The sequence below is a fragment of the Brienomyrus brachyistius genome, chromosome 14, assembly GCF_023856365.1.
Source record: "Brienomyrus brachyistius isolate T26 chromosome 14, BBRACH_0.4, whole genome shotgun sequence".
NCBI classification, from domain to species: Eukaryota; Metazoa; Chordata; class Actinopteri; order Osteoglossiformes; family Mormyridae; genus Brienomyrus; species Brienomyrus brachyistius.
In genome coordinates this window covers 3950180-4086983 of record NC_064546.1, presented here as the reverse complement: position 1 = coordinate 4086983, position 136804 = coordinate 3950180, and the positions used below count along the sequence as shown (strand labels likewise).

At 43.7% G+C, this 136804-nt stretch overlaps 6 protein-coding genes across 8 annotated transcripts; 3 read left to right on the top strand and 3 right to left on the bottom strand.

Annotated features, from left to right (window-relative positions):
- Positions 1–58491: 58491 nt before the first annotated feature.
- On the bottom strand, positions 58492–80908 carry prlh2r (prolactin releasing hormone 2 receptor). 2 transcript variants are annotated; one of them, XM_048975714.1, is made up of 2 exons: positions 80854–80908; positions 58492–59736 (listed from the first exon to the last, which is right to left on the bottom strand). In XM_048975714.1, exon 2 carries the CDS (start codon positions 59703–59705, stop codon positions 58557–58559), a length of 1149 nt encoding a protein of 382 aa, XP_048831671.1. In that variant the 5' UTR covers positions 59706–59736; positions 80854–80908; the 3' UTR covers positions 58492–58556. The 2 variants fall into 2 exon arrangements, with proteins under 2 accessions (XP_048831671.1, XP_048831670.1); XM_048975713.1 differs by lacking the exon at positions 80854–80908 and adding an exon at positions 77934–78079.
- A 1956-nt stretch (positions 80909–82864) lies between these two features.
- Positions 82865–86907, bottom strand: ccdc32 (coiled-coil domain containing 32). Its single transcript, XM_048975418.1, has 4 exons — positions 86770–86907; positions 85910–86149; positions 85650–85806; positions 82865–85076 (listed from the first exon to the last, which is right to left on the bottom strand). Exons 2-4 carry the CDS (start codon positions 86145–86147, stop codon positions 84899–84901), a joined length of 573 nt encoding a protein of 190 aa, XP_048831375.1. The 5' UTR covers positions 86148–86149; positions 86770–86907; the 3' UTR covers positions 82865–84898.
- A 109-nt stretch (positions 86908–87016) lies between these two features.
- On the top strand, positions 87017–92133 carry pcmtl (l-isoaspartyl protein carboxyl methyltransferase, like). Of its 2 annotated transcripts, none has more exons than XM_048975176.1 (9): positions 87017–87114; positions 87627–87763; positions 88292–88396; positions 88505–88536; positions 89042–89146; positions 89479–89599; positions 90310–90395; positions 90794–90963; positions 91385–92133. In XM_048975176.1, the coding sequence occupies exons 2-9, from the start codon at positions 87646–87648 to the stop codon at positions 91410–91412; spliced, it is 765 nt and encodes a 254-aa protein (XP_048831133.1). In that variant the 5' UTR covers positions 87017–87114; positions 87627–87645; the 3' UTR covers positions 91413–92133. The 2 variants fall into 2 exon arrangements, with proteins under 2 accessions (XP_048831133.1, XP_048831134.1); XM_048975177.1 differs by having other exon boundaries at positions 91349–92133.
- Positions 92134–94581: 2448 nt separating this feature from the next.
- Positions 94582–100198, top strand: rpusd2 (RNA pseudouridine synthase domain containing 2). Its single transcript, XM_048975136.1, has 3 exons — positions 94582–95401; positions 95578–95874; positions 98997–100198. Exons 1-3 carry the CDS (start codon positions 94646–94648, stop codon positions 99945–99947), a joined length of 2004 nt encoding a protein of 667 aa, XP_048831093.1. The 5' UTR covers positions 94582–94645; the 3' UTR covers positions 99948–100198.
- A 2736-nt stretch (positions 100199–102934) lies between these two features.
- disp2 (dispatched homolog 2 (Drosophila)) lies at positions 102935–126358 on the bottom strand. The gene is made up of 8 exons (XM_048975135.1): positions 126064–126358; positions 111698–112114; positions 111554–111583; positions 111038–111161; positions 110251–110378; positions 108717–108832; positions 108384–108481; positions 102935–106725 (listed from the first exon to the last, which is right to left on the bottom strand). The coding sequence occupies exons 1-8, from the start codon at positions 126147–126149 to the stop codon at positions 103231–103233; spliced, it is 4494 nt and encodes a 1497-aa protein (XP_048831092.1). The 5' UTR covers positions 126150–126358; the 3' UTR covers positions 102935–103230.
- A 3079-nt stretch (positions 126359–129437) lies between these two features.
- Positions 129438–136040, top strand: pkdccb (protein kinase domain containing, cytoplasmic b). The gene is made up of 7 exons (XM_048975614.1): positions 129438–130177; positions 130719–130835; positions 131770–132041; positions 132209–132288; positions 132481–132588; positions 134014–134190; positions 135057–136040. Exons 1-7 carry the CDS (start codon positions 129584–129586, stop codon positions 135158–135160), a joined length of 1452 nt encoding a protein of 483 aa, XP_048831571.1. The 5' UTR covers positions 129438–129583; the 3' UTR covers positions 135161–136040.
- Positions 136041–136804: the final 764 nt, after the last annotated feature.

Genomic DNA, 136804 nt, shown 5'->3' with positions numbered 1-136804 from the left:
ATTTAAGGTTATAACATAATGTGATCATTTAAATTATAACAACCTGTCTGTTATTTGCATTTTTAGTGACAGTTTTCAGGATTGTAATGGACTATTCTACGTTGAGGCTTCGTGCTGCCTGTCAGAAGGTGCAGGTTAGCGACGGGCAGGAAGGAGGCAGGGAAGGACGAGGCAGGGAGGCAAAAGGCGGAGAAAACTGTGGATTTATTAAGGGAAGGAAGGGCTACGGGTAGAACAGGACATAAAGACAGAACTAACATCAGCAAATATCAATGACCGACAAAAAACCAAGGTAAGACACGGACTGAAATAGACAAGACTGGGCGAAAATAATCGGACACAGCTGGGCATGATCGGGGAAGCACACGTGGATAATCAGGGGGCGTGGCACACACGAGGATCGGAGGAGCCGGGCGTGACACTACCCAGCTTTCTTTTAACACTGGCTGTGAGCGAATTCAGGCATTTGAAGACAGTGTGACATGGCTGTCCCTTCAAATGAGATCTATAAAAGCATCCGGCTTTCGCAGAGTACCAAAGGATCCACCCAATGGATCCATCACAATCCAACACATCTCACGACTCATTGTGCAGAGGTAAAGTGGGAGTGTCTCGGCTAAACAATAGGAGGGATGCCTCGTGAATCAAGAGTAAGGGCGGGAATGGTGATGGCCCATTTGAAAGGCTATGCATTCCTAGTCCTTTGAAGGATGCAGCCCCTGAATTCAGACACAGCTACTGCAGTCTACCGGTTATTTTACTGCTAAGCAAACTGGCACAAAACAGCCTAACAGAAAAACAAAATGGTGTAAAGATACCAGAGTAACATTTGGCTTACATTTCCTGTGGCTTTGATACTATCCCACTAAAGTGGAGAGGACACAATAAAACGAGCGTATGCAAAAATTCAAGACTAACCTTAACAAAAGAGGGAACAGTTAAACTATTTAAATTTGGTTGATCGATCCACTGCAAGATACCCCCATCCTTCCTATTGGCGAATTTTACAGACAGCACCCCCACCCCCATCCTGATCGGTAAGTGTTACTGCAGGCACCCCTCGCTTTCATTAACATATCATTGGTGTCATCATTTTTAATTTTAACCCCCCCATGACCCTGAATTGGACAAACAGTTACAAAAGAGTTAGTGAAAATGAAATGATATTTAATATGTCTTCTTATCATTAAAAAAAAAATTAAATTAAAATGATATGTGATAATAGAATATGACACAATTTTTACGACCCTGTCTGGACAACGAGACTTTAATGCAACCTCTGCACCCCTATTTCCTCGGGTGTTCAAACTATTGATTGACAGACCAGTGTTAGGCACCGATTATTCAGAAATGCTTATTGCAGTTTGTTTGGATGTGCTGGTCGGAGAACATTGTACCCATTATTTCATTCAATACCAGACTTGTATCTTTGTGGCACAATGTGTTCTGGGAAAATTGTCCCATTCTGTATTGTTGCTGTTGAGGTGTGGTGTGAGTGTTTGGTGGGAAATAGGGAGGGGGGCAAACGTCTTTAGAATAAGCGGAAACTATGAATATTTATGCGGTTATGGAGCAGGAAGATCAGCCTGTGAGTTTTAAATGTCACAGGTACACATTTGGATCTCGAGTGGGCTGATGTGTTTGATTAGGAACAGTGTGAGTGTGTGTATGTGACAACTCACTTGTGAACCTAGACAACCTGCTTTTTGTATTTCAGTTAGGGTGTGGAGAATCCCAAGCTGGGGCACGAATGCAGTAGCCTCGGCCAAATGAACACAATTTTTTTAAAAAGATCTTTTGTTGTGACTTTTACTTTTTCACTGAGCATTATTCATGTCCCTCATTCATTCGTGAGTCCAGAGATTTCTTGGAATCGCAGCTGATTCGATGGCTGCACATTGGGCAGAAGCTCAGCTCCATTTCCCCAGCGCCGTGGGCGTAGGTGTTTCCCATAACGTGACATCACGTGAGGTGAGTCAATCCATCCTAGTGAAAAAAAAAATCACGTTTTTAATTATAGCAAGAAAAAGCAAGAGGATGACGTTCCAATGAAAAAAGAAAAACAAAAATCTAAATACCATGGCCAGTTAGCAACCTGACTTAATCTGGCTTTAAAAATATGGCAATTTTCTTTTTCTAGAATGGCTTTTTACAATTACTGGCCACCTTCACAAAAAGACACTATTTCTGCATTGGATCTTCAAATATTCACTTAATTGGAACAATTTATTGCATTAAGCTTAACAGATCTTCAGGGTGTCACAGTTCACAGAGATGGGTGGGCTGTGAACCTTCAAGCTCATGCTAACTCATATCTCAGATAACTTTTTTTGGTATGGCGGGGGTCAGAGCCATGCACAGACTTTTCAAGGGGTAGGTGCTTGAGGGGGTTGGGGTGGGATTGGGGTAAATTTCTCTGATGGTGCTGGAGGGAGGGGCTCTGATAAATTTTGTGTGGGGAACTTAGAACCTCAAAGGGGGGGGGGGCACAATTGTTTGGGCAAAATTTGGCAGCACGTATTCAGGCACCCCCCCCTCCCAACCCCCCACACCTGCCTGGAACAGGCTCCAGTTTCACCACAGCCCTGTGCTGGGTAAGTGCTGGGGAGATGGATGCATTGATGATCATGAACACCGTATTTGAAACAGTATCACTTCTATTCATCATGGAATTTCTTGGTGTTTGTCTCCAACATAAATGTGTACGTAAATGTGTCAAGTTGAAAAACCAACAAGCGAATAATTATAAATGTGAGGTAGAGATAATAGACAAGAGCTGTGCAGGGGAGTGTACATCGGCGCCAGGAACTGCAGAGAGTCACATGAGGGTATGGCAGCTTGGAGGAGAAGGCAAGCAGGTGTGTCCTGTGGCAGGGAAAGGGCAGGATGGGGATCAATAATCACTCAGCTCCTCTGGGAGACGGACAGGGTGACCTATTCACATTGTCTCCAGCCATTTGGTGATGATGGTGACCATGATACAACATTTTAAATCTCTGCATTGCTGGGTTCATGTTGCCTAATTTGCAGTGAAATACGAGAAATATGCGCAATTATATTCCAGTATTAATTACAGAGCAGAAAAACAAGAGCTGCACCTGTTGCTGAATTAGTACTGACATGATATAACCTCTCCACTGCCATGAATGGCAAAGAAGTCTGTGGGTGGATGGATGGATGGATGGATGGAGGAATGATTGGTTTATAAATATTGTATGATTGTAATGAATGATTATAACTGGCTCATTTTTGTTTATTTTTTTTACCATTTTATCACATTTATTTTTAACTCCATTTATCACTGTAAACTGCCTGCTTATTCAATTTTCTTTGACTAGTTAATACAAAACTATTCACAACATGAACTGACGTCACAGAACTTGAAAAAATCATTCCTACTCAACAGGCAGGAGGCAATAAATGTGAGTGAAATTTTATTATCATCCAGAGTTCAGCCATTTGATCTGGAAAAGCCTTTTGCTTTGTGAGTGTTGGTGGCACCAACATGGCAATTAAACTGCAATAAGTAATAAAAACACAAGCTATTAAGTTAGTGTTAATGGGTTTATGGCACCTTACTGCACGTTGACGCCTTGGGCAGTTGCCGTCCAAATTCAGTTACCGTGGTCATTTATCTCTGAAACACAAGGTCAAAGATGTGGGTAGAGGGGGCAGCTCAGGTGGGTATCTTCATGATTATCACTGGGGGTGATCAATGATTTGGGCCACGGGCGTGAGGTGCCTCGTGTGGCCGATTTAATATAAGAGGAGGCGTATTCTCGAAATGCAATAATGTAGTCATGCAGCCTTGCCGTGTCCCCTGATACTAGGCCGACCTCGCCACTCCAAGCTGCGTGCTGAGCTCTACCTCTCACCATCTTGCTTGAGGATGTTTTCAGCATCTTCCCCATGGCTGAGGATGCTGCAGGTCCCGTCCATCCATCCATTTTCCAAACCGCTTATCCTACTGGGTCGCGGGGGGTCCGGAGCCTATCCCGGAAGCAATGGGCATGAGGCAGGGAACGACCCAGGATGGGGGGCCAGCCCATCGCAGGGCACACTCACACACCATTCACTCACACATGCACACCTACGGGCAATTTAGCAACTCCAATTAGCTTCAGCATGTTTTTGCACTGTGGGGGGGAAACCGGAGTACCCGGAGGAAACCCCACGACGACATGGGGAGAACATGCAAACTCTGCACACATGTAACCCAGGCGGAGACTCGAACCCAGGTTCAAGGCAACAGTGCTAACCACTGCACCACCATGCCGCCCGCTGCAGGTCCCATGATAATAATTTAGACCAAGCTGTCACAACGCACTTTACTGACACACACATATATACATGAACACAGAGCCACCCCCCCCGTCATTAGCAACTATGTGAACGAGGGCCAGTCCAGCTGGTGTGAACTGCGCACGTTTGCTCCGTGCGTCTTTATAGATAGCCTCTAATTGTGTTTCCTTCATTCTAAATGCGTGTAAATTGCTCTTCTGGGAACAAGCACTGCAGGCTGCATCACTCTCCTGCCTTGTTAATAGAATATCAATTTGACACCATGGGCTGTTCAGGTGCCTCAAGTGATGGATGACTGAACTCTAAGTCAGACTGAACTCTACATCTGCCTAAATGTTAAGGCTGGGCAATTAATCACGTTTTAATTTCAATTAAGATTTTGGCTTGCAACAATTAACAGACCAAAATAATGGAGATAAAACAATTATCGTACCACGTTTCGTTGTTCAGTGATGCTCCCATTTTGTCTTGCGTTAAAAATCCAGCTCACCGCTTTCCAGCCTTTTTACTTAATTCTCTATATTTAGAGGTCAAAGAAATCCACTGTTAAATAGTATCGTAAAAAGTTCAATAAATGTGTGATATTTTGAAAGCGAATGAGTAATCGGGATAAATAATCGCGATCTCAGAATCTACCAAAATTATCGTTATGATTTTCGTCATAAATCAAGCAGCTCTACTAAATGTACCTGCATCCTAAATTGTCCAGAATGAAGATGTGGAGCCCGAGGCACCAAAGCAATTGCTGGTCTATATGTCTAGGATGGTGTCCTCGCTCTTCAGTGCGTGAGCGATTATGGAAAGTGGACGGATAGATGTATGACGTTTGTGGTTTAGACTATCGGCTGTGACGTAACTCTTCACTTTATCGCCGATAATGGGTGAGGATTTTCCGCCCAGCGCTAGCTAGCATGAATAGCTAGGTGTGAGTCCTACAGATGGCCATGTACTTGATGGTGATGTCTTCGCTGCGGAATGATTATGTCGTGTCATATTAATTGCTTGAAACAGCTGGTGGGAGCAGAATCGGAGCCCGGTCGGTTTGGGCCAGCCCCCCACGGACAGCGGGTTTGGGAGAATGACGCGGCCCGAGAGCTCCATGTGCGACGGTGGCATTTGAAATTCAGCTGCGAGGGGGCCAAGCCTGACATGTGCTGGAGCAGGGTTAGTAAGAGCCAAAACAAAGGCAGAAGATTAAAGTAGGAGGCTGGCAGGCATCTCCCATACTCGTCCACCAGCTGTCGGAGGTCTCCAAAAAAGCTTTCCTGTTGAAAAGGTTTCGCAGATGCAAGTCCATTAGAATGGGCAGGAAAAAAAAAACAGGCCAGGGATTGTTGCCATAGTTACTTACAGTTGCCGGGCTAAGTTTTCAACCACAAAATGGCACATCTTGGCACTTACAGACATCTTAGGCACTGGCCTTTTTTAATTCCCAGATCCTGAAGCGTGTGATTCCGAGTACATTTGTCCCAGAATGCAACACTGCGTCTCAATGCTTTAGGCCAATAACTACGTGGGTAAATAGCTTTTCTGTAAACATCACTTCAGTTCAGCCCCAAATTAAAAGACATATTTTAAAAAACAGCATATTACATATAAGTAAGGAAAAAAAAACATATCGAAGACTTTCTTTCCTTTACCTCCTCATCACTGTCTCTTAATGTAAGCTCGCCATCGCAGGCATCAAATGAACTCATTAGCTTCAGGTGGCGGCTGCCAAAATCAATTTATGACACATCCAGTCACAGCCACCGCATCGCCCAGTCAGGCCCTAATTGAGCTAAGTGCTTAGTCAGAGAAGATCCACGAGACAAACGTGTTTACCGAGGAATCTTCCATATTTAACGTGTCCACATGAACAGTTTGTACGCTAATTACATTTACGTCTCATTTTCTTGGTAGAAATTACCTTCCTGATTATTAAGAAAAAAACGTCTGGTTTCCATGATGTGCTCATTCATAAATCCTGGTGCAGCTATTACAACCTGCAGGAAGTTTTATACTCTGGTTCCAGGAAGACCCCCTGCCACAGAGCAGCGTCCTCTTCATTACTCCAATTAAGTCGTATTTAGCTACCTGGTGTTTTATGTGCAAAACTAGTGTTGATTGTGATCTAAAATGTAGCATTGCTCTAATTTAATATAGACCTTCTTAGAAAGAAAACTGAAGAGTTGTAATGGACACATGTTCTCCTTGGTCACATGCCTTTCCAATGTGGAGATGTTCTCCCCATGGTCATGAGACCACAGTTCCAAATCCGATCATTGAGGACCTGCAGACAGTCCACATTTTTGCAACGAGGAGCTGGAGGGAGCAAAAATGTGGACCGTTTGTGGGTTCCTGAGGACAGGATTGGGGAACACTGATCTGGTGTATACTGGTGACTGACTGGGTGTAGACCCTGACGCACCCGTGAGAGCTGCACCCTGCTTTGCCTCCAGGGTTTTCCAGGACAGGTTCTTAATCATTCCACCATCTGTTTTCCATGACTGCTTATCCTGTGCAGGGTCACATTGATCCTGGAGCCCATCCCAGGAAGCCCAGGGAATGAGATGGAGAATGCTCCGGATGCCGGGCCGCATACTCACGCCTACAACCTCACACTACAGGCTACCCAGAGTCAGCGCTGCACCTCACGGACTGCCTTTGAACTGCGGGAGGAACCTGCAATGCTGGATCAGTGCAGTACAGGTGAACATGGCTGCAGTGTAGCACGCTCTTAAGCAGATAAGCACTTTCTAATGATGATTGAATGATGACAACAGCTTGTAATAACGAGAGCAGATAATTAGGGGCATAAAGGTAAAAATTACAAAGGACAACGATCATTAATGTAGCGAAATGACTCATTAAACACAGGGCATGCTGGTGAGGGGGCTCTCTGTTTAAGTGTAATTAATACACAGGCGCCCACCCCGCCACTCCCAACACATTCAGAACGAAGCATCAATGGGTCACACTGGAAGCAATTAGCCATTTTTCCTGCCTCCCCCGCATGCTGACGGCCACCCCCCGGGCCATCGGCGTCCCTGTTCTGTGTGGATGCCCTTTCGCTCCTGGAAACAGCGTATAGGGCTAAGGTGTCGCTGTGGGGTTTCCCCATATCAGCCTAAAGAAGTGAACTAGATTTAAATCTTTCACTAGTTTTACCTTCTAGCAAAAAGTTTAACCTCTTGGTCTTGGGGAAATCATGCACACCTGGATTAAAGGCCGAAATTATCAACTGATTTTAGATTTTTAAAAAAATGCATCAATTGTAAAAGCAAATTATACAGGCGAAGAAACCAACAGAGAAATGGAAAATGAATATACAGTACAGTCTATAATTATAATTATGTATGATGTCATAATTGTTTACTTTCCTCCAAATTCCTTTTAAACCTCCTTTTCTAAATTCAGCCTTAGGCATAACCAGCACATAACTACGAACACCATGTTAAATTAAGCCAGTGCCCCCTATTATGGTTTGCCAGGTTTTAAATTCTTTCCTGACATGAGGGTTCAGGGCTACTTAAGTCATTATCACTTAAGCAGTGGGTGCAAAATGTAGCATTGCTTTGTGTAATTACTAATTAGCCGAAAACGATGGCGGACAGCTTTGTAGTGATTCCGAGATGGGCCGCATCCCGGTTACTCTCCTGAAGTCCCCCTCCAGCCTTCCCCTTCTGTTCCCGATTAACCGATTTGGCGCTGACCCCCTGCTGGTCCATTATTCCGCATTGAACATGAAGTCTGCGTGGCCCTTTTCACTTAAGTGGGAGTGAATTAGAGTGGAGGTGCCTGCTATTGGGGAGGGGCCACACAGCAGCTGCTAAACTACTACCTGTCCAAAGTGTCTGCACCTTAGAGAAAAGCGAGGTCAGCAGCAGGCTAGCAGAGCGAGGTCTCTCTCGCCACGGCCGAAACACCTCAGCGTCTCTGCAATTTATGCTCCTCCACCCACTCACACTTTACCCCCTTCTGACTGCCACGTGCCGTGTGAGGAATGGCAGAAACGTGGAGGTACGTGCTATTTTTCCTGGTAGCCTGAAAGAGGCCATCCACCTATGTCCTTCTGCGTATGTGCTTCTGCGGCTAAATCGAGCCGTTTGTTCATTTCGGTTGACGAAATGTCAGGGTCACAAGTAACACCCCTGCTATCCATGAGTGCCCCCTCTCTGAAGTGTGCTATTGCCATCGGCATCGGAGCATGAGAGAGCGCCACGGACAGACGCGCGTGAAGTGATGCCGTATTCGAGTGCACGCATCACAGTGAACCAGCCATTCCTTCATTTGCATCACTGGTAGCTCGGCCAATCAGTGCGCACACACCCTCTGCGCTGCATTTGGTTCCCATCATGTCTGTTTATCATTTATTTATTGTGTGAGAAGCATAGGGTCCCATCGCCGTGGCGTCCGGTGCAAATTAAACCCTGGCCCTACATCTGGAAGAGGAGGGCTCCCCCGAGCGGGGTGCGGAAATATGCGAAAATGGGTCAGCTTTGCGAGGACGATGATTGCGAAACCACAAACAGGCAGGTGTCACATGCCCGCTCTTTAAGTGCTTAATTGGTCTCACCTGCAGACATTTTTTCCCCATCCAACGGTTGAGCTTTATTTCGCTTGTATTATGTGTGAACTCTGACTGCCATATCACAGCGCGAGTGTTTTACAGAGCCCATAAATGCCTTTACTGCAGAAGCATAAAACCATCCAGCCGTTTCCGCAACCCCTCATCGAGACGAGGCCGCCAGTGGCATAAAACCAATAAAGCTCCTAAGGCACCAATGCTGGGGTGTCTGTGCTGTTACTGTAACTGGAAATGATATTTTTGAGAGGGGTCCTGTAAATGCATTAATCCTTCACATGAATGGGAGTAGTGATCAAATTTATGGGCACCCTGACATTTTTAAGCATATATTCAAAAGAAATGGTAACAGAAACTAAGGATGACTACCGTGCTTTTGTCAGTTTCACAGAAAAGAGTAATAGAAAATGTAAAGTATTTTCATCATTTTCATTTCTAGCATGCCAATAATTTTACTAACTAATTAATACCAAATTAAACAAACATGCATTCATCTTCCACCCTGGATTCCATCCCAGGCAGCACAGGGTATAAGGTTGGCATAAGTCTAACCCTGGACAGGACACAGTCACAGCTCTGCCCGTGGAGATCTACCACCCTCCAGAGCACAGGGCACCAGGAACCATACTTTAGGTACTTCTGCTGCGCCACCCCCATGCCCACCCCCATGCCCACCCCAGCCCACCCCTACCACAGAGCATCAGAAAACAAGGCTTGCCAAAACTTAAGAACATTTCAGCGGCACAGGGAATCTGGTTCCTAACTTGCTAGCTTGTGTCTATTTCACAAGAAAAGCAGTGAAATATTAAAATTATTGTAAATAGCTGTAATGTTACAGAATGCTACCAGAGGTATTCAGATTTTTTCGGTTGCTCTCTTGCGCCCCCTATTCATATGGTGCCTTAGGGGATCGCCTATGTCATCTATAGGATAGGCTGGCCCAGCCCTGATGCCACCACTATTAAACCAACATTAATGTTAAAAGACGTTCTAGAATCTAGGAAAGTGAACGAGCCACTGACCTCTGAGTGTAGCTATAAACAGCCAAAGACGCATCTGATAATACAGGGAGATGCACTAATCCACTTATACGATCTTTATTACCACAGTCCCTTGGGTTACCAAGGGCCACTCTGCACTATGATGATTAAACGGCGTGTATCGCTAGATTAATCTGGATATCGATACAGAGATAATCTTGTTTTCTTTTGAGCCATCCATTCACGGTTCCTCTATATCGATTTCTCCTGGTGAATTTATCAGCGATGGGACACAAGCCAAAAATCAATCAGGCCTCTACATAATAGATGTTTTCTGGGTCTTTAATGAGGAAAAAAAAATTCTCTTATATAAGTAACACATATGAGAAATATTTCTGAATATATTTAGGAATATGAGAAAGACGGCGCACGACAAAGGACCATGGAAAGATATCAGATGCAAAAAATGTAAGGAAAACGTGTCGATCCTTCCATGCATCCGTGACTCATTCAGCGACTGTGAGCCTGCATATCGTAAAACTCACATGCACTAGCATCAATTTAGAGAAACCGGTTGCTACTGTGCCCCCCATACCACAGGAGCTGTAAGCTGAATTCCTACCCCCAGCTCAGTGTGTGTGTGTGTGTGTGTGTGTTTTGGGGGAGGGGGTTGTGCGCCCTTCCTATAGATGCAGTTTTTCTGCAGACACTCTGGCTTTCTGAAAACATGTGCTTAGCTGAGGCTGAGGGCTCTAGATTGCCAGTATTGTGCGATCGTGTGCGTGAGAGTGAATCCACTACAATGAACTGGTATTCATCTATTTATCCAAGCGCCCCCTGCCCTACTTTCTGGAATAGGCTTTAGGTTCCATGCAAACCCATCCTGGATAAGTGGTTATGAAGAAAGGACACTCAGAATGATATACTCACAATGTACTTCATCTCTTAAGTGACATAGCAATTAAAATGACCTGCCAGCCTGGGCTGAACCCAAATTTTCCATTCTAGCTCTTCGATGGCTCATCTGACATCCCAGTCGCAAAAGCCTGCTTTATTTCAGCTTGTGTCACACGATTCTGTTATTTAATTTGTTTGCGCCAGAACGACTTCACAGCAGGCTGATAAAATAAAAGCTTTCGTCTGATTGGGTGCTGCGGTGCTAAAGCTAGCCCTGCAGAAAAGCCTGTGGAGACTTCGTCCTGCCGCTTACAATCAAGGAGGAAGGCAGTGGCCTGTGGCAGCGTCACACGGAGCTTAGCAAGAGGCCCTCCGAGGGACCCGCCTCTCAGAAAGGAGCCCTGGTTCGGTGCGGCTTCCCACTCCAGCCCCTACTGGATAGTTCCAATCTCCCCTCCATTCCGCTTTTCTTTTTCTCCATCAGGAGACCGTTTCCTGGTTGGTGTCAGCTGTCACAGAAGCCTTTCTGAATAGCCCTGATAGAGCTGGCCCCCATGCTGCTGTTCTGCGAATCACTGTATCCGTCCCCTCAGCATTCCATCAGTCTCCCAGCTGCATATCCAGCACATCCTCAGTGAGGCTAGATCTGTCACAGACAGCACAGGGTAACAGTGAGCCCAGGTACTCTCCCAGACAACACACAGTCATACTGAGGCTAGATCCTGTCCCAGGCAGCACAGCATCACACTGAGGCTAGATCTTGTTCCAGACAGCACAGCGTCACACTGAGGGTAGATCCTGTCCCAGGCAGCACAGGGTCACGCTGAGGCTAGATCCTGTCCCAGGCAGCACAGTGTCACACTGAAGGTAGATCCTGTCCCAGGTAGCACAGTGTCACACTGAAGGTAGATCCTGTCCCAGGCAGCACAGGGTCACACTGAGGCTAGATCCTGTCCCAGGCAGCACAGTGTCACACTGAAGGTAGATCCTGTCCCAGGCAGCACAGTGTCACACTGAAGGTAGATCCTGTCCCAGGTAGCACAGTGTCACACTGAGGCTAGATCCTGTCCCAGGCAGCACAGGGTCACACTGAGGCTAGATCCTGTCCCAGACAGCACAGCGTCACACTGAGGGTAGATCCTGTCCCAGACAGCACAGCGTCACACTGAGGGTAGATCCTGTCCCAGGCAGCACAGGGTCACGCTGAGGCTAGATCCTGTCCCAGGCAGCACAGTGTCACACTGAAGGTAGATCCTGTCCCAGGTAGCACAGTGTCACACTGAGGGTAGATCCTGTCCCAGGCAGCACAGGGTCACGCTGAGGCTAGTTCCTGTCCCAGGCAGCACAGCGTCACACTGAGGGTAGATCCTGTCCCAGGTAGCACAGTGTCACACTGAGGGTAGATCCTGTCCCAGGCAGTACAGGGTCACACTGAGGCTAGATCCTGTCCCAGGGAGCACAGGGTTAAACCGAGGATGAGGGTGTGCCTATGTGTGTGTGTGTGTGTGTGTGTGTGTGTGTGTGGGGGGGGGGGGGGGGTAACCATTGCAGCTGCTTGCATCAAGGAAATTCTGTCTTAAAAGCCCTTAATTAGCTTCCATTAATATGTAGATGGGTTGTTTATCGAAACATTTATTGAAAGAGATGGAGCAGGTTAGCAATGGACTGAATCAAGTGTAAATAGGTGACTATTTATTATGGGGTGTGTATGAGTGTCTGAGTTGATGTGTGACCTGACAGAGATGAATCTGTGTAAGAGGGAGAGTGTACACCCCCAGAACACCCTCTCCCTTCTAATAAAATGTAAAATAAATTGCCTGAGCTTACCTCCCATTATGACATCTCTGCCTCCATCATTTGAACCCAGTTAATAATAATATAATAATAATTAGATTTTTATCTAAGTATATTATCTTGCTATCTCTGCAAAAATCCCTTGCAATCTGCCTCAGTACAGAAAGAGTATGTCAGACAGTGTACAGAAGCATATCAGGAGATACTTATACTGGAGCAGGTCAGCCTACAACCCCGAATGCAGGGCAGTCGCAGAGTTCAGATGTCTGAGCTGTGTGCCAACATTACTGGTCTGACGTCCACCTGCTTTTTGACTCTGACTGGATCAAATTCACTCACAAAATTTCCTTGGCTGTAGGGAGATATTCTGAGGGGAGCTGCGGGGGGGGGGCACACAGAGGGTGAGGGCTCACCTTTTACAATTTTACATTCAGCTTGCAAAAAGGAAATCTCATATTTAGGTTAAATGTTAATTACATTTGTGGAATGCACATCCTTTAAAATGTACCCGCAGTTATCTGTTAACAAGATGTCAAAATACCTTTGCCATTGCTTTTAATGGCGCCTGCACTACAGTAACATTTCAGAAATATATCTGAACACATGGGTTTACCACAGCAACAACTACAGTAATCACACCACACCAACAAGGCATAATGAAAAGTCAACAAGAATATAATGTACAAGGTTCACGGCACGTCTTAAGTCAAATGTTGCAAAAATGCATCGATGAGGCAAGTCAGTGCTGAATTCTGCTGTGTTAATTACGGTGACTTACAGTGGGACATTAAGGGACGTGCTGTTATAAGCAGCCAATCTTAGCCAGGGGGACAGCTAAGAGGCGGGACTTACAAAGGCTGACCAATGGGAAAACAGAGAGATGGTGAAGGGTGTGTCTAAAGTTTAGCATGGGAAGGAGCCAAGCTTCAAGGATTTCGGAAATGAATTTTGAGGAAAAGAACCCCCCGCAATGTCAACATTCGAACAGGTGCAGGTATAGAAAACTTCTTAGGCAGGTTTCCAGGAAATGTGTACTGACTCCTGGATGCCTGGGCGGCCAGACAGCCTGGGTTTTGCCACGCTGTTGATATAAATGTCCCCAGTTGGAAACAGGATGCTGGTCGCAGCCAGCAACAATTTGCATCATCATAGTTTTATTCCCCGAGTATGTCTCAGGTAAAACATGGAATTATTAAAAATATGCAAATAGGACAGTAACACTACAATTATGAAGATGCTTTTTGCATAATTTGCAATGCTTTATAAAATTATGTTGAATTTGGTCTGCCATATCCAAGTTCAGGATGATTTGCTCAGATACTTCTTAATGCATTTATTGGACTATAATCATTTGGAGATGGACTACTTCAAAGAACAATTTGCATTAGGCAAAAGAGTAGGTCTTTTTCAAGGCAATCAAAGCTATGTTGGAAAGTGTCTAAGCATTTTCTTTTTAAGGGTTTTCTCCTTCCAGATAATGCGTTTTATTAATCCATGAACATTTTCAAGAACATATGCCAAGGCACAAGTTTGGTGAATCTTTTTTCCTAACTTGTACATTGTTTCTCTGAGCTGAGCAAAAAAAGAAAATCATACCTAATAGAACATTCCATCCATAGAATCCTCAGTCTTGAGCCCTGTGCTGCCTGGGGAACACGCCAGAAAACCATGGTCCTTTACAATATTCCATATGGAAGATGGGCAGATGGATGATATCTGTGCTTCAATAATTGTTTGATCACCTTACTTTTCTATACCAATTGATATAAAGTCATTTTTAGTAATATCCATCCATCCACCCTCAACAATTGCTGCTCCATGCAGATAACTGTGGTATATTGGGGCCTGTCCCTGAAATCACATGGCATTAATCAGAGTACACTGAAAATTTTGCAGATTTACTGAGTAATTTGAACCGATACATAATACATCATTAAAAAATACACATACTTCATGCAGAGTTGTTAAATATAAGTGTTGCGTGAACTGTTCTTCTGTCTTAATGAACAAAATAAAAAGCAAAATGATTAGTCACATTTATGCCTAACAAGCAGGTTTCTAAGAAATTACATTAAATTATCACACAGTTGCATTTGCGAAAAACAGAAACAAAGAGATTGAACATCTGTGTTTGTGTATTTTTGGACTGTTGGGCCTTGGAGTGTTGGGCAGCTCCCAACCCCAGGGCTGCCAGGGGGATTTGAACCCCAATCTCTCTTTTTATGCGTGTTTTCATGTGGCATGTACTGACTCCCACATTTCAAGACATGAAGTCAAGCTAATTGGCATCTCTAAATTACCCGTGATCTGCCCTGCGATTGGCTGGCATGGCATCCGGGGTGATTCCCATCTCCCCCAGAGGTTGCCCAAAATAGATCACAAAAACATACTGACGTTCTTTTGTGGACAATGAAATAATTCTGATAGTATAATATGAGGCCAAAATTCCAATACAAAACTATACTGTGGACTATAAATGAGTGAAATGGGACTCGTATGCAATTTGAGTAGGTAAGAGGGTTGTGCAACATTCGGAACTGAACTGAAAATGACCTGGAAATTCAAATTCAGTTCATGGATGGTTCAAAATGGTTGAAAACGGTGCAGAATCGCAGTTTGAATTTGGATATAAGGAGGTAGAATTTCACTGTAACAATACAACTTAATATTTCAATATTAACCATGTTGCACAGCATGTTAACCTAAACAGCATACACTGAATTCTGCTGCCACCCCCCACTGTGATCACAAATATTTACAGCAGCTAGCAGGACTTGTCGGCCATGAACCCTTGTTCTAACACCTGCCTGAAAAGCCTGTGCATGTCACTGTCACCTACTCTATAGGATAAATAATTTAAGTGTGATTTTGTGTACCATGGTGAAAGAGCACTTCATAGTCATAAAAGTAACCCTATTACAACCCTGTCCACCAGACAACCTGCAGGAAAAGCTGCTGCATGCAGACTCCTCACAAATGGTAACACACATAAACAGCTAAATATAAAACAATAAATATATGCATGCACAAAGAAAAAGGACCGACAGAAACCAAATGCTAGAATAGGCTGAAACGGTTAGTGTTTTTCTTACAATCAAGCAAATATAAGTTCACTTCACTCACTAGTACACATACAAGGTCAATATATACCGTCTTGAATGTAAATCTGTTATTATGTAGTTATTTGTTTCTCTAGATTAAACGACATTCCTATCTTGTGATTGGATTGAATTTCTTTTAAATTTAATTAATTAAATTCTTTTTACTGTCATTCCAATTTAACATCTTACAGGATGTGGCCAAACCAATTCAAATTCCAGTTCATGAATGGAATGGGGTACAATTCATAAATTCTGAACATCCCTGGTAGGCTACATAATGAACTAACCAATCAAACTTGCTATGTATTCAGTCACATCCTTTAAATTGCGAAAGCGAATCACCCCTCAAGACCGATTGAAGAATTATGAAACTCAACCAAAGGTAGCGTTTGAGACGGAACCGTCCAGGAAGCCAAGTTGCTTGTCTAAATGCTGTTTTGCAGGCTGACATGAACCCCTTGGACCATCTTATTAATGAACAATTCATAGAGAAATACAGACTGGCCTTGAGTGAAATAATGAGCCTCCTTGACCTGGTGCAGGATAAATTAAAAAGAGGAACACCAGAATTTTGCCCTCAGTGCACAAAACTGTTTCTGTTGCTGGTTAATGGGCAACATCAGGTATCCTCTTGGTGAATACTTGCTGACTCCAGTGTTGAATCCCCAAACTGTGGTTGACTGCTGTTTTATATTATTCTGCTTTTTTGTTCTCTGTCTACAGCGCTGTGTGATGTTTTGTCTGTGAAAGGCACCTAATAAATAAATTTTGCTTACTTAGAACATGCTTTGGGCATGTGGAACTATGTTTTGAAAACAATCTTTATATGCTAACTCTACTTTATTTGCAGTATACAGGTTAAAATGCAAGGTATTGTCTTGTCATATCAACGCAAATGCACATAAAATAAGTACACATTTACACTGTCACAAACAATCGATTGTTGCACTTTTTTCATCATCATCATTTTTAAAGGTGAATACGGGCTTGCGTACCAGTTATGTCCATCCCTGGTTATGGAACTCAGAGCTGCCCATCCATACACCCAGAAAAGCATAGGCACTATTTGTCAGGGTCAGCTCCTGTCGTTCCACTCTGTGTCCCTTCCCCGTTTGACCAGCAGGTGTTGCTGTTCATCCCGTCCCTTGTGTTGTCAGTCTTTGTGTTTTCTCCTACTCCCTGTCGGCTACATGGCTCAACTTGTTGAGCATGCGGTTGCCTGTGAACCCCTTCTGTCTTGTGTTGAAATCCCATTTCCTCTGTATTTGCATTTTGTTCTTTTGTGTCAGTTTAGTCCTGTGATTTTGTATTCAGTTTATGGCTTCTTGTTTTGAGACTTAGATGTGTTTTACTGGTTTTTGTTATTCACAGTGTTAGATTCTGTTTTCCCTGTTTCTTGATTAGTTCTTCATTTTCCTGTTTAGTTCCTTTGAGTTTGACCTTCTTTCCCAATCCTAGTTGATTGATCTCACCTGCCCTTTGTTAGTCTTGTTACTTCTCTGTATTTAAGTCCCTGCCTCTGTTGTGATTGTTTGTATGTTTAATTGCTGGAATCTTGTGAAGTTTGTTGTTTAATGTATATTCTGCCTACCTGCCCCGAACCCATTTGTAATTAGTCTTTGTTTATTCCCCAGTTACTTTTGACCCCTTGTGGTCCTTTGTTCTTGCAGCGTTTTCAGTTCGTTAATAAAGCCCTGTTATCCCTGCAAGCCGCAAGTGGGTCGTCCACCTCCTTCCTATCTGCCTGCGTCATGCCCCGGCTACGCACCAAACCCACCCGAATCCTTGACACTATTGTTTCTTGATCACATTGGATATCATAATGTTCCCACAATAGTATATACGCATAGCTGTGGACTAACACCTGAAAAATCCCCCAACACATACAGTACATGATATTAAATGCCATCAGATCCTCAACCTCAACTGATTAGTAGAGTAGTATTTAATAAAAGCTACACTGTATGCCTGAGGTGGTATCCTGGCCTCTCACGGGTAATTATTGATTCCTCCCCATGTATATATGTATAGACAGACACACATGCATACACACACAATATGGACAAAGGTATTGGAACACCTGCCCATTACACCCACAGGAACTTTTATGACATCCCATTCTAAATCCACAGGCATCAATATGGAGCTGATTCCCCCAGCTATAACAGTTGTCACTCTCCTGGGAGGGCTTTCCACAAGATTTTGCAGTGTGTCTATGGGAATTTTTGCTCATTCATCCAGAAAAGCATTTGTGAGGTCAGGTACTTATGTTAAATGTAAAGGTCTGGCTTGAAATTTTTGTTTTAGTTCATCCCAAAGGTGTTTGACGGGGTTGAGGTCATCCTTGACTGCAGGCCAGTCAAGTTCTTCCATACTCTTCCACCTCCCTACACTGTGGTAGTCATGCTAGAACAGAAAAGGGCTTTACCAGAACTGTTCCCACAAAGTTGGAAACCTTGAATTGTCCAAAATATCTTGGTACACCGAAGCATTAATAGTTCCCTGGAACTAAGGGGCCTAGCCCAGCCCCAGAAAAACAACCCACATACCATTATCCCTCCTCCAGCAAACTTTACAGCTGACACAGTGCAGTCAGGCAGGTAACGTTCTCCTGGCATCTGCTAAACCCAGACTCATCCATCAGACTGCCAGACAGAGAAGCGTGATTCATCACTCTACATAACACATCTCCTCTTCTCCAGAGTCCAATAGATGCATGCTTTACACCACTCCATGTGATGCTCAGCTTTTCGCTCTGTGACGTGAGGCTTGCATGCAGCTGCTTGGTCATGGAAGTCCATTCCTTTAAGCTCTCAGTGTGCAGTTTTTGTGCTGGGGTTAATGCCAGAGGAAGTTTGGAACTCTGCAGTTATTAAGTCAATGGAGTATTGGTGACTTTTATGCACTATGCACCTTTCTGATACTTTGCTTAGTCTATCACTTTGTGGCTGAGTTTCTGTTGTTCCTAAACGCTTCCACTTTGCAATAATACCACTTACAGTTCACCATAGAATATCTAGCATGGAAGACATTTCATGAACTGACTTATTGCAAAGGTTGCATCCTATGAAAGGACCCTATTGAATTCCCTGAACTCTTCAGAATGACCCTTTTTTCACAAGGGTTTGTAATCCTGAATGCATGGCCAGGTGCGTGATTTTATACACCTGTGCCAATGGGTCTGAATGAAACACCCATATTCAATATGTCCCAATGTATGCATATAAAAACTCACTTTAGAAACAACCAGTAATTTTAAGTAAAACATTCATTTCAAGTAGTAATAAACTAAAATCCAAATCATAGTTCTAAAAGAGCTGTTCCGAGTTAAAAAGTTAATTTACGAATAATACTTTTTAATTAGCAACATTTGTGTTTAGTATCCGTTTGGGAGCCATTGACTACAATTGCGGTTAAAATAAAAATGGCAAGAACAGAACTAAATGAGTCGGTAAAAAAGACAATAAAAAGAAAATGTCTGAGCGGAAGATATGTGCAGGTATGTTAAACATTTCTTGTCAATGGACTTTTATTATTAAACCAATACATTTGCAATATTTTTACAAAATGAAGCCAACATCCCATGACTTTAGCATTATATATACACATTGTCTGCTTATCCTGGTTAGAGTCCCTGTAACCTTGAAACCCATCCCAGGGTACATGGGGCACGAAGGGGGGAACATTCTGGATGGGATGCTATTCCTGGGCACAGACAACGATCAGCCTGTCTGTGCATATCTGGGCTGTGGGAGGAAACAGGGCACCCAAAAGACCCCCCACACACACACACACACAGTGGAGGTGGGGATCAAACCCCCAGCCCTGAAGCTGTGTGAAGCAAACCACTGAGCCACCATGGCAAAAATAAAATACATATTCCTGCAACACTTCCAAATCATGAAATTAATTTCTTTCACCAAAAGGATTTTACAAGTCATAAAAGTGTAGTTACATTTGTGGTGTATGGCATAATGCTATCAATTTGAATATTACTGCATCTTCCTGTTATTAGTATGTAAAATGCATAGACATAGGGCCCTCTTTTAACGATCTAAAGCGCACGCTCTGAAGCACACAGTTTAAGTTCTTTTACAGCGTAGCCAACCCACTCTGGCTAGTTCAACGACCGGAAAATATACTGTAATCTCTATAGTGGTCCAAAGGGTTGTACTTATCTCATAATGAGTCATGGGTGTGTTTGTGGCATAATGTGCTATAAACCATAGTGTCATCTCCCATTCTCTATGAGTCAGGTGCGCTTGCACCTTAGCGGATATCAAGTCAAGTCAAGTCAAGTCAAGTAGGTTTTATTGTCATTTCAACCATACACACAGTATATAGAGAAATGAGATACCGTTCCTCCAGGACCATGGTGCATGGTGCACAGAGCAGGACAAAGACAGAGCAACATCATAAGTGCAGACAGGACAGCATAGCAGTACAGATTGACAAGACAGGCAGGACAACATACAGTGCCAATTAACAGTGGTAACATTCTGGATACAGTATTTGTTACTGTATGGTAGCAGCGAAGGTTGTTTGTGCAAAAATGCTGTACAAAAATGCCGTGGTATAATAAATAACAATAAATATTATATACAGATGTACAGATGTGTATGTGTGTGGGGGGGGATTGTGTTCAGTTCCGGTTGAGGAGTCTGATGGCCTGAGGGAAGAAGCTGTTCCCCGTTCTGGCAGTGGAGGCCCGTATGCTACGGAACCTTTTGCCAGATGGGAGGAGGGAGAAGAGTGTGTGTGAGGGGTGTGTGAGGGGTGTGTGGGGTCATCTACAATGCTGATGGCTTTGCGGATGCTGCGTGTGGTGTAGATGTCTGTAATAGAGGGGAGAGAGACCCCAATGATATTCTTGGTTGTCCTCACAATCCTCTGTAGGGTCTTGCGGTCCAAAACGTTGCAATTCCCGTACCAGGCTGTGATGCAGCCGCAGAGAATGCTCTCTATGGTCCCTCTATAAAACATGGTGAGGATTGGGGGTGGAAGGTGCGCTCTTCTCAGTCTCCATAGGAAGTAGAGACGCTGCTGGGCCTTCTTGGCAATGGAGCTGGTGTTTAGGGTCCACGTGAGGTTCTCCGTGATGTGGACACCAAGGAACTTGGTGCTCTGGACGATCTCCAACGAGGAGCCGCCGATGCTCAGCGTGGAGTGATCTCTCTGTGCCCTCCTGAAGTCGACAATATTGTATCATGTACCTGTACATACCTTGTCATGAGTAGATTGTTTAAAATACCTTAGCCTATTGTGGGTGTTTACCAGTTTGAAACTCATGAACCGTTTCTCGGACCACAGTAAAGGTTAGTAATTGAAGCCGCGGTTACTGAAACTACGGAGGTCCCACCTTAATAAATAGTCAATTCCATTCGTCATGACGGTGACGAGATAATTTTATAAGTTATGACTAACCATTTGATGTACACGCTCATGATCTTTCACGTTATTTATATATAATATTTTTATTTTTAATATTTTGCATGTTTTCACGCTGCATCCAGTCGTATGGGGCGCTGTTAGGTTGAAGAAACTGTTATTAATCATTTGTTATCATTTCTGTATAATCAGCAATGAGTGTAAATATGTATATACATTATTTTGTTTTCCTTTACCTTCATACTTTAGATTATATTAGTTTACACGTATCTTGAGCACGTGTTTAAATAGTTGTCCACCTGAGGAAAACCAGAACTTCTTCTTACTCTCACAGTCCTTTCTTTGTTCTCACTCCAAGACCCCTGCCCCCCATTGACTATAAAAAAAGGTGCCAAGGGGAACCACCCTTTGTAACACATTCCTTTGTAGCCTAGCATGCAGAGAGTGTGGTTACCCTTGCGCAAGTAAAACTTTAAGTGTGTTGTCTCGTAATTAATGGTGTGTGCAGAGTTGGAGTGGAAAGCCTGACGCTTTCTCCAACATACACTGTACTGTAGTTTGGTCCTGTGTGCAGAGTTGGAGTGGAAAGCCTGACGATTTCTCCAACAGGCGCCGTTTGTAAAGGTAGCAAACATTTTTGTACTCGCCACTTTTTCAACATTTAGTGCAATTTTCTGACATTTAGCTAGAAGTCAATGGTGTTGTGGATCACCAGGTTTTTTTGCTGTGTAAATTATGTTCAAAATTGTTTATCATATGTAAATATAAATGGTTTGTCTATATATAAATATTAAATGTAAATGTTAAATATAAATGTTAAATATAAAACTTAAATATAAATACATCCATCCATCCATTTTTCAAACCGCTTATCCTACTGGGTCGCGGGGGGTCCGGAGCCTATCCCGGAAGCAATGGGCACGAGGCAGGGAACAACCCAGGATGGGGGGCCAGCCCATCGCAGGGCACACTCACACACCATCCACTCACACACACACACCTACGGGCAATTCAGCAACTCCAATTAGCCCCAGCATGTTTTTGGACTGTGGGGGGAAACCGGAGTACCCGGAGGAAACCCCACGACGACATGGGGAGAACATGCAAACTCCACACACATGTGACCCAGGCGGAGACACGAACCCGGGTCCCAGAGGTGTGAGGCGACAGTGCTAACCACTGCACCACCATGCCGCCCCTCAATGTGCATTAATTCAACCCAAATAATATAAACAATTATCCTTTTATAAGCATACATTCACTACTAAAAAGATAAGATCAAGGGTTTGATTTGTTAAGAATTTATTATTTTCTTAAACAACTTATTGATAAATTTAACTTCTAACGGGGTGGTAGTAACCTAGCGGGTAAACACATTACATGAAAGATGGCACGTTCGCGTGTCAGTATTGAACAATATGTGAACGAGCGACGCGTAACAGTGACCGATAACCACGATGGATTTTGATCTTCGTAGTTCCTGTGACTGGACCTGCCGTTTTGGAAGCGATTTCTTGCCATTTCCGAACAAAACGTTCAGCAGCAGCATCTTACGAACTGCCGCCACCAACGAAAGTATGGTGGGAAATATTTAAGGCCAATTTATACGATACTACTGATCCCCTTCCCGCCCCAAAATACATTCATAGCTTCCCGATGTCACAGTGGAAGGTGTACATGATGTTGCTCCTGGCTGTGTAGCAATACCATGTAACGCAGCGCGACCAACTGCCAAAACTGCACGTTCTACGGCCTCTAAGTGAGCGGAATTCGCCATGTTGCCCCGCATCAGCCCTAACCTGCGCTCTCGTCGGCACCGCCCATTTTACGCAAATGGGCGTGGCTAATTTGCATACGTTCTCAACATTTAGTCTACATTTAACATTTAGATTTAAAATTTAGATTATATTTAACATTTATATTTATATTTACATTTAACATTTGTATTTAACATTTATATTTATATTTAAGTTTTATATTTAATATTTATATTTATATTTACATTTAACATTTATATTTAACATTTACATTTAATATTTATATATAGACAAACCATTTACATATGATGAACAATTTTGAACATAATTTACACAGCAAAAAAACCTGATGATCCACAACACCATTGATTTCTAGCTAAATGTCAGAAAATTGCACTAAATGTTGAAAAAGTGGCAAGTACAAAAATGTTTGCTACCTTTACAAACGGCGCCCCATACGGAAGAAGGAAGTGATGAATGCCGCATGCAGAAAATTATAGGCGGAGCCTGCACGTGGAGGCGGAGCGAACGTCGAATGGAGCGCGAGCTACAGGACGAGGCTGTGGGCGGAGCTGAACTTAAAGCTGCGCGTAAAACTATACAAAATGTATGGCTTCATAAAAGAAGTGTAGTGCCATGTCCCTCTAAAAGAGGCTCTGTAATATCATTACAGAGATACGAAAAGGAATATGACCGAGTTGTTGCAGACCATTTTGGAGTGGCTAAGTCTAGGTGGTAGGCGATATTTGGAAGAGTAAAGAAAAAATCATCCAGCTCAGTTCATGGTTAAAAACTGGACGACCACAGCAAGAATAAAACGAGATGATTCGCTAACTCAGACCGAATTAACATACTGTTATAAGCCTTGCATCTCATAAATATGTTGTAGTTTGTATGTGTACACCTGTACATGTACGTTGTACTGTACTGTTCATGTATTTCGAAGTTATGGGCATTTCTTATTTACGGGCATCCCTCGTCCCCATTCTGCCCGGATAAGGGAGGTTTGAGTGTACTGGGTTCGATCCTCGCGTGGATTTAGCTTGTGTAAATTTTCCACCATGTGCGCATCTTGCAGTTCGGCATCTAACAACCTCATGTTTCCAAGCTGTGTGTTTGGTTCGGTGCTCATCGGGTGCTTGTTGTGGTTCTTTTCAGGACTGCTAATGAAGAGCGTGATTTCCCTTTCAAGCAAGTTTCCATGTTTATCTCTGCTCTCGCGATGCCTCGGTCCGCCCGGCTGATATTAGAAATGCACATAACTAGTCACAACTGAATTTCTGGTAAAGAATTTGCATTCTAACTAGCTAGAATCCAATTTGTTATATTTTCTAGAACTGAATTAAAGCGAAAACGACTTGCCAACCACAAGTACATTTGCTCTCTAAACGACGTCGCGCTTTTTGCCGTGTGCAAAAACTCTCAGAAATGAATTACATCAGTTTATTGTTCTATTTAGTTGACATCAATACATTTAATGGTCTTCATGCTCTTAGACAATTAGAAACTAAGCCTAATCAAAATAAACTGAATGCCAAGAGATAAAGGCTTTCTAGTTCAGATTTTCTATGCCTTCCTTTATTTTAATTAGTACACAAACACTGGTCAAACATGCAACACTGATGTCTCACAGTCCACATTCATGGTTTTTGAATTGTCAACATCAAATACATTGAGAACAAGAGCCATTATACTTAAACTGCATAACATAGGCTCAGATTTACTGGTACAATAGCTTTTTAAGAACTGTTGGTGCAGGTCTAACTCTTCTGTAGTCCGTCACCTTTTATTATGACAGCAGCCAGCCATGGCAGAAGACATGTCACAGGCGATAATCATAGTTGCTGACCTGCAGCTGAGGGCTTCCATCAATTAGGACCTTATAACAGAGCCCTGGGGGAATCCAGGGGCTGGGCTGCCGATCACAGAGGGAAGGGGGACAATTATACCTCAGCAACCCAGACTCAAGCAAGAGCAAATTCAGACTTGGCCTTTAACTAACAGGGTGCATGACTCAACAGCAGAGATGCCAGGAATCATTGGTTGATTTCCAAAGTAACAGACTTTCATCTTGGGGAAAAATACATACAGTATAAGGAGAAAATGTATCTAATACAAAACTTACAAATCTCTGGGGAACTCTTACTACTTTTCTCAGGAGCTCAGTCCTTCAAAGGGAAAATGCAAATTCTTTATATGAATAATTCCATACTATTCCTACATATGAACTGTCTTGCCGGCATACCTGAAATTTCTAATTTCTAATATTTTAGTCCAGTCATTTGTGCTCATTGTCAGAAGGTATGTTTGTACATCTTCCATGACATTAAGGTAAGAAGAGAGGAGGAATATTGGACAGACACGCCACTATGCTGGCTACTGCTCTTGATCAGTCTCTGGTTTAGTTTGTTTTCTTTGGTTCTGCTCTGCAGTATGTGGCCCAGCAGGTTAGGACCCTGCGGCCCTGAATGGAAGGTTGTTGGTTCAGAGTGGCTCACCACAGTGATTTCCCCATTTGGCTGTTGAGAATGGCTCTTAACCCTGGGTACTCCAGGGAGACTGGCCCTGCTTTCAAAATTGTACATTGCTTTGGGTTAAAGCATCTGCTAAATAGACAAATCATTAAAAAATATATAACGTGCAAGATGCATTTTTGCAGCCAACACAATGGCTAGAAATGATTTATCTAAAAAACTGTCCCTCTAGCTTAGATTTGTCAACCTACTGCATGCAAAAGGGGCTCATCTAGTAATTGCCAAAACGATGCTTTAATAACAATACCTACAGTCTGAACTTCCTCTTTCCAAGTACCATACCATCTCCAAATCTGACTCTATTTAAATTCTAACAAGCCAAACATTATCATGTTCAGTTGAGTTTCATTACCTACGTCCCTGGTTGGCCCAGGCTGGAGATATAATTGACCAATTGAGCTCAGGTACTGTCCAGTGTGCGGCTTCCTACCAGCTCAGGCTCTTAGCCTGCAGTAACGTGTTCTCTCCGTCTTTCATCTGTTACATTTCAGTGATAAAGAGAAACTCTATGTTTTGCATTATGCATTATTTGAATTTGCTTGTTTATTTTGTTGGAAAAGGCGTACGGTGTAATCTTATCTCAGTATCCATTCACTAAACTTCCATAACCACGAATCTAGTACAGCATTGCTGTGTTTATCACAGTATGCATTTTTCAAACTTTGTGTGTGTTCAGTTTCTTTTTATGATAATAATTGCAGCTACTTTGATTGTGACAGCTGGCTGCGAATTACACATTTCTAAGATTTAACTAATGATAACTTAAATATTAAATAAGGTAAAAAGGTACAAAAAATATTCTTTAATCTTTATTATTTTTATCTTTAATTTTTAGTTAAAATGAGCCACTAAATCAGTACCACTGAGTGCGGACTGAGTATTCAATCTGAATGCACTTTTCCTTATACATGGTGGCCCCAGCTTATTTCTGATCATATTGGAAATTGCGGCTAAAACAGTGTTGGGCTTGAAGCCTATCTCAGGAAGACAAGAAGCAAAGGAGATCCAGGACAGGATGCCAGTCCATCACAAGACACAGAGTCATACATTCAATGCCTGATTTGTGCCAGAGCCCAGCTCTGGGAAGTCTGAATGAGAGCAATCTGCCCTCTAGTACCTCAAACGCTACACCTGATACAATTACACTTACAATTAAATTGAATTAAACTTTGGAATAACTACATATTGAACTAAAGATTTTGTTTGTGTTGTATGAGCTTTTGACACACATCCATCTAAATGAATCTGTTTCGTTTGTGAGACTTTTGATTTGAAAGTGAAAAACCGCACCACACTCGCTCAGAAATTTTTTGGACACTAAAATAAATGAGGTTACCTTCTGAACCATTACATTTATCTGATAGGGTAATTCTGTCTTAAAGTTTGATGTAACTAACAGGTGTTGATACAAAATATTGCACTGTTACATGTTTGAGTAGTTAATAGCACATTCAGTCATTGTTAAAGACCTGATTTGTGTGCGACATTCTTCAAAGTCGGTGTACTGCCGCTCCTCCTAACGGTGGCTGCACTAGGTCGCTCTGCTCTTTATGAGCTCCAGCACTTCAGAGCTTACAGACAAAGCACTATCTAGCAGCATGTTTTTGGCATGAAAACCTCACAAACACAGCAGGAATATGCAAACTCCACACACACAGAGCCAGGAGGGGCAGCAAACCCCCAGCCATTGCGAGCTTAGGCAGGCGTGATACTCATTGAACCTCTGCACCACCTTGGGCACAGCTTTCAGTTTTACCCTATATTTTCAGGCTCACAGCAGCCACTTTTAAACCCACACAGGCAAAACAAACCCCACACCTACAAACAGGTGTGCATTATCAAAATTCCATATTTAGCAATGAATCGAAGCCGATTACAACCAAAATGCCATCAATCATCCCTCCTCCCCTTAGCTGCACTTATTTGTATCCAGCTTCTGCGTAATTATTAGTTTTTTACCGCGGTGATATCCACCTCAACAACGTCATTTGCAACCAGCCAAGAGCCTTAATATATGAGTTTTAAAAACGAAAGATCCAACTCATTAGCTCAGAAAAACGAGTTCCTATGGGAACTCCTATGTTCCATAAACAATCATCAAATTTAACATAACATAGCAGGTGTTTATCCGTTTTGGTTTTAATGACCTCACGGCAAATGTTGACGTCGACCCACAGGAGCACAAGGTGCATGAAGTACACCTCAGAGGGGAACGGCCGTCCACCATGAGACTGTCAGTGACACGAGATATCGCCCATCACATGTGGAAAAAAATGGAGAAAGCCTACTTAACATTTAAATCCCGCAGCTGTGAAGCCGTGAAGCTGACTCAGATGCCACAGGATGGCTTTTCTTGTTAAACAAGAACAAAGTAAGCTGGCCAGATCAAAGCAATCACACACTGCGGCTTCAAACACACACAGGAGTGGCACGGATTATAAACCAAGTACAGACATTTTCTCAGTTCCTATTAATAACTCCATCTCTTGATCTTTGTCCTTATGAGCATCAGATATCTTACTAACGGTAAATGGATGATTGAAGGGATTTAGTTTTTTTGACATTAGCATTTCAGCAATAGACAATCTCAAAATGTTATTAAAGATATTAATATTGGTTTATAGACATGAAATATATACAGTTTTCAGACTCAGGAGAGGAGCTACAAGTTAATGACCATCTAAGGGAGTGCTTTATTGATGGGACAAGGTGACACTACACAAAAGGGGATTCGTTACACGGTGACAGCCCCTTCAGAGTGGTCTTCCTCCAGAATTCCCTCCTTCGCAGGTAGGAGGCAGCATTCTCTGCAGAGCGGTCATCTTCCAGTACCCACCAGCAGAAGCACGCATTCACACTGGCTTCCCAGTTCCTTCTCCCTGGCTTCTTCTCAAAATGGCCCCTGAAGAAGACTACCCCATCTCTGATCGGGGAGATCATCATTTGGCAGTCGTGTCCCGACAGCTTCTCTTGAGGCTGGCAATGAGGAGGAAACCACAGTTACTGCTAGCCTGCGTGGTGTTGATTGCCCCCTATTGGTGCACAGTGGCTTCCCAGCAGGCTGCCATGTCAAAGCACTTTAGAAATGCTTCCTAAGGGCTTAAGAATCCAGGAGGTCCCAGGTCTTAGTAGGAATTATATTGATTTTTTAACTCAATAGAGCAAAACCTTATATTACTTAGACATTGCTTTTCATTAGTTTCACAAAGTAATGTCTGATGATAGCAATGAATACCATGAAGTAAGGAAGCCTGGAAAATACCACGGCAGAGCTCAAAATTAGCAAATTTCAATTTGTGTTGTGAATTTCCACTATAGTTTCAACTGTTCTTTACCTTCTTATACATCCAACACAGTATGTTGTTTTACAAAAGCTGACCAGCTTTAATATTTGATTTATGGAGTGAATACAATGAAATCTCTGCACTGTGGATCTTTGTTCCTCTGTTGGCTGCATTTGCTTGGTTAAAGTGCTTTCGTTAGAAGTTTTTGTGTCATTGATGAATCAGTGATTGCCTAAATGTTTTATGATGTATTTTTTAATGCATTTTGTCTTAATTTCCAATTCCAATCATGACCCGAAATCAGCATAGTAGTTGGAATTGCCAAGTCTTTATTCATAATTAAAGTTAAAAAAAAAGACTTTAAATTTAACGAGCATCATTATTTTATCATTAGCTGGTAGATGGTCCAGAATCTCAAACTCAGACCTGGTCTGACCCACCCAGTAAGGAGTATGGCCCACCCAGAAAGTGGAAAATGCCAGTAATGACAGATTCTTTAAATTACTGTAAAGAAGAATGAAGCATCAGCTTTTTAGAGATGGACTTTGGCCCAACCTACATTTCAGATCAACCCAAACGACCCAGAACAACCCAAACATTTTTCCCCCCCCAAATCTCATTCTTAACTCAGAAATATCTCTTTGTTGTGTAATATATTTTTCCTGACACTGATAACTTCAGTGCATAAAAGGATATTTTATTATGTTAGATATCAGTGTCTTACATGGGAAATAATATTTCATACTGAATCAATAGCCAGTGGTGTTGTAATCTTATATTAACCTCACTTGAAGATCCTGACACATTAGGTGGTGATGAAAGGAGGCTGCTATCTTCGAATCTCTATGAGTTTTTCATGAGATCAATACAAGGCCCCCTCCCAATGCACAAACCCCCATCCTCAGCAATAACACCACAGCTACTCATCTTGCAGTAAAGTCCAGTGCTATCTGTTTTATGTAGTTGCACTTCCACTAACTGATTGCTTTTATTTTTATATTTGTCTTTTTCCTCTTAAAATTTATTTCATTAAAATTCCATAGTGGTTGTTTTTTTTTTTCAAAATTCTATTTCTGTACTGTTTACATATTTTTTTTTTTTTGCATTATGTTTACGTCTTTGCACTATCTGTGCTATCTTTGCATGTTGTCTGTGTTGCACTAAATGTACAGGGGTTGGACAAACTGAAACTGAAACACCTGGTTTTTGACCACAATAATTTATTAGTATTGTGCCGGGCCGAGTGTGCAGCACGGTGGTGCAGTGGTTAGCACTGTTGTCTCACACCTCTGGCATCTCGGTTCACGTTTCTGCCATGGCTCCATCTGTCTGGAGTTTGCATGCTGTCCCCGTGTCGTCGTGGGGTTTCTTCTGGATGCTCTGGTTTTCCCCCTACAGTCCAAAACCATGCTGAGGTTAATTGGAGTTATGGAAATGCCTGTAGCTGTGAATGGTGTGTGAGTGTGCCCTGTGATGGGTTCGTGCCCCATCCTGGGTTGTTCCCTGCCTTGTGCCCCATAGGCCTTAGACCCCCATGACCCTGAATAGGATAAGCAGTTATGGAAAATGGAAGGTGTAAAACGTTTTTTGCAGCTAAAGCAGCATCAATTCATCCTGGAATGACAGATACAAGTCTTGCGCAGTGGCCAGAGGGAATGTGAGGCAGACCAGAGGCTCGGTCACTGTGTGATGTTGGTGGAGGAAAACATTTCCTTGGCTCGCTGTTTCAAAACACCCCAAAGTGGCTTAGTAATATTTCGATCTGGTGACTTTCATGTTCAACAAACCACTCCCACTCTGTCACCAGTCTTGCTGTGTGTATTGGTGGAATATCATCCTTATACATGGAACCACCTTCAGGGGACAGTGTCTGGACCATGGGGTGAACACAGTGTTCCAGAATAGTTTGTTAGTACTTGGCAGTGACATGCCCGTCTAGACCATGTACAGCCGTGGCTAAAAGTTTTGAAAATGACAGAAATATTAATTTTCACAAAGTCTGCTGCCTCAGTTTTTATGATGGCAATTTTCATATACTCCAGAAAGTTATGAAGAGTGATCAGATGAATTGCAATTAAGTCCCTCTTTGCCATGAAAATGAACTTAATCCCAAACAACCCATTTCCACTGCATTTCAGCCCAGCCGCAAAAGGACCTGCTGACATCATTTCAGTGATTCTCTCGTTAACACAGGTGAGAGTGTTGATGAGGACAAGGCTGAAGATCACTCTATATTGCTGATTGAGTTAGAATAGCAGACTGGATGCTTTAAAAGGAGGGTGATGCTTGAAATCATTGTTCTTCCTCTGCTAGCCATGGTTACCTGCAAGGAAACACATGCAGTCATCATTGCTTTGCACAAAAAGGGCTTAACTCGCAAGGATATTGCTGCTAATAAGATTGTACCTAAATCAACCACTTATCAGATCATCAAGAACTTCAAGGAGAGAGGTTCAATTGTTATGAAGAAGGTTTCAGGGCGCCAAAGTACGTCCAGCAAGCGCCAGGACCGTCTCCTAAAGTTGATTCAGCTGCAGATTGGGGCACCACCAGTGCAAAGCTTTGTCAGAAATGGCAGCAGGCAGGTGTGAGTGCATCTGCACGAACAGTGAGGCGAAGACTTTTGGAGGATGGCCTGGTGTCAGGAAGGGCAGCAAAGAAGTCACTTCACTCCAGAAACACATCAGGGACAGACTGATATTCTGCAAAAGGTACAGGGATTGGACTGCTGAGGACTGGGGTAAAGTCAAATTTGCTTATTGGGGCTAGAAACTGGTGGTAAAATTTGAGGCAAGGTTGCAGTGGTGAAACTTCTTGCCCGCTAATCTTTACCACTGCTGAATAGCAGAGCAACAGATTTGCAAGACATCACATGTCATTTGCGGATGTCAGGGAACTGCTACCAATTTCTGGGACACTCCTGGACCTTCCGGGAGAGGTGGAATGTTTGAATTAAACCCAGTTCCACAAAAACCGAACAGAAACTTGCCTCAAAACTGACCTGAGCGCTGAGCCTTGTGCTTAACAACGAGACTGAGCCTTTCCAGTGCTTACTGCTTCTCTTTCTGCCTAAAGAGGATTCTGAAGCAGCTAATTTTGATTCAGAGCAAGGCCATACAGCCATTGCTTTGTTCAACCTTTAAACACCGCACTTCTCCATTGGGATGTGCAGTTAGTGATTAGGTTATTAATATTATAATCGGGTGCTGTCAAGTTGATATGAACTCCTAGTCACCATTTTGATGGCATTCCTCTAAAATGGTGTAATAACTTACATATTGCCCACGACAAAAAGAACAAAAATTCAAAGCCTTCTTTTATAATTTATGTGAGCTTCAAATGGAGATTTGTTTGATGTATATAAATAATAATTAAGCAGAAAGTGGCCTTGAGTTTTATATCTCAGTTTGTGGCCACAGTCTTTAAAGAACAGACCATATGATGTATCTCTCAAAGTATGAGGGGCCTTGCTGGGTCTTCAATTAGTAATTAAGCAAACATTGTCAACCAATGCTTTCTCAGTCCCTGCTTAATTAAGAATGCTTTGCGTCATGCATGACCTTTGCTTAATGATGCTGTCGGGAAACACAACTGGCGTTTTTAAACCCCATCCTGCGAAATTTGATTTGGGCTGCTTATGTAGAATGTGTCACTGAAAGCTGTTTAAATGCGTAATGAACAGCTCCCCCCCCCCCCCCCAAAAGCCTGTCTATCATAAATGGTTATAAGTTGCATGGATGGATGATTTGATTATGCACACAATAAGCAGAGCATTTATAAATGCGTAGAAAGTAAAAATCCAGACCAAGCTTTTGTTTCAACCAAACAGTTCAGTATATAGAGTCACAGTCACAGATAATTCAAATAGTTGGTTGAAACAAAACCTTGGTTTGGATTTCTACTTTCTGGACCCGAACATTCCAAATCTGGAAAGCATACAGTGAATTTCTGACTTTTTTTCTCAACAAACACAAGTACAAAAACAATGGCATTTTGAAACATGGGGCCTTTAGACGCGAATTAGGGCTTCGAATCTCCTTTCTCTGGGAGGAGAATTTGCATCTCCTCATGCCGAGTTGAATTCCTCTGGGTGCTCCGGTTTCCTCCTGCAGGCCAAAGATGTGCGATTAGGATAATTAATGTCACTAAATTGTCTAGAGAGCTTGATTGCATGTGTGCATGTTTGTGTCCTGCAATGGACTGGTGTCTCCTGCTTCATGCCCTGTGCTGGTGTTGGCTCTTGTTCCCTCCCCCGTGACCCTGACCAGGATAATTGGTTGGAAGATGAAAGAATTGCACGCAATTTTGTATTTCTGTAAAATTCCTAAATATTGAGTTCACTAAGGAGTGACACGATGGCTCGGTGGACAGCTAATTGGCTTCTCTAATTTGAATGTAATGTGTCATTCTATGGGAGTGTGTGTGCGCACCAACTGACCTACCTGCTTGTTTTCGGACTGCACATGGAAACCCACACAATCACGGGGAGAACATGCAGACTCACACAGGGCCGGAGGTCGGAACTGAACCTCTGCACGACGCGCATCATGCTGCGGTGGTGCCCAATGATCCACAAGGTTTTAGGAAATCTAAAGTTTGCAGAGAGGCAGATCATTTTACAGGTAAAACGTATATATAGGATACGTATGTATATGTAAAACGTATGTATAGGATTTTGGATGCTATCGTGTAAATGAAGCCTGACTTAAACAAAAATAGAGGAGAAGTGAATGTCTCTGGGAGTCCGTGGTTAACTGCATTTCCAGTATCAGTGAACGTGCTGTTCCTGTACAGGTCAGAATGAAGCGTGTCATTTTCCTGTGATGAGTGTTGAACGGTGCTGTCCATTTGAGACTCTCCAAGGTCAGCCAAGGCTCTCTCAGAGGTGTGGGAATAGGTGAGGTGTTTACCTCAGAGAGTACATACCACATTTCTTGGCGAGTGTTTTTATTGCTTTCAAAGTTGTTTCAATAAAATTGGACATTGACATTGATAAAACTTTGAGTGGCGAAACTCAAACATATTCGCTTAAATTAGCATACATGTTTTGGCTGGTGACTGACTTAGCAGGTGATGTACTTCTTATCAGAAGGTCACTGGTTCAAATCCTGGCTTCGACATATTAGTTAGGTGTCTGTGGGCCTGTCTGCAAGGCTTTTAACCCCCAGCACCAGGGCCACTGTACATGGGCTGACCCTGCACTGTGATCTCCAAGCTATGGAGAATAACATGGGGTAGGTAAAGAGAAGCATTCCAATGTACATTTGTAAATAAAGGATTTATCATTGATGTATTAAAAATTAACTGTTATTTTTCAATCAAAAAATGAATATGTAGTTTGTATACAATATCTCTTCACGTACCCTTTCATGTCCGGGCTGGGGGTAGTATTGTGACATACTATGTTCCTTGAATTTCCACTGACAATGACTTTGCCCCCCCTCCCCCTCTCAATCTGTTTAGAATTAACAAGCCAGATCTGTTTTGTTTGCATGTGTCCTGATTATGTCCCTTGACAGAGGCTGTCCAGTTAATGAGCTGTTTCATAGGATTCGATGCCACACTGAGCGGCTCTGATTTATAGCAGCGTTAGCTGATTAATGGTCTCATGGAGATTCTTCTACGTGGCTTGTGCATAATGACGTTTTCATGACTTGTTTGCACTTTTACGTTGGGATTGGTGTGAACATGAGCCAGGACTACTTGTGAAGTGGGGAGCTGAGCCAGCTTATGCATATTAGCTAAACCTGTCACATTCATGAGTACTGTTATTACGTAACAATGCAATTACGTGTGGAAATGTGTTATGAGGTTGAATGATATGGAGAATCACTCAGGGTGTGTGCTGTGAGTGTTTGCCCTGCAATGGACTGCCATTCTGTGCCCTCCCCTCAACTTGATAACCTGCTGGGCACGACTTATGGCACAAAAGGCTCGAAGCAGCGGAGTAGCTGAGGTCATGTCTACAAATGTCCAGGGTTCGGGGCAGTTATCATGCTTTTTTTTCAAGCCACCCACATAAAATTTGACTCCCTTGTCAGTAATACATTAATTATGCCACAATTTCAGACTACAGTTAAAAGGGACTCACGTAAAAATATGACTATCACAAGGTACTCATCAGCCTTGCCAAGTCCCATTGCCTGATTTTCAAAAATCAAGATATGTAAAATAGGTGACTTTCATCGGTAGATTTTCAAATAGGATTTCTGTATACTAAAAACACTGCATTTATATTGTTATTCAAGAGCAAAAGTTATTATATGTTCCAGTTCTGGCGAGATGGCCATCTCCATGTGTAAATAGCCCTTTGTCTGTGTTATTGTAAATACTTGTTGTGTTCCCAATTGTCGTGTGTGCCCTTCCAGTGTCATGCATGGATCCTGTGTGATCCTTGCGTGTCTTTAGCTATTGCATAATTACCCACTATGTGTGTGCCTTACCGTCCGGCGTCAGACCTCCATGCATATTAATGAACGACATAAATTGGATTTTACATCCCGGTATTTACACACAGAAAAAAATACAGAAAGCATTATATGTATAGCTGTCAATTCACTCAATTACCCCAATTGCAACAAGAATACACTCTGAAGGATAGCTGCAAAGTATGCATTTTTATCTAAATCAGGAAGTGCTGAGATAATTACCCTACTAAAGATCTATGAACCTTTAATGCACTGACCATGCCCTTCCTTGAATATTACAATTGAAAAAAGTGAAGAATGGAGGAAAAAAGCTGTCTATTATTAACTCTGTATTTTTTACTTTGTTAAAGCTTAGATCTGCCATTTCATTTTCACAAATTCCTTGCCCAAGAAATTCATTCAGTGCAAAAATATCGCAGAACTAAGGTAATTTTTTACAGTTCACTGTAGTGAAAAATCCGTATCTTCCTTTATATTGTAAATAGGGTTCCAGATTTTTCACTGAGGTTTGAAACTGAAATGAGAAAATGTAATTCTATTGATTTTATGTGTAGTTTAGGGCAAGTTTTAAAATTCTTCTCAGGAAGTATCAAAATAATTGCTATTTACTCCTGCAACGTAAATGATTAACACACTCACAGATGGGGGAATTCCTTAAGCCTTTCTGATTGTAATAGCTATACAGGTATGTTTGTTGGACAGTGTGAGAGATGCTGTTTCATCATTATACACTAAATTCTGGACTGAGTTCGTTTTTGTACTGTGGCTTTCTCAGTCCCAATCTACATAATTACCTAATTAGCATATGCATTAATTGCAGTACGTTAGTTATCATATTAGGTGCATGAGACTTGTAACCCTATGGAAATGACCTCTGCTTAGATTTCATGCTACCATTCCCTGATTCTCTCTGCACCACCAGAAACTGACCTAGCAGACCAGTCATGACAAATGCACCTCACTGCTCCTAAATTTGCTCACACAAACCTTCCTACTTATTGTAGAAGATTAGTGTGAGAAGCTTAAAAGCCCAGATCTCTCTGCTTTTACACTGTTATTTGGCAGAAGCTTTTGTCCAAAGCAGCAGACAGCCTGGGGTCAGAGAGCAAGATCTACTCCGCTAGGCCACAACATTAGAACCTATGACCAACAGAGCCACATACAATACCGTGTTTTTAATCTTGATTTTTTTTTTCATTTCTCCAAATCCCTAACCTCCCCAACCCTAATTTTCTCAATTCCTTTTCATAGTGTGAATCACTTTGAAATCTATTAGACATTCATGCTAATGCTTATTTGCTTTTGATACATTGGTGGATTTATGCTAATTATGAAAGTGGGTAGTCATATTGGGAAGGGAATCATACTGAAATAATGAATTAATGAATTGCCGGGAGGTACTGTATGTAATATTGAAGAGTGTTTTTTTCTTTATCAGTGAAACGAAGAAGACAATTGCTGCACATGAAAGTTACGTCTTTGGTTTTTGTACTAATCGTTATAGCGAAGCTTCGATTTTTCGTTTGCTCAGTCATATTTATCAGCATAAATGCGGAAAAGTTTTGTCTACCGCGGTTTTTGAAAGGTCATACAACTGAAAGTGACATTGAAAGAAAATTCCTGTGCATGGTCCATGCAAGTCAAAACATTTCAAAAAGCCATACATGCACTAATCATAATTATCAAAACACAACATTAAAAAGCAAAAACAAAATGACAAACCATTCGACTTCATACTGATGTGGAAATAATGAGTGTTCATTGTGTACCAAGGTGAACAAATTGCTTGCACATAAACGGGGTGTTCTAATGACTTTCTGCGTGTTTTGCTTTCTACTGTAGCTTGACTTCCAGATAAAATAAAAATTATTTAACAGCCATGCAAGCAAATTCTAACAAGAATAACATTGAGATTACATCCATTTCACCAAGATAACAGTCGCTGGTGAACATGCTGTAGCCCAGTAATGGATGCTAACTGTAAATATAGAGTTTAATTTCATATTGACATCGAGTTAAATTCTATCCTCTGATTTATGAATTCTCTTTGAATGATGATGGAAAAACTGAAAGTCTTTCTCTTCAGCCTAAAAAACTGTACACTTTGTTCTTATATTTCAGCAGAATCTGAGCCTGTGGATTTATTAATCAGGTCATTCGAAGTTGACCCCCAGAGTGACAACAAAGCGTTAGCTCTGTGGTTCTCGTAGAGAGCTGGACCAGCTGAGGGCTTATTGGGGAGGTAGTTAGCATGATGTCAGCACTGCGACTTTCACCCATTTGTCTTTGACTCCCTGTCTGAGCCGCGTGGCTGTTTACACTTGACATCGTATAAATGAGAGCAGGTGCGTTTTAAGTATACAGCTGAAATGTTCGCATTTGAAGTTTCACTCACAACAGTCAATGCATCTATTTAATTCTGTGCTTCATTGGTTATTTTGACAGCATTTGAAGACAAAAAAAATCTGCATTAAGTACTCTGGTTTAGTTTATGTATATTTCCAATTGATCACAAAGTGATGTTTAAAAATACAAGTTATAAAATGATGTTTAAATTTTTTTTTTTTTTGAAGTATAACAATATATATAGTTTACAGGAGATATATAATAATTAGCACTGGTGCCTCACACCTCTGGGACCATGCTTCAAGTCTCCAGGCCATGGGTCTATGTGTGTGGAGTTTGCATGTTTTCCTCTTGTCGTCGTGGGGTTTCCTCCAGTTACTCCGGTTTCCCCCTGCCGTCCAAAAGCATGCTGAGGTTAACTGGAGTTACAGAATTGTCCGTAGGTGTGCATATGTGAGTAAATGGTGTGTGAGTGTGCCCTGCAAGAGGTTGGTGCCCCATCTTGGGCTGTTCCCTGCCTTGCACCCATAGCACTGGGGACCGACCCTGGTCCCCCGCGATGGTAAGGTCAGAATTTGGCATAAACAACATATAGACATGCATCCATCCAGCCTTGTATCAACAATTCAGGCTGCTGGTGGTGATGTAATGGTGTGGGGGATGTTTTCTTGGCATGCTTTGGGCCCCTTATTACTAATTGAGAATTATTTAAATGCCACAGTCACCCTGAGTTTTTTGTGTTTGACCATGTTCATCCCATTATGAAGACAGTGTATCCAGCTTGTAATGGCTACTTCCAGCAGTACAGTATAACACAGCATGTCACAAAGCTCACATCATCTCACTGTACTCATATGCCCTCCACAGCCATCAGATCTCAATCCAATAGAGCAAAAGGGATGGATGGAAGGCGAGATTTGCATTATAAAAGTGCAGGTGACAAATCTGCAGCAACTGCATCATGTGAACATGGACCAATGTCCCTGAGGAATGTTTCAAGCATCTTGTTGGTTCAATGCCAAGAAAACTTAAGGCCATTCTGAAGACACAAGGAGGTCCAACATCTAACCTCTTTGACCTTTAAGTGAGGGAGTAACCAGTATCTTTGTTGGTTCCATTTTTGATCTGATTCAATGCTTAATGGATAAAGTCGTAGTGTTCACAGTTATATGATGACTTCTTACAAAGTTCGGTAACATTTCCTGCAAAATTAGCAGCAGCTGTTAAAATACATTCACACACCTGTCTTTTTATTCTCCAGTAATCGCTACTTAATTTAGTGGATAATGTGCAATAAACAAGTTTGCTTTGAAACAGGGTTGAAGGACCCCTGCAGTATTTAGGATGCCTGACGAGTGTTATTCCTAATTGCATGACTATGCATTAAGCAATTACAGATGACTCTGAGTGGTGCTTTGGCTTAAAAATCTATTTTCTATGCTAATAAATGACTCAGACTTTAATTAACAACAACAGTCAGTCATTCTTCCATCAGGCCTGGAAAGACTATAGACAGCATAAATGTATGGATAGTGAGTGAACTTTTACAAGGTCTGGTTTAGAAGCCTCATAAAGGGTTAGGATGTACTCCATGGTAAAACGTTCACTTACATTAAAGTGCAGATTAAATACTCCATCATTTTGGGGCAAAGAGAGATGCAGTGCAATGTTTTTTCATTTACACAGCTGGGTAATTTTAGGCAATTACTTTGCTCAAAGCCACAAATGTTAGAGCCAAGTTTATGTGCGTACCCTTTATTTCTGCTGTGACAAATGTTACCCAGGGATGACTGGCTATCTGCTATAGGCTTTCATCCTATCAGGAATGCTAATCTGTGCTCTCCGAGCCAGAAGTTGCACAGCATCAGGGAGTGTGATGATATTAGCAACAGACAACGCCCAAGTCCTTGTCGCACCACACGTCATTGGAAAGAGACCATTTGTGTTCCGGTGCTCCAGGCTGTCTGAAAATCAAGAAATGGCACAAAACCAATACAGTACGAGCGGCAATACTCCGCCTCCCGGTTATACATGTGATGCCCATGAAGGACCATGAGCATTGAAAAACCAAGACCTAGAGGGAGCCATATTTCTGCACCATTGCCTGTGCATGTGATACAGTGCTGTGCCAAGAATGCGGATGTGGTCCCCATACTGCCTTAGGCTGATATGGGGTTTAAGACAAAATGAATTACCAACAAAAAAGGGAGCCAAAGACACAACCCAATGAAAGCCCTTAAAAAAATCTTCTGGGTGTTTTTTTCTCTTATGGCATAAATGACTTTAGTGTTAATGCTGAGTTCAAAGGTTTCAGAAAATTATTTGCACCATAAAAAAGTTCCTGGGTTATACCTCATCTTAAATATATTTAATAGCTCATGGTGTGCAGAGCACGTATTTTATACCTTACTTTGTTGCATGGAAATATGCAATAAAATTAAGTCATCATATTGTAAACAGCTAACAGATGTCACACATTTATAGAGTTGAAGGCTTAAATGGTGTGTATGAGGTTAACTTCCTTACTCAAGGGTACAACAGGTTTCCCTGTTCCAGCAACTGTCGACATACAAGGCCGTGGCCTTAGCTGCTAACCGTCCCCTTTAATTTTCACTTAATGTGACTATGAACCTTTAGCTGAATTAAGGGTGGGCTCAGATCAGTGAGGATCAAAGGGCATGTTCACAGACGGATCTAAAAAGAGCCAGGAAAGTGCATCAATCGGAGAGACAGAAGAGGAAAAGCAGCCGACAGCCTTTGGCGTCGCTATCGGCGATCTGTGACAGCATGTTTCACGATCTGATAGGACCCCTTATGTTCCATCATGTTTCATACGATCTGATAGGACCCCTTATGTTCCATCATGTTTCATACGATCTGATAGGACCCCTTATGTTCCATCATGTTTCGTACGATCTGATAGGACCCCTTATGTTCCATCATGTTTCGTACGATCTGATAGGACCCCTTATGTTCCATCATGTTTCGTACGATCTGATAGGACCCCTTATGTTCCATCATGTTTCATACGATCTGATAGGACCCCTTATGTTCCATCATGTTTCATACGATCTGATAGGACCCCTTATGTTCCATCATGTTACATACGATCTGATAGGACCCCTTATGTTCCATCATGTTTCGTACGATCTGATAGGACCCCTTATGTTCCATCATGTTTCATACGATCTGATAGGACCCCTTATGTTCCATCATGTTTCATACGATCTGATAGGACCCCTTATGTTCCATCATGTTACATACGATCTGATAGGACCGCTTATGTTCCATCATGTTTCATATGATCTGATAGGACCGCTTATGTTCCATCATGTTTCATACGATCTGATAGGACCCCTTATGTTCCATCATGTTTCATCATGGAGCATCGGCTCATATATCAGTTTAAATTGTTCTGGGCATTATCTTTATAGGGAGCTTTTTATTATTCCTGTAAAGTTTTGTTGCAGACCCTTTTAAGGGTGACAAAACCCTAACCTCATCCAGAAAACCAATGCATGAATCAACTGGCTTACAAGAGAGACGCAGTTTTAACAGAAACACTTTCTATGAATGCCACATCTATAATTCATTATAATGCATTCATAAAGAATTATAAATATGGCTATAAAATGTATCAAAAGCTAAAACACATTATAGCCATGTCTATTATGCATTATGACTGCCTTTTGAATGCTCTCATCTATAATGCACTATGCATACCTTTATAATGCAGTACAAACCATCCCTGATTCTTATGGCATCTATTACAATGCTTTATGAAGGCATCTATGGTGTATTATAGATGACACCTGCAAGTAAAGTGTTACCATTTTATCTTGATTGTGAGGCTTTTCGGACTTGTATTACATCATTTTACAATATGAAACAACATTAGGAAAAGGCCCAGAAACTTTATGAACTACTTCATAATTACAAATGTGTTATTATTAAAGCTTTATTTTTAAATAGTGTGCTTTGTTCCAGTATTTCCGCTTGCATAATGCTGTTATTTAGGACCACTCATGCATGAAATGTGTTTTAATGCAGCTTTGTCAATGTCTGCAAGTCCTTTCCCTACAATTCCTGCCAGCCCTTACCCAACCGTACAATTAAAATAGTGTTGCTAAGGGGCGTTAAGCGATTGTTAATGCAGTTTAGAGGTGCTGTCTTGTGGAACCGTGCCAGTGCTATTATAATACCTAGATAATAGCTATTATTTATATTTACACATATCACAGCACACATGCTACATTGGCAACTAGCCATATTTGCAATTTTTACCTGTACCTGTAATGTCCATAAAATCATACCTTGGATTCCAGGAAATACTTTATGATTTATTAGAATAATTGGACTATAAGATTTATGGTAGATACTGAGATAAACCGTGATGAATCTGTCATTCTCAAGCAGCAGGCTCTCTTTCCCGCCAGCAACTAAGTATGCATCTAGAGCTGTTCATGTGATGCAGTCTCCATAGGAGGGATAATATTCTATGTGCATGAGATATAATCAGTTTAATTAACCAGGGCCATTGCAGTAAGCAGATATGATTTTTTCCCAATAAACATGCAGGCTTCTTCTCAGAACCCTTTACCAAAAGAGGGCATGGTGACGCAATAGCAGAGCCAGTAAGATTTCTGCATGAAATGGACTGGGGCGGAGGGTCCTCCTGTGGACCTCAATCCAGCATCACTTGATCTTTGTCATCAGTGGAGAGGAGGTAATCAGGCTTCATCAATACACCATCTCTCATCCATCATCTCCCAACAATTTATCCCGAACAGGATTCCAGCTAATACCTTTTCATCAAAAAGAAGGGCATTTATTTTGCCCATATTATATAATTAGGGGTTTTATTGTACAGCTTAATCCATTAATTAAATACATTTTTCTACAAGTTTACTTTTCTATTAATACGGCAAAATGGCAGACGGTCCTGTATGTTATGAAGCGCGCACTTGAGGTGAGCATTCAGCTAAAAAAGTAAAAATAATGCTTGCTCTTAGGACACACGCACACGCATGCACGCACACGCACAGGCACACCCTTCCTGTGGAGCACGAGAAAGCTATCAGAATATCCAGCATGGATTTTTCCACACAGCTGCAGTGTCAGGATCCTTTATCACTTTGCAATCAAAATCTGGTTTCCATTGCTGTTTCTGTCAACACTGTTTACTGTCTGGAAGGACGTTAAAAATTCAATATTCAAAAATGTACTGGAATATGAGCCTTTGTATAACAATGCATTTTTTTCTGTTTATCTACCGTCATTCTCCGTTATTTCTGTCCTTATCTATGTACTGATGCTTCATGCAGTGTGAATCATTCTGGTTTGACTGTGTTACTCTGAAGGCCTCTGGGCCACTCAAACAGGTGTGTTCTTGGTACTTCAAAGGATGACCACATGGCGTTCAGAAGTCATATCGACAGACTGGATTGAAACACTGGATTATGTGCCAGCCATCCATCTGAGACCTGTAGCCAATCCCAGAATGCACAGGGGAACACCATCGATGCAAAGCTAGCTTGTTGCTATTTCTAGATGCCAGTTTGCTGAACTGCATGTTTCTGGACAGCGGGATGAAATATACCACAGCTGTTGAGCATGCAAACTCCACAAACTCAACCCCAATCCCCCAGATAAGAGGCATTGGAGCTGCCCTCCCACCAACAGTGCTGCACCATTTCATGTGCCAGACAAGTATACAATTACTTTTGATTAGTTTAATCTCAATTCAAGAAAGAGGCTGTAACCATGCATATGCAGACGGGAAGTAGAGCATTATTTTGACAGAGATTTCTACATAATGATGTTTATCTTACCTTGACTAGACTTTTAGAGATAATCGGGGCTAGCTAATTTTATGTAAGCTAAAGGACTTGGGAATTGCGTATCTACTTTCAGTTTATTTGTAGTAGCTTAGTAACATTCATTACTCAGATTTCCTTTTTGCAATGCATCAGTTTTCAGTTTGTTTGTGTCTATGTTACTGAGAGTTTCCATCCATGTTTTAAGGTCTTCTTGTTGCCTGTATACCAATATGTGACTGATATATTTGTGAAAGTATGCAGAAATTTCAAAGCATTTTTCTGTGTTGAATTCTCCTTGGATTTCATAGAGTATAACCTAAAGAAGTTGGGGAATGCTGCAGGATAGTAAGGATGCATCTTATTGGTATTTTCTAAAGAATCTTCTATCCATCCATCCATCTTCCATACTGTATCATTTAGCATGAATCTTGGAGCTTATCTCAGGAGGCATGGGAATGAGGCACTGACTCGCATGCAATATGGCCAATTCAGAGACACTGATTCACATAACTGCATGTTTTTGCTCGGTGGGAGAAAAGCAGAGCACTCAGAGGAAACCTGCTTGAACGCACAGAAAACATGCAAACACATACAGAGTCAGGGGTGGGATTCAATCCTGCAATCCTGGAGTCTCACTGTGTGAGGCCACAGTGTTACCCTCTGAGTGACCACATTTCCTGCAGAACAGTGTGGAGGGTTATGGAATTCCAGTCCTCAGTGACTTGTCATCATAGAACTGGCTGAAAGTATGGTGCATCTTAAACAGCTACCAAAAATCTGCCCTACCATGTGATCTGCATCTAAATGATGTCATTTATGCTATTAGTATCACCTGTTATACATGTGTTTTGCACTCTCTGTTATAGTTCAAGTCACTACAGCCTGGATTCTGAATTCTGTAATTTCAGGAAGCTTTGCCTTGTATTTATTTAGTCAAAGATGTCTGTGAGAAAACCTCTTGACACAGTGCCCCATTTTTCCATTTTCTCCATGGAGCAGCAGTTTCTTTAGTTGCAGAAGTGCATAACTTCTCTCCTGCTGGGTAGTGCCAGTAATTTTCTGTTTCTGGTTATTTCTGCTGTAGGTTCCCTTGTTCCTAAGTCATTCCAAGCCGCTAACGATATGAAATTTGCTTTTGAAAATCCTTTTCTAAGGATGTTGTTATAAAAAATGTGTCCTTATTATACAAGTTTGTCTGAAAATGTAACTGGACATCCCTCTAAAAAAACCCTAATCAAATGATTCTGGTTTTTGCTTCAAACTTGAAATGAGTGAATTCTAGTATTTAGAATCCTAACAAGAACTATGCAATTGCTTAAATTATAATCTTCACCAAAATAAGGGTAATTTATATCAATAATAAGTCCCCATAACCTGGAAAGGCCATTCATCTTCCATATTCATTTATGGATGGACATAATGAGCTACTTGCAAGATGGAGTTTAGTGGTTTTGCTGAACGGAATCAGCATCAGCGACCACACGAACAGGGAGTAAACACAGAGACCAAGAGCAAAAATTGCAGCTTAACTCTGGGTCATTTTCTTAGGCAGAATGGCAAAGGTACAGGGGGGGCAGGCAGAACTGAGGTCAGGAGGCTGGCAGACTGAGAAGTGGTAACACACAGCATAAAAATCCCAATCATAATCTTAGTGGCAAAAACTGGACAGAGAAATAGAACCAAAAACCAGCCCTCAAACACAACAAGAAGACACGCATGCAAGGAGTAAATCAGACATCTCACAAGCAGCTGAAGGTAAGGTAGGTAATTGATGTACAGTTGCTGTGATTAAGGTGACCACTATTCTGGATTCCGTACAGACAGTCCGGGTTTCCAGCCCCCTGTCCAAGCTGCTGTTGGGTCTCCTCATTTTAGACCCTTATCTTCCATTTAGCCCCCTTCTCCTCCTTTTTCCTTCCCCCTACCTGCCTCCCTGTCAGTCTCCTATGATCATGCTTGTGTCACTAATGTTAATCTAGTGGACTAATGTTAACAGCTGGATGAATCTTTCAACCAAATCAGTAAAAGTACAAGATGAACCAAACAATTTAGCCGAGCATGGAAGCCTTTCAAAATAGTTTTAAAGTAGTTTGTAAAATCTGAAATAGCTCATAGTGTCCTTCCTGACATGGATTAGGTGGTCACCCTATCACCCCCACAGCTTTTCATGAGTGTCCTCCTTTTTGAACCTTAGCCCTCTTCTTTGGACACAGGTATCCTCCTTTCTAGTGTCCTGCTGTTCCTCACCCTGGCTATAACTGATTTCCCAGTTGAATGATTCAAATGAACTGCAGTAGCAATGGAGAAGCCATCTTGAAAATAGAGTGGGAATTATGGGAAATGTAGTTCACTAAAACCAGTCCCTGACACGATCACAATGGGTCTATCAAAGGAAGCAGTGGCTCGGTGCATCACAGAGGACACACAGTCAGACAGTAAACAATTAAGAAATGTCAATCAACTTTATTGAATAGTTTTGGAATGCAGGAAGAAACCTATACAAATACCAGGAAGACAAGACAGCTCTACATACACAGGGTGAAAGGTTAGATTTGATACCCCATTGTTGGAAGTACAAGGGTCTAGTAGTAACCAATGCCCCCCCCCCCAAAAAAAAAAATACTATGAGAATTGAAATTCACAACATGAACAGCCAATACAGTCAAATCCTCTAGTATGATGCGAAGCATGTCTTCATTATTTCTTCCTTGAGAGGCACAGCTGAGGTCACATCAGAGAACCAACAACATAAACCATCATAAACATGGTGGTGGAAATGAACGCTTAGCATTGCCAGTTTCCCCACCATAATGGAAGGTCTCTGGGTTCTGCCGGATCCTTTGGGTCACCGTGTTGGGTCACCCTATCCTAGAACTAAGTTCCATGACGGCATATTTTAATTACAAACCAGGTCTGCCTTAACTCTATGGTATGTTCAGTTAATACTTCAATCAAGCCTAATTAATTAAGAGCTTGCTTGTACTGAAAACCAGCATAGACCGTAAGTGGCAATTACCCGGAACTGGAAGCACAGTTTTAAAAATATTTTCCAGTTTGTCCTTGTGATTTGTAGCTATACCAGCAATTATTAGGGAAATAACATTCCTGTTTACATGGCATTAGCACATCGTGTGCTTTTTGCTGGCTTCCTTGTTAATCACTCCAGTTAAAATGTAATCAGTGATGTAACATACATTTGTCATTTATTATTAATCGTGCCAACTTTGCTCTAGCTGTGATTTAATTGATACAAGTAAATCACACAGTGAGTGCTAAACAGATCTTTCAGGGTTATGTACCCCACGGTTCTTGATTCATTAGTCATTTTCGCATTATTTTAAAAACATTATTCTGATGCCTCAAGTAAACATGCTGAGGCCAAATCGCTGAAACGACTGAATTCAATTAAGACGACCCTCCAGAATGACTTGTGCATCCAGGGTGTGGGTACATCCAGACGCCCTCCTACCTGCTCCTGCACGGATGTCTATTTATTTTGTTTTAAGATTGGGATCAATTGTCACCAAAGTCTGTAGTGTCTCAGCACACTTGCACTTCAGTGGCGGAAATGGAACGAGGCCTGACTCTTTAGTGAGGAAGGCTCACTATGCCTGTACCAACTTAGGCCTTTCAGAGATTTCTGGCTGCCCCTCCCAACACTACATTTCTAAACAGCCCCCGCAGAACGCAGCCCGACAGGGAGCATCACCACCAGGTTCGGGAGCTGAACACTGCGGAACTGTGAGGCTGCGGAGAGAGCTGTGTGGCTGGCTAAATGTACAATTGGACATGTGCTTCCCATCCTCCAGGACATTTACAGCAGACGATATAGGATCGGGCTACAAAGATCATTAAGGACCACAGCCATCCCATAAGGGCCTCTTCTCTGTGCTGAGGTCAGGGAAACACTCGCGCTGCCTAAAGACCAGCTCAGGATGGCTGAGGAAGAGCTATTTTCTACAGGCAATATGATACCGTAATGAGGACTGTGTTTAGGACAGGGCTGCCCAACCCTGCTCCTGGAGATGTACCACCCTGCAGGGCTTAGGTTCCACCCTAATTTAACACACCTGATACAGATTATCGGACCCTTCAGTAGCATCTCAGTATTAGAGCCAGCTATGTTGAAGCCAGCTGCGATGCATTGTATGTCCTGGCATCTTTCTATCATGGCCAGCATTAACTCTTTCAGCAGTTTGTGCTACATTAGCTCTCCTGTGGGTTTGGTTCGGATGGGCTCCCCTTCACTCCCCCATCAACGGGGTCACCATTTGGTTTTCCTTGGACCACTTTAATCAGGTACTGACCACCATACATCAGAAACACCCCACAAGACCTGTCGTACTGGATGTGCTGTGAGTCACACTCTGGCCCTTGTCAAAGTCACTCAGATCAGTACGTCTGTTCATTTTTCCTGCTTCTAACAGACATTCTAGAACTGTCTGTTCACTTATCTGATATCTGATGGCACCCTTGACAGGTGCTATTGTAATGAGATAATCAATGTTATTCACTTCACCTGTCAGTGGTTTTAACATAATTGTTGATCAGTGTATGTAAATATTTGTCTTTTGACTCTTACACTACCTGCCACTTTATGGCCAGTGGCACTATGGCTATTTAGAATGACTGTTATTGTAGCACTGAGCAAACCAAGTCATTGCAAGAGCCACGAATGAGGAGTAGACTTGCTTGCTGGGAAGAACAGGCTCTTTTATTATAGCCCTTAGAAGAGCTAACAGGCACCTTAACAAGCACCAAACTAAATGTAATAGGGACACACAGGGTGGCATGGCTAACTGCTGGTGGGCACTGGTGTGACAGATACCCCCCCCCCCCACTGCCAACCCTTCTTCTTGCGTGTCTTAGGGTCCTCCTGGCCAGGGAACACAACACCCAGCGACTCCCACAGCCAAGCCCCCTTCTCTGGGGACAGCCAGCTCTTGGAGCATCTAGAGACTGCCAGCCATGAGGCCTCCTCCTGGCCCCAGCCCTTCTTTCCCTTCTGCTTGGTGGGGCCAGTTGTGTTGTGAGTCAGGCTGGTTCTGCGGAAGGGTCTCCTGCTCACAGGGTTGGGTGGTCCTGCACAGCCACTTGAGCTTCCACAGGAAGTGGGCGTTTTGTTTTAGCGTGCCGTGGGTCGAAGCCAACCGGGTCTCCATGGTGCAACACGCATCCCCCCCAGCCAAGCGGCGCCAATCTGACGGTCACGTAATGCCACCCCCGCTGCCTCGACCAGGCACGTCTGATGGTCCTGCTCTCACCACGAGTCCAGCTCACGGTGCTCTTGAGTTAGCTGGGCCAGACAGCAGTGGCACGCCTACTCACACTCACGCAGAGCAGCCTCTGCCTCAGGGGTCCAGCTGCGGCTCTTCATGGCTGACGAGTGGTTGAGCCCTTGACGACCAGTGGGTTTGGGGTGGGCTTCCAGGCAAGAGCGTAGCTGATGCCCCAGCAGACAGGCTTCTCCGTACGGGCCATGCAAACCCCGCTAGCGCTACATTATGTTCCCTGTTTACTGCCTAATGTTCGGTCTCTTTATGTCCCCTCTTGCACTCTCCCTTATACATTTGTCCCCTGCTCACAGTCTGGAGCTCAGCAATATGCAGTTTGCTGCAAACTATACTGAGTATAATGGTGTGTGTGTGACAAATACAATTTTGAATTTTATTCTTATGCAAACAGGACAGAGCGCTAAGGGATTTATGCCTTTTTATTGTCCAATTAAAGAGTAGATGAAGAGGCCAAACTGACTACAGACCTGTAAAAGACTTGTAATTAACAATAACTAAAGCGATTAAACCCACATGAAAATGTCTTCTGGTCCCAGTAGTAATTTCAACTGCCACTGAGAGACAAAGAAACCCAGTCTTTGAAGTCAGAGCTAGTTTTTGCATTTTCTTTAAATATTGTTTACCAGTCACTGGATTGACGTAAGCCATACAAGTATGTGTGGACATGTCTCACTAGAGGATGCAAGGCACCCCATTATTACAGGGACCTGGAAAAGGCAGAGAGGTCAGTCAGGGAAATATTTCTGCTGGAAATGTATCTATGGTTCAGACATTACAGTTCCGTGATGAGAATCTTCCCTGTCTGATTGTCTGATTCACAGACAGTTTGCTGTCATATTTTCACGACAGATAAATGGCAACTAAATAACACAAAATCGCTGTAATTCTATAATTGTCATTGTAAATAAATGTACACAATGGTGGTTCCGTACATTAAATAAGCGGTTACTCCACCGTCAACACAAATTATTTTGTGGTATTGATCACTCCTTCACAACACCATGGGCAACAGCTCTTAGAGCCCCAGAGTGTATCTGTCGCCACTAGGGTTAACTCTGTATTTCATTCCAGAATCATAGGCACTTTTATCAAGGTGTGAAGAATGTCTAAAATCCTATATGCTGATAGCTTCACCTCGACATGAAGTGTGTCAGATTTATTCCATGACCGGATGGCTCACCAGGAACCTGCCTAACACCCGCAGGCCTCATTCTGCACCATGCAGGGCGCTCTGCCCCAACACATCCTGTGAGGAAGGTTAACAGGACACAGCTGGTGGCTAATAGCCCCAGCCGGGGGCCAGGATGGCCTTCCCTAGTGTAACATAAAACCTTAAAGGTTAGAAAGAGAGTAAAAGGTAAGCAATGTGCTTGTGCTTTCTCTGTTCCCAGCGAAAAACAGCCTGAAGCATGTCCACCCTGAAGACACAGCCGCCTCCTGAGGACACATTCGCCTGGACGATGTCCACCCTGAGGGGACAGCCGCCTCCTGAGGACACATTCCCCTGGACGATGTCCACCCGGAGGGGACAGCCGCCTCCTGAGGACACATTCGTCTGGATGATGTCCCTCCTGAGGGGACAGCCGCCTCCTGAGGACACATTCGCCTGGACAATGTCCACCCGGAGAGGACAGCTGCTTCCTTACAGACATATTCCCCCTGCAGGATCCATCCTGTCTGGCTGGCAGAAGAGGAGCTTCCCACAGCCCACAGAATTGGAGACCACAGCCCCTCATCACCATAACCCATGTATATTTCTCCATTTTCTCCCCAAACAAATTGTGTATTTGCCTGCACTCTCATCTCCTGTGCCTCCTTGGCCACAGCTGGTCAGCATCCATTATATTTCGCTATTGTCATTTACAAAGAAACAGAGCATATTTGTCCTGGCAGAGAATGACAAAACAAAAATTTTATTCCTAGAATAGTATCTTCTCCTTAGTACTGATTAAGAACATTTTTCCCAGATCTGTTTTGCAGCCTGAATTTCCTGCTAATATTTCAGTACGAAGTACTAGAGAAGAAGCAATTTATCTTTTTTGCTGACTAGTCTAGTCTAGACTGTAGGAGTCTGACCCAATATTTTTTTCCTGACAATGAATAAACTGACCTGAAGATAAATTGAGTTGTAAGTGCCTAAAAGACATTGAGAAGAGACCTGAACAGAGATGGATAGTTCAGGTCCAGAAAGTAAAAATCCAGACCAAGACATTGTTTCAACCAAGCAGTTGAGCGTAAAGAGTCACATTCAGTGTCAAAACTGTTTGGTTGAAACAAAATCTTAGCCTGGATTTTTACTTTTTGGACCTGAACTATTTGCCTCTGAATCTGAATGTTGAATACAAATGCAGCTTACTAAGGCTATGGGAATATTATATATTGCATCCACGGCGCATTGTCCATGGGAACTAATCAGGATTTCTTTGTATGGGAGTCAGGGCATAGGTCCTTCATTTGTCAGACAACAAGCCATATTTGAGGGTGTCGTGAACAATATGGATATCACATGGAGATCTCCGACTGACCTGTGGCTGTTTTTGAACAAAAGATTTTGTAATGAGCCTAATTTGTGGGAGGCTTTGTGGTCGTGCCGGATACAGGCAGCGTATCCTTCAGATATAAGATGAGCTGCTGAGGTGGAAGCTGGTGCTGTTTGAAGTTTAAGCGCCTGAGCAGCCCATACTGGTGCTAACTAATGTTTTTGCTATTTTCTCCGGCTTCCTAACCTGTGAATCTAAAAGGAATGTTTTGCATCTTTAGATTTCTGCTTATTTTTATTTGTGAATAATTTTAAATTGAAAGAAAATGCCAAACTGATTGGACCAATAAGGCACTGGGTACATTCTTCATGGTCGTTTTAGAAAGTCAGTGCACTTTATGATTAAATCAAGAGTAAACAATCAACCAAAACAGGAATAGTGAGGAACATCCATTATTGCATCCATCCATCCCCCCATCCATTTCCGCCACCCGCTTATTGCCTAAAGATTCACCCCGTACTGTGATGTCTCGTATTTTCATTCTTCAGCTGTCCTTTGCCTGGAGATGTTTCACAAATAACACGTCACATTTTTCGGGGAGTACAATCTAAGTGGCGGATGAGCTGATTATGTTATGTGTGACCCTGAGTGCCTTTTAAGTGTATTTTTCTGTCAACACCATGCAACGCTTTAAAGCTTTCGGGCTGCTTCAACGGAGAGTAAACAACATGAGGGATGTACAAAAAATACGTGTGACAGAGGAGAAGCGATTCTGAAACACAGCGAATGTGCAAAGATTTTATTTCAATTACGGCTACATAAGAAGGTCCACGTGCAGATGAAAATGCAAATAAAGCTATGAAAGCACGATCCCATTAGCAACCAAAGTGACAGACAGTCATGCTCGCAAGGTCTTCATACTGTCCCAATAGACAAATGAGGAATAGGGTCATAGCCTGGATAGAAAGTGTTGCTCAGCCTTTTCTTAATTATAATCCCCATAGAAACATTGATGGTGCTAAAATCATTATGTGTCGGAACTCATAAATTCTTTTTCATGAATTCTGTTTCACAGCTGTTTTTAAAAGTAAAATAAATGGCTCTGGGCACGGCGCTTCCTGTTAATTGCACGTCGGATTTGGTCTGCCTGCTTCGGGACCAATCTCCTAGAGCGGGGAAAATCGCCTGATGAGCGTTTATTGTCCGTATCTGGCTGGTGAAGCAGAAACCTCTATGTTTCATTATTGCTGTCTCACTGGCTATTCTCTTGAGGTAGGGGTCATGCAACATTATTATCAAAGAAATGCATAGCCTGTAAAATCCTAGCTTAAAATGTCTGGGAATAATTAACAGAAAATATCCCTGGTGGTCAGGAATTAATGTGCTCACTGCCATGGTTTGATTTGCAGTTCCGGGAACACGGTGGCACTCCTGATTCAGGCTCTGTGCTCATTGGTCAGAAGGCTGGTGAAGGAGTGATGTCACCAGTGGGCCTTTAAAAAGGGCCCTTAACTTACAGGGGTGCTGGAGGCTGTCTGACCCACACTGTGCTCTGATCCAAAACTTGCTCTCACCTGTATATACGCTGGATCAGGGCTTGGCAACCTGCAGCTTATGAACCACGTACGGTTCTTTCAGCACGAGGCTGCAGCTCTTCTCAGGATGATAGACACATTCACATTTTCATGTCTTAACATATTATAATACTTTTGTAAATATAAATAATTTGTCTATGGGTTAATATTATTATTTTTCATTTAGATATTTATTTAGCTATATGTAAATGAGATGGTCCATCACACGCTTCTGTGATGTCTTCACTGCATAATTTACATCTTCTTCTCTGTCTCTAGTCAAATGGTACGCTTTCCGGAGTTTTCCTCGGTGTCCGAGATTCGATGTAGGCTTCAATGTTTATTGGAATTCCTAATTCTTCTATATACTTTTTGTAGTAAACCGTCACCACGTCTTCCCAGGTCTTAGTAAAATTATTATATTTTCTCTGATTGACATATTATAGCCAGCTGAGTTTGGAGTGGTGACGACATTTTGCACTGTTCGGTTGGCACAGTTACAAGTAGTGAAATGGAGGGTGAGGGCCAAAGGACTGCAGAGCCAAGCGAACTTTACTCAGAAAGAAGGGCAGAGGGTGATGACTATCGCTACAGGACTGAAGGATATTGTGATATTAGTCGCCTTTGCGCTGTTACACATCCAGGTGGTTTAAAACTGAAAGCCCCCCTCCCTGTCCTGAAATAGTGTTTTTTATTTTTTTGTAAGAACTTAAAATTTTATTTTTGTGTTAAATGTATATATTTCAATTTCGTTGTCAAGTGACAATGACTATAAAGATTTATCTTATCTTATATATACCTAAATCACATTTAAAAAATCGTATCTTATACCATCTTCTCTATCCATTGCATATCTTTGTAAATCTTGTGTCAGACATTTAGGATAAAGTGACTCTTTGCTTTGATAAGGTTGCCGACCTGCACTAGATGGAGAAAAGTATTGGGACACCTCAATTTCATTGAGACCCATTGCCACAGCTGTGTAAAATGAAGCACCTACCCATGGTGGCAGACTTCTAAACATTTGTGAAATAATGGGTTGTTCTGAAGAGCTTGGTGAATTCAAGTGTGGTATTGCCATGTTACGGAGAAAGATGTTGATACCCAGAGGTGGAAAGTTCAAGTCCAGGCCAATGTTTTATTTCAACCAACCAATCAGGGTCTGTATTTTTGGACCTGACTTTCTGGACCTGAACGATCCACCTCTGTATAATATCAAACCATCTCCCAGCTGCTTATTCAATTAGGGTTTGTGAGGAGCCTGGTATCTGTCACTCAGAGAGCAGGCTTTAAGGCAGGGATCTCTTGGATGGGATAACAGCCCAATGCAAGGCGTGCACACACACACACACACACACACACACACACACACACACACACGCACACACACACACGCACACACAGACCTGTAATCATATCTTTGTGGGGACCGCTCATTCATTTCTATGGGAAAAATGCTAACTATGACAACCTCAACCCCCACCCAGCCCTAACCTTTACCTTAAGTAACCAAATAAAATATAAGGAAACTGGTCCCCATAAGGGCAAAAAAATTGGTATTCATCATTGGTCCCCACAAGGTAAAGTATATCTGGAACCTCCGCCCCCCCCCCCCCCACACACACACACACACACAGCAGAGTGGAATTTAAACTCCAGACACACATACTAATCAGAAATGAATGACAAATACTTTCATTCTTACTCTCCTCATAAAAACCTGCTAAAGAAGTAAACATTCCCTACATGGCTTGTGACCCGTAGACTGAAATGGAGGGCTGAGGTCACGCAGCGGCTGGGAAATGTCTCTGGCCAAAAGTGAGTAAAACTGCAGGCTGACCACTTTGCAGTGACCTTAAAGGGCAACAGGGCATGTTACATTATGAAAACGGCAAGAACATTACAGCACCATATCTTAAAATGTTTTTGAATCCAAAACGTTTATTTGTTTTTCTCATTGAATGTCTTACAATCAAATGATTCAATCTCAAATTCAGAAATAGAATTTATTTAAAATGAACAAGGTTTACCACATGACATGTAACACCTACATGTCCTTCGATTTAAGAATGCACAACAAATAAATAAATTCTTTGGGACTGATGACAATAACTCTGAATGCAATACAAAGAAAATTTGAGAGAACACTGATGTAACTGCTAACAGTTTAAAATTATGTTGACATACTTAAAATACTTACATTTAAATATTTAGGCCATAGCTTTAAAATAATTAGAACATGCACAGTGTTTTTTAATAAAAGGAAAGCATTTCCACAGCGAGTGTGGCTCACAGCGCAAGTCTAGGAAGCAGACTATATACAGGAATGTACGCATTACAGCCAGTATCGCTGGCATCAGGGGCGTCACCCGGGGCTGTTTTAGGGGGATTTAGCCCCTTCTCAAATGTTCTCTTGCCCCCCAAATAAATGACCCCCCCCCCCCCCCCCCCCCCCCCAGCCGCCCTTTCCATAAGCCTGCAGTGGTGCTTCTGCCTGGACATGAGTAGTGGGGGGTGATGTTCGCCTCTTCATCCACAGCTGAGCAGCTCCTGCGCTCACATTATGCTAATAACCACCATCAGTGGAAATTCCAGGACGAAATGCGACAAATTACTGTCCACTTGAGGATTAAACCGTGCGAACAGTAAGACCGATCGTTTTTCTTTAATGATGCGCTGTAATTCTCCAACGTGTAGGGCTCATTAATTCGATATTCTATTCCCTCTCTTCCAAGTGAGGATGGGAATAATTCAGACAAAGTACAACTATTTTACATAAGACTATATACTAATGATCCCCAGCAGAGTTAGACTCCTCCAGCCGATAGAGTAAATTACCACAGTCTGACCGTGGTCTCCGGCCGGCAGTGTAAGTTATCCCCAGCTGCATGGGTAAAATGAAAAGTCTGCTTAACCTTGCATCAGGATATCTGCAGCCCTGGGTTAGTACTCGCCCCCCCCGATCTGCTGTCCCTATTAGGCAGGGGAGAATAGAAGGCCTGGCAGGGGGCAGGGCTCATGGTGGACTGTCTGTCAGTTTTCATGAAGTGCCGGTTTCTCTGCTGGATCCTCGTACGACTCTTTCTGGAAGGATCCCTGACAGTGGCCAGACCTGGATTGAGCCATAAAGTTACATTAAAGTGGATAGCACTCAGATTAAAAGCAGAGGTAAAGTAGGCTGGTTGTGATTAAATTACAGCCGTCTTCCTTAACATTGTGCATTAAATTCTCTGGGGGGGGAAGAAGCTATCTTGAAAAACTGTAAGGGTTAAGATTTAAAACGTAATAAAGGAGGAATGTGGCAGTCAGCTTCAGGTTAAATACAAGCATGGAATGTCTGTCAAGCCTGAGATCCAGGAAGGGCTGGATTAGCCGCCTGGTACACCGAGCATTTTCAGATGGCTGGGCTGACGGGTTTGTTAGCTGGCACTGCAAAGTCCAGGGCTGATTTTTAATGCCGGTCCAGCCCTGCATCCAGGGAGATGCACACATGGCAACACGACGTGATGCTAACGACATCAACCCAGAGCCAAGGCTTGTGCTTGTGTCTTGTTCCAAGGATGCAGGCAAGAGCAAATAATGAGACGTTACTGAAGGAGACCGTGAATTTCATTTGTCCCTTTCCAGCAGGCGCCCTGGATACTTTAAGGGCAGAGCTGATCTGCATCGGGAGAATTGCTCTTAGCTGTGGTTGTGAGGAAACAGGAAAGGGTTATCATGGCGTGATGCAGCCTGCATAACAGAGAACATGATGTCCTGTGTAGCATCCTGTGGCGTCTGTTCCCCTGTTGTTGCCTTCTCTAAATCACTGTCAGAGAGAAGTGTGACTGCATCCTGTTGACAATTCAGCGAGGAATCCTCCATTATGTGCATGCTGCGGGGGGTGCTAACAAAGGGCCAGTTCCCAGGTCGGCTGCCCTCTAGGTGGTGCTTTGCGCTGATTTGGTTCCTGAAATTCCATTTAATGTCATCCACCGCTTCCCTAAGGTACCTAGACTGGTTGAAGGAGTTCCATCCTACCTCTTCTTACAAAGCTGCACGTGGCCCCACCAAATCAGGGGAGGCTGGGAGCGTGTCCATGGGAACCGTCTTGGAAGGAAACCACCCCTATGGGAGAATGGAACTGCCCACCCTCTACAAGGCAGCACCTGAAAAGTGCATCTGGTACAGAGCGATGTGGGAGGAACTCCCATGCATGATTACTATTGGACTACTTATCTCAGTAGGACCCTCAATCTGGCTGAGTAATTTGAAATATTACAAGTCACTTTCTATAATGATAATTCTAAAACCAGAAGTCAAACAACACATGCTAATAGTTTTTTCTCTCTGAGTAGCCCCCGAGTAACCTCGAGTATGTCAAGCATTAAAATATAATAAAATGTTACATACATTTTAATTAAACAGTGGCTGTCATCAATAATAGTTACCGCCTGGAGTAACGAGCACCATACTTAAAAATTGAACTGGTTTCCAGAACATTGTGTCATGCCAATGTTCTCTGTCTGAAATCTCTCCCACTCACCTCTTCCTGGGACATTTAAAATGTCATTAAAAGCATTAGGGCAAGCCAATGTTACGGTAATGTTCTGTGGGATGGTGTATGCCTCTGTGGGTTAGGACTCACGATGGGAAAGTGGCCGGTTCAAATCCCACGGTTTGCTCAGAGCGATTCCCTTAACTAACCCTCACTTGTATGTTCCTCTGTACCAAAGCATCTGCTAAATAAATAAAATGTAATATTATTAACCTTGTTTGATAAATTATACATTTACAGTCATTGATGAATAATAGGTATAAGACTGAGATCATAAAAAATGCAGTACTTCAAATAAATTTCCATGGTTACCATTTGCATGTTGCATTTTTGTACTGAATCCTTTCTGGTTCCATGTATAAGTACATACAGAGGAATTAATAAGCAAACACATGCAACTAAACAAATCCTGAACCCCCCAGACCCAAATCAGTGATGTGCAGAGACTTTCTGAGGAGCAGGTGTTGGAATGGAAGGGGGGGTTAGTTGTGGAGGGGTACATTTTGCTGACCAGGGGTGCTGGGGGAGTTCCTGTTGGTATTTCAGTATGTTTTGCTGACTCAGTTAATTTTGTATGATCGTCAGTTATCAAAAAGGAGCACTTACAACCTCAAATAGGGGCCACTTTCAGACACCCTAAGCCACCCCCCCCCCATCCACGTGTCTGTGACACATCACCCCTAAGTATCCAGAACACAGCTCCTTGACTTTTCTTCATGGTTGCATTAATGTAATACATTCTGTATGAATGTGTTGGGACATATTAGACCTCCTCAGATGGATCCCACCTATTACCCACTGCATCTGCTTTTGACTGTCTTCCTCGCTCTTGACATATACCTTTAACATGTACTTCCATTCATTGCTAATAAGGCACCATTCATCATCTGCCTGAAGGCAGAGGCTTATGGCGTTTAGCGGCTGCTAACTTTTGCCGCAGCACATTATATAGAAAAGCAGCTACATGCTACATTTCTTTTAAGATTTCCTCCCTGTGTTTCACGGCTCAGTAACTTCTATTAAACCTATTGGGGGAAAGATGATAGTTTGTCAGGTCTTTTGAATGTTTTTGTCATTTAACGTCTTGCAACACTGTAATTTCAAAAGGCTGATTTCCACCCTCTTCAGACCTTGGTGTTTTTTATTTAAAGATAATTGTAGCCTCTACAGAGCAACACTGACAGGTGAAAGAGCAGAAAAGCTTAGTTACCCCATCCAAACGGTGATGACCGATCTCTCACGTCTTCTCCCTGTACAGTAACACTCGGTGGACATTACAGGCCAACTATGTGTGCACTGATTTTACGTCTTAAGCCATACCCCTGAAGCCACACCCCTTAAGGATACACCCCCCCCAAAACATGGCACTGACAATATGAAGCCACACCCCTTAAAGACACACCCCTGAAGCTACAATCCTTAGACCACACCCCCAAAACCTTGTTTTTCTAAAATTTTATCGCAGAATGATGCCTCAGTTGAAAGAGGAACGAGCCTCCAATGGTAGTTTTTCCACCACCATGGGAAAATCAGCCAGCGTGGAAGAAGTGTGGAGACGCTGGATGCGGTGAGAAGGAGTGAAGCTGCTCCGACCCTGCCTTAGCCTGCGCGGAGGGAAGAGATGGCGTCCCAGGTAGGACCGAAACTTGTCGTGGAGGGAGGCATAGATGAAAGGGTTGTAGCAGGCTGAGCTCATAGCCAGCAGGTGGCAGGAGACCTGAATCACATTGATGTGGTTCTTCCCAAGAATGGAGAAGTCGGGATCCAAGTCACGGATGAGGTTTACCACCTGCAGGGGGAGCCAGGAAAAGGCGAAGCAGAGCACCGACACTAGCAGCAGCTGGAACGTTTTGCGTTTTTTGCGGCCCCACTTCTCACGGCTGGAGGCCGCCACTGCTCCGGGCATGCTCCGGCGCCGCAGGTGGTGGGAGATGGCACAGTAGGAGACGGACACGGCCGCCAGCGGCACGAAGTAGGAGAGCAGCAGGACAGCGCAGGAGTAGATCAGTCGGCCCCGCTCCTGGCCCTGCCAGAATTCCTCACAGATGGCCATGTGGTGACCCGCTTCGCTCAGGTCAAGATAGCCCGTGTGTAGGCCGGTCGGGACGGAGAGGGCCAGGGCGCAGACCCAAATGCCGACCACCAGGCTCCAGCAGAAGCGGCGGCCCAGTCTGCGCCGGATGGGGTACGCCACCACGACGTAGCGGTCCACAGCGATGGCGGTGAGCGAGAGCACGGCCACGAAGACAGTGGCAACCTGCATGAGGGTGACGAAGTGACACATGAGGCGGCCAAAGACCCAGCCCCGGAGGTCGAAGGCGTAGGCGGCCGTCAGGGGCACGCAGAAGAGACACATGACCAGGTCGGCAAGCGCCAGGTTGCCGATCAGGAAGTTGGTGGTGCTGTGGAGCTTCTTGTTAAAAACGATGAGGAGGAGCAGCAGAAGATTGCCGCAGCAGGCCACGATCACCAGCATGGCATACAGAGGGATGAAGAGCGGCTTCAGGTCAAAGAGAAGGTCCAGGCCTGTGAAAGATGAAGAGGAGGAAATCGAGGGCGCGGTGGAGATGTTTTCCCAGGATCCATTTGGAAAGAACCTCTTATCCATCATAACAGAAGGCATTCCTGCAGGCACAGATGGGAAGCAATAACTCCTGTAAAACAATAAGAAAAAGACAGTTATTATAAAGATCCCGTAATCTACACATCTAATTGTACATCAGGAGAGAAAGTGAACTCTACCGAGTATAAAGGGTTTTGTTGCTAAAATCACTAAAAAGAATCACTAAATCAACTGCTGTGGATGCACAAACGTTTTACAGATATCCATGATCTTAAGGGTTCAACTAAATGGTTATATATAAACCTGCAGCCATTAAACCATTCCTTATGCACGTTTATAATGGGAGAAAAACACAAAAACTGAGATATTCCATTAATTCAGCTGTGCAAGCTCACACTTAAGAAATTAATACATTTGTTACAAATGGATTTAAGCATCTGCGAAAGGCCACTGCTATCAACTCCATTAAAATATCCATAACCCAAATCAGAGACACAAATAAAGTCACTGAAACCATAGGCCATGCCAGTATTACAGCAGATGCAGGCGATAACTTGGCTTGGCTAAATGTCAACTTTAGTCATGGAGCGCTGGAGTGAATCAAAAGATTTAAGGTTCACATATAAAATACCAGGATCAAACAGGAATATAAATCAAACAACAGTATTGTATTATTATAATACTAAATGTAATATTGCCAAGCATCTCCTCTGGCCCCATTTTTTTTTTACAAATTTACAACTGAATGTCCCATTTATTTAAAATGAATGTATAAAAACTGTCCATATTTGAATGACTTCAAAACAGTCGAGCCAAATGCCGATCCAAAGCCATCGTTCACTTTGTAAACAGTTCAGTTGTCCTCATGCTTTTGCGGGAGGCTAATGTTTTGTTGTGCAGTCGTTCATCGAGTTCATTCTTGCTGTCTTTATCATGCAGAAAGGTGCCATAGATTTCTTTCAGGGGACATAAAAGCCTCCCCCGTGTCCACACGGGTCCATCGGTTTCTACAGTGCATGTCGGCGATGTTAAAAATAGCAGCGAAACATTTGGAGGTGAGCAGTGTGTGTTCAGCAAATGTTTTCAGGGGATTGATTTTTAAAATGTATTTATCGATTTTGTTTTTTTTCCCCCGCCGTAATGAAAGCGGAGTCGCAGTCTGAGAAACTGTCCTGTCCCCCTCTTTCTCTGCCTCCACTCGACTCTGAAGACTGGTTGACAACTTGAGACATGACTGCTGAAAAGTGTGCGGCGAACTCAATTATGTGTGATGGCATCCAGGCCGCCCTATTTTGAGGGGGTACCTCCATGACACCTACACCTAAGACGAAGGACACTACTAATAATTTCACACATCCTCAGTTAACTAATTACCCTGCAGAGTCATTGCACCTCCCTATCCCTGCCAGTAAGTGGCGCTACACTCACAGAAGGCCAAACAGGAACCCTTGGGCTCTAAACACCGCAACTGGAACTGCCATCGTGTTGTAAAACGAGAATACCAAAGAGCCAGTTATTAAAATGCGAGTCTTGCAAGAAGGATGGCGTTTAGAAATATGATTACTAACGATCGTGGATGGTAACCTTGGTGACAAGTCTGGTTCATTCTCTCTAAGTTTTATAGTTTAATAAAAAAACGTGAAAAAAAAACTGCAGAATTATGACAGCAAAAGGGGACAAAAAGGAATCTTATGACCCACAGATCGTCCACTTTGCTGCCAAAGTGGTGACTCCATGCAGCACTGTAACAGTCCTTTATTAATAGACACTTGAATTGGACTCGGTACAGAAACAATGGTGATACATTCTCCTTCCGCCACCTCAAAAGTGAACGACCAAAGTGCTGAACCAATGAGTCAGTCACTCGTGTGATGTACTGTACATCGCTAAAGCTTTACTAAGGTCGTGTCAAAGCTTTGACCAAAACAACGCATCCGTCAGTCTGACCGCCCCCATGTCCTGCTAATAAGACTATTAACCTTTCCGGCCTGATTCTCTGCCTATAATGATTTTCTATCAACACAGGCTTAAATGTTTGATTAGCCATATGCTAATGTGAACAAATGTGTCTAAGGGGAGAAACTACTTACATTAGTTCATTACTCATTAGCGCTCCACAGCTACGGCATCCTAGTGCTTGTTAAACCTTGCAAACAATATATTTATAGCACAAATTTATTTTATTTACTGATACATAAAGTACCTTATGTCGATGTCAGCACATGTCCACCTTTCTACCTACACCATGCCTCATCCTCGCACCAGAACCACCCGGGTCTGTTTCACCCTGTGTTTGAGCACGTGTGTGAGTGCCCTGTTACAGAGTGATGTATTTTCTGGGGGTGCACCCTGCATTTAATACATTATTCTGAAAATAAAAATATATATATGGTATATTATTACTGATTCTGAAGAGCAGTTGGGTCTTCACATATAAAATGAGTGTAGTTGTAGGGCATCGTTTACATGATACTTTAATTAGTATGCTAGCATCATAAAATAATAGCATCCTAATAATAATAATAAAAATAGTACAACTATTTCCCCAAAATGAGTCACTCATATCTTTTGTTTGTTTCAAGGATGCTGGATAATTGTCGTGAATAGGCACTTATCCTCTGAACAGATCTCTGCTCTCTCTTGGAGCTGTCTATCTCTGTGGGATCCATAAATAACATATTAAGCTAATCATGGACAATACAAGTACGGGCTGAGGTCTGCCTGCAAGGAGGCATTGTGGTCCTGTGAAGCACTGAGTCATCATTCATTTAGTTCGCAGGATTATTCTTGCACTCGGAGGGGTAACAAGGCGTGATTTTTAATCGTCATATCAGCTTAGGAATTTCTTTAATGAAATGTAATGCAAGAAGACTACTACATGACAACTTTCTTTGAGTCTGTCTTAGAATAAAATAAACTAAACTAAAATAAAATGGAGTATTGCATCTGTCTTTTGTCCAAGCCTCACGCTTTGTCTCATTTGCCCCACCAAGTCCACACTCACGCAGTACCACTTGGCAGGGGCATTCCTGAGCTTAGTGCAAGTATCCAAGGGTGTGCCGTCCCTCAAATAAGCCAAGTGTGCTTAATGTACACTCTATCCATATTTTGGCAAATAATGCATGGTAGCGATTTTTGGCAAAGAATATAGACTACGATACACCGTATGAGTGACAACTCAGGTTTACATCGAACATAAGGAAGTCTGCCGGCTAAATAGGGGTCCTGCATGCCTCCAAAGAAGTTTCAATTAAACTGCGCAAAGTTGTATTAATGAATGATTACATAGTCCAGGCTAATGTGAGGGACAATCCCAAACACAACTAACACAAATGATAGTTAATAGTAGTGTATCCTTTATTTACCTCTTCAGTTTTCAGGTGTGTCCCACTGCTTTCAAGGAATTCCCACGCACTTGGACTCTTCACATACACTTGCAAACTTTGAGTCTTACGTCAACATATGTCACGAAAGTTTGTAGTGTCTCACACACAAAGTACTCGTCCTGTATCTGCAGGTGACAGGTCCAAGACAACTGAAACCACAGATAATAGAGAACCCTCTGTGGACACTATAAATAATGTAATTTTCAGCTGTATTATAATGAATATTGGTATAATGCCTATTATTGTCAGAAATGTAACATTCATAACATGTGTGTGTTTAAACATTCAGTAGTATTAATTTAATACTAACTAACATTATGTGTAATTGTGTTCTTACATTTATATGGCAATACATCATCCTCAATAATTTTTTCGGGCTGTTTTATTCCCTGTGTGCAAAGCATTGTGGGATATTGAAGTGGTAGTACAGTTGCGTGAGCCTTCATCGCTGCTGACTTGCTTCACGGGGCATAATGGACCACTCCCCCTTAGCCCTTTCTGCTTTAAGACACACTTCAATATGGCAACGGGTCTCGGGAACCTGCAAACGAACCCGAGTGCTGAGGTGGAATGTGTAGGGACTTGTGTGGGATTGGATCTCAATCTCTCCCGATCTTACATGACACATAAGTCTACAAAACCATTTCCAGCCATTATTGGGAATATTTAACGTTAAACCCATCACATAAATAGGAATGTCATGGTAACCAGTTTCAGGGTAAAGTTCCCGACAACTTTAATACTAGTTTCAAATTTTTATTTTTATCATTATAACCACGATTCATTACTGCGGTTTGAAAAACTCACGATTAATACCGTCTAGCATAGCAAAAGTCTCCCAGACCCAGGTGCCCAAGCTCAGCATCTAATGTGGGTTTGTGTCAGTGGCAGCTTCTCCGGAGATTTTTTAATGTTAACGTACATTTCATGTTTTTCATATATTGATATACGGTATTGGCTATGTTATTATTTTAACGTTTATGCAAACAAAAATGCATAGTGCTGCTACTTCTGTTTGCAGTTTTCAATACAATACTTGCTGAAATGATTTAAGTTTGTGTATTAGTGCTTTTTGAACATTTTCAGCATTCTGCAGACCTTAAATTACTGTAATAAGTCTGTTCTAAAGCAATTTATATATTAGGAGCCAAGTCCAATACAGTGCCAAATCACATGTATTGGCACGAATTTCAGTCGGAGAGAAAAGCACATACATTTGCATGAATCGGTTCTTTTCAGATCTAAAAGAATTAAACCTTTTGTACATCCACACATTAAAAATCAAGAAATATGAGAAACGATATATAAAACACACAGCAGTTTCATTTCTACTCATAAATATATGCCAAGCAGTAGAATAAAACATTCCCAAATACATAAAATGTCATTTTATACTAGAAGCATATTGATGTACATTTCATAATGATGTATGTGATAATTTTGGTCACTATAGTCATGCAATAAAATTTTCATACTTTTAGCTCTACTCATAAATGTATAGCAAGCAGTAGAATAAAACTTTTCCAAACACTTAAAATGCACGGTGCTTTTATTGTAGAGGCATATTGATGAAGATTTCAGAATGACGTGTGATATCTGTCCTCGGGACAGAAGGGGTAGCATATTGTGAACAGTACAGCAGCTCGTGGCTGGACACTGACACATGCTAGGCAATTCATTAGTCACTGATTCGCCAAGCTAAATGCCTCTGAGCTGTGGGAGGAATCTATTTGCCAGCTCAAAATGCTAAATAAAGATGAATGGCCAGCTAGTTTGAACAACACAAAAGCATCACAGGATACAGATGGGCTTTTTCTGAATAAAACACTGTTCTTTTTATGCAATAAAAGCTCTTAGGAAGCACAGGGCGGTCTTGATTCAGATTGATTTGATTGACTGAACTTCATTGTCTTTGTCCCAAATTAATTATCCTCAAGTAGCAAAACATTTCAATGCTCCATGAATAATATTTTTTCAACATCCCCTCCTGGAGCCGACACCTTATCGTGGTGGAGGGGTTTGCGTGTTACAATGATCCCAGGAGCTATGTTGTCTGGGGCTTTATGCCCCTGGTAGGGTCACCCAAGGCAAACAGGTCCTGGGTGAGGAACCAGACGAAGTACGGCTCAAAAACCCCTTATGATGAGAAAAATTTTGGATTCACGGTTTCCCTTGCCCGGACGTGGGTCACCGGGGCCCCCCCCTGGAGCCAGGCCTGGGGGTGGGGCTCGATGGCGAGCGCCTGGCGGCCAGGCCTACACCCATGGGGCCTGGTCGGGCGCAGCCCGAACAAGGCACGTGGGTCCCCCCTCCAATGGGCTCACCACCCATGGGAGGGGCCATAGGGGTCGGGTGCGAGGTGATCTGGGCGGCGGCCAAAGGCGGGGACCTTGGCGGTCCGATCCTCGGCTGCAGAAGCTAGCTCTAGGGACATGGAATGTTACCTCTCTGATGGGGAAAGAGCCTGAGCTGGTGCACGAGGTTGTGAAGTTCCGGCTAGATATAGTCGGACTCACCTCGACGCACGGCTTGGACTCTGGAACCAGTCTCCTTGAGGGGGGTTGGACCCTTTTCCACTCTGGAGTTGCCCGCGGGGAGAGGCGCCGAGCGGGCGTGGGCATACTTATTGCCCCCAGGCTGGGCGCCTGTACATTGGGGTTTACCACAGTGGACGAGAGGGTAGCCTCCCTCCGCCTTCGGGTGGGGGGACGGGTCCTGACTGTTGTTTGCGCTTATGCGCCAAACAGCAGTTCGGAATACCCATCCTTTTTGGAGTCCTTGGAAGGGGTGTTGGAGAGCGCTCCTCCTGGGGACTCCCTTGTTCTGCTGGGGTACTTCAATGCTCACGTGGGCAGCGACAGTGAGACCTGGAGGGGCGTGATTGGGAGGAACGGCCCCCCCGATCTGAACCCGAGCGGTGTTTTGTTATTGGACTTCTGTGCTCGTCACGGACTGTCCATAATGAACACCATGTTCAAGCATAAGGGTGTCCATATGTGCACTTGGTACCAGGACACCCTAGGCCGCAGTTCGATGATCGACTTTGTAGTCGTGTCGTCGGACTTGCGGCCGCATGTTTTCGACACTCGGGTGTAGAGAGGGGCGGAGCTGTCAACCGATCACTACCTGGTGGTGGGTTGGCTCCGCTGGTGGGGGAGGAAGCCGGCCAGGCCTGGCAGGCCCAAGCGTATAGTGAGGGTCTGCTGGGAACGTGTGGCGGAATCCCCTGTCAGGGGGAGTTTCAACTCCTACCTCCAGCAGAACTTCTCCCATATCCCGGGGGAGGCGGGGGACATTGAGTCCGAATGGGCCATGTTCCGTGCCTCCATTGTGGAGGCGGCTGACCGGAGCTGCGGCCGTAAGGTGGTCGGTGCCTGTCGCGGCGGTAATCCCCGAACCCGCTGGTGGACACCGGTGGTAAGGGATGCCGTCAAGCTGAAGAAGGCCTTATCGGGCCTTTCTGGCCTGTGGGACTCCAGACGCAGCTGACGGCTACCGGCAGGCCAAGCGGAATGCGGCTTTGGCGGTCGCTGAGGCAAAAACTCGGGTGTGGGAGGAGTTTGGTGAGGCCATGGAGAACGACTTCCGGACGGCTTCGAGGAAATTCTGGTCCACCATCCGGCGGCTCCGGGCGGGAAAGCGGTGCAGCATCAACACTATTTATGGTGGGGATGGTGCGCTGCTGACCTCAGCTCGGGACGTTTTGGGTCGGTGGAGGGAGTACTTCGAAGACCTCCTCAATCCCACCGACACGCCTTCCAATATGGAAGCAGAGTGTGGGGACTTGGGGGTGGACTCGCCTATCTCGGGGGTGGAGGTCGCTGAGGTGGTCAAAAAGCTCCTCGGTGGCCGGGCCCCGGGGGTGGACGAGATTCGCCCAGAGTTCCTCAAGGCTCTGGATGCTGCGGGGCTGTCCTGGTTGACACGCATCTGCAGCATCGCGTGGACATCGGGGGCAGTACCTCTGGACTGGCAGACCGGGGTGGTGGTCCCCCTGTTTAAGAAGGGGGACCGGAGGGTGTGCTCCAACTACAGGGGGATCACACTCCTCAGCCTCCCTGGTAAGGTCTATTCGGGGGTCCTGGAAAGGAGGGTCCGCCGGATTGTCGAACCTCGGATTCAGGAGGAGCAGTGTGGTTTTCGCCCTGGCCGTGGAACAGTGGACCAGCTCTATACTCTCAGCAGGGTTCTGGAGGGTTCATGGGAGTTTGCCCGACCAGTCTACATGTGTTTTGTGGACCTGGAAAAGGCATTCGACCGTGTCCCTCGTGGGGTCCTGTGGGGAGTGCTCCGGGAGTATGGGGTACCGGGCTCCCTTTTAAGGGCGGTTCGGTCCCTGTATGACCGGTGCCAGAATTTGGTCCGCATGGGCGGCAATAAGTCGGACTCGTTTCCGGTGAGGGTTGGACTCCGTCAGGGCTGCCCTTTGTCACCGATTCTGTTCATAGGTTTTATGGACAGAATTTCTAGGCGCAGCCAGGGCGTTGAGGGCGTCCGGTTCGGTGACCTCAGGATTAGGTCTCTGCTTTTTGCGGATGATGTGGTTCTGTTGGCCTCATCGAGCCGTGACCTTCAGCTCTCACTGGAGCAGTTCGCAGCCGAGTGCGAAGCGGCTGGGATGAGAATCAGCACCTCCAAATCTGAGACCATGGTTCTCAGCCGGAAAAGGGTAGAGTGCTCTCTCCGGGTTGGGGATAGGGTCCTCCCCCAAGTGGAGGAGTTTAAGTATCTCGGGATCTTGTTCACAAGTGGGGGAACGATGGAGCGGGAGATCGACAGGCGGATCGGTGCGGCGTCAGCAGTCATGCGGGCGCTGCATCGGTCTGTCATGGTGAAGAGAGAGCTGAGCCAAAAGGCGAAGCTCTCGATTTACCAGTCGATCTACGTTCCTACCCTCATCTATGGTCATGAGCTTTGGGTAGTGACCGAAAGAACGAGATCGCGGGTACAAGCGGCCGAAATGAGTTTCCTCCGCAGGGTGGCTGGGCTCTCCCTTAGAGATAGGGTGAGGAGCTCAGTCATTCGGGAGGGACTCAGAGTAGAGCCGCTGCTCCTCCGCATCGAGAGGAGCCAGATGAGGTAGCTCGGGCATCTGATCAGGATGCCTCCGGGACACCTCCCTGGGGAGGTATTCCGGGCATGTCCCACTGGGAGGAGACCCCGGGGAAGACCCAGGACACGCTGGAGAGACTATGTCTCTCGGCTGGCCTGGGAACGCCTCGGGGTCCCCCCAGAGGAGCTGGACGAAGTGGCCGGGGAGAGGGAAGTCTGGGTCTCCCTGCTGAGGCTGCTGCCCCCGCGACCCGACTCCGGATTAAGCGGGAGATGATGGATGGATGGATGGATGGATATAAAACATATACGTCCAAATTATCTAATAAATTAAATGAATGCAGTAACAATTTCAAGAAAACCCAGAACTGAGACTTGGAAAAGTTAAATATAGTCAAAAGCTCCAAGTTATCAAATTCAGCAATCACCATGCCTCATGACGGAGAGAAATCAAAAATAACCAAAGGAAACCTTTGTGTTACTTTTAACTGATACCTTAAACATAGACGTTTGGCTATTATTCCTCTAAATATCTCAAAATTCAGTTAATATTATTACAACGTGAAAAGAAACTACAATAAAACGAGGTCATGCACGGCGAATATCACGCATATGATTTGTCTGCCGAGCGTCACGTGATCACAACTAAGCTGATGGTTCTTCTCTCTCTCACACTGCGGGATTGTGGGTAATCATTTCCCATGTTTGGTCTTAGTCGGCATGCTTCACACGTATAGTCAAAATTTAGTAGAAAAGCACCACCTGAATAAGGGTGTAGCAGCGCGAGCGATGAATCTGTTTAATGACAATGCAATGTCCACATTTCCGCGAAATCAAAATGGAGGCAAAAGCGGTTGTCATTCGATAGGTTCCTTGTTAAAGTCGCACAAAAAAGAAAAAGATTCCAGTGAGCCTACAGATAGCAGTGATTCCGTCATAGCGAAAGTCGTCCTACAAAATAACCCTCCTCCTCTTCTCTCTCTCTCATCTCCCTCACACCATCCACGATTCTTTTCAAAGATAAAGTGCAGGTTAATTTGTTTTATATATTTTGTATTAATCATTTTTATATGAATATTTTTGGGTTGTGGAATGAATCGAGTTTCTATTATTTCTTATGGGGAAATTCACTTTCATTCTGGAACGAATTATGCTATGGAAGTAAATTAATGACAAAAGTCGTTGATGAAAAAAAACACGTTGAATTACACTTATCAAATAAAAAAGCATTGCATTATAGATGCTTTGAATTTTTGGGGACTGTAATTTAATATCTGTATACATTTAAACATTTCAACTGAAAACATTTCAATTGTAATTTCACTGCTTAAATATTCAGTACAAAAATATTCGGCTTCCAAAATTCAGTTCCAAAACATACGTATTTTAAAGTGCATGTTTATAATTCAACCACATGAATTCAGTTAATTTAATTTCGCCTCAAAATAAATTTGAAAAGAAGAAATTCAATTGAAATTATTCCATGTGTTTTATTCGCATCTTTATTATTCAAGCAGTAATATTCAGTCGCCTTATTTGCGCTTTACAATATTCAGTCCCGTTATTTTCGCTGTTTCAAATACGCTGCCAGAATTTCAGTGGTTTAAAATACAGTCCGAAATTCAACCCTTTACATCCGGGACCAGCAGGATGACTAATAGACTGCAGATAGAGTTCGTCTAACTGCTGTCCAAAATGGAGCAAGCGGGAAATACAAGTACTGATTGACTTGGCAGCAGATTTTTGTTGATTGTGTTATTTATGTTTCTTGTCGTTTACTAGTCAATCCGATAACTTATTGCGCCCCAAGTAATAGGTTTTTATGTAAGTAATTCGCTAGCTGCATTAATTATCACCAAACTTATCTTGCTTAACGTAAGATGCCTGCGGGCACCTACAAGGTCCGCTAGCTTGCAAGCTGGCCAGCTACTGTAGGTAGTTGGGATGGGATAGTACTCGACTTGGAGACTAACAGGTCCGCGATATCGGCGATGACACCAGAAGGGACCTTAAAAGGACTTTTTGAAAGTATGATATGCCTAATTAATTAAGGAAAATACGGTGAAGATGAAACGGCATCTGACTGGGCTTGATGACACTGCCTGTGTCATCTTCCATGCAGGGACGGATTACGGACCGGGCCAGCGGGGCCGCTGCCCAGGGGCCCTTGGGGTGCAGGGGGCCCGTGGGGCCCCTAGCCCAAAACAATTTGCAATGCTTATCAACAATGTATTTTCGTTTGTCTATTTTAGAGGGCCTACATTCTTTGATCCTCTGCCTACAAGGACCCCTGACCCTATAGGGAGGGTGTTTGGCTGCCAAGGGCCCTTGAATTGTGGTGGTGGTGCTGGTGGGGCTCTCGCGAACGTTTTGCCCAGGGGCCCACACAACCCATAATCCGTCCCTGCTTCCATGTATGACCCGCTGCCTTACTTCTGGTTGCCCGGCGATTGGAGGGAGTGTCGGCACCGGCTTGTCATCTTCCCCCTGCTCCCCGGTTGTGTCTCAAATTTTATGATTTGGACAGTATGACTCGGCACTTAGCCATCTCTCCAGTTTGACTCTCCCTGCCGGCCCCTGGAGGTTGGACTCCCCCTTTGAGTCTGGTCCCTCTCAAGGTTTCTTCCTTCTAGGGAGTTTTTCCTTGCCACTGTCGCCTATGGCTTACTCACTGGGGGCTCTGGGTGGGGATGCTGTAAAGCGCTTTGAGACGATGTAATGTTGTGATAATGTGCTATACAAAAATAAATTTGTTTGTTTATACTTGGACTTTGTCTGCTCGCAGGAATGCAATTTCCAGCATAGTAACCACCCCGCAAAACATAACACAGGCTGTCACTGAACTGCTTCAACTAATCCAACGAAACCTGACATTCAGGGAGATATCCACTGTGACTGTTCAGCAAGAGCAAGGACGAATGGGGTGACCACGTATGATCATATCACCATCATTTACTATATACAGCTAATGAAACAGGCTATTCACAGCTTCAAACTAATAAACCTTTACAAGGTTTGCATTACTGCAATGCTAGTTCAGGTCCTATCATACAAAATAAAAATTAAAAATCATACAAAAATAAACTTTGTTTTTATATAGCGTAACACAAAAACCACCGAAAGTATTGTAGTGTGTTTAGGAATAGTGTTACACATGTTGCTGGGAGGGATATTTTCTGTGGGCGTGCGCCCATCCAGGGGAGAGTGTGTGGGAGGGATGAGAGGAGGCGGGAGAGGGGCTGACGGGAAGGTGAAGGGGTTTGGGGAAGGTTAAGCAAGGAATGGGTGTAGGCAGGACTGTTCTTCGACTTGTTCTTAGTGAATAGGTTTGAGTAGGGCTGGGCATATGCCATAAAAAATATCACAATATTTTCAGAGATTTTCACCATGCCTATATTATGAAATCCATATGTAGAAAACAATAAAATATGACAGGTGGTTTCAAGGTTTTCTGATTGATGACCAAATTTTATTACTAATAGATATGGCGCGTGTGACTGGTTTGATATGGGCGCCAGCAACTGACTCATACCTTGATGGAATTTGTATAAATAATGCATTATAACTATTAATTACGTAAGAAAACAAATGTTTAGTACGACATTATTGTCATGCCGGGCTCGTCCGATCCTCGTGTGTGCCACGCCCCCCTGATTATCCACGTGTGCTTCCCTAACCATGCCCAACTGTATCCTGTTGATTTGCCCTGTCTTTGTTCTATATCAGTCCACGTCTTGCCCTGCCTTTAGTCCGTCATTGATGTTAGTAGCGTTCCGATGTCCTGGTCTCCCCCTTAATAAATCCCCAGTTTTCCCCGACTTTCGGCTACCTATTTCATTCTTCCCTGCCTGCCTACCCATCCGCACCCGCGAATCCTGACAACTATACACTGATGGCGATATGAATGTTCATAAACACGACGCGGTATTTCACGGCCCAGCCCAGTCGGATGCAGTTTCATCTTTACCGTATTTTCCTTAATTAATTAGGCATATCATACTTTCAAAAAGTCCTTTTAAGGTCCCTTCTGGTGTCATCGCAGACATCGCGGACCTGTTAGTCTCCAAGTCGAGTACTATCCCATCCCAACTACCTACAGTAGCTGGCCAGCTTGCAAGCTAGCGGACCTTGTAGGTGCCCGCAAGCATCTTACGTTAAGCAAGATAAGTTTGGTGATAATTAATGCAGCTAGCGAATTACTTACATAAAAACCTATTACTTGGGGGCGCAATAAGTTATCGGATTGACTAGTAAACGACAAGAAACATAAATAACACAATCAACAAAAATCTGCTGCCAAGTCAATCAGTATTTGTATTTCCCGCTTGCTCCATTTTGGACAGCAGTTAGACGAACTCTATCTGCAGTCTATTAGTCATCTTGCTGGTCCCGGAAGTAGAGGGTTGAATTTCGGACCGTATTTTAAACCACTGAAATTCTGGCAGCGTATTTGAAACAGCGAAAATAACGGGACTGAATATTGTAAAGCGCAAATAAGACGACTGAATATTACTGCTTGAATAATAAAGATGCGAATAAAACACATGAAATTATTTCAACTGAATTTCTTCTTTTCAAATTTATTTTGAGGCGAAATTAAATTAACTGAATTTATGTGGTTGAATTATAAACATGCACTTTAAAATACGTATGTTTTGGAACTGAATTTTGGAACAATTGAAATGTTTTCAGTTGAAATGTTTAAATGTATACAGATATTAAATTACAGTCCCCAAAAATTCAAAGCATCTATAATGCAATGCTTTTTTATTTGATAAGTGTAATTCAACGTGTTTTTTTTCATCAACGACTTTTGTCATTAATTTACTTCCATATTATGCGTGCAAACCAAGGTACCACTGTAATGTCATTTTAATTTTTTTCTACTTTTTTTTTAAAGATTCCCAATTTTAAAAATTGTAAAGCTCTGTTAATGGTAAGCATATTCTATGACACTAATAACATTTTTGAATGTACCTGGCAGTTTTTATTTTGCATTCAAATGCCGGTGCTTGTAACCAATTTTTGTGAATAAGGTGTATAGTGACTGCATCAATCATGAAACATAACATTAGGCCCTGCATCCTGCAGGAAAAAAAGCTAGATTTTATTTTCATGCAGAAAAAGGAATGTAAATGCAGTATGTGCATTACCATATGGAAAGAAGAGTAAAGGTTTAGTTTTGATTCAGTTCTTGTGATTTCCTCAGGGGGGAATTCACATAAAACCACAATATGTGAAATTCAGTTCCCCTCCATTTGCAAGGTAATCATATCCTAGGGCGACCGATCCTTCTCAGGTAGGACTTCAAAATGTTCAAAATTGTTTGTGGCAGACTCAAAATAAAATTCAAAACAGCAGTTAATAACATACAATAGCTCCATTTTCCTCAAAAATTTCACTTTTGGCATTGGCTAGCATTTGGCAGCTACCTCATGCTATGCCAGCACAGCACATGGAACTGAATGTCGTCTGAAATCAGTAAAGAAATGCTCAATGATATTTTTCTTTTCTTGCAGACCCTCTCATCCCCTTTGCATAGTTGGCTGACACTTACGAACACTTTATTTGGGCAAGACGCAGAGGAGAGAATAGAGATAAAGCAAAGCTATGTCAGACAGAGTCAGACTCATCAGGGTAGTGCTCGGCTGAGGAGTATTGTGCTGAGTGCAGAGTGTTGCGAGTTCATCTCCGCATATCCACTCAAGCACAGTCAGGTGTGATCACACATATCCTTACTGTCCTCTGGAGTGAGACTGGCACTGAGAACTCCACACTCCCTACTTCCTCTAAACCAAATATACATGCTTTGCTTTTGTGAGTAATAACATAAAAGAAAAAAAGTTCTGTTGATGCTATAACAGTAAAAGCAACAAAATTGAGCACTGGGAAATCACCGGACTTCTTGTTAGCATCAAAGGCTTTTGGGAAGCATGGGATGGAAAAAAAACTTAAAAACGCAGGACTGTCTATCCTCTCATTTCCCATGAGCAATGAAGAGTTACAGAATGCATGTCACAGAAGAGGTGCCAGTCCGTCACAGCGCTCACAGGAAGAGGTGCCAGTCCGTCACAGCGCTCACAGGAAGAGGTGCCAGTCCGTCACAGCGCTCACCGGAAGAGGTGCCAGTCCGTCACAGCGCGCACAGGAAGAGGTGCCAGTCCGTCACAGCGCTCACAGGAAGAGGTGCCAGTCCGTCACAGCGCGCACCGGAAGAGGTGTCAGTCCGTCACAGCGCTCACCGGAAGAGGTGCCAGTCCGTCACAGCGCTCACCGGAAGAGGTGCCAGTCCGTCACAGCGCTCACAGGAAGAGGTGCCAGTCCGTCACAGCGCGCACAGGAAGAGGTGCCAGTCCGTCACAGCGCGCACCGGAAGAGGTGCCAGTCCGTCACAGCGCTCACAGGAAGAGGTGCCAGTCCGTCACAGCGCTCACAGGAAGAGGTGCCAGTCCGTCACAGCGCTCACAGGAAGAGGTGCCAGTCCGTCACAGCGCTCACAGGAAGAGGTGCCAGTCCGTCACAGCGCTCACAGGAAGAGGTGCCAGTCCGTCACAGCGCTCACCGGAAGAGGTGCCAGTCCGTCACAGCGCGCACAGGAAGAGGTGCCAGTCCGTCACAGCGCTCACAGGAAGAGGTGCCAGTCCGTCACAGCGCGCACCGGAAGAGGTGCCAGTCCGTCACAGCGCTCACCGGAAGAGGTGCCAGTCCGTCACAGCGCTCACAGGAAGAGGTGCCAGTCCGTCACAGCGCGCACAGGAAGAGGTGCCAGTCCGTCACAGCGCGCACCGGAAGAGGTGCCAGTCCGTCACAGCGCTCACAGGAAGAGGTGCCAGTCCGTCACAGCGCTCACAGGAAGAGGTGCCAGTCCGTCACAGCGCTCACAGGAAGAGGTGCCAGTCCGTCACAGCGCGCACCGGAAGAGATGCCAGTCCGTCACAGCGCTCACAGGAAGAGGTGCCAGTCCGTCACAGCGCTCACAGGAAGAGGTGCCAGTCCGTCACAGCTCGCACGGTGGGGGTATTTTTTTTACATCACTTAAATCATCCGAGATCAGATGCCTCATCCTGGATGAGTTAATGCCAGTGAAACTCATCCGGGGTAAGTCGGTTTTTCAAACGCAGCTGTGTAGTAGAGTAGCTTAGCTGGATCCATTCATCTGAGATGATTGCACACGGCCGCGCTGCTTGAAAAGCCCATATATATCGAGTCTAGAAAACATGATCAGCAAGTCTTTGATAGACTGCAACAAAATGATGAAACAAAGGGCACACCTTTTCACACAAGCGGAGCAGGATCTCGTATTAGAAGGATATGCAGGATTTCAAGAACTAATTTACACAAGGGGTACTGTAACACAGCGAAAACAGCCCAAAGCAGAAAAGACAGCTGGCAAAAAGTGGCCGACAAATTAAAACGCGGAATAGTGTTCATTGTACTTAATTACATTGTATTTAATTTCCTATGTGTCAGATTAATTATTATTTAATATGTCATAATTCCAGATCAGACATAAGCACAATGAGAACATGGGGACAGGTTAAAGTGAAGTACAAGACAAGAATATACTTCAAACTGGTAGATATTTGTCTATCCATCCATCCATTTCCCAAACCGCTTATCCTACTGGGTCGCGGGGGGTCCGTAGCCTATCCCAGAAGCAATGGACACGAGGCAGGGAACAACCCAGGATGGGGGGCCAGCCCATCGCAGGGCACACTCACATACCATCCACTCACACATGCATTCCTACGGGCAATTTAGCAACTCCAATTAGCCTCAGCATGTTTTTGGACTGTGGGGGGAAACCGGAGTACCCGGAGGAAACCCCACGACGACATGGGGAGAACATGCAAACTCTGCACACGTGACCCAGGCGGAGACTCGAACCTGGGTCCCAGAGGTGTGAGGCAACAGTGCTAACCACTGAATATATATATATATACTTCGCCTAGTTTAAGTAGTTATCTGAGGTGTTAATAAATCTTTGAGGTACAATATTCCCCCTCAGCTACAGCAGTATCTTTCAAAAAGAATTTCCTCCGGGAGCAATGAAGGATCTGGCCGATCGCACAAAAAAACCCTCTTTATATAAAATTCTCTTATAATTTGCGCACCGATATCAGTTGGTCTCTCATTCATGAATGGCGAGGCCATGACAAAACGGATTTCCAGGCAAGGACACTGCTTAAGTGTGTGAGCTAATCTTTGTTTACGTAGAACAAGCCTGCTCCGAGCAGCGGCCTGTACTACGAAGTGAGGTTACTGGCTTTTGGGGTAACTGTCGGATTTAAGGTACCACAGTTTAAATTGACTTCATATTCGTTCACTTACATTTTGCCAAGACTACCTTAAATTTGACAAGTTACCCCGATAAGCCAGTAATCACGCTTCGTAGTGCAGGCCTCAGATTTGAGGATCTGGATGTGCTACTATGACAACACATCCAGCAAGAGTTTTGAAAAAACCGACAGATCCAGGATCATGCCAAATCGTCAACAATTACATCCAGCTAGAGTAATCCACATACGAAAAAACCCCCAGGAAGAGACGCCAGTGTATTACACACACATACCAGCAATTTGGAGACACCAAAACACCTGCTTTTGAACTGTGGAAGCAAAGCACGGTAATTTTAGGTCTGCAGAATTTTGTAAAATGTGTTTGTTTATGTAAAAAGGCTATTTTCCCAGTCAAGATCATTCTCTCTGGATCTGAAGTAATATGATTGTTGTGAATAAGTATGACCCTCAAATGACTGAATGGGTAGAGCCATCCTCCTCACTTTTTCAGGGTTGTGGGGTCATTTACAACCCCTGAAACTAGTATATTTTTAGTATATCTGTGGATTTAGTACATTTTTATATCTGTGTGTTTCCTTAGGCAATCCACAGATGTGGGTTTTAGGTGATCTGATGGTTCTAAATTTCCCATAGCATTTACAGTATGAAACTGAGCTTAGGTGTCAAAATAGTGCTTTAACAATATTCTGTTTTTCAAACAATATTAGATTTCACTTTGCAAACATCATGTTGAATTTTCACTTTCTCTGAAGTTGTGATGACTAACATTATGAAGGTTTTGAAACAGCCCTGGTCTGTTGTCGTGTATGAAATTCTAAAACTGAGACTATGGTCGTTAAAACATCCAGCCTAAATAAATCAGCCCTTAATTCAGGGCTTCAGGCTCATGACATGATTGAGTAGCGCTCAGTAGTTCAACAAACCATTATATACTAAAAAAAGCGGTACAGCTAGCCAACACATCTCATGTGAAAAGAAATAAATATTCCCATCACAATTCCTATGTTCAAAACTCCCAACAACAAAGCACTATCAGAGTACTCAGTAAAAGAAATTAATGGCGCAATGAGGTAAATAAATATAAATAGTTTATACATGTGAGTAAGGAATCCAAAATGAATATGAGTAAGGAATCCAAAATGAATGAATATTGTAGAATGGGGCATTCGAGGCCTAACAACTGTTCGAAAGTCACATGATTTGGTGAAAGAAACCATTTGGCTAGCTTTCCGAACCAAGGACACGCTGAGAAGCACAACAGAAATGATCCAAAATACGAAGACCCCACTTTTTAGTAAAAACAAACACATGGATTAGGGCCAAGCAGCAGCACTTGTCACACTTGTAACAGATGCATTTTGTTTCGTTGTTGGTGTCATTTCCGCCTGCGGTCTCACCAGTTTGAGTGCTGCCTTCAGCAGGAAAGATACCTGAATATTATCAGCCTGAAAGCCTCGTCAGTCCACAGAAGTGATGTCCCCTGGTTTTGGTTTTAATGGCTAGATGATGGGCACTTTTCCTGAATTTCTGTCTTTGTCAGAAGCACTCACCGGCTTTAATAAGGGGATGTCATTGACCAGGGCAGACTTGGGGCGATGGCAAGGCATGGCGCAGGCAGGGAGGTGGACGACCCACTTGTGGCTTGCAGGGAAACAGGGGTTTATTAAACTGAAAACACTAGGGACACTACAGAAACAAAAAGGACCACGAGGGGTCAAAAGCAAAAAAGGGATAAACAAAGAATAACTACAAATGGGGCAGGGAAACAAGTGGCGGGCGGGCGGGCGGACGGGCTGGCTACAAATAACAGAACATTCATCATCATTCAGCATCAGCAACAAACATCATACAATGAACCACTGGGGAACTGAACTGAGGCAGGGACTTAAATGCTAAGGGGTAATGAGACTAACAAGGACTAGTAAAACAGGCAACAGGTGAAACTAATAAACTAGAACATGAAACGCAAACTAGGAAACAGAATCTAACAATGGGGAAAACTGACAGGTAAAAACTCAATCAAGGGCACAAAGGCAACAAACCAAAACCGAATACAAATCAAAACACAGGGACTAGAAAACTGATACAACTGAAACACAAGGGAACAAAATCTACAAAAAACGGAGGAGGTGGGATTTGAACACGTGACAAAGGAATTTGCAGGGGAAAACACAAAGGCTGACAGGAGGGACAGGACAGCCAGCGACGCCTGCTGGCCAAACGGGGAAAGGACAGGAAAGACTGGGAACAACAGGACCTGACCCTGACAGGGAAACTGCAGACTTAACTGATATCTCAAATCCCATTCTGTTGATACGGTTAACACTTCATTATTGTTGGCTCAAGGTAACACTTGTGGCGCGCTTTGTAAGAGGGATGGTTGCAGAACCAGCAATCAGCCCAATGTTAAATGCAGTTGGAAAGCTACAGATGAACTGTTTTCCTTCTGGGGGGCAACAGTAGGGGGTTTGGGGGGGTGGAGTGGACTGTGGCTGGGGAACGTGAAAGGCAGGGGTCATGCCTTAGAGAAAAGTAGTAATTGAAGGATGATTGTGGCAGCTGAAAACGTACATTTCAACATCATGGATTCTGCTGACGAAATTCATCAGAGGGTCAGCATGTATGTATTTTTCCCCTATTATCCTCACAATGGTCAGCCCTTGCAGCACTAATAGAACATCCCAGATATACCCTACTCCGCATTAATGGAAGCCAGGCTTTTAAATGTCAAGTAAGAACTGGAAAATGTGAGAAACTTATCCTACAATCCGAGGTCTCGGTCTTATCATCCTCATCAATATATGATGACGTCTATGTCAGATGGGCAGCTAAAGGTCTGTGGGTGGATTGGGGAAGGGAGGGGGGAGAACACTGTCCCCCAAGCCTGTTGCGTCACTCGATGACGTTTGGATCAGAAAAGGTGTGTGATACTCTTCACTCCCCCCCCCCACCACTGAGCTGGCAGCAGTGCTATGCATCATGCCAACCTATGAGAAACTGAATTATTCACTATTTCTGAATGGGAGGAAGTTGTGAATATTTTGAACGAGAATTAATTCCCACATGTCTAGCGATCTCTCAAGATAACTGTTTAATGCACAGAAATATACAGAAATGGCACCGAATCATGCATAGCATACATTAATCCAGAGATTCCTTAAAGTGTTCAGGGCGGCCGACCCTAAATATTTTATAAAGACGGCACTGAAAAATGTTCCCGGTGTATTAAACATACAATTATTTCTTTAGCTATAAAAGTTACTGAGCAGAACTGATTTGCTGCTTCATCATTCATCTACCTGCCCAACCTGTGCCCAGGTTGTCAAAGACCTCAAGCTGTACATAAATCAATAAAATGGCATCAGTGGTAAATGCACATTGCAGCAGACGGTTTTCGAGATTCTTCGAGCTGTGGACAACGATTACAGCTAATCCAGGAGAAGCACACGACCTCCTGCAAAGCGAGATCTGGGGTCTTGGGATTGATTTTGATTATGGTTTTGAGAAGGCTAAGAGGAATCAGCTGGTTTGGGAGAGCCTTCAGTGTCCTCTCCATGGAGACAAAAATGATTAAGTCTTCTTGCAAATAATGAATGTGACATGAGACATTGGGAACAGTCAAAAGTTATAATGCCTTAATCCTGGAGATCAGTATGGCCTTAATATTTAATCTATAGGTATCTTAGTATGGTGAACTAAAGAAATCGCATGGCAGGGCACCTTTTCAGTCACAAAAGACCATCAAAATCTGCATGTAACCTGTACCTCTGTATGCAAACAACCTCTCAGTTTAACCCAGTATTTCAATAAACCCTAGATCCTAAGTGATTATCTGAATCCCATTATGAAAAATCCTATTATCACAGAGTATTGAATCTAGCGCGATAAGTGTCACATGAATTACGCACTTCATCTTTCATCACAACACGAATGAATCGCTGCTATAATCTGTATTTTCACTTGTTCCTTATGTGTTGCCCTAAGGACATGGAGAGAACGTGCGCATCGTGAACCGAATCAATGCATTTCCGATACTCAATTACAATTGTTTAACGTTATTAACACATTTCACGTACATGATTTTGTCTTTGTTCTTATTTACGGGTCATTTCAAGCAACCACACTAGCATTTGCAAATATTAGAAACTATACTGAAATCACTAAGCTGATGAGAAAATGTTTGGTAATTTAGTTGCTTTGTTAGTTTCCAAACTTGAGAATCCGAAGACATAGTACATTTCGTCATACTTTTCCAAGTAGGCTATGGTGTTTTCAAGTATATAAAAACAGTCACAAAATGACTGTATCATCCCAAATGTAAGCCCTTTCAAAACCCACAAACACTTTCTTAGAAACATATATTAATTTGTCAAGATTTAAAGAAAGTCTATAACAAAAACAACATTTTACATTTTGACAAGAAACTCATGTATACATTACGAAACGATAAAGTTGAAAGACATCATCTACCTGAACGATATCGGTGGCTGACTTCAAACGCTCAAAATCTGACTTCGGAAAGCATCTTTTTGGGAAAAACGGGAAATGTGGATGCATGGATAAAAAGAAATCGCCCTTAAAGTTCTTGCATTCTGGATAAATCCCGAAGTCCATTCATGTACTGAGCTGTGAAATCAAGCGTTCAGCAAGTAAATACCTTCGCGTAAAATCACGGGAAAGGAGCAATCAATTCGCCTTGAGCTCTTGCAGGGAGAAATTGACCTGCATCGATGCCCCGCTCCCGAGGAGCTGTCTTATGGACTCCTGGATCTGATCGGAATTGGAATTGAAGAAATAAAAAAAAAACCAAACCCTTCTCAAATCAACAGGCTGGATAGATGGCTCCATTATAGCGGATGTCTTTTAAAAGGACTCTGTCAAAACAGATAAAGACGTTTTGCTTTCACCAAGGCTTGTAACCCTATAATTTAGTGGGACACTGAGAAAAAATAACCACTAGAGCCTTTTGGTGTTAAAAGGGAGGAGGAAGTGTGAGAGGCTTGGAGGCACTGGAGATGCTATAAGGCTTCTCGTTTTGTCTCGGAATTGAAGTTTACCTGGCAGCAAACTGAAAACTGCAGGTATCATAATGAAAATCACGTTTCATGTGGTCAGGCTAATGAATGATCAAATAATATAATAGTTTCTACTTTTTAATTAAATCCATTTTATGCATAAATTCGAGTTATAATTACGGATTGCTGAATTTTTATATTGTATATAATCACACATGATATGGCATGATATTTAAAATATTACACTCCGAAAGGTATACATGCCGCGTTATTGGGAAGGGAACGTGACTAAACTCCAGACAGGCATAAACATCAACGCATGCTTCGTTGGAAAAGCGTCTGACAAAACGCAATATTAATCAATTAACTACAAATAAATCAATGATTTCAAAAGTCTTATTTCAGATATCTCGGAGAGGATTTCTTGTGTGACCAAACCAACAACTCCTTTCCTTGCTGATCTAGGCAGTAAGCGGCTTATTAAAAAAAAATCTAATAAAATGATATATATATATATATATATATATATATATATATATATATATATATATATATATATATATTTAATAAACGCGTACATTAAAATATTAATTGGTTAATTTAATTGTAACATATAAACAACAACGACATATGCTTCTTCTTCCACATTTATATTCGTTTTTTTTTATTTCCTATATATATATATGAATAATTAGGCTACCTTACAAGTGTTACCTTGAGGAGCTTATTTCTGTGGCATGTGTAACAAATTCAGTAACTGATCTCTAATATAAGACCAAAGCTTGCACTCCTTTAACAATAATTCCGAGCGTCAATTATTTACCGTTATTGGTGACCAGTACCGCTCCTGGCCCATGTTGCGCCCTAGGCGAGCATCACCACTGCTGCCCCCGACCGAGACACAGTGAAACTGGCTGGCAAGTCTGCGCCCTATGCGGCCGCCTGTGTCGCCTATAAGGCAGATCACATTGATTGATTACATACTCATCCATCCTGCCATTGAGTCCCCAAGAACAAACATATATGTGACATAGGTTTTGTCTTGGGGCAAAGACAAAGCTTAACTAGTCAAATTTAATGCTGCTTATCTTGAACAGGGTCGCAGGGCATGGGAACCCACTGGATGAGTCTATGACAAAGTACGCACACACTATGTGTAATTTTGGGATGGTGTTTAACGCAACTGTACGTATCAGGGGTGAGGGGAAACCGCAGCACCCAGCGAGATCACACACAACACGGGAAAACGGGCAAACTTTGCACACATAGAGCAGAAATTGGATTTGAAGCGCAAACCCAGACTAATCTGACACCATTACCGGCAAAGCCTCTCCTAACTATTTATCTGATATAGAACTGTGCTGAGAAGCTTATATCAGGAAGCACATGACACAAAGCACCGCAACACAGCGAATATAATGGCAGTCCATTACAGGACGCACACAGTGACTACACGAACAAATGTGTAATTTAGACAGTCCACTTATCCATGTGTCTTTATTCTGGTATTATCACGAGTAGAACTTTATAAATAGAATACACCAGTAAATGGATAACAGTAAAACTCGTAGCCAAAACGTCTATAACCTATAATCCATAGAATTACTTAAGGATTTTACATTGCGGAGTCAAATCAATTAAGGTGTTAATCGTAGTGCCATCTGGTGGTATTTCAGCCTAATAGCAGTTGCTGAAAAAAAAATGCATTTAGTATTTTAGAGATAAACAACCAGCTTGCAACAGAGAACAGGCAAAGTATGTGACCAAGAAGCCTGCTAGATTTCATATGTATGAGGGTTAGACAAGATTCAATTAAAAATATTAATTGAAGCTTGCATAACTATTAAAAATAGACAAACTTTTTTTTAAAAAAGGTTAAAATTAGTTTAGACATTTTTAAGGAAAATAAGTCCATATATGTCAGACATTTGTAAACAGAATCACACCCCCTTGGTCATATCTGATACAAAAATAGTGTGTAATAAGATACAGTGGCAATATAACAAGCCAAAATGCCTTTATATCTTTTCAAAACTTAACATCAACTCAACACAACCTTCACGGGTGTATCTCCAGTGTTATTTTAAAACAGCTGTATCATAATCCATATATCGCTCTTCCAATTCTTATCCTCGACAGTCACAGGGGAGCCTGCAGGCCCACCTCAGGCAGCACAGGGGAGAGGTACACCCCGGACGGGATGTCCGTCCACTAGAAAGCAGATACGCATACTCACAGGGGTTACAAAGTACTCAGAGCATCCACTCACACGGCAAACTCGACCCCCCAACACTGAAGGTGCGAGACAACAGTGACATTAAGAGCGACTGTGCCACCCGATACCATAACGTATGCGGAACAATGGAATGGAGTTTATTGAAAACAAAATCTAAAGCTCATTCAATACTATTACTGGCAAAGTATTACAAATACAGGCACGCCAGCCAATCACGGGATAAACATGCAGACAATGAGCAATTCAGACATTTCATCTACCCACTTCGTTTTGGACCACAGAGGAAAAACAGAACTCTGAGGAAATCCGCACGACTCAGAGACGATGTAAGCTCCAGACATGGACCGGTGCGGAACTCAAGCCCCTGCCCCCAGAGGAACGAGGCAATAATGCTACTCATTCCGCCACCATGTCTCTCAGCACGATGAGTGTAAACCAGTGTTTCTCAACCCGCTTCTTGGCAAACCCCCAGAATGCCCACCATTTTTACTCCCTCCCAGCTCCCTGCCAGACAGTCCACATTTTTGAGCTGTCTGGGAGTAAAACCCTGGACTTTCTCGGGGTCCCCGAGGACTGGGTTGACAAACACTCATTCAAACAAAATCCAGGAAGAAACCACAGTGTTATCCACATTTTCTCAAATGTGATTTTCTTACGTGTGTGACATTCCACACTGAATTAACATGGAATTCATTCCACTTCTTAATTATAAATAGCACTGTCTCCAAGTACAAATACTGTCGAAAATCATTTTTATTGCTACAAATGTATCGATTTTGCTTCTTTTATAGACTGTCCATCACTCACACCAGATCTGAACGGTTATAAACTGAAAAACAAGACCACAGTTGTAAAGTTGGAATTCCCCCCAGTATTTTTAGTAGGTCACCTGCTACCCCTACAATGCAACTAAAGATACAGTAAATTAAGCTCAATAGTTGGAATATCCAATCAAGTTATAGGACAGTGTTGCCATGGCTACAAGATTTCTGAAAGAACACCTTGAAACAAAGTCCTTTAGCTAAATTTGTATTGTGTTGTTGGGGTTAGGTTACATTAAAGCGACTTGGATATATGGAGATCTATCAGTCCTATGAATGATATATTCAATTTATAGCAACTAGAAAATGAATGTACGAAATGTTAAACTGCAACTTTCATGACCTGCAAAACCAAACAGAAAGCTCCCAAAGAGGGCTGTGAGGTCACAGGGAGCTCTACTAAGCTGATGCTTTTTGCTGATCGTATGTTGGGTCCATAAGCTCTATTTCTCCAGTGTCTGGCTCTCCTCCTCCCCGTCCTGTGCTGCAGGGTCTGCACCGGGCAGCGACCCCTCTGTCGTCGTCTGCTGCCCCCTCTTGGGCACGAGGAGGTACTCCAGCTCCTCGGCACTGACAGCCACCTTCTCCGGCTGCAGCCACCGCTTAAGGTGTTCCAGAGCACTGTGGGGGGGCAGATGACCCATGCCACGTTAACCTCCTCTCACTCCTGATTCAGACCCAAACAAATGTGCACCCCCAGCCTTTTGTTAGGCTGTCAACCTATACCTCTAACCTATAAGCATTACGATAAATATTCCTGATATGCAACAGATGCTGTAAGAATGCAAATTACTGCTGTACTCAGTGTTTAGTGACTATAGTTTTTCAATAAAATCGTGAAATTTATTATATTGTACTAATTCTACGTGAATCTTTTTTTTGTATTGTATATTAAAATTCTTGATCCAATTCATTGATATTTAAAACTTGAGCTCCTGAACAACCAGAGTAAATATTTATTACAAACTATTTATTTTAATCCAAAGTATAGTGAACTGCAACATTTCTGAAAAGTAATGTAATTAATGCATAGTTGCTGGTCAGTAGTTCAGGGGAATATAAAAGCCCTCCAAGTCACAACATCATAATTGTAGGACAAGTAATACCATAAACAGGTTTCAACCACAAGACACCATCAGTACTATGAGAAATTATATCCCCTCTGTAAAAATATACGGCACTGTGTTACTTTACCTCTGATCAAAGTCACTCCCATCTTGAAAGGGATCAGATGCTGGTGAATCATGAAGAAATCTATCCCAGCATTCCTTTTTCGCCTGTGATAGGGTGCGAAGCATCTCCCGTGATGTCACTTCCTGAGACTGGCCCTTGATTCTCCTTAACCGGTTTTCTGGGAGGGAGAAAAGGAACTTGGGAATGGATATATAAATGGGATGTCTGAGGTGACACATCAAAAGTAAGGCAGAGTGTGAAGCATTCAGACTGAATGGTACCTAAACTGGCAATGTACACGTCTGAGTCGGCCATCGGCGCCCAGGGGTTTAGGGGGGGATTTAGAGGGACACTGTACTGCCCACTTCCCAGCCCTGTCTCTTCTAATGGTGGCTGAAAGGAATCCGTGAATTCTTCAGCCTCTTGCCCTTGGGGCTGCTGGCTGGCCAGCCCAGGGCAGATTTCCGACCACAGCTCATTGCTGGAACGAGCTTCACGACTCTCCAAATCGTCGACCATACCTTCAGGACAGTCAGAAGGAGAAGAGAAATAATATTAGAAATTTGTAATTCATGAAACTACAGGGGTATTATTATTTAATATACATTTTATACGGTAGAAAACTTATCTTACATCTGTAATTCACGTGATTTTCACTGAAAACATGGCAATGTGAAAAATTACTTAAAATATTTGGCTTACCAGAACCACTACACAAGCATTAATACACATCCTGTTATTTTTATAACGGCTTAAGTAAAGGTGTTTAGAGTGCTTTAGCACATACAGTTGGATTAGTCTTGTCTAAATCAGGTCTATTGATTTCAATCGTCGTAGCCGACGTCATAGCCAGTCACTTTTCATAAGGCGAACTAGTATGTGATGTTCTACTACAAAACAAACGAGTTAGCATCGCATGTTAGAGGACACCGTACGGATACCAGTATCTTGAGTTTGTAATATAAGTTCTAGTAATTTTTAACAACATCTTAATATATATTCTGGTTTGAAAATGTATTGAGCGACTCCAGTCATCGTTACCTCGCAATAGCAATACAAACCTGGATACTATTTCTAGGTAAAGATACATATTTAAAGGCACAATATATTGTATATCGAGAAATATTTGAACTTGTCTTACCTTACGCTAACGCAGGCCCCAAAAAATCTATGTACTTTGATAAAAAAACTATATGTGACAGACGATTTGACTGTTATTTTTCGTCTATTTACACTAAAGCTGGACGAAGAGGATGACAGATAATTTCTCGAACCTATAGGATAGCGCTGGGATACATTGGCAAAATGTGATTCGATGAACAAATTGTCATTCAAAGATACTCGCGATCCTATTGGAACAAATGTCAACTCGTTCGAAATGTTATTGGACAATAGTCTGTCTTTAGTATCACACGTGTCACGTGAGTACACTGCCGTGAAGCGAGGTTAAATATCGTAAACTGCGTGTGACGAGGATTCCCAGTAGGTAAGTTGTGGTGAATCCAGTTTTTGTGATGCTGTCACTGCAATCGCTTAAGTTGTATTTTTTTTTCTATTACAAGTACTCACGATTATTTAACTATTTCACATTTGTTTGAAGCAAAAATTACAATTCTTAAACATGGTGTTTCAGTCTTTTATTTCTGTTGCTTAATCTTAAGATATTCCCTCCTACTATTGCTTTTTCCTCTACGTAGGAATGGCATTTTTATTTTTAACTGCTGATAGCATTCTTGGAGCATGACATTGGGGTCTAAAGAACTATATGAAGGATATAATGCAAACACGTTAATGCTTCGACATCTAGTGCGTCATAATAACCCAGCATAATAACTCAAATCTGTATATCACATCGGCAGCATTTCTCTGACATTTCACTGTCCTGTTCGTTCTTATTAATCATGTTACACACTTGAACTGTGTTATAAATAAAGGGGCTTCCTGTTGCAACTCAATACGATCTCTGAAATTGGTTAATTTACTGCACTGTGTTGACAGGGTATCTAGGGTTCGTGAGATGAGAGCTCTGTCCGGATTGGCTGCGGTGGCGTTCCCCATGGGTGTGCTGCTGTCCAGGACCATGGCGTGGATGTCCAGTGGGAGAACACATCCTGAACTGGTCAGCCGCCTGAGGGGTCAGTCATAAACCTGATGTGCTTTAAAATTCTTCCTTTCTTCCTTCCTTCCTTCCTTCCTTCCTTCCTTCCTTCCTTCCTTCCTTCTGCATGTGCTATTCATGGTTGTGGGGGGGTCCAGCGCCTATCCCAGAGGCTATGGGAGCAACACAGAAAACAACCCAGTATGTGGCACCAACCCGTCACAGGGCACACTCACACATGCACACCTACAGGCAATTTGGTAACTCAAATTAACCTCAGCATCCTGGAGGAAACCCCACAATGACACGGGGACAACATGCAAACTCCACACACGTGGAGCCATGGCGGAGGCACGAACCTTGGTGGCAGAGGTGTGCTAATCAGTGCTAATCACTGTGCCACCTGTCTATCTTAACCTCTCTAATTATACACAAATTAATTCTGTTAAATAATGAGTTTGAGGTTGCTTCGTTACTGTCAAAAGGCCAATAAAAATACAGTTTTTCCACCTTTTTTTCCAGTGACTTGTCTAGTTAACATTTTCAAATGTTGTTTTATTTAAAGATAACGGAGTTATCAAATCAGACCGAGTTTTTGAGGCCATGTTGGCCACTGACCGCGGGTTCTACGCCACAGAGCACTCCTACGAGGATTCCCCACAGTCCATAGGTAAACCTCCCCATGGCGTGCTTTTTGATTTTAAGGTAGACACATAGCCCAGTGATACCCTGCTTAGGTTTTTATTAGTAATGCAGGTTTATTATTTGTTTATTGCAGGCTACCAGGCTACTATCAGTGCCCCTCATATGGTGAGACTGATACAGAGTTTGATTAAAATTTTGCTTAAAAATAAACTAATATATAAAATATTTTTACTGGATTAGGTCAGGATGCTGTGTACCTTGTCCATATCTATACTGGAAACTTTCAAAATGTATAGATATTCGCACGCAGTTTTGCAGATGCATTAATATAATTATATATAATTATATAATTATAATAATTTTTCCTAGGGTTTTGCAGGCAGCTCAGTTCTGGAGCCTGACTGTTCTTGTAAATGCTTAGCTTAGCTTGTCATTATTACACTTCACAATAAATACAGCTAAGTGACTGTCTTTATGATTGGGCTTCATGGCCAGAGTTTCTTAGTTTTGGAAACGCAGGCAGAGAGCAGTATGGCCGTTAAGGTAGCCAGATGATCTATCATATAATATCTGCTAATAAACTTACATTGGCATTAAGATGCCTGCTAAATTGTCATCAGTTCTAAAAGACTGGGTAATGTCAAAGATTTGCCTGTCTGTTTGCATTTAGCACGCCCATGCCTTGGAAGTACTGAGTGACAAGCTAACTGAGGGGTCCTCCGCTTTGGATGTGGGATCAGGGAGCGGCTATCTCACTGCCTGCTTTGCCAGGATGGTAGGTTGGTTAAAATGTTTAAACACCCTATATCAGTGTTTCCCAGTCCGGATCTTGCGGACCCACAGACAGTTGTCATTTTTGCTCCTCTGGGAGGGAGCAAAAATGTGGACTGTTACAGGAAGCTTGGAGAGAACAAAAACCTGGACGGACGGGTCCCTGAAGACTGGACTGGGAAACGGCTACATCAAACTTATGTTAATCATAAAATAAAAACACAATTTAAGCTGTATAAACAAAATGGAGCACATTCAGAATTTTATTCAGATAATACAAAGTGCTTTTGCTTTGTCACCTATGACTCCTTCCTAAACCCTTACCTACTTTTGCAGGTCGGACCCACAGGAAAGGTGGTGGGTATTGACCACATACCGGAGCTGGTGCAGGCCTCCCTGCAGAACCTGCGTGCCGACGACCCTGAGCTGCTCGATTCGGGACGTGTCAAACTGATCGGTGAGTCACTTAGCCGAGGCGTCTAGCTGATGTGCCAGATTTTCGTTTTTCTGTCATTTCTCTGCCAGTAAACTCTCTCTCACCTCAATTTGGACTTTTCCTTTGCAGCATTTTTCGCTCTTTATAAGAAATGCATTCCCCCACATTTCTACCAATTTGGGATTTCCAATTAATCCCTTCATGAATCTCCTTCACACACACACACACATACACACACACACACACCGTCAGCTCTGGAAGGGTAAAGACTAGTACAGACCATTTCTTGCTGCATATGTACTGTCAGCCACCATTTCTTCTTGCTGTATGTGCCATGGGCCTCACTGTGTGGTATAATAGACACTGCAGAGGGCAGCGTTCACTCATTTCCACCCACAGCCCTGCTGACAACAAATGTCTCCGCAGAGGGAGGGGAGGGAAAGGCCACCGGCGTGAAGGAACGCCCTGCTCGATCGGCACGCCGTTGGGGTTGCCAGATATTTTTTTTAATATAATTTCTATTGTATTGCTGTTTTTCTTGGTCTGAACCTGTACTTTCCACCTCTACTCGTGCCCCATAATTTCCAGGGAGTGGCTGCAGGTTCACCGTCACACTGTGCTTGATAAGCATTATGGGAAATTTGCTTCTACAGGAGTTCAGGTAGTGCTCTGTTAGCGTAGCGTGAGGACTGTGTGTAACTGCCTGATCCTCTACATCTGTCTCTTCACAGTGGGTGACGGAAGACTCGGGTTCCCAGATGACGCCCCGTATGACGCCATCCATGTCGGAGCTGCCGCACCTACTGTCCCCAAAGCCGTATGAGATGGGGGGGGGTGTAAACCTGGGGATTACAGCAAAATATGTCGCTTGGCTTTACGATTTGACATCCCTTCAGAAAGAGCAGGGTCATCTCAAGTGGCGCAGATCAGATTTGAGACGTTCTCAAGTACTGTAATGCTGACTGAGTGGTTGACCTAAACCTGACCTCCCAGAAGATATGAGTAAATTGGTTAAGTAACAAGTTGATGAGAACTAAAATAAACTACCAAGCAAAATCTGGCTTCCTGGTCTGTAGTGGATACGTTTGTGTGACTTTGACTGACAGCATAGCTCTTAATGAAAATAAACGTCTTTATGTAAGCAGACTGCATGCGGCCATCTTAAAGTTGAGTGTTTCTAGCGTTTCTTCACCCCTGGCTGTGTCCCTCCTGCAGCTCTTGGATCAGCTGAAGCCAGGCGGCAGGTTGGTGCTACCAGTCGGCCCGGAGGGAGGGAGTCAGGTTCTAGAGCAGTATGACCGCCAAAGCAATGGTACGTTCTCCAGGAAAGCTCTCATGGGCGTGATCTACGTTCCCCTCACTGACAAGAACCACCAGTGGCCCAGGTAAACCTCCCAGAGACACCGGACTTTCACCTTGGGAAAATTTGATTACTTTTATTATAAAATTAACGTAATGCACAGAAGAATAATGCTCCCTGTGGTCACTCATTTATGACTGTGGACAAGGATTTTCACATTTAAGGCTTGGTTCCATCTCGGATGCTTTAAACGTGGAAAAGATTGCCGAGTTTCCCCAGGGTCATCCCTGGAAGGGACGTCCCTGGGGACGCAGGTCCATAAAACCTTGCGCCGCTTTCAATTTAGTTTTTAATCATTTTGAAATCACTTTTAAGTAAATATGTTTTAATGTTTCCAGATTCTGGTCTGGAAGTTTCAGTGCTGATCAGTGCTGTGTTTGTTTCCTTCACCCCGCCCCCCACCGACCCAGAGGTGAGCTCTGACTGCAGTGTCATTGCCCCTGCAGGAGGTGGCGCCCTTGCTGCAGTTCTTGAATCCTACATAATCCAAGGGGGGGGGAGGGTGCTTCTCTACTGTCTTGACCTGCTGCCTAGCAACACATGTGAGAGCGCCTGCCTGCCTACAGAGCTTTATCATCCGTATTTTAACAGGCTACAATTAATTGGCCCTCTGGCCCCATTGAGGTTTTGCTATGGCACATTATACATTATACACAGAATGAAAAATATGAATTTTTGCAGAGAGGGAATGAAGGCATAGCTTTTGGGCCTCATTTAGAAATGTATTTTGTATGTAAACCAGCGAACAGTTCACAGTATCACAGTAAAATCGTAAATTGACAATATCCACTGTGGTGGATTTTTTTTACCCATTGTATGATTTCTAGTATGTTGTCAATAGTACGAAACTTCCATTTAATGTTGAAATGGAATTATCTGTAGAATATTTTGAGAAGCTTGCATGCCCCATTTTTCTGAAAATAAATCTGAATATCACTAGATCATATCCAGAGAACTTGACATTGAAATAGGACTACCATTGCAAGTTAAAATGTTTGCTACTCAAAAACAATATTATCTTAACATGCTGAACGTAACAGACCAGTGTCTATAATCATAAAGTACTGGTAACTCACAGAAAAGAACTCTAAATTTGCCAGAACATTGATGCTGCATACCCTGTTAATTGAAATGATTTGTAAATTAAATGGTGATGTGATTTAATAATATGAATAATAAAATTAAGTATTTGCTATCTTCTTTTTCATGCTTCATTTCTTCAAATGCCCAAAGCCTAACTGTCTATTTGTTTGGGTAACTATAACTGGTGCCATAGTCACATTTTATGTAAATGTGACTTAATTTTATTAATCACTGTTGCCCATGATACAGTCCAAATACTGGAAACCACTAACTTCACTAGTCCCAAGTCATGGCAGAGAAATATACTGAAGACAAACAGGGGCAAGACAGTGAAACTGAAGCACCTAGTTTTAGACCACAGTCATTTAATTTAATTTAAAAAAAGTGGTCAGGTCACTACGTGATGTGACACTAGTGGAGGAAAACGCTTCCTGATTTGCTCCTCCAAAACACCCCAAAGTGGCTCATTTATATTCAGATCTGGTGACTGTACAGACCATGGGAGATGTTCAGCTTCACTGTTCATCAAACCAGTTACCAGTCTTGCTGTGTATTGGGGCAGTATCATCCTTATACACGGCACCACTTGGAGGGTACAAAGTTTGAGCCACTGGGTGAACACAGTCTTCCAGAGGGTTTGGTAGTCCTTGGCAGTGACAGGGCTGCCAACTCTCACGCTTCTGCCATGACAGTCACGCTCGTGCAAGAAATCTTATAGCAAATCTATATTACTTCATTATAAATCCAAAATTAGCTCTTGGGGTAGTGTACAAATCCTACAGAGTATTTAAAAGGTAATAAAAATGTTACATACATGTAAATGAGCATGCAGACTATTCTCAAATTGGAATTCTCACGCCAGCCAAAAGATCAAAGTTGACAACCCTGCAGTGACATGCTCATCTAGAGCAAGTATTGGGCCTAGAGAATGCCATCATATTGCAGCTCAAACCATCACTGATCCTCCTCAGTGCTGCATGCTGGGTACACAACAGTCAGGGTGGTTGGCCTCTCCAGAGCTTCTCCCCAACGTATCTATCCCAAACATGGAAAAGATAGTGAAGGTGGACTCATCAGAGAACAATACTTGTTTTGCAATGTCCACAGCCCAAGATTTGTGCTGCTGGCATGATTGAAACTGATGTTTGGCATTAGCACAAGTGACAAAAGTTTATGTCCAGTAACTTGAATGAATATGGACCTTATCGAGCTCCCAACAAATGGTTTTGGTGTAACCAGGAGAGTCGAGGTGTTCATTTAATTCTACACTGAGTTGGGCAGCTGTCAGTTTATGTTATTTGTGTATAATCCAGGTTAGTGCCCAGACATCCCTTTCAGACAGTTTCCTCGTACGTCCAAGATTACTCCTGTTGGATGTGGTCCGTCCTTCATGTTGGTATCCCGACATTACCCTGGATACCATGGCTCTCAATACACCACAAAGACTCGCTGTCCTGTTTTGAACTCTGATCTGTCTCCAATTATGTTGTGCTATTGCTCTGCTTATTTAACCTTCACACTCTGCTCTTACTGGTGGAATGTATGATCAGTGAAGATTGGCCACCAGGCTGCACACATATAGGTGTGAAACCTCAAACACTATATTGTCCAGTGTTTTAGTTTCAATGTCCAGCCTCTGTAGGGCCTGGTGGGAATTTTGTGCCCTGTGCTTCCTGGGATTGGCTCTTGATCCCCATCTCATGACCAACCAATCAGCAGATAGAAGATGGATATTTGTAAATGGCTTGTACCTGGGCTCTATTTCCAAGGTTGGAGATTTGAATCCTGTGTGTGGCGTGAAAACCTGTGTGACTAGAAGAATTGGAGACTCCAAACTCTCCACGATCATGTGCTACACAAGTAGTTGGAAGATGGATGTTTTCATTGATGCAGAGTGTATCTGACCTCATAGATGCTGGTAAGGTTGAGAGCAGCTACTCAAAATATACCATAACTGGGGTAAGAAAATGGCATTATGGGTAATTGGCAGTCATGGGTACCACATAGTAATTGGGATGTATATTCTGATGCTTGGGATCTGATAGTTATGTGTACTTCCTGTGAGAATAAGGGTGTCACAAATGAACAAAACACAGCTGTGAGAATTGACTTTGATTCTGTTGTAAAGCATATGAGAATTATACTAAGGAAAAATAAACTTTTAAAGATCACCCCTTCATGGTTGGGGGTTCAAGTAGAAAGATACTTAGCACAAGAAGTCTGCCAGACGCCCAAAGTACAGTCTTGAAAGTTTCCTTCTGACTGAACGTTGTTTAGAAGCATGGTTACACAGAACAATGGGGTCCTAGAAATTTTCAGGGTAGGTTTTAAAAGCGATTGGATTGTGCTGTGGGGCGGGGGCAGACTTACGTATATTCGTGCTTATTTACAGCTGTTATAATTGTATTTCTAACTACATGGACAAAATGACGTACAGTATTTACCACTTAGAACGATTGTTCATACTACTACTTACTATTCATTGTCAATGCTGCAGGTGGCAGCAACGAGCCACAAAACACTTTGGTACCTTAACATTTATACAGAAGAAGAGGCTGATGACGCAACTATGCTGCGACGTTAAACGAGAAAGGACCCTGTGTTAACTGGCGTGCAAAAGCTTCATGTGGTTTTCACTGGTGGAAGCAGCTAGTGTGTTTTCTGTAAATTATGCTAAGAAAGCTGCCCGGCGTTTATTGTACAATAGAGTGAGGAATAACAGAAGCACAGTGATTACTGAAGCCATAGGTGCTGACACCAGCCAAGTCAGCTGCATTAAGGCAATTGAATCACTTGGCCGGCGGATGATAAATCCCAAACGTGGTTTAACGACTTGCTGTAATATTCTGGGATCGGGTTGGCGTATAGGACAGCTGTATATAGGCGGACACTCAGGGTTTCGATCAGGGGGGATGGAATCTAATGAAGTACCAAAAGCGTTAAGTGAAAGTAATGCTGAACCAGAACATACTGGAAGTAGTCTGAGTGTAAAGGAGAGCGGTGAGAAACGTAAAAGCGACGAGACTGATGAGCCGGGGAAAAACGGCCGTGGAAAGAGGAGAAGAGGAGGGGGAGGTAAAAATCTTCGTCCGGGGGAAAGATACGTACCTCCACCTCAGAAATTGAACCCTGGCGTTAGTTTCGGCGAGGAGCATTTTCGGGAGACGACTTACTACTTCGAGGGTGGCCTCCGCAAAGTGCACCCGTATTACTTCGATTTTAAAACTTACTGCAAGGGTCGCTGGATCGGGAAAACCCTCATGGAGGTTTTCAGCAGCGAGTTCCGGGCGGAGTCACTGGATTACTACAAGCAGGCTGCCCTTCAAGGACGCATTCGTCTTAACGAGACACTCGTGGACGACCTTAATATCACTTTAAAGGTATGATATACACTCCTGCTTAGTTTTTCAGGTATTAATGAAATATCAGGCCTGAATATCAACATGCTGTATTTTTGAGAAAATGCAAAGTGTATACTTTCCATGAAGTGTGTTTTCAGTTTGATTACCTAGAGGTGTGTGTTTCATGTTATCAAATCTGGGGTCTTCCCTCCTAGAACAATGACTTCCTGAGGAACACAGTCCACCGGCATGAACCTCCTGTGAGCAGCCAGCCTTTGGAAATCCTGGAGGACAACGGGGAGGTGCTGGTAGTGGACAAGCCATCCTCACTCCCAGTCCATCCCTGTGGTCGCTTTCGTCACAACACAGTCATCTTCATCTTGGGCAAGGAGTTTGGAGTGTGTGGCCTCCACACAGTCCACAGACTTGACCGCCTCACCTCAGGGGTGCTGCTCTTTGCCCGCACTCTGGAGGTGTCGAAGAAGTTAGACCAATTCGTCCGTGACAGACAGGTAAGGCTGGCCACATGCTGATTCCCAGGATAGCTACTACAACCCCTGGCAAAAAATATGGAATCACTACTCTTGGAGGATGTTCAGTCAGTTGTTTTCCTATGCAGTCAAAAAAAGAAATCAAAGATATGACACAAAACCATTTTACCTAACAGCTGAACATTCTGGCTTTGTGAAACATACCTCTAAAAAATAAAATGACATTGTTGCAATTAATGACATCTTTTTTCTGATCAAGTAGAGGGAAAAAAATATGGAATCACTCTATGTTGAGGAAAAAATTATGGAATCACCCTGTAATTTGCATATCTGAAACTAATACCTGCACAGGTCTAATTAAGAAAATTAGTCTGCAGTTAAAAGAGAGTGCTTGCAGACCTTAACGAGCTGTTGCATCTGACTGATTAACAGGAAACATGGCCCCAACAAGAGATCTGTCAGTTGAAACAATGGAAAGGATTATAAAACCCCTTCAAGAAGGTAAATCAACACGGAGTGTGGCAAAGGATGTTGGTTGTTCCCAGTCAGCTGTGTGTAAAACTTGGCGCAAGTACAAACAAAATGGGAAGATCGTAAAAGGGAAACCGGTAGGCCAAGGAAGACATCCAAACGTCAGGACAGAAAACTCAAAGCAATATGCCTTGAAAATAGAAAATGTACAAAAAAACAAATGAACGAGAAATGGGCAGAAATAGGAGCCAATGGTTGTGACCGAACTGTAAGAAATCGGCTGAGGGAAATGGGATTTAGGTACAGGAAAGCCAAACGTAAACTATCATTAACACCTAAACAGAAGAAAATAAGGTTACAATGGTCTAAAGAGAGGCAGTCATGGACTGGATTGGATGAAAGTGGTATTCCGTGATGAATTCCGAATCTGCATTTGCCAAGGAGATGATGCTGGAACGTTTGTTTGGTGCCATCCCAATGAAACACATAAAGACGACTGCCTGAAGAAAGCAAGCAAATTTCCTCAGTCAATGATGATATGAGGTTGCATGTCAGGTAAAGGACCAGGGCAGACGGCAGTCATTACCTCCACAGTAAATGCAGAGATGTACTTTGAAATTTTAGACAATTTTCTCATTCCGTCAATCGAAAGTAGGTTTGGTGGTGATGAAGTCATTTTTCAGAATGATAATGCATCGTGCCACCGAGCAAAGAGCGTTAAAACCTTTCTTCAAGAAAGGCATATCAACTCAATGACATGGCCAGCAAACAGTAGGGATCTCAATCCACTTGAAAATTTGTTGTGGAAATTGAAAAAAATGGTACATGACAAGGCTCCATCCTGCGAAACTGATCTATCAACTGCTGTATGAGAATGTTGGAACCTGATTGATGTAGAATAGTGAAGTCCATCCCTCAAATAATTCAAGCTGTCAAAAAAGCCAGAGGAGGAGCAACAAAGTACTAGTACAAATTGTGTTCTTTTTTTTTGTTCTTGATTCCATAATTTTTTCCTCAACATAGAGTGATTCCATATTTTTTTTTCTTTACTTGATCTGAAAAAAATGTGCCATTAATTGCAACAATGTCATTTTATTTTTTGGAGGTATGTTTTACATACTGCAGAGTGAAACAACTGACTGAACATCCTCCCAAGCGTAGTGATTTCATATTGTTTGCTAGGGGTTGTATACGCCAATTCCGTGCAAGTATATATAAGCCGTCACCACAAAAACAGAGCCAGACGCCAGGTCTTACTGGAATACTGTCATATTCACCTGGGCTGCGACTGATAATACATATACATAATGAAAAATAAGCTGTCAAATATTAAAAACCCAACTTCTGCTTATCCAGTATAGGGTTGCAGTGAACATGTCCCATGAAACACATAGCAGGACACACACTCGATAACATAATCACACACTGGGTAATTTAGAGACCATAGTTCATCTAATGTTTACTATTCCAGAAATCCTTATCTGCTGGTGTAGTACCTTCTGATTGGAAGCATGCTAATATCCATCCATCCATCCATCCATTTTCCAAACCGCTTATCCTATTGGGTCGCGGGGGGTCCGGAGCCTATCCCGGAAGCAATGGGCACGAGGCAGGGAACAACCCAGGATGGGGGGCCAGCCCATCGCAGGGCACACTCACACACAATTCACTCACACATGCACACCTATGGGCAATTTAGCCCAATTAGCCTCAGCACGTTTTTGGACTGTGGGGGGAAACCGGAGTACCCGGAGGAAACCCCACGACGACATGGGGAGAACATGCAAACTCCACACACATGTGACCCAGGCGGAGACTCGAACCCGGGTCCCAGAGGTGTGAGGCAACAGTACTAACCACTGCACCACCATGCCGCCCCGCATGCTAATATAACACCCATATTCAAAAAAAGGGTATAGAAGTAATCCAGCAAACTATAGGCTAATCAGTTTAACTTGCATAACTGGAAAAGTAATGGAAGCTTTAATCCAAGTGAAAATGGTTTACCATTACCTTGATTCAAATAACATTCTGAGGGATAGCCAACATGGATTTAGGAGAGGTAGATCCTGTTTAACTAATTTACTTGAGTTTTTTTGAAGAAGCTATAAGAGAGATGGATCACAAAAAGGCCTATTATGTGATCTGTTTATATTTCCAGAAGGCCTTTGATGTTGTCCCTCACAAACGGCTCTTGCTTAAGCTCAAAGCTGCAGGGATTTTAGGAACTGTAGCAGCTTGGATCGAAAACAGGTTAACTGACAGTAAGCAGCGAGTAGTTATTAGAGGGATAATGTCACAGTGGGCCTGCGTTCATAGTGGGGTACTGCAGGGTCCAATTTTAGGACCACTGTTCCTAATTTACATTAATGATATTGACACCAATACATACAGTAAACTGGTTTTCTTTGTTGGTGCATTATATTTAGGTGTCGTCTGAGCTACCTGAACAGATTGTAAAGCAGTTTGTGAGGGTGCTTTCAGTTGCACAGCAGTTAATAGTTCAGCAGTGTTGGTTTAACTGTGGCAGTAACCTTGGTCTTTTAAGAAAATCAGATTTATTTACGAGGCACCTTTTGCCAGAGTTTGCAGTCCTGTAAAGATCTTCATTCGTAGCATTATTCACCTGCTACTAAGGTGTTTAAAATCTGTACCTTTTATACATCCTACAGGTGGAGAAGGAGTATGTGTGCCGTGTGACTGGCGAGTTCCCAGATGGCGAGCTGGTGTGTGAGGAGCCCATCCTGGTGGTCTCCTTCAAGGTGGGCGTGTGTCGGGTTGACCCCAAGGGGAAGCCATGTCGGACGGTGTTCCAGAGGCTCAGCTGGAACGGCCGGTCCAGCGTGGTGCGTTGCCAGCCCCTCACGGGCCGCACACACCAGATCCGCGTCCACCTGCAGTTCTTAGGTTACCCCATCGTGAATGACCCCATCTACGGCTCTGATGCCTGGGGGCCCCACCGGGCTAAGGGTGGGCTGTTGGGCAAGACTGATGAGGAGCTGCTCCAAGCCCTGGTGGAAGAGCATCGCTCCAAGGAGAGCCTGCATCTCCTGGACCTTCCGGGTGAAGTGCTGCCCACTGGTAAGAGTGTTGAGCAATTGCCTGACCCTGGCTGCGGTATAAGGGACGGATCTTCTGCTACTTTGCCACCTGACAATGACCTTTGTGGGAAAAGCGATGCTTTAAATACCTGCAATGTGAAAGAACCGAGCAAAGGATGTTCTGACTCAAACTCCCCTGATTTTGATTCCCATGATCAGAAGAAAGCTGAAGATGGGTCAGTAAACACAGGCCTGCCTGCATGCCAGTTGAACGGTGGCAGCAGTGCAACGGCAGTGTCCGTGGACACACTTCCCACAGCATGCATTGCTGAAAATGAAATGGCAGCTCTAGCCAAAGAGCCTGCCACCCTTGGACCTGCAGAACCTGCCCGGGACTCCAGCCCTGTTGAGTCTCTGTCGACTGTGAAAGATCCTTTGTGTAGCGAGTGTAAAATTGTGCGGGCAGATCCGACTGAGAAGGAGCTGATAATGTACCTCCACGCACTACGATATAAAGGTCCTGATTTTGAATTCTCCACACGCCTACCAGACTGGGCCAGAGAAGACTGGGAGCAGGACTGAGCAGGACCCACACTGCCCCTGGCATGTGCCGTGGCTTGAGAATGGCTCTGTAGAGGTTTTGTGTTTAAGAACTAAATCTCTGGAAGAAAAATCTCTGGAATTACCCAGAAATACATTAATAGCAATATGGGCTTGAGAATGGACGACACTGCAGTCTAATTCCTGGCGTCATTCATAGCCCCTTTTCTTTGTTTTTAGACTGTATATTTTCCCTGACTTTCCATTTTAAATAAATAAGTTGGATTCTGTTAGTGCTGGGCGCTATACCGTTTCATACCGAAAATCGTTATGATATGAATTCTTCTTATACCACAATACCGGGTTAAATAGCTTATACAACGTTCGGAAAGTGGCGCAGCTGGAAACCCCTTTTCACTGCTGCACCGCAAAAAATGTACCACGGAAGATATAGCTGATACTGGAGTTGCAAATAATGAGGCACTAGGGTTGTCAAAAATCTATTCTCAGATACTAATTTTTAATATCGATTTGTATGTCATTAGATACTCATTTTCACCATTGTTGATACCAACAGTGCTTTTTTCGGCTCATTCGTCACACTTCACACAGCACCACTACACACACACACACACACACACTCACACAGCCCCTCCCCTCCTCTCTATAGCCGCCCAGCACTAGATTCTGTTTTGTATTTTATTTCAGGCAACAAGTTGTCAAATTGCTATTGATAACTACTAATAAGCAAAATTCCAATATTTTACAAAAAATTACCCGTAAATCAAGCTGCAGGAAAACAAATGCAATTTATTTTGACAGTTCGGTCAAAGCGTTACCATATCAAAGACAATAAACTCAGTTTAAAAACTCCCTCTTAAAAAACATCATACATAAAATGCTTAGGCAGCCAGTATGTGTTTTTTTCTCTTTTTATATATGTGCTAAAAATAAGTGTTTAACTCATAACAGTGGAAACACTCCAAAGGTATCAGTGAATTCAAGTTCTAATTCACAATCAAAGGCCTCTGTATATACACCCAGTGGCTAGTTGATTAGGTACACCTGCTTGCTGATGCTAACAGACTGCTGCTCCAAATAGCCAATCATGTTGCTCCAGCTGAATACGTGCCGCATGCTGACAGGGTCAGGAGGTTACAGTGGCTAAGATGAGTGCCCTAAGTGTTTCTGGATGCGGTGTAATTATTGGTGCCAGCATCCTCCTCGGATTTTCACACACTACAGTGTCTAGAGCTTACAAACAATGTAGGCTTAAACACCATGTGAATGATGGAGCTTATTAAAGGTAACATGCAAAGCAAAGAGAGTATGGTGGCGTTCAGTGTGGCTTCACTGAGCACAGCCACTACTGAAGGGGGTTAGGAAGAAAACATGGCTCCTATTTGGTGCTAAATAGGTGTACCTAATAAAGTGGCTACTGAGCGTAATCGTTCTGGATTTCTGGGACAATGATTCTCACTCTGACCCTGAAGCCGAGCATGGTCTGTTGTAGCCTCAACCGAACAGAAAAAACCAGTCATTAGTGTCAGGAAGCCTACAGTGTCGCTAAAAGGGCGTTAACACGGCGGTAACTGTGCCATGAGCCTGAACCAAATGGTCGTCCGTTTTCGTGGAAATTTGGAGCGCTTCAGTCTTGCTGGATGAACAGCCCGCATCGTGCTCCGAAATGTAGAGCGATGGGATAATAATATGTTTGGTGATTCTCTCGGTGGAGTAAAAATAGTATTGTCATCGGGGTCCATGGATTGCTGCACCATTATGCAAGAGCAAAAATGAAGCGGTCGGATGTTAAGTGAATCCATGCAGATCCGTTGGTCTCCGACATGCTAACGGAAACGAAATGTGCTTCTCTGATGTGAGTTATTTAGCATGTCAGAGACTAAATATACAGTGGATGAAAACCCCATTGAAAATGGGCTTAAGACAAGGCTTTTGTGGCATCCGTTCATGCACGGTGGCGAGGGACTGATGCTGGAACTTGCCGGATATTCATTAGGTTTTGAAACATCCATTTGCAGGCAGTAGTTAATCATTAGTTGCACTGACCTTTCAGAGAATGTTTTGAGTTATAATATAAAATTGCATCTATCTCCTGTTGAGTAAATGAATCTGTATATCATACAGAATAGACTAGTACATGGTACTGTACAACGACGCAGGACAGAATAATCAGACTTCTACCCAGTTGTTATTGGACCTTCTAGAAAGCTTACAGGCTACAGAACTCGTCCAAACCGTATCAGCTGCAGTACTTAGATGCTTGAGAAAATTCAATTAGTTTTCATTCTTGAAGTATTTAAAATGTTGTGACCTAAAATGGTTTGGCACATGCATACAAATTGACATTTGCACACACACATACATATTTACATATAATTACAGTACATTAACAAAATGAACTTAGCTATACAACAAATTCAGTACGGTATAAATGCCTGTCAAATCTTCTATGGCTGTAGTTGTGCGACATCACTTATGTGTTCCCTACACGTGATAAACAGCAGTTTACACAGGTGCACTTTCTTTGAACCTTTCCAATATAGTCATGATTTTATATTTCACTAAGAGTTTCAGCAGGTGTCAAGTCTGTCTGATTCTGATCTGATCCTCATATGCAAATTTTGATTTACAGACTTGAAAACACTGCAGTCAAACTAGTTCAGACATGATGGTTTGGTACCATGGATCTCCAAAAGGCTTCAAGCACTTGATAACAGTTTTGTTATGTACAAAGAACTTTAGTGAAGACATTATATAAACTTGTCATTTAGGATCAAGATTTGCCCCCAGGTAATAAATAATGCACTTAATTTTCTTGATCTTCCTCTAATCCTTGGTATGTTTATTGTGGATTCTGAACCACATGTCTTCCGTCAAAAATGCAAGCTATTGCCTTCCAACACTTTGATAATTAACGGCTGTTATGTTCAACCTTTATAAAAAAAATTCGCATCCAATGTTTGACTTTCTTGTTCTTCCCTGGTCTTGTGAGATTTTTTAGGCAATAATACACTGGAGACAAATATGTATTTGACATCAAGAAGTCATTCATACAATAGTCTGACAGATTGTCACCAAGCTTGAACTGATACACTTTCACACGAAATAGATCACTTAACGCTGAACAAGTGTCGTGCTGCATTGTTTCAATTGAAGGGCTAACAAAAGTTATTCCTCCCCAAAAAAATAGGCTGAAATTTTTGATTGACAAATGGGTCCTCATTTTGGATCGAGATCTATTACAATGAATTATTTTGAGTGATTTGACTGGCAATTAGCTGCATTAACACATTGTGGCATGACTTCAACTACCTTCCCCACTTCTCCCTTCCCTTTTTATCCATACATCTGGTAAATCTGGTTTGCTATTGGGTAAGATGACTGGTAAGTCTCCTTGGCTTGTTCTACCTCTCCCCAAGGGAGCTGTCTCGTAAACAGTCTCCTTCAGCGACAGACGCAAAGTGTCCCTCTTGCCATTCAAGTGACCTGGTTTCAGCTCTCTTACAGTTTCTTCTAAAGTCTGTGGGGCTGAGGGTCCTGGTTCAATGTCACTCAGGCAAGTCTCATTGGAGTCCTCCAGCCCATCGAAAGAACTCTGGGACGAGAGGAGCCGTCGATGGGGGTGGTCCTTGAAAGGACTTCCGGTTGTCCTCTCTGTGGGCAATGATTGTTGGTGGTCTGGAGGCTGACTGCTGATGATATCTTCCATGCTTGAGGAGGAGGACGTTGAGACATTCCAGTGTTTACGGGTGCCAGACTGACTCTGGCACTGCCTACATAAGAGTCTTTCCTGGGTCAGATTAGTTGGTGATACTACCACTGGTCGGAGGGTGTTCTCCTTGTATGGGGAGGAGGTCTGTAGGGCAGGAGGTGGGTTACAGACTTCAAAGTGCTGACAAGATAAGTCCTCGCTGTCTCCCTCAATGCTCATTGCTTCTATATCTCCCCTTGGGCTCAGGCTACGGAACTGAATGTCATCCGAGAGGACAGAGGGTCTGTTGGACAGTTTGCTGGTGCAAGTGCTGTTCTCAAAGCTGTCGCTCATCTGACAGGCCAGAGGCTGAAGCTCATACTGTTCTGGCTTCCTCCCTTCGCTTCTGTGTCTTTGTCGCTGGCGATGCTGCCCCGGACAGAGATGACCACCGTCGCTTCCTTTTTCGAATCCCCTTTGCATTCTGGAATGCCCCCCGCAGCCAAAAGACCCATTAGCTGCTGCATTGGAGGAGGCCGGCTCTAAGGCAGAGCCAGGAGATAGCATGTTTTCAGTCCCCTTTTCCTTGTACTGCATATTTGTTCCTGCACATGGCAGAAATATTTGCCCACAGTTCCTCTGTGGCCCGAAAAAGCAACAGAGTGACTGGAAGAAGAAAGTGGCAAATCCACAAGCCACACACTTCACTAAGAGTAGGAAGATGCCCAGCTTGCGAAACAGCAGTGCAGTTGCAGGCAGCATTATGACACCCATGCAGAAGTAGGCACCGGCTCCTGTGGCTACCGGACAGCCCATTCTCTTTAAGGAGTGCGCTACCCTTCCGAGCCGATCCGAGTGTGGTGCCAAGCTATAGGAAATGCAATAGTTAGCAGCAAAATCAACAGAAAGCCCAGCAGCAGCTGATATAAAAAGGGCCTCCAAGCCACTTAGTTGCCACTCTAGCAGGACCAGGAGGCCAGCCGTGACGAAAACACTTCCTCCAACGGCGGCGGTTCCATAAATACTCAGTGGAATATTCCAGGTGGTCAAGAGAAGCATGGCGAAGGTAAGGGCTACTGAGAAGCTTGTCACTACCAGTGTCTCCGAGCTTAAACATTGCTGGAGATCGTAGAGAGACAATTGGCTTACAAACCAACCACTCCGAAGTCCAGTAGGAGCACTAGATATTTCTTTAGTGAACCATGTCTCGATCTCCTTGTAGAAATGTGCAGTTTGATTGAAATTGAAACTGTAGAGTTGGGTCGTCTTAAACTCTATAACTAAAGCTACTGGACGGCCGTCTGGGTCGAAACGAGGTCCCGCTGTGTCAGGCAAGTACCCTTCTGCATGTCTCTCAGCAGCCATCATGGCCAGGCACTGCTCAAAAACAGCGGGGAGGTAAGGGAATGGGATATTGTTGCAGCAGAAGTTGAAAGCGTCCTCATTCTCAGAGCAGCGTCTAATTGACACCCAGTGTAATAGCTGTTCAACAAAACAGATATTGTCCTGTTTGAATTCTCCCTCAGGGGACCAGGAAGGAACATAGAAACTCTGGTTTCCGATTCTTCCGCACAGGCCTCGCAGCCACACTTGAGCTTCTGGGCTGCTCATGTTAAAGCCTGGGTCCGTAGCTAAGGTACCATTGCTTCTGGGGTTCAGGTGGTCTCCATTGTCTACTGGAAGGATGCCCCAAACGAGAGTGATTGTCATGGGTTTGTCCTCCCCACTCTTTAGCCGCTCAAACATGAATTGGTGACGGTATTCCAAATCATACCTTTCAAAAGGATGACTGGAACGAAAGAGCTGAGCCACTTTACTGTCTGAAAAAGGGAGTTTCATTCCTGGGTCCACAAATGTTATGTAAGTTCCACCTGCTGCTAATACAGCAAACCAACAAACCCAGATATATCGAAATTTAACCACACCACATGGCAGGATTTTTAAGAAGAGCAAATCCGATGTGTCAGACAGTCCCCGTTTCAGTCCCCTTAATTTCCGAACCATTGTGAATAAGCATCGCTTCCTCGAGCTTGTGTCCCAGAATCCTCTGGGGCCCAAGGAACAGCAGGGTTTCCTGGGCAGCGCAACTGTTGCAGAGTAACGCTCACGCAGGATAAGGGAACAGGGCAACCATACCAGAGAGAAAAGAGTGCTGATTAAAGAAGCAGTACCAAGATAGACTGCAAAACACCTGATGGTGGTGATGCTGCTCATATATCCTGAGTAGAATGTGGCACTGGCTGTCAGTCCCGATGCCAGTATCAAGTATCCCCCCTCTTGAAGAACCCGTGTGACCCTTTTTTCTAGCGATGCAGGAGGCTTCTGGGATAGCTGGAGATGCCAGAGGTCTATGAACGTAAATGCCTGATTGGAATAACTCCCCAGCAAGACCAGAACCGCAGCAATGTTAAGAAAAGGGAAGAACATGAGTCGGAAAGCGACTTTGTAGAAAAAATAGGAAGTAAAGAGAGACACCATGATTGCCGCCAAGGACATCGCCGAGAGGAAGAATGACCGCAGATAGAGAGCCGTCGTCAATAAAAGCATCACTACAGCCAGCACTGGATAGACTGAGTCACGAGCCAAATAGTATTTGAAAAGCTGCTCTTTGATGCCCAGATCCATGCCTGTGATTGTGGTGTTGCTGTATGTAAGATCACGGCCCTCCAAATTGTCCAAGTATATCTTCAGCATTGGATCTCCTTTCTCTACAGGCAGAAACAGAAGGCTGTATTTCAGTGAGGGGACTTGATAACCTGTGGTCTGAGGTCCAAGGAAGTCCTTGTCAACCAGATAATGCAGGATCTGGTAGACTGCGCTGGAGTGCTTGCACTGAGATGGCACCGATGCACAGTGACCCATCTTGCTCCTCTCGGTGCAGGATGGTGCCAGGCTCCTGTCGTGGTAGTAAGGGGCACACTGGCGGAGTAGAGTCAGGCTTTTGGATACCTGCAGAGCAGTCAGGCTAAAGCAAGAGGTAGCGTTGTTCAGCACGGCCAGGTAATTGCCCAAAGACCAGCTTGGGCAACACATACGATTAGTTGAGGCCCCGCCTATGTCCGGTCTGTCCTGTTCACAGAGGTCTTGGAAATGAGCATGGGACCGGATCTGAAATGCAAAGCAAGAATGAATCATCATTATTTTTCAAGCAGAGCATCCATCCATCCAACTATCTTTGATAACTTATTCACTTATTCAGGACAGATTAGCAGTGAGCTTGCAGTTAATCTTAGGAAGTACAGGGCAGAAGCTTAGGGACACAGTATATGGGATGCCAGGCGGTTGTGGGCCACACATCCATACACAATTACAGATACAGGGACCTGCACAAACATGAGAGCCTACAATCTCCACAGAGAACGGGGCTGGCATTCAGTCCCCCAACCTAAAGGGTATGAAGCAACAGTAAAAGTAATCTGAACCAAAATCACTTATAAAAGACAATATAGCGATACATTCCAACTTACAACCAGTTACCCTGGTAAGATTGATGGAACAGGCATATATTAGTAAATATGCCTCAATTACAATGTGTACTGTTGGTTAAATTTTGTTATTGGCGGTGATGTACAAATTTAAAAATGCAATTGAATTCATGCAAGTGATTAGCTGTAAGTGTACGTAGGAGATCAACATAGAAAAAAGGCAGGCTTTAGATCAGTTCTTCAAAAAAGGTTCTTTAACAATCCAGACATCTACTTTGTTCTCCTGCCTTTCTTCTTTGCATTGCCTTGTCGTGTATGGAACCTCAAAAGCTATTTTGTATGTTTTATCTTGAGTTTGTTAATCTAAGTGAGTATTTTTTGTGCCTTTTGTATCTAGCTTGGCCGTGGTTCCACTGGAATACCTGATTGGTTGTTGGTGCTGGTGAGGTTATTCAGAGTTTTAGGGATTAACAACTGGGTTTGAGTGGAAGGGAAGACACTTCCTTGGAAGACCACCTGCATTTAGAACCAAGTGTAATCCCAAAAGCCAGGTAAACTGATAACACCATCTCCGCAGCAACTAATTCCATGTAACAATGCTGTTTTTACTTAAAGGTAACAGCACAAATGTGGGGAACGTCTGCATCCCCGGTGTTTTCTTTTGTGCGCTCGTTGCATTTCCTCAGCTGTCGGAGACATGCAGGGAGTCTGGGCTACGTCAGGATTCCGGATAGCAGGAAAAGCGGAATAAAAGCACCCCTCTGGGAAGAATGAGTTGAATAGAAATCCATCCTCTGCATGCCGCGGGAACATATGAGGATATTCGACACTGATATTAACAAGGCCGTCAGCGTGTAGTTTTATCTGCTAAGGAGGGCTTCTGACATTGTCATCTCCATCTCATTATGCAGATTCCTTTTTAATTTAGAGCCTGCCAGACAGTGCTGGAAATATCCTTCATTTCCTTGCCAGCGAAAAAGCAGATAAAAGATGTGAAAGGTCTAGTACTCTAGAAGGTACAAAATGTATTGTTACACCTTGGAATGTCTGACAGATATCTCCCTGCCAATAGCGACTGTCTTCCAGCTCCATAAATAAATCATTACAGTTTTTTTTTAAAACAACTAGAGGTGCAACAAGGAATCTGAGGAAATTGTTCACCGTGAAGAATGTTGACGAGATCCAGGAGTGAAGATTCCCCACGGAACGTATTACCGGTGAGGAGGAGATAATCCGGGCTTCTCCAGTTAGGTGTGGTGTGGCTAATAGAGAGGTGAATGATCGGGAGCAATGCATCTGGGACTGGGTGATGGGCAGCAGATGGAGCAGTCAGTCACTCACCCTCGCCTGCTCCATCTCACACATGGAGCGGATGGCCTTCAGGCTCCAGAGACTGGCTGAGTTTCCGGAGCGAAAAACCAGCTGGGCGTAACGTTCTCCTGCGACGAGCCGGACATGTGGGAGCGTGCGACGTTTTCCGCATCGGAGGACAGAAAAAAGCACAACGTATGGTTGTCTGCAGGTTGTACTGAAACTTCAGAACTTCTTCAAAGAGGAATGCATGATTTATCCAGTCACAAGACTGAAAAACAGTGTTGGCTTAATGGGCAAATGGAAAGTTAAATCCATTATGGGAATATCCCACCAAAAACCCCAAGAAGCAGGGATTCCCACCTGGGGAGTCGCAGAAGAAGGATTCCTGAGCGAACGCCCAGTCCAGCATTCTGCGAGAGCGTCGCTGGTGCTGCCCCACGCCGCGGCTGGTGTCCTGCTCATCACCGTGACCAAAGCTTCATGGAGTGAGGAACAGGGAAACAGGACCACAGTGTCACACTGCAGATACGACACACAGCTTCTAGCTGCAGTACCTTTAAACAGGCTTTCTGTCTGTTGTAGTTAGGTTGCTTATTTTATTTTAGAGATGTTTCCCAATCCAGTCCTCAGAGACCCACGGTCAGTCCATGTTTTTGCTCCCTCCCAGCTCCCTGCCAGACAGTCCACATTTTTTTTAGAGAGCTGGGAAGGAGTGAAAACATGGATTGTCTGTGGGTCTCCGAGGGCCACTTTGAGAAACACGGTGCTGGAACAAAGCTCATATTGCAGATGTGTTTCTGGTACAGAAATAAAAAAATATGACATCCCATGATGGAATAGTGACTCAGATCTTATGGCTGGCTTCCTTTCCATGAGCCATTCAGAAGAATGGCTCATTGTTCTGTTTTCTTTGATTCTTAGGGGTGGGAGTAACTGATTACTAGATTTATCTGCAAAATAATCGCTAGAATAATAATAGAGTAAGACTTGGATCAGATTCAGACTTCCCACCGATATAATTTCACTTCACCACTACATTACTCATATTGCCAGACCTAAACCCTGTATCATAAAGCAGAGTTTCTCACTTAGCAGCATAACTTATAGGATTTAAGGTACCCCAGTTTAAATGGACTTTATCTTCGTTCATGTACATTTAGCCCAGACTACCTTAAATCCAACCCGTTATCTGGCTAAGCAAGAGTTCCAGCTTAGTGATATGAGCCCCTAATGTCAGCAATCTGCCTTGTAAATATTCTGCAAGTATTCTTCCCCATATCCCTCTGCTTTGTCAGTGAATTTACTACTTTGAATTTTTCATCTGTAAGAAATGCGTAATGTGGAAAAAAGTCACCTTGACCTGAATGTAATGCATGCAACACTTAATATTAGAACTTTTTATTGGCAGAAATCCTGCTCATTCTGCCTTGTAGGGACCTGACTTGACAATGTCTACCTTTTGTTACTGGCTGGTTCTCACTGTTCACATCAAATTTGGGCACAATGATAAAAAGAACGGTTCTCCGGGACAACTGGGTTCCCTTTGCTCATACCAAAGACAATCAGATTGTTCATCAATGTAACGTTACTAGTCTGAACTTTAAATAGTTATGGTGGCTCCCAGATGTACAGTCGATTTTCGTGTTTATTATAAAGCCAGATCCAGCAGCTCTTTCTTGGCTACTCTCCCATATTACTATCATATAATGAAATTGACCAAGAGACCAGCCCTGAATTATTATCTGAAAACTATACTGAACATGGTCTGCTTCAGCAGCAGATGAATGATTGGACTCATTGACTGAGAAAGCAGAGTGAGACATAATTAACAGATCCATGATGTCATGAGGTCTGCGAGGCGCCCTACTTCCAGGGCCCCAGGGGCCGTTAATACCCGCTAGCCGACTTTCCGGCAAGATTCCGCGGTAACAGAGACAGTGGCTTCCCCGGTCCCGTGTTCTCCTGCAGCTTGGCCCAGGCGGCGAGTCGGTTCCCGATGTCCGTCCCGCGTGGTTCCAACCCCTGCGGAATGAGTACCCGATTGTTATGGTAACCAGTCAGTGTTGTCATGGGACTGGCAGTTGTCAAGGGAACAATGACTTCTATGAAAACCATTATTAGGACTGTTTTATTATTATGTTTACATAAAGAGGGAAATGTTAACATTGGACTTAACCCCTTAAACACAGCACACCCTATGGTTCTTTCAGGGAATGTACTGTAAATACTGTAAATATCCTCCATTTAGACAGCGTCTCCATTTGTAAGTAAATGGTTCTGATAAAATCCTGAATATTATCAAAGTGTCCTGAAGTTAAATCACATTTATGCGGTGGATGACAGTTATATGTGCAAATGGAGCTTCTGAGGCGAGGGAACAGGTGAAAAGCCGCCCCTCCCAAATCATAATTCAGAGACGGGTGCTGAGCCACTGGCAGGACTCTTGCAGGAACACAATGAGTCGCTTGCATCATCCAATTCCCAACGTGATGTCTAGGCGGAAAAAGGGACCGAAAATTATTTTAGATTTGAACTTTATTCGCACGGGGATATGGGGGGAGGGTGGACTGTTCCACTTACATTGATGAATTGGCAAGAGAGAGTAGAGAAAGGACTGCTTGTAAACGATTGCCCCCAGTGGCTGGGTTAGCAGAAGGAGAAAGAAAACCACGGAAACCCACCAATAAGGGGTCAGAGAAGTCTGGCAGTGGACCAATCAGGATCCCGGCTAAGGAGCATCCCAGGAGAGCAATGGTGCAGCTGATGAGGACCGCCACGGGGAACTCCACTATAAGCTGGGAGTAGCTGGCAAGCAATGGGGGAGGCATGCATGATTTTATTAGAGAGATGCAATTACAGAACTGACAGCTTAATGGCTTCCACATTGCGGCTGCAAGATGAGTGTCAGGTCTTTTTCCCTCCTTTCTACCCCAAGCAGACACGTGCTCTGGAAAAAGCAGCGTTTTCTGCGACTTAAATTCATTTCAGCCTGCTTGCTGGCAACCGGAGAGCTTTCCGGAATAACGGAATAACGACTGGGCATGTGTTCTTCAGAGGATGAACTATGCAGCTCAGAATTTTAAATGGGTTCAGTTCAGCTAAAGCTCATATGACTCTTGTTGAGTCTAAACACAGAACATATGTGATAATGCCTCATAAAGAAGATGATTGACACGTTTGTTGTGTGAAACACTGACCTTCTTGGAATCCTGTATATCCCTTCATGGCTAAAATGAAACAACAGACATGAGCACAGTTAGTGTGTTATATTAATCTTTGTGTACTTTCCAGTGTTAATTGTGTACAATAGATGTACATCATGTGCACGATACATTTTGCACCTGACTGTTACTACATGGTGTTGCAGTGGGTGGTGGGCGCCGCCTTCATGTGATCCCTGCAGCCAATGGCAGTGCACGGTGTCGTGGCAGGAGGGCACGTGGGAGGGGCTGCAGCCACGAGCAGTCCTGGTGGTCTCTGAGGAGCAGTTAGGGTGGGGGCTTCCTGTCATGGAATGCAGGCTGGGACTGGGGCTGCCCGGGACTTTCTGCCGGTGCCCGCAACAGCGGCATCGCTTTGGATGGGGGGAGAGGTGGGAGCAGTCCGCGGACACCTGGTGGTACAGCTGGGATGAGGAGGACATCCTGGCCAGGCTGCAGCTACTGGAACGGAGTCCCTCTGTCTGTAGGAGAGTCACTCTGGGCTCCATAGCTGGGCTGTCCGGAGGGCACAGTGACACCTCTGGTATTTCACTGTAACTGCACACAAAAACAGACACATGCCGAACATTCTAACATGTACTTGTATTCACGATTCCTTTTATTCCTGAGCTGTGCAACCTGAAAATGACTTTATTTGTGTTGTGCTTGTCTGCCTCTCAGCGCAGCGTCGACCGCAACACGTCTCCTAGCATTTTTGCATTTTTATTTTTTTTTGCATTTTTAAGAATTTTTTATATATGTTTCAGAATGTCAAAGACTACAGTCACAAGGGTCTTTTTTGCACAAAAAACACCTCAAGTGAAAAGCGCACGAACGACCTTCACGTTTGCCTCGTTATATTTACCATCCATCGTTGGCAAAGTGCTTATGAACAGCCTTCAGCTGCCATCCAGTTGTTGGGTGAGGGGGCTGTATGACCCCTCCAAAGCTGCAGGGCTAAAAGGCAGATGAAGCTAATGGAGACCCCGTTTGATTCTGCTCCACGTCAAAGCTCTCTGCTGCCTGGGTGTTTCACAGGGCAGCGATGACCCTAACAGCTCTAAAGCTGTCTTTCATTCCTCTGTTCCTTTTCCCCAGGTTGCCCCTATGAGTCAAAGCAATGGCGTTAGGTGAACCGATGTCTCTAATTGCTCATAGAGTGCGACCATGAGCATGCGTGTGCTCAGCTATGGATGGGCATCCTGCACAAGGTGTTTCCTCCATCAGTGTTTCTCAACCAGTGGGTCACTTTTCAGTGGGTTATCAACAGAAGTGGAAAGTTCAACCAATCAGTTGCATACTCTTTATACACAGCTGGTCAGTTGAAACAACACTGGTCTGGGCTTGTACTTTCTGGACCTGAACTTCCCTCCCTGCGCCAGTAAATAACTCTTATTGTAAGTTTGGGTCTGGACTTTCTCACCAAGGAATAACATGGGTCCTGAGGCTAAAGCAAAAGGTCTGTCGGTGGATCCTGGGATAAACTGCAGGCCCATTGCGGGGATTTGCCGATGGTGCTGCATCTTTGCTGGCTGATCCCGAAAGCTCGTGTTTCCCAGGATGCATTGCATATTGGAATGTAACAACTTAAAAAAGCCATAAATTACTTTAAAAAAAAAAAAAATGCCGAAGCACATTTGCTCATGCCAGGATAACATTTCGCCCATGGATTACGAAACCTGCTTACTTAAACAAATTACGAATGCGCAATAAAGGTCAGGTGACGCCGATGGAACGCGAGAAGCATATTTAAGTGGCATTTAAGAAAAATCAGCTTCCAGATTTGACATTTAACACTTCAGATGAAAAGCTATTACTGAATATGATGTGTAACTGCTTTGGTTTACTGTTAATAACCTGTCACATTTAAATAAACCTTCATTACTTTTAATGGGATATATTCAGTAAAGGAAGCCAATCCATCCATCCATTTTCCAAACCGCTTATCCTGCTGGGTCGCCCGGAGCCTATCCTGTAAGTAATGGGCATGAGGCAGGGAACAACCCAGGATGGGGGGCCAGCCCATCGCAGGGCACACTCACTCACCATTCATTCACACATGCACACCTACGGGCAATTTATCAACTCCAATTAGCCTCAGCATGTTTTTGGAGGGAAATCGGAGTACCCGGAGGAAACCCCACGATGACATGAGGAGAACATGCAAACTCCACACACATGTGACCCAGGCGGAGACTTGAACCCGGGTCCAAGAGGTGTGAGGCAACAGTGCTAACCAACCACTGCACCACCATGCCACCCCCAGAAGCCAATCCACCGTAGGAAATGCACATAATATACTGACATACTATGAACAATTTAGAGGTGCCAATATGCCGACCCATACAGTACCTGTACGGTCTGCAGGAAGAAGCTGGGGTACCTGCAGCAAAGTGACAGCGGCTCAGGAAGAACATCGAAACTCACAGAATGGGAGGGATGGCATTTAAATTCCCAAACTGCGAGAGCTCAAGGTTACTGTGTCACACAGACATAATGGGTGCCTTGAAATTTAGTAACTGCTAAATCAGACAGCATTCGTAATTAGCATTAGGTCGTAAAGACACACTGAATACAAATCTAAGCATATGATTGGAGCTAAGAATTCCAAATTGCAGCTTAAATTCTAGCATGAATACATGCCAGGAGTTACAGAGGCCGAAGGAATGGATTTTTAATTAAATGCTGTTTGTTTAAGACCTACGAGGGACACTGCTATAGTTCCAAGGGACATCTAACAAAGAACGACCAGCTGAACAGAGGGATAAAACTGTAAGCGGCTTCAGGTAACGGCACTGGCTAAGCTGTGGACAAAAGTCATTTCATTCACTGCTCACGACTGGATGTTCTACAGCAGAAAATGTAATCGCTATTGTAAAAGGGGAGGTATATACTGTATGGGTCGGGGTATCTCAACCGGATTGCCTCATATATGTCCTCAGGCTCCACTTCTACCTTCCAGTTCCAGGTGACTTGTGTATAAACATTGTAATATGCTTTCAGGGGGTAGTTTCTGGGTATTGGTTATACTGTTATAAAAGGCTGCCTTTTCTTGCATGAAAAAATATGGCAGAGACAAAATGTGGAAAATTAGTGTAATTGAAATGTTTTCTTTAACACTGTCTGAGCATTTTGTCAGGTTTTGGCAGTAGTTTCTTGCGTTTAGGACACCATTTTATCCAACATTTCCTAATGGCTGTTCGACTGAATCTGAATGATTCTGTCCTGCCACTCAGAAAATCCTGAAACCTATGTGAGAACAAAATTGGGTGGTAATTACATAGTATATGTTGCCTAAAATGTATACAGCAGCTGTTTAAAACATCTGTGACAATTAATTAGAATTTCCATAATGGTCCGTCAATCATATCTGCCTGGTGTCGTAGCGATAGTAGCTGGCAGGTCAATAAAAGAATTTATTCAGTTGTTTCTAATCCTGAAGGCTACAGGATTGATTTTAGATGGGGCTGAGTGGGCTCACAATGGCCTCCCCATCTCCTAGGCGACAGGGCAGGTAAACAATGGAAGAGAATGCCTTTCAAGACCAGCACCAATGTTCAAGGGCTTTATTTGCATTCCTGCAACAAGAGCTAATTAATCATAGCCCCAGTTATTTGCCGCTGTGCATTTGACAGTGGGTGCCTTTTAGCAGTTCTGTAAAACGCAAATGTTCGACGTACCGACTGAGACGTCCATCTGCATCCAAGAGGGATTGCTGCCTTCCAGACTTCTCTGTGAATATCGTTTGATACCTTGGAGGCCAAACACGAGATTCTGGCCTGAAATGAGGGTGTCCGTCAGCTCCCTCACTGCCCACTCACATTCACTGCCGCCCAAAACGTGTCTCCGTCATGACGGCCACATTCAGGATGAGCGATGGCCGAGTGCCGCGCTCGCCATGTCTCCCTCTACAGCCCTGGGACGTGGTGAAGGTTCTCTGTGCCAGCAGAGATGGTGACCTCACTCGGCAGCTTCTGTCTCCTCACTCAGGGACGCAGTACACAAGTGTCACATTCTCAGCAGGCTCTAACCAAACAGGAAATGCATTGCTGCAGCAGAGCGTGCTGTAAAAAAATGTACGGGTGGAATTCATTCCCGGCATTTCGGTATCCTGGACGAAGTCTGACAGGCACCAGAGAGCACATGGTTAGAAAGGCGGGGTTCAGTTTGAGGGTCCACTCAGCACCCCCCCCTCCCCCCCAGATAGTCACTTCCTGTATTTTTCCCTGTTACCAGAAAGATAGGGACTGCCTTCTTTAGTATGGGGTATAGGGATTTATGTGGTTGAACCACAGACTCGCATCCAGTTCCACACGGCATCTCAGATTTGGTCCCTCCCTTTATTTCAGCCTTCTGCGGGGGGTGTTTTGAGGGGCCGCTGGGCGTGGTTACCGGCAGCTCCAGCGGGTGAGGGAGCAGACTTGTAACGCTGCCGTGGCACTGGGAGGCAGACAGAAGGCCTGACAGCTGTTTCTCTGCTCTCTGAGTTGTACAGCGAGCACTTCTTCAGCCAGTTTTCAGCCAAATCATGTCTGCTGGCACAAACACCCACCGCTATTACAACAAAAAACTAAAACAAAATGAAGACATCTGTCTCCGTTAGCCAGAATTCTACATACACCCATTCTAAGCAGCTTCAATCAAGTATGAGCTCCATAAGCTAACCTGAGTGCCTTGAAATGCTTGTCACACCTTATCCGGAAGCGTCCATCTCTCTGTGACTGATTAGACCTTATGGAGTCACATTGGGCCTCTTACTCTTTTTGATTATGTGCCATTCTAACGATGATCAGAGGTGGACATTTCAGGACCAGAGAGTAACAATCCAGACCAAGATTTCATTTCAACCAACCGGTTGAGTACTCTGTAACTGTGACACTGATTGGTTGAAACAAAATCCTGGTCTGGATTTGTACTTCCTGGATCAGAAATGTCCTCTGCTGATGACACAGTCACATGAGAAACAGAGGAACAGCAGATTTTCGATAAACTGTTAAGTACCGCTTGTTTTATTATTTTTTTCATGAAAAAATACTGCAAAGAGAATCCAAGGTACTCATCTACAGTGAAGCGAAAGCCTTCGTTAAACCAACAGAAAACAGCAGGAGAAATGAATACTGTTTACCCAAAAGATATAGCTGTATCCCCCGAGTATATCTCCTGTATCTCATGTGCTAGTGCGCTGCAGGCTGGGAAGCTAAAAACTCCATTAGGGCCCTCCATTAGAGACGGCAGTGCTACAACGCTCCTGTAAATCCCAGTCTGACAGGCTGAACCCAGGTGGCCTGATGATGGAGGCGGAGGCAGGATTCTTCACACTGCAACGCGAGACCACGAGCACAATGTTACCCATCAATAGGGCTCCTCACACGCATGGAAATGCTCTTTAGCACTAGAGGGGAAGAGATATCGATTTCTGAGATTTGATTTGACTGCTGAAGCGGCCAGATGGGAGATGCGAGGGCATGTGTGCGGCATGGGGACCACGTGGTTCACATCCTAATGTGAGTTAGAGTAAGTGCTTAGCGTTAAACACACACATGCACTCCTCCACCCATCTTCTACTGTTCCAGCACCGGATCACAGTGAACCTGCAGCCCACCCAAGGTGGCACAGGGTACGAGACGCTCAGTGCAGGATGCCAGTCCAAGGGAGGGGATTGTGGGGGCCAGAACACCAAAGCATATTATGATGGATGGCAAGTTCTCGTTTCAGATTCCTCCCCCAGGTGCAAGAGGGGCAGTCACCAGCAGGGACCGGCAAGCCTCACACGGCGGAGTGGGTCCTCCTGGGGGTCATCAAGAGGAAGTGGTCAGAGCCCCAGTGGACCGGCCCCTTCCAAGTCACCGAGAGGACTTCTCATGCAGTGCGGCTGAAAGGGAAAGGAGACACGTGGTTCCACTGGAGCCAGTGCGCCGCGACACAGCAGCCAGGCAGATCCGTGGCTGAGATCCAGGAGGAGCTCGCTGGGAGAGCATAGAGTTCTGGTTCGGAGGAACTAGACCCAACTCAGGGCTCCACAAAGGGGCAGAATAATCCCCTGACCTGAGAGGAGCGGCAGGGTAGTCTACCCCTGTCCGGCAGAAGAAGCAGAAGGCCTCATCTGACATCAGACCACCGAGACCAGGATGGAGATGACTGAGATAAAAAGGGGGACTTTGGGGGGAGTTATATTACATGTGATGATTGCTTTGTTTATGATTCCACTCGGCGAAGAAGACTTCCACCATAAGTAGTGATCTCCTAGCGGAGATCAAAAGGGGGAGTCACAATTTCCGCCAAAGCACTGGTGATCTCTTTTCAGAGATCAAAATGGGGAATTGTGGATAGCGATATCTGCAGGAGACCAAGGACATATAGGGAGGCTCTGTGCGCACCAAAGTTAATCTATCGACGCAGGCTGCGGTGACAATCGCTAGGCAAATGATATAGGGTTGATGCAATAACTAGGAACGTACAGAACTACATATTGCGCCAGATAAGCCGAAATTGGCAGAAAGTGGAAAAGTACGGACAGGGGTGGGGGCTGCTTGTAGAAGGGGTATAAGACAAACATGAACAACAAGTAAGTCGAACTCTGTGGGGGGTACGCCGCGTTGCAGAGTTCCCAGATCGATCTGCGGGAATAAAGGTTATTTGACAACTCATCCACGCCTCCGGGTGATCTCTTCTCATCTACGGACCCAGTGGAGTCGGCATACTCCAACAGTCCCCACAATGTAATATATACATACCCCCCCCGCCCCACACATACTGAGGCACCATGCCACCCAAACACAACCCAACAGCAACCCGCAGTCAACAGTTTACCCACAATTCAACCACACACCTGTGTGCTGTTGGCGAACTTGGAAGGGAGACCTCGAATTCGACATGCAGGGGCAGAGTCGACACGCCGGCCGCTCCGAGAAAAAAAACAAAAGAGGTTTAGCCGTGCCTCTCAGACGTGGCTACATTCACACCGATTCTCCGCAGTCCAGCTCTGCGCCAAATCGGCCCGTTCCCCGCTCCGTGGCTGGCGCCCAAACCTCGCCGATGACTAATCCCTCATGTCTTTTACTACCAGCCGCTTACATTTCTGGGCAGCATAACAACAGCAGACAGGCGGTGGGAACGCGAGCCGGCGCCGAGGCTCACGGGAACAGGCAAGCGCTTAACTCTCCTCACGTCGTACGCTGAGGGCTCACAGAACTTGGCTCCTTTCCAGCTGCTGGGCTGGGCTCCTTCTGGGCCGCGGGCATCACATGAGGCCCTAGGCGGGATGGGGTGGGTCCTGATGCGGCTGGAGCTGTCAGTCACGCTCGGTTCTGACAGAACTTCAGCTCCAGGTGGACACTGAGGCTGCTCGCTCTCCTCAAGGCTCTATCTACCTCCCACAAAACCCTGCATCTCCACCGGCCTTGCAGACCCTCCCCCCCGACACCCTTATCCCCATAATTAAATATTATCCGTGGCAATTTGCTTCTTTGGGAGAACAGACGTCATGGGGGAGGCCTGAGAGGAGCCTTGGCAGTCCAGCAGAGTCGAGCCCACGTACAAGTCGCCTACCATTCCAGGCAGCCACCTCCTTGGTTTTGTCCTCTACTAACAGGCGTGTTTGGCAGCCTAAAGATAAAAGCTGCCTTTCGATGCTCAGGAGCTTCTGTCCCAAAGCAGCTGGACCTGTTTCCTCTTCCGTTCACCTGGGTTAATTGATTCACCGAGGCTGGTTTTGTATTCGCCCCTGAGTTACTGGATATACCAGACATCCATCCATCCATTTTCCAAACCGCTTATCCTACTGGGTCGCGGGGGGTCTGGAGCCTATCCTGGAAGCAATGGGCACGAGGCAGGGAACAACCCTGGATGGGCGGCCAGCCCATTGCAGGGCTATACCAGACATATATATATAAAAAAAACGCAGAAATGGTTCATCCTACTGTATGCAATGCAAAGCGAATCCAGAGTCCCTCAAGGAAAACATTACATCCGACTCAAGGCTTCATGCTGTGTATTCAGCATATTAATCAAAAGCTTGATTCTTCACATTGGCTGGGAATCTGAATCATTACAAGTGTCTTTCAGCTTGGAGCCTGTAAGCAACTAAACAAACCTCCCTTCTGGTCTTACCGTCGCCAACAGCTTTTCACAAGAAAAATAGTTGAAAAGGTTTATTTTTAAAGGTTTCCAAATGAATAGTGATGCAGTTTCTGAATCCAAGATTGCAAATGCAGAAAGAAGCAGCTTTGTTTTCTAAATCCAATTAAACACATTATTTGTTATTATTTCCTGTTAATCCCCTAAAACTCCAATGCAGCCTCAGTTAATACAGCACAACTCTTGATGCTGTTGCGTAGCCTGTGAAAAATACTCTGCTCTACATATGATCTGATCGATCAGTGTTTCCTGTTCTCTTGGTGCTCATTAATCTTCATTCACTGAATTGCATTCTGTTTCCCCTCATAATTCAGCAGTTATGAAAAAATGTACTTTACATTATGCTAGATCAACCAAATAACTTACTTAATTTTTTTAAAGTCCATATTTGCATTGTCTATGTTGAAATTCTTTGAAGCAACTTAAGTACATTTTTAACAATGAAACATTACTATTTATTTGCCTACTAGTTTTAAGATTAAACGGCAATTAATCAAATATTACCTGTATTTGAAAGGCAAGATACATATTTTATGAGCATGTGTATATCATTATTTTATTTAAATTTGTTTTAAATTATTTAATAGATGTTTATAACTATCAAAAAGGTAAAAATACCAAAAGTCTTGTATTGTGTTTGGTTACTTATGGTGAGGGTTAGAGCTGGGTAGGGGTTAAGGGTGTCGTGATTGGGGTTAGGGTTTTTGTCATAGGAATGAATGGAGAGTCCCCGCAAAGATATGAATACATATATGTGTGTGTGTGTCTTAAAGCCTCACGACAAGAAAATACTTCACATTTTTTTCGTTCTAATTACAACAGCAGATCGCTCAGTACCTCTGAGGTTTATGGACATTGGACCAAATTACTCTGGTCCAACTCGAGATCTCACAAATGTGTTACGGAAAAAAGATGTTTGGATACAAAACATTTTACTGCATTACTGATGATTAAGGGAAACTACCCAGTCAGGAGGATAGTAGGATTTGGGACAAGGACACAGATTAGAGGCCCCAGAACATGTTAGTCCATTTATGTCTGTTAGAATAAAGATGACAGGCCTAGAAGGGCTGTGATTGATGTAGTACAGACGCAGTAACCCTGGGTGTGATGATCGGCTATGAAAGTCAATAATGGACATGAAATAATGAATGTCGGAGTGACCAGGGACTAAGACACGCGATCTGAGTCACAGAAGCCCCCAAACATAATCAGTACCATCAGGGCTTATGAATCACTGAAAATAGTGAAGAAGGACAACATTTTCCTTAAAAAAATCCATAAGTCGGACAGGCTGAATAGCTTGTATCATTCATGTTGTTTACTTTGTAAAGGAAGAGAGACCTCAGCAAAATTGCTCTGGTGAGGAGGTCGGTAAGCAGTGGGTGTTTGTTCAGGGTAAATGAAGTCTGACGAAGGTTCACCACCTGTTGTTTTGATCCTTGAAGTTTTAGGTGAACTGGAACAAGTGTTTAGGTACAGCATATGCCTGCTTTGGGGGCTTTTACTGTCCTAGTGGTAGGATCCTCTCCGCACGTGTCCTTTTGTGGCAACGGGCAATTTTTCACCATGCTAGTAGCCACACGTGGTGCCATTAACTGACTGTGATAATTAACAGTGACGCTGGCTGCAGGTCTCATAATTAGCGGTTCGCGAGGCTCCTCAACGTGACGAAGGGGAGACGTCGTGTGACAGTGGATTTTGAGCTAAGCTGAAATAAATACTTCCGGAATGATAAAGCGGCCATTGGGAATTATTTTGGTATCACCTTTTCGTGAAGCTTAATAAAAGATTCATATAAATGGAAATGAAAACATAAGTTAAAGTATTTAAAGTCAAATCCTTTTATAATTATCATTAAAGACCTCCAGATGTTAAACTCTTTGTATTAATCGTGACCTGTTACGACAGTTGTGTCATGCTAATGTTTGAAAAATTCCCTTGTTTGTCAGATTCTTAATTGCACATTTCATGCAGTCGCTTCATTTGGTTGCCTCTCCTGAGGTCACCATCAAACACTCTGCTTATATTTAGCAGCCTGTATCACATGTGTGTACATGAGTAACTACTCACTGCCCCTAGGAGGCGCTCTGCACAAACGTGGCACACACTGCTATCAGTGCCGCAAGGGCACACAGCTGGCAGCTTTGGGAGGGGGGGTTCCCACATTATGTATCTGCATGCTCAGGCACCCCCACAATCCCCCAGAATATAGCAGGAAATCCTCTGAGAGCCACGTCTCACTGTCCAATGAAAAATGTCCTGGCCAACCAGAGGGCTCGTCAACCTTTTAAGAAGGAAGGGATCTTGCATCCATCCATGTAATGTTTTCCCTGTCATATGCATTTCTGAATTTCATGAGCCAAATAGCTCCGCTTCTTTCTAATGTGTCTTCATGCAATGTGTGCTGTTGCTGTGGGACATTCAATACTCTTAATCCAGCCCTGTATCCATCCAACCAGGCCATACTTGATCAGTACTAGCAAGACAGACTAACTATAGCGCATGGTCCCAGCGCGTTTACAGCTTTCTCCGGTTTTCCACTGCAGAAGGGTCGGCTCAGTAAAGGCGTCGCCGGGTTTGGTGAGCGACAGTGACATAAAAGTGAAGAGACGCTTATTTACTGCTCACATGGTGTACTTCATGATTTACTATGTACTCATTTCTGCTAGCAAGACTGTGAAAATTATTAGTAGTAGTAGTATTATTAGGGGCGGCATGGTGGTGCAGTGGTTAGCACTGTTCCCTCACACCTCTGGGACCCGGGTTCGAGTCTCCGCCTGGGTTACATGTGTGTGGAGTTTGCATGTTCTCCCCATGTCATCATGGGGTTTCCTCCGGGTACTCCGGTTTCCCCCCACAGTCCAAAAACATGCTGAGGCTAATTGGACTTGCTAAATTGCCCGTAGGTGTGCATGTGTGAGTGAATGTTGTGTGAGTGTGCCCTGCGATGGGCTGGCCCCCCATCCTGGGTTGTTCCCTGCCTCGTGCCCATTGCTTCCGGGATAGGCTCCAGACCCCCTGCGACCCAGCAGGATAAGCGGTTTGGAAAATGGATGGATGGATTGGCTTCCCATCCAGACTGTCCCCTGTCTCATACTCCATCTTTCTGGGGATAGTTATTATCATATTATTAGTATTATATGTTACGGATAGATAGATAGATAGATAGATAGATAGATAGATAGATAGATAGATAGATAGATAGATAGATAGATAGATAGATAGATAGATAGATAGATAGATAGATAGATAGATAGATAGATAGATAGATAGATAAACATTACAAATCCATTCTGTTCAGCTGTTCTATAGTACTTTTTTAGGTTGGAAATTTTCAAGTTCTGACAGAATGTGAATACAATGCAATTTGGAAATCTACTAATAATGAATAGTACATAGAATATGCCCATTTTTCCTTCAGATTATCCCTACATATTGACGCAGGTCACTGGTATCTTTGTGCTTTACGTCCAATCAGATGGTGGTTGACGCCACCAGCTTAGTTTAGGCACAGTTTCACAGGCCCATGCAAGCGAGGGTACGGTTTGAGTACAGCTTGGGTAATTTACAGTGGAACGCAGAGAATATTGCTTTGGATATTTTCCCTGCTTGTAATTCATGAATTGCAGTGAAATGTTCATCAAATATACAGTGCGTGGCACGGTTCGGGTACGACTTGGTTCCTGGTTACAGTGGAAAAGCATCGTATGTGAGATGGAGTATCACTCGATAGACATTCAAGGTGTTCTCCTCCACTAGTGGCCGGCCTGGAGAGAGTGGCTGAGCACTCAGGGGCAGCTTGCTTCATAACCACAAAGGCCATTTTGTATAGCAGTTTTAGGCATTTCTAGATGTCTCCCATGTGAGATTTAGCTACATGCCCAAAGTACATTCATTAAAAAAAACAAATATAGAAAGAGTCTTTGTTTTGGACTGCACCCTGATTCAAAACCAAGTAGGCCGGGCTGTCATACTCTGCAATGGTTCAGTAATAGCAGTAGATTAGTCCCAAACGGGGCTGGTTATACACTCACAACTGAGGCAGCCATTTGTAATACGGCCAATCCCAGGGAGCTATGCTGAAAGGCGAGTCCTATCGGGGGCCGGGGCTCAACCACTGGGGAGGAACCCAGGAGTGTCACCATCCACAGTAACAAAGAGGAAGATGCCACAACTAACAATGCAGCCGAAAGGCACTGTACTGTGCGGGTCTCATCACATACACTGAATTTAAAAAAAACAATTGACCATCGACGTCCGGTGCTTTTGCCTGCAACCCCACACAGGGCTGTCTCTCTGCCACAGCTGTGCTTTTTCACACATACAGTCCACTTTAATCTTTAATTTTCTTTGCAGTTGGTGTGTGTGTGTCTGGATTAGGTTTACATTACATGTACCAATGTATTGTGTGTGTGTGTGTGTGTGTGTGTGTGTGTGTGAGTGTGTGAGGGAAACAGGAGGTGGCCTTCCTAGAGCCGTTCCACAAATTCGAAATCCAGCAGATGAAGAGCAGACATGAAACGACAGGCCCCAAAACAGCTACCTGAGACACCGTGCAAAGAGGGGTGGGGGGGGGGGTGCTGCCTCTGCTTGGCAGTTTCCTGTCAGCGTGCGGTGGGGGCAGGCTCCCTGTGCAGTGTACTGCTGAAAACAGCAACTAAACCACACACCCCTCAGCCAGTCAGGGTTGTGTGACCAATTACAAGGTGCAAATCCGGCTGTGGCACTCGGTGTTGAAAATGTGCTCTTCGCCTTTGCCTTCTGAGCAGTGAACTCGAGCAGTCTGAGAATGGGGTGTCATATCCCATCAGAACCACAGTGGATGGTGTTTAGCGTGGCGTAATTTCAAATACCATGGAGATTAATGCTCTGGGTATATTTCCTTTTTGTAATTCATTAATTCATTTTGCCTGAACCCTGAATCCAGTCTATTCACAATATGATTCTCCCAGAGCTAAATGAAAGATCTGTCAAGAGTAATTTGATTACCAGAAGTAATATGTGCAACAGAGCTGATCTGGTTATGAAATTAAGGGGTTAGATGAGGATAATATTTTTCTTCAGGATGTTTTACCACTGATACAACCATTTTCATATTTATTATTATTATTATTATTATTATTATTATTTTACAGATAGATAGATAGATAGATAGATAGATAGATAGATAGATAGATAGATAGATAGATAGATAGAGTATGAAATCCCCTTGCATTATTGCCCAAATGTCTCTGTAATGTGTCCAAAGTACGTTGAGCAAAAACATGTTATCATACGGACTGCTGCATCTCAGTTTGCCTGAACAGCAAGCGAAACGCCGGGGGCACCTGTCAGTTCCGTTTCCACCTCTGGTTTCTTTAAATGCATTTTTTTTCTTTCTGTGCTTTCTGCTGTTGAACGGAATTGTACCATTTTGCTGACTCAGACAGAATTTATTTACTGGGGAAACGTGGCCGGGTAATTACTTCGTGTGATATAAGAACAGCAAAGAGGAACTTCATTTTTTTTTCGCTCGGGAGGTCGTGCATCCCTACCGAAATGACACCCTGCAGGCACAATATGAACGGATCCAGAGCAGGGCACTTAAAACACTATTATATTGTATATTATTATTTGTGTGATTTCTTCTTTTCCACGATACACTCAAGCTTATATACCCCATCTGACCCATAAGGATTTTATTTAGAGGTGAAAAAGGTAAAAATTACTTGACGTGTCGTATCACTGTATTATATATGGAGCATGACAGTAAATCTCCCGTTGTATTTGTGTAAATGACTATTCTCTGTTGTTATTAAAGAGATAATAATTACAGTTAAGTTACTTTAAATTTAACACGTACATCTTGGATTTATATATTTTAAAACGGTTTTCATTATTAAAGAGCTTGTAATTTGTTACTGTTATTATAGTGCATTATAAATGTTATCATCCTAGGCATATACATGTATTTAAATACAACTGACCAAAATAAACAATATCAAGGGTCGCGAACCACATTTTATGAAACGATTATTATCTACATGTCCGTTCGCTACTGCTTGCGGTCTGTTCCATATATATCACTGATATATCAAGGGAGGGGACTAGCAAAAAATACAAAAATAACCTTATTACAGCGCCTTGTCAAAACAGTCAAATTGGTTATGAAGTAAAAATATTCTAATAGGTAACTATTCGATCTGGGTTGGTATCTGTGTCCACTATCTGGGGAGAATGTTATACGATTCGATAAATGAAATTAAGGGGGTCGGGAAGCATGACTGAACGCATAAGGCGACAGTGCACGCATGCCTGACCACGCTAAAACGTCGAGTGTGATCAGATCGCAGTCATTAAAAAGGCGAAATTAAATGTGTAATTCGTACCTCTGTGACGCTTCCCGTGCAGGTTGCTCAGCTGTTGGAGAGTCCATCATCATAACATGAGCGTTTTCTTCCAAGGAAGCCTCCATTGAAAAATGCCCTACTCTGCAAAATCAGTTGCCTCTAAAATATCTAAAACACTGGGAAAATAAATACGTAGACGTTAATCGCCGAGCAGGATGTTATATACGAGCATGTAGTATGTCGGTATAATTCTCCAAAGCTGAAATGATGTCTGGCTCAGGCTTGTTCGCTATTGGACGGCGCGGATGTGATGACCGCTAACGCTATTGAGAAGTTAAACGGCAACTGGTCCCAGTCTAAGGCGTACTAACGCTAGTGGATCACTCAGAGGATGGCCTAATCTAAATTACTTTCTAGCTTCTGAAATTTATATAATTTAGGCGAATAAGTTAACGACCTGCGGAATCTGGTGGTTAAGTTATTTATGTGGAAAACAACATTTGCGTTAAAAAAATATTTCAATAGTGCTGGCGTGACATTGTAAGGAAATTTAATTAAAAATCTTGCATTAAACAGGGCTTTTGAAAGGGTACGCAAAGCGAGTTAACTGGAACGTCGATGCCATTCTGTACAATTTACAGGTCTTCGGGTAATAAAACAGGACATAATCCTGTGAGACCCAAAGGTTATTACTGATTAATTAAATGGGGAATATGAAATTACGGACATGCTAAGCCTCATACGTCTGCCGTCATGTGGCTTATCTCCGAGGAATCGCGTCTCAGACTCTACGTGCCGTATGGTGTCGTGACTAAGGCTCTTCTTGGTGAGGTTTAGAAAAATAAAATAAAATAAAATACTGTCACCCCGACACATGCGCAGCGAGATCATATACACAAGACCTTTCAGTCACAACAATTGCCTTGATTAGTGGGTATCTGCCTTTAAATCAAGTGAGATAACCTAATCTGCTAATGCTTTGCCTTTCTTTCATTTTATCAGGACTAAAGGGTCACGATCACTCTTATTTCATGACGCAGCCATGGCAACGTTTGTCTTGCTCCATTTTTGGTAGTATGACTAGCACTCGCCAGGGTGGTTTTCAGCCATGTAGTATTTTATTTCTGGAATAACTACGTAACTAATATTAACTCAATAGCTCCCCTAACATGTCATATGTGCATTGGTGAAAGTGGATAAAGTGTCTTGTGATCATATGTATCAGATAATGGAGGATTATTGAGAAAATTGATCACTTTAAATATTAATACTGGCTATTGTGATATTAATAGCACTTGTCATGCCCAAAATTGCTCTAAGAGATTACATTTGTAGTAGGATATAGTATATACCCCTTCATGTTTGCTGTACATTATATATTCCATGAATATAAAACATAGAGAGTGATTGCATTTGTGCCTTGCGATGGGCTAGTATCCCATCTAGGATATTCTGTGTCATCTAGCATAGACTAATCAACCGAGTCAGGGGTAAAATAACATTTACAACAATGTTGATGTGGAAAAATAAATCAAAATTACAATACATGATAATAATCCAACAACAATAAGCCCAGATGGCTCTGTGGCACATCCATCCATTTGTGCCTCAATCCAGCCATCCATCTATCCATTGATCCATCCATCCAGCACAGAGCCACTGAGACCTTGGAGCCCTGCACAAAACCCCAAGCCACAGGGCAGTAGGTCTTCTGGTCTAGAATGGGCTCTGTGGGGCAAAGCTTTAATGTATATTTTTTCTCAGGATAATTTGTTAGAATTTGCTTGGGAGGATTGATGGATGCGTTGTGTTTGTCATACAAGACAACTTTCCATGTAATTGTTACTTGTGCCTGGATTGTTGCATCGTGTCATTTTGAAAATCACATTCATGTTTTATAGCCACTCACTCCTACGGGCAATTTGGTAACTCCAGTTTACCTCAGCATGTTTTTGGACTGGGGAGGGAAATTGGAGTTCCTGGAGGAAACCCCCATGATGCAAATTGGAGAACATGTAAACTGCACACACATGGAACCATTGCAGAGACTCAAACCCGGGACCCAGAGTGTGAAGGAACAGTGCTAACCACTGCATCACCATGCTATCCCTTCACTGAAGCCCTTGTTCTTTTTATTGCAAATTGATTTTCGTAATGCTGCACCCTCGATTAATCGTCGGTGGTGGATCTATGAGTGGTTCATATATGTCTTTTATATAACGCTTTGGGAAGTGGGGAAGAATGCTTCAAATCACTAAAATACAAGTGAGCTCAGGAGCAATATGTCACATTCATTCGCGATACAAGCCTAAACTAAATCTGTAATATCGGTGACGGACTAGTAACGTCAGCATATTTTGCCTTAACTGAGACCTGCTTGTAACATTGTGTTGTTATTGTTGATACGGAATGCGGATGAATTTTTTATAACTTGGTGCATGCAGGTACGTCTGACATCCTTATGAATAATAAATAATTTTGCGCTATATTATTTTAGGATCTCGGATTGACACCCTCCCCTGTCCTCCAGCTATCTAGCAATCCGTCCCTCGTGATTTAATTTGTGGTGTGAAAGGTTGTGCAAAGAATGAAGATTCTGCGGTAAGGTACGTGTTCTTCATGTTCCACTTTGTGGAGGTATTTTACATGTACAAATTAGGTGCCTTTTTCATCAATAGTACAAGAATCTGGCCTATTACTATTCATCACGGCCGTAAGTGCCACGCAGAGATGTGAAGCAATCTGATCCGCTGTGCATTTGGAGATTGCTGCGCAGTGCTGCTACCTACTGGCTATGATGTGTAATACACTGCTTCAAGATTTTTTTTAAGGATTTGAAAAATCTGGTCTGTGTTTGGACGTATTTTAATGTATGGTTAGGTTACTGGACGGCCAGTGTTGGCAATTGACAGTTGTAACAATTATCATAATGCACGCCTGTATATTTCAAAACAAAACTGGAAACACTGCTCTAGTGACCAAATATAAATTAAAATCTGACAACTTATAGTTTATTTAACTGAAATTACCCTCCTTATACGTTGGAATAGCTAGTACGGGGTTAAAACCCCATTGTGTAATTTTGTGTCAGCGTGTGATTTATCACGTGGACAAATTTAATCATGCACATGGCACGCGCTTTAAAAATATCTTGATAACTTGCATACGATTGCTTTTAGATTGCAGAAGTTGTCCAACTTATTTCAATTTCAAATAACTGCATTTGCATTTAGCTTGATGAAAAATAAGTTATATGACATATATGGGAATTTTTTACTTTTTTTTTACTATTTTAGCTCACTTGTCGTTTTAAGAAATATATGTATGATAATCGATAAATACTCAAGTGTGGCAAAGCTCTCCTTTAGTGTAATGTGTGTTGGTTTATAGGAGGGGTCAGTGTTAATCGCCCGAATGACACGCCTCCGTAGGGCGTGCTTTAACATTCCAGTGACAAGCGGAAAACTTTCCAGTGTAGGCTAACTTACATTGGATCAAGACACGATCGCAACTTAGAATAGCTCTCAGCACTGGGATCGGGTCCGTCACACCGTAAAACATGCCCAACCTTAGCATCCCTCTATGTACAACAGCACTTCTTGCTTTGATCTTTACCTCTGTAACGTTTTTAAAGAAGGACAGGCACTTACGTGTAAAAGTCAGAGACCTTGTCAGTGGGAATCCCGATTCGTATCCCGACTCCAGGAGAAATGTCTTACTGAAGGAGCTCAGCGACAGGCGCAGGGAACTTTTGCCGTACTTCAGTGCTTCAGAAAAGGATGCTTTCATGGGACTACCCGGAGGAGACGTGCACCGCCGCGCCTTTTCAAAGAAGCTGACTGGGGCAAGATCGGAGGAGATTGGTATTCATTTAGAGGCATCAAACACAAACCATAACAAAATTGGATGCAAGGAGCTCGGTTACATCAAAAACGTGGCTTTTGTAGGGTCAGGCTACACTAAGGCTGTTTTTCAAGGCGTTTTGCCCGAAGGATTGCCCGTAGCGCTGAAATCAGTGAACGAACAAGGGACTGATATGAAAAGATGTCTGGAGGATTTTAATGACATGAAAGGCTGTTATGAGCTTGTATCCTACAAACTAATGAAAGAAATCGTTTTGTTACAAAGACTGGACCATCCAAATATTATAAAGGTAAGCGAAAAAAAAATTTAAATGTAAGCCCAATATAATACGTGTAATGTGTAGTCGTCTTCTGCAATGCAAGTAATCATACGCAAAAACGCATTTAAAGCCAAAAAAACTTAAATGTACTATCAAATAACCGATAGGAAACAATGAACGTCTGTCAAATATATACTGGGGTCTGGGCAATTCAGACACCTTATTGGATTAGACTAACTCAACGATTGCCAATTTAGCACCTATTCACCAGCGACCAAAAACAAACATAAAACTTTAATTAAAACCATGCGGCATCATGTGCTATTTGGTTTCGCGACAGGGATGGATGTACGCGTATATCCATATTCGCTGACGACAGTCTTTTTTCTTACAAATCTTGAAACTGAAGGGGGTTATTTTAAAGGATCGTTATAACCCAATGAGACTAAAACGATGTTTCTGATAGTTAATGATAGTTATTCTTTTCCGGAAGACTTTCTTAGACATGGCTTGTTCGGTCCCTGTCTGAAACGTGGGCTGACAGTGTTGTCCCGGACGTACTATCCTGCAGCTCCACGGCCACTGCCAGTCCGGCGAGCGAGGGGGCAGCATCAGTGCCGCTCTGGAGCAGGGATCCCCGCTGCAGATGATACAGCTCCTGCAGAGTCCCTGGGAGGACCGCTTTCGGGTAAGAATGCCAGACCACCCCCAGATTTCATACTATCTCTCCTGTTCCTATTCCAGGGGCGTTAATCAAAAGGCCAGTCCCACCACCCCCACAAATGCTTAAACACATACACACACAAACCACCCACCGGGCACACCTGGGGCTGGGCTGGATCTGAAAAGGAGGGGGGGGGGGGTAAATGCCATTCTTTTCCTGGAGAGGATTAACTAATCCCACCCCCAGCTTCATCTCCATTGCCAATGATACTGATCAAACAGTCTGAGGGACAGATGCCTCCACTCTGTGTGCTCCTCTGAGCCTTGGGCACGGAGATCTCATGTCAGGCTCGGCTTCCCGGGGGCGAGAGAGACGAGCAGAGCACACGTGCAGCCAGATGCTCCGTCTGAGGCTTTCTTGCGGTTCCTCATTTTCTGGGCGATCTCCAGGGGCTGATCTTCGAGGGGCGAGTTCTGTCGTCGGCGTGATTGGCTCGGGTGTCCCATTTCCACGGTGTCATTATTCTGTCACAGAATCACACAAAAAAGGGAAATAACTGCCCCCCCCCCCCCCCCCCCCCCATCTAACAAAGGTGTTTTACTCATGACGTTGACAATTAAATCTTTTTTTCTAACTCCTGTGGGTTATTGTTTTGCTTAGGAGACATGAACCTTGCACAGCTTCTGGATTGCGACATGCTGAAGGAACACATTTCTTAATATATTTTTCTTAGTCTAGTATATTATACACGTGACATGAAAAGCTATTGAATCTACTGGCCAGGGACAGATGAAAGTTAGCCTATAGGGCTAACTTTGGCTCATTCACAGTCTCTCTTTCTGATGATCAGTGACTATTCTCCCTGAAATGAAATCAAATGAAACATTTTCATAATAGCGGGAATCAGGCAGGCATCAGCAGTGGGTGAGCTGGACTCTGACCACCATTGCCATTTCAGGTCTGTCTGGGTCTGGTGCGGCTGCTCAGCTACCTTTCCCACTCGCCCTTGGGGTCTGTGGCGCTGCTGGACTTTCAGCCTCGCCAGTTCGTCCTGGTTAATGGGGATCTGAAGCTCACGGACCTGGACGACGCTGCTGTGGGTGATCCGACCTGCCAGACTGACTCCGACTGTGACCTTCAGTTTCCACTCCGTAACTTCAGCCTTCCCTGCTCCTCAGACGGGGTCTGCCAGGGCCTCAATGAGAGGAGGAACCTCTACAATGCCTACAGGTAACCCAACCCTGATTCTTCCCTTGGCTTTTTGTGGTTAAATACCACTGTATTAATCAAATGCAGCTCTCATTTGAGGGTATTAATTGATTTATTGGGTAAACAAGTAAACACGTTGAGTAATGGGTCTGTTGGATCTAGGTGTACTCATGACGTCAATCTTCTAGGTACTTCTTCACCTACCTTCTCCCCCACCAAGCCCCACCCACTCTCCGGCCTCTCATAGAGCGGATCATGAATTCTACAGGTGAGAAGCACTAGAGCCTATAGTCCTGAGTTGGGTTGAGATGTTCTGCTCTGCACTCTTAGCCAGAAAGTGAGACCAAACCGGTTTGTGGCGAACAAGCCGCTTCATAATGGGCTTTAATTATGAGTAATTAGAGCGGATTTGTTGGTTTGCGCTAACCTTTACTGCTGGCACGCCAATGTTTCCTTGCAGCGGAGCTGAACGGGGATGTGAACGGCACACTGGCTGCTCTTCAAAACATCCTCCATCTGTACAAGTCTGGGCTTTACCTGGAGAACCTGCCGTCGGCTCTAGTTGAAGGTAAGAGTCCGGAGAAGTAGACTTGCTTCAAAACAGATTCTTTGTAAATGTCTTTCCCATTGGTGAGTGTGGCGCCACTCCAATCACCCTTCAGATGGATAAAAGAGGGAAAGTCCAGCTCACTTCATGAGGTTCTCACATGATACTTTTATCTGCTCTGGTGACTGAAATGGCATTTGGAGCTTCACCAAAACAAAAACGGGATTTAGGCATTTAATCCCGGAGGCTGCTTTTTATATTTTGCCCCATTCATCACTCCCCAAATCTCATGGGTCTCACACGTCTGCCTACTCTGGTCCAGCAGATGATGCCAATGTCCCTGTAAACCTGGGAAACTGGCCAAACTGGCCAAACGTGCACAAACGTGACTTCAGAAGGGCAAAATATGGAATTAAGGCACTGCCCCGTGCCCTAAAAACCGCACAAAGTACCGTACTTTCGGTACCAGTACCGAAAGTTCTAGTACTGAACATGCCAAACCAGCTGGGGTACTTCTTTGCTACTTTGGGGTGGGATTGGTTATGCAAATAGCCTGCCGCTAAAACACAGAATAAAACCGGCATCTTTTGAAACACACAGCGAACAGCGAGAAACAAAGTAAAAAGCAGTAGAAACAAAAATATTAAAAAAGTAAAATGGAAGGATGGAAAAACACAGGCTTTAATCGCCATATGGTCAGATGAACAGATCCAGTGGGATTTGGATGCACGACTCGAAATAAAAAAGTGTTTGCCGAAATAGCAGGCCGCTTGGAAGAACTGCGCGAAACACCGAACAATGCCGCTTGAAAAAAAACTTAAGCAGAACTGCAGGAAAGTAAGGGATCATAATAACGTGTTTGAATTCAGCGAAAGAAATACCACGCCGCGCTTTGTGATGATGTCAGTCAGGGGCGGTCACTGATGATGTCATTTGGCACCGGTACCAGTTTTTACGCCAGTGGAAAACCGACACAAAAGAAGTACCATACTTTTTGGCACTTTATGGAAGTACGGAAAGTACGGTACCTGGTGCGGTGGAAAAGCACCCTAAGAAGGGATGGGTGGGGGGAGGTGGAGGGGGTTAAGTGTTGAAGGATCAAGTGGGAAGCATTTCTATCCCTTGAGGCACGACTCAAAGTGTGTCATTTTTGTGTCGTTTTTTTATCAGGGGAGCAATGGTTTGCTGGTGAAATCAGATATAAGATACCGTCACACGTATGGGGTGGCAGTGCTCATTGTCACACTAAGCTGTGGGAGAATAAAGGGCAGAGTGCCTGTTTTCCTGGAGTGTGCCCCCCCCCCCCCCCCACGTTGCTTGTCCCGCCCTCATAGTGCGAGCGCATGTCAGTATATAATGTTACTCTGTCACCGTCGCCTCTGCTTGCGGGTACCTGTGTGGCTCTCTAAATGATATTGGCCTGCTGTCCCCCCCCCAATCCCATAGACTACGTGGCCTCCAGAGGGATGAGGAGTGCAGGGGGTGAGAGCTACAGATGCTGGCCCTCCTACCAGCACCAGGGCTGCGTGCTGTCTGTACACAGCGTCGGCGAGGCCGCCCTCCTTTGCAGCGCCCGCCGTGAGTGCGCCGGCTTTACCATCAATGGCCAGAGGACCTGGACAGGTGAGGGGGTGTGGCACTGTGGTTGGGGGGCGGAGCCACAGCTGTACTGTTGTTGTAAGTGAGGTACAGTTAACGGTCCAGCTACATAGAAGTAGTGTGCTAATATAGGGTGTTGTTTTGCCAGTCAGAGCTCTCTTTGGTCTTTCTTTGAAAGAACAATTAAACATTTGTCTCTTTGGATTGAAGCATCTACATAGAATCACAAACTATCCATCCTCCAATGGCACGCCCAGCAAAGAGTCACAGAGGCATCGCTAGCCAATAAAAGTGCAAAAATTCAGGCACTTTCACAGGCAGAGAAATAAGTCGATTTGACCTGGCGTTTGCAAGGAAATCTGCCGGCAGGTTCCAGCTATAAAAATAAAGTATCCCTATTAAATGGGACAGGTCCCGTAATTGGCGCAATTAAGAGAGCAAACTGGAGAATGTAGTGTCTGTTTGGGCTGAGTGCAGCCCTTCCTCACGGCCAATTATGCAGCCAGGGGCCTGGAGAAAATCACCATCCTTTCTTTCTGGCACGTTTCCAAGCAAAAGTTCCAGATCTGAGGTCTACGCGAGCCTATTAGGGGCCTATTCAGCTCACAGTCGCACTTTTTTTTCTTCTTGTTTGCTTTGAATTACGGCTCCGGTTTCCCTCACGAGCCACCGGCTCAAATGACTTACGGACCCTCAGCCGCTTGAAAGCCCCCAAACAAAAGGCGACCGGCTGAGACGTCTCTCTCTGATCCCCTGTACAGCGTTTCTAGCCTCCCGGCATGTTTTTTACAAAAAAAAAAAATAAAAAATAACGTGAGTGACGTTTGTGAAACTGAACGGCTGATTGTACCCCCCCCCCACTGCCCCCCTCCCCCGTTGCTTGTGTGCAGGGCGGCTTCTCGCTTCGTTTAAGAGTGGTTTCGGCGACCTGGTTCCAGATGTGAACTCAGCGGTGTACATGAGACGAGCTGCAGCTTCAGGATTTCCTTTGTGAGGAGCCGGAGAGGAACGGGGGAGCGGGGGGGCAAGCCAAGGTGAGGCTGCCCTGCGCTCCGCCGGACCTGGAATGTTTGAAGTGTACGAATATGATATATTTATAAGGATCTTGTTCTTTGGCAATTTGATCTACGTGCCAATCTTGCATACTGCCAAGAAACATTTAAAAAGATTTCCCTCGAGGTATAATTACAAAAAAAAAAACACACTGTCTTTCGTGTACCGCTTTTACGCCCTTTCATTGTGCCCTGCATCTGAGGCCTAGTCCTCGCAAGTGGACCTTCGTAAGTAGGAGGTTTAACGTTTGTGGAAAAAGTGAGAAAAAAGCTCTTATACAAATATACTTTGATGTAAATCAGATCTGAAATTACGTGGCGCCTCTGGATTTCGGGAGTGTGCTTTGTTCTGGGCTGAATTTTAACAAGCTGAAAAGCAGAGGTGGAAGGTTCAGGTCCAGAAAGTACAAATCCAGACCAATAATTTGTTTCAGCCAACCAATTGAGTTCTCTGTGACTGACTCTTTATATCTAATTGCCTGATCGAAACAAAATCTTGGCCTGGATTTGCACTTTCTGGACCTGAACTTTCTATCGCTGCTGAGAAGTACAGTAGTAATACCCCACTGAGCAAGAAACGGTCAGATCCTTTCTCCTTACTGCTGTCTTTCATTTCTACCTAGTATTTAAACTTTCAGATGTGTTTGAGATTAATTTTAACACACATCGGTTGTGTAATTTCACCTTGTGGGTGCCATTGATTTTATATTCTTTTAGAGAAAGAGATCCTATTTATTGCATTAAGCGCAGTGTCTGGCATGCTGTATAAACTGCATCCTTTGTATGGCAAAACTAGAGCATAATAAAAAATATTCAATGTAATTCAGTTGTTTTGTGGCTATTATTGTGGCTACCGTTAAATGCCAGCAATGTTTAGAATTACTTTTTATTTTACCTTTTGTTTGTGAAATGAAACTCTGTGCAGTATGTATACCAGTGTGGTCTGGTCTGGAGTCTGTGAATTTAAAACTTTTATCAGATCTGCTAATTGGGACTGAAAGTCACAACCGGTACTAATGGGATGTTAAGTTGCCCTTTTCACTGTCCTGTCAGCTTTCAAAGAGGCCAGAAACTGCTCTGCTTTCAAAGAGGGGGCCACCCAATCATACCGAGCCACACAAAGTTTTCACAAAAACCAAATCTATGCAAATCATCACCTGTGGGGTCATTATATCTTAATTATGACATGTAAATGCGCTTTAAATGGAGGTCCTTTCTCATGCGGGGTAGAATGCGTGCATAGCCTTGCGGAATTAAAATAAATGTCTCGTTAGCACAAGAAAGGGTCCACCATCTGCTTTTTAAGGTGGCCCTATTTGCCCACTGGGCTGGGGAGATTCAGAGATAAGCCCAGGTTTAAGCTGCTGGACTTTTGTGTCCCCCCTCCGAATGGTTCTGTGGTACACCCTAACATGAATAACCTGATTGGTCTGCCGGATTGGATGCACCTTCCGTAGACCCCACATACTGGCCCCGAATGGCGGGGGTCTGTCTCGGTGGTAGCTGCACACATGGGGCACCGCATCTCGGGCAGGTTCTTTTTTTTCCGTACATGTGGTGAAAAGCGAGAAGGGATTGTTCAGGGT

What these genes read in the sequence shown, in the direction of transcription:
- prlh2r (XM_048975714.1), bottom strand. Translation starts at nt 59,705, where the DNA reads ATGCCTTCTGTTATGATGGATAAGAGGTTCTTTCCAAATGGATCCTGG.
- ccdc32 (XM_048975418.1), bottom strand. Translation starts at nt 86,147, where the DNA reads ATGGTCGACGATTTGGAGAGTCGTGAAGCTCGTTCCAGCAATGAGCTG. An exon ending in CGTGTACATTGCCAGTTTAG is followed by an intron (nt 85,807 to 85,909) that starts GTACCATTCAGT and finishes TCTCCCTCCCAG; the next exon opens with AAAACCGGTTAAGGAGAATC. An exon ending in GGGAGTGACTTTGATCAGAG is followed by an intron (nt 85,077 to 85,649) that starts GTAAAGTAACAC and finishes GCCCCCCCACAG; the next exon opens with TGCTCTGGAACACCTTAAGC.
- pcmtl (XM_048975176.1), top strand. Translation starts at nt 87,646, where the DNA reads ATGAGAGCTCTGTCCGGATTGGCTGCGGTGGCGTTCCCCATGGGTGTG. An exon ending in CTGCCTGCTTTGCCAGGATG is followed by an intron (nt 89,147 to 89,478) that starts GTAGGTTGGTTA and finishes CTACTTTTGCAG; the next exon opens with GTCGGACCCACAGGAAAGGT. An exon ending in CACCTACTGTCCCCAAAGCC is followed by an intron (nt 90,396 to 90,793) that starts GTATGAGATGGG and finishes TCCCTCCTGCAG; the next exon opens with CTCTTGGATCAGCTGAAGCC.
- rpusd2 (XM_048975136.1), top strand. Translation starts at nt 94,646, where the DNA reads ATGTGGTTTTCACTGGTGGAAGCAGCTAGTGTGTTTTCTGTAAATTAT. An exon ending in ACCTTAATATCACTTTAAAG is followed by an intron (nt 95,402 to 95,577) that starts GTATGATATACA and finishes CTTCCCTCCTAG; the next exon opens with AACAATGACTTCCTGAGGAA. An exon ending in AATTCGTCCGTGACAGACAG is followed by an intron (nt 95,875 to 98,996) that starts GTAAGGCTGGCC and finishes TACATCCTACAG; the next exon opens with GTGGAGAAGGAGTATGTGTG.
- disp2 (XM_048975135.1), bottom strand. Translation starts at nt 126,149, where the DNA reads ATGGAGGCTTCCTTGGAAGAAAACGCTCATGTTATGATGATGGACTCT. An exon ending in GCCGGAAAGTCGGCTAGCGG is followed by an intron (nt 108,833 to 110,250) that starts GTATTAACGGCC and finishes CACTCCATGAAG; the next exon opens with CTTTGGTCACGGTGATGAGC. An exon ending in GTGAGATGGAGCAGGCGAGG is followed by an intron (nt 106,726 to 108,383) that starts GTGAGTGACTGA and finishes TTTGCATTTCAG; the next exon opens with ATCCGGTCCCATGCTCATTT.
- pkdccb (XM_048975614.1), top strand. Translation starts at nt 129,584, where the DNA reads ATGCCCAACCTTAGCATCCCTCTATGTACAACAGCACTTCTTGCTTTG. An exon ending in CCTGGGAGGACCGCTTTCGG is followed by an intron (nt 130,836 to 131,769) that starts GTAAGAATGCCA and finishes TTGCCATTTCAG; the next exon opens with GTCTGTCTGGGTCTGGTGCG. An exon ending in AACCTCTACAATGCCTACAG is followed by an intron (nt 132,042 to 132,208) that starts GTAACCCAACCC and finishes TCAATCTTCTAG; the next exon opens with GTACTTCTTCACCTACCTTC.